General features: G+C 46.3%; 4 protein-coding genes and 1 long non-coding RNA gene across 13 annotated transcripts in view; 4 read left to right on the top strand and 1 right to left on the bottom strand.

Annotated features, from left to right (window-relative positions):
* Positions 1-34,257: 34,257 nt before the first annotated feature.
* LOC310742677 lies at positions 34,258-42,130 on the bottom strand. Its single transcript, XR_014538649.1, has 3 exons — positions 41,849-42,130; positions 40,286-40,553; positions 34,258-34,480 (listed from the first exon to the last, which is right to left on the bottom strand). It is a non-coding gene; the product is annotated as an uncharacterized lncRNA (long non-coding RNA).
* A 9,684-nt stretch (positions 42,131-51,814) lies between these two features.
* Positions 51,815-53,971, top strand: LOC310742728 (olfactory receptor class A-like protein 1). 2 transcript variants are annotated; one of them, XM_083572149.1, is made up of 3 exons: positions 51,815-52,020; positions 52,148-53,505; positions 53,829-53,971. In XM_083572149.1, exons 1-2 carry the CDS (start codon positions 51,893-51,895, stop codon positions 53,010-53,012), a joined length of 993 nt encoding a protein of 330 aa, XP_083428275.1. In that variant the 5' UTR covers positions 51,815-51,892; the 3' UTR covers positions 53,013-53,505; positions 53,829-53,971. The 2 variants fall into 2 exon arrangements, with proteins under 2 accessions (XP_083428275.1, XP_083428276.1); XM_083572150.1 differs by having other exon boundaries at positions 51,952-53,505.
* Positions 53,972-66,050: 12,079 nt separating this feature from the next.
* Positions 66,051-103,322, top strand: DDRGK1 (DDRGK domain containing 1). Its single transcript, XM_083571816.1, has 9 exons — positions 66,051-66,299; positions 71,630-71,791; positions 77,755-77,861; positions 80,243-80,344; positions 91,375-91,497; positions 96,204-96,242; positions 100,712-100,768; positions 101,847-101,895; positions 103,103-103,322. The coding sequence occupies exons 1-9, from the start codon at positions 66,212-66,214 to the stop codon at positions 103,273-103,275; spliced, it is 900 nt and encodes a 299-aa protein (XP_083427942.1). The 5' UTR covers positions 66,051-66,211; the 3' UTR covers positions 103,276-103,322.
* Positions 103,323-106,427: 3,105 nt separating this feature from the next.
* LOC310742395 (uncharacterized protein) lies at positions 106,428-114,759 on the top strand. 6 transcript variants are annotated; one of them, XM_083571861.1, is made up of 4 exons: positions 106,428-106,529; positions 108,601-108,925; positions 111,743-111,907; positions 114,109-114,759. In XM_083571861.1, the coding sequence occupies exons 1-4, from the start codon at positions 106,506-106,508 to the stop codon at positions 114,309-114,311; spliced, it is 717 nt and encodes a 238-aa protein (XP_083427987.1). In that variant the 5' UTR covers positions 106,428-106,505; the 3' UTR covers positions 114,312-114,759. The 6 variants fall into 6 exon arrangements, with proteins under 6 accessions (XP_083427987.1, XP_083427990.1, XP_083427985.1 ...); XM_083571859.1 differs by lacking the exon at positions 106,428-106,529 and adding an exon at positions 106,600-106,836; XM_083571863.1 differs by lacking the exon at positions 106,428-106,529 and adding an exon at positions 106,888-107,184.
* A 26,470-nt stretch (positions 114,760-141,229) lies between these two features.
* Positions 141,230-143,061, top strand: part of LZTS3 (leucine zipper tumor suppressor family member 3) — a 67,121-nt gene continuing 65,289 nt past the window's right edge. The window contains exon 1 of one of the 3 annotated variants that reach the window (XM_083571315.1): positions 141,230-141,629. The gene's annotated coding sequence lies outside the window, so the exon portion shown is untranslated. Of the gene's footprint in view, positions 141,657-143,061 lie in introns of all 3 variants that reach the window. The other 2 variants (XM_083571310.1, XM_083571313.1) reach the window with 2 other exon arrangements.

Raw genomic sequence — 143,061 nt, 5'->3', positions numbered from 1 at the left:
AAACAAGCCAAACAACATCTTTGTGCTATTTATAATGATTACAAATCCTCAGGGGCGACTACGCTTCCCAAGGAGTACTATCAGGCAAAATCAGCTTACAAATATGTGCAAAAAAAGGCCAAACAGGAATGGCAACTGAACCGCTGGCAAGCACTTATAGCTGCCTCAAGTACCCGTAATTCCCGAAAATTCTGGCTGTTGGTTAACAGAAAATCTAAAAGATACCCCTTAACAGTTATTCCGGCCCCAGTTTGGGAATCCTTTCTAAGGAACTATTTTGCCGTACCAGACCTTAATATTAATACAATCGATAGATTTGATGAGCAGCTCCCTCTTTGGCCACCCACTGACCCGGAAGAAATCCATGGACTCATTTCTAATCTTAAAATCGGAAAAGCCCCCGGTCCTGACCTAGTCCCGGCGGAAGCTATAAAACTTCATGCAGACTGGTGGGCGAAAATCCTGGCCGCTACGTTTGATGCCGTAAATAACAGTGGGAAGGTACCAAGAATATGGAAGGAGGCGATTATTGTTCCAATTCATAAAAAGGGCTCGACAGATGATCCGGGAAATTACAGGAATATCAGTTTATTGTCATTAATTGGGAAAATATATGCACGGTTCTTGTTAACTAAGCTTACTAAGTGGGCCGAAGAGAACAACCTGATTGGGCCAGAACAGGCTGGTTTTAGACCGAATCAGTCAGCGGTTGATCATGTCTTAGTTTTATACCACCTTGCCCGGAAATATTCCTCCCCAAATAGAGGCCAACTTTGTGCGGCCTTCATTGATTTAAAGGCCGCTTTTGACAGCATCCCCAGAGGATTACTTTGGGGAAAATTAGCCCGATGGGGAATAGACAAAAGACTTTTGTGGCTAATAACTAAATTGCACGACGGATCGGCCGCCAGGGTGAGAATCACTCCGGCCGGCGACCTCTCAAATTCAGTAACTATCAATAGAGGTGTTCGTCAAGGATGTATCCTTGCTCCGACCCTTTTTAATCTATTTATAAGTGATATGAGGGTGCCTCTGATAGATTCTCAAGAAACGATCCACGCCCCCCGTCTTGCCCAATATCGTTGCCCCCTTCTACTCTACGCAGACGACGCAGTGATCCTTTCCTTCTCAAGAGTCGGCCTTAGGTGGGCATTAAAAATTTTCGATGTTTACTGCAAATCAAATTTTCTTACAATTAACCATGCTAAGTCCAAAGTCCTAATTTTCTCCAAGAGTCGAAAAACCTATAATTGGAGAATAGACGGAAAAGCTATTGACCAAGTCTTTAAATTTCAGTACTTGGGAGTCCTTCTCCAACACAACATGGGCTGGAAGGTCCATCTTGCATATGTATTAAACAGAGCAAAAGCCCTTTCCTTTGCGCTACTGCGTTTTTTCTTTTCAGATGGGGCTTTCCATATTCCATCAATGTTAAAAGTTTTCAAGGCAAAGGTGATTGCAACAATAGCATATGCAATCCCAATATGGGGGCCCTTTGTTAATCTAACCCATTTGGAGGTAATCCAAAACCAGCTTCTAAGAAGGTTGCTAAAATTACCCAGGTGTGTAAGCAATACTGCTATACGTCTGGAACTAAATGTTACATCTCTAGAAACCACATTATGGAAATGCATCCTTTGTTACTGGTTGGCATTATGGCATAAACTTCCAAATCTCCTCTTGATACAGTGTCTCTGGAGAGATGACTTCCCTAGCCCCTGGGCAAAAATACTACATGGGAAACTTGTGTCCCTAGGACTATCTCCATCTGAACTATTAAAATTGGATTTAATTTCTGCCAAGAGAATTATAACTCACAAATTAGAGGAGATGGATTTACAATTTAATATTGCGACAGGTGGTGGCACCTGTTCGCCGATAAACCTTGGCTTAACACCACCTACGAAACTTCCATCTTATTTAACTACCTTATCTGTGGTGACGCACAGGTATGCCTTTATAAAGGCTAGATTCAATGTTTTCCCATCAAACGTGTTGGGTAACAGACTCTCCAAAGGACAGATCTCACTCCTCTGTGACTGTAAAAGTGGATCTATAGAATCGTTATACCATATAATCTTCTGTTGTCCATTACATTCGGCTTCACGGTCCAAGTTTCTGGCCCCATATTTATCGAGAATAGCTGATAGACCTCAGGAAGCCCAAATAATATACTTATTAAACGACGAAGATACAAGTAGATCCCTTGCAGTCGCTAGATACCTGATTAATGTTTTATTTCAAAAGAGGAGAAATGGATCTCTGTATGACTCTGACAGCTTAGCTAAACTTAAGTACCATCAATAAGTGCCAGAACTAAGACGCATACCCCCCAAAATCTGATGGATTTGAATTGCAGTTTACATAGAGGGAGCTTATTGTGTATAGTGTTTACTTAACTGAAGTAAAATTGGTTTTATATGGGTGTTTTAATTTTGGAACTGTTTAAATTGTATTGTTTATGGATAAATTTTGATGTATTGTTTCTGATATGGGCCAATGGCCGCAATAAATCAATCTATCTATCTATCTGTGGGATGGGAGCTCTTCAAGAAGGCAAGTTATTTTTCAGTGTCCACACAATGTTGTTGGCACTAATATGTCAGCCCATATTTCTTCCCCTTTGACTCTAGCTGACCATTTCCAGGGGAAATTGAATAAGTTAAAAACACACACATAAAGCCACCAGGCATCTGAAAGCTAGACTTTAGCAAATCTTTATTTTCTATTTGATGCCTGAAAGTGTAAGTGGGTGTTATATTTATGATGACAGAGCTATACATAGGACAATCCTTGGATTTTGTTCTTCCTTTCCTCATTATGTCATTTGGGAATTATCAAACATATATGCAGGAAAGTACATTTTGATATATATATATTTTTTTAAAGCCAACAAACACAGCAAAGAACCTGTTGCTATCTATCTGCTTGCAATCTCTAAATGACCTGTTTGCAAATTAAGCCCCCAAGTAGACTCTCAGACACCCCCTTTTATTATTTGGTCCTCCCTGTGATCTCAAATGGGACGCGGGTGGCGCTGTGGGTTAAACCACAGAGCCTAGGACTTGCCGATCAGAAGGTCGGCGGTTCAAATCCCCACGACGGGGTGAGCTCCCGTTGCTCGGTCCCAGCTCCTGCCAACCTAGCAGTTCGAAAGCACGTCAAAGTGCAAGTAGATAAATAGGTACTGCTCTGGGGGGGAAGGTAAACGGCGTTTCCATGCGCTACTCTGGTTTGCCAGAAGCGGCTTAGTCATGCTGGCCACATGACCCAGAAGCTGTACGCCGGCTCCCTCGGCCAGTAAAGCGAGATGAGCGCTGCAACCCCAGAGTCGGCCACGACTGGACCTAACGGTCGTGGGTCCCTTTATGATCTCAAATAGGGCATGGCACAAACACCCCACACTATAATTTCATGGAACCACACGATCATTTTCTAAACTGCTCAGTAATGCCGTCATATTATCTGCAGTGCCAAGAATGCCCACCATCATTCCTTGCAAGAGGCAAACCCTTTTCGGGCATCTCCTTGGCACACACATAAACACACTGTGACCTCATTTCTTAAAGGAGCCCATCCCAACATTGGCCGAAAGAAACGTCGTCTGAATAGCCGGCATAGCTCAGTCGGTAGAGCTTGAGACTCTTAATCGCAGGGTTGTGAGTTCAAGTCCCATGATGGGCAAAAGGATTCCTGCATTGTAGCGGGTTGGACTAGATGACCCTCAGAGTCCCTTCCAACTCTACGATTCTGAGATGGTCTGGGACTCGGGCTCGGACTTGGAACCAGAGGGGTCTCAGTCCGCACTGGATCCTTTGCCTCAGGCGGCAGCTGAACCTAGTCTGGGGCCTGATTCTGAAGAGCCCCAGTCTGCCCAGGTTCCCCTGCAACAAGCACCAGCTGGGCCGAGTCAGGGGCCTGAGCCTGCCCTGGCTCCAGATGCGCGGATTACCTTGTTGCCTTCAGCTGGGCCATCACTTACAGCTGCTCCACTACCGGTTGGGTCAGGGGAGGCTGAGGCGGCCTCTGGGTCTAGTAACCCACCCACGTCTCCCGAGCTGCAGAGACTGAGGTCTGAGAGAAGGAGAGACCCGAGTACTCGCAGGAGGAGTGCTTGCTTTCAGGCAAAACAGGGAGGTGAGTCGCCGGGGGATCAGGACCGGCCGTTACCCCGACAGAGATAAAAGGCTGTCAGACCCTGCCCCAGGTTGCAGGAGCAATGTTTCTGTTTGCCAGAACCTGCCTGAGATCCTGTACCTGTCCTTGCCTGGTTTCCTGCCTCGTGCCCTGCCTTGGCCCTTTGGACTGACTCCCAGCGGAACCTTCGGATTCTGGACCGGACCTGGACTGCCTTTCACAGGTTACGCCTAGGCCCAGCACAAATTCTACGATTCCAAGCTCTAAACCATTGCCATTTTCTGTTCCGCCTGCAGACTGCTCCCCGTGCTTCCTGCGTGAGCAGATTTTTTTTCTCTCAGAAGGCTTTAGCAGCTGGGAGGGAGGCCTCCCACCCCCCTTGACTCATCAGAGCATGGCCGAGCATGAAAAATGGGGCATTTTAAAAACAGCGTGCAGAAATCAGATGCACAGCACATGACAACACCTAACAAAGAGGTCCCTAGGAAGCACGATGCAGAGCAATGTGTTGTGCATACAACATGGGGTAAGCATATGTCAGCTATGCACTACCCAGTAGCTACGAAAAGTACCAGGATTAGACCGTTGTTGGCAGCAGTTGTGTGAAGCAGCGCAGGACATTGTTTTGCACAAAATTTCACTACTGGAAAAAAATACCCATGGATGCCAACGTTGGGTGAGGGGAGCCTGGACAGCAATGGGGGGCAAATGGGTACATGAGAGTCTAATCAGGCTAGGTCACGGATAGGCAAACTAAGGCCTGGGGGCCGGATCCGGCCCAATCACCTTCTCAATCCGGCCCGCCGATGGTCTGGGAATCAGCATGTTTTTACATGAGTAGAATGTGTCCTTTTATTTAAAATGCATCTCTGCGTTATTTGTGGGGCATAGGAATTCGTTCATTTATTTATTTATTTATTCAAAATATAGTCTGGCCCCCTACAAGGTCTGAGGGACAGTGGACCAGCCCCCTGCTGAAAAAGTTGGCTGGCCCCTGGGCTAGGTGATGGAAGTGTGGGGAGAAGCCTTCTGCAAGTGATTGATTTTGATCTCAGACAAGAGCATCCTGCCCAACAACTCTATGATTCTACGGTCATGTCTTACCTCTCTAGGAAGATGGGGAGCTTAGCAGCTGGCCTTACAACAGTGGAACTCACAGTTTGCATTGCAGAAGGCTCCGGGTTCAAACTCTGAGAGCATCTCCAGGCAGGTCTGGGAATGTCCCCTAACTGAAACCTTGGAGAATCTGCTGGCAGGGCGCGGTGCTGAGAGTCAACTGCTTCTTCCTCGGAGCGAAGCCGCACAGCCGTTACCGGAGAGCGCTGACTTTTTCCTGTGACAATTCGACTTCAAAAACAGCTACCCGTGAGTAGGATAAATTGAAAAAAAGGAAGAAAAAAGGTCTGATTTGGCACCGAAGCGGGGAGGTATAAACAGGAAGTCCGCCTTCCGCTTTTTGTAAACGGACTAAAGCAAAGAAGCTGTAAGTTAAAGCCGTGGAAAGTTGACCAGAAAGGACCAAAATTCCAACACCAAAATAAGTGATTCCCCCCTCGGTTGCAGGAGAGGAGGGGGAGAGGTCTGGACTTTATTTGCCTGCAAGAGAGAGGGAAGGGGAAAAAATCTACTGCTCAAAACCTGGGAACGGGCTGCCAAAGAACAATAAGACTGCCGCATTGTGAAAGGCGCTGTTTCTGAACAGAGTACTTCTTGACAGCTAGCTGCAAGGGAGATACATTGTATCTGGTTGTCCCCTCCTGATCTGAAAAGTATCTGAAAAGTAACTGAAATTGAGATTGTTTTTTTACTTTGTGAAATGGGGGTTTAAAAAGTGCTACTTTTTAATGCAACAAGTACAGACGGTTACTTTGTCCCCCTAGAGGAAGTTTCTGAATTTGTTACAACAATCGGGCCAGGGGAATTTTCCACTTCAAAACAAATTGTGGACGTGGGACTGACCTTGGGTATTCAGCTGAAGTGTTATGGCAGATGGAAAAGAAAAGTGTTATGAAGTGTTATGGCAGATGGAAAAGAAAAAGTAGACTCGCTCCAAGACGAAATAACGAGGTCTGGGAAATCCTGGCAGTGAAGACCATCAACATCTGGCCCTTCTGCCTCATCTGCGGTTGCATCTACACAATCTAAGTCAAAAGGTATGTCATCTGAAGAAGCTTTAGCACTTGCACTAGGTAAGATAAATGAATCACTGGAAAAGTTAAGTAAACAAGTGGTTGAAGCATCAACTAAAATTGACCAAAACACTATAAGCATTAATAATTTGGGACAGAAGGTGAATACTAACACAGAAACTATTGAGAAATTGCTACAGGAATCTACTCTGACTCGACAGACCGCTGAAGAAGCTAAGGAAAAAGCAGCTGCCATAGAGGAGAAGATACCAGTTATACAGAGGCAATTGGAGGATCACAGGTTGATGCTTTCTATGATTGAACTTAAGGAGAAACAAACGAACTTGAGGATTAGAGCTGTGCCTGAACTAGAGAAGGATAGTCTGGCAGACTTTCTTATGCAGGAATTTGCAGACTTTTGGGATTTGGATTTGGAGAAAGAAGAATTTAAGATTGTGAGTGCCTTTAGGCTTGGAAGAGGAGGGAAGAAGAATAGAGTAAGAGACTGTCTGATTACCCTCCGATCTAAAGAAGAGAGAGATAAAATTCTGGGTTGGCACTATCAGAAGACTTTGGTAATATTGCAGTAAAGAGTGGAAATATTCAAATATATCCCGAAACATCTTTTGGACCTTAGGTCCAGTTATGGAGATTTGGTTGTCCTGCTGAGAAGGAACAGAATCATCTTCAGGTGGGAATTTCCCCAAGGCCTATCCTTTAGTTTTAAAGGAAGGAAAATAAAAATAAGATCAGTTGAGGACAAAGAAAAATTTTTGAGTAACTACGAAGAGGATCTGCAGAAGGAACTTGGAAAAGAGCCAGGAGCATCGGACAGGAGATCACCAGATAGAGGACTAGAGCAAAAAGTATTGGACAGAAGATCACCAATAGTGGACATAGCAACGCTATCCTTTGGACTGGACTGCCCAGCGAAAGAGATACTAGCACCACCGACAGAACAAGAGCAAGCATTGGGCGCAGTTGGAGGAAAACTAGAGTAACTACATCATGGCTCTGCAATTATTAAGTTGGAACATTAATGGACTTAACTCCCCTCGAAAGAGGAAAAGGGTCTTTCATTTATTAAAAAAGGAACAATTGGACTTGATTTGCCTACAGGAAACACATGTGATAAGGCTACACAGGAAAGTATTGATTAATAAAAGATTGGGCCAAGAGTTTATCTCATCGGACAAAGTAAAAAAAAGAGGAGTAGTAATCTATGCAAAGGAGAGCCTATCAACGAAATTCATATTTAAAGATGAACAAGGAAGATTTGTGGCAATTGAAATTCAAATACAAGGAGAGAAATTCTTGATAGTAGGTGTTTATGCACCAAATGAGGGAAATTCAGACTTCTTTAAAAAGTTGCATGAGACTCTGATGGACTATTTGGATTATAATATGATCATGATGGGGGATATGAATGGAGTGGTATCTACAAATATGGACAAGGCACAGAGACAGGTAGTTACTAAGGACGGCAGACTACCAAAAACATTTTTCGAGATGACTGACAACTTGGATTTAGTTGACATCTGGAGAACAAAGAATCCCTTGGGTAGAGAGGGAACTTTCTTCTCTGAAGCCAAAATGACATGGACAAGAATTGACCAAATTTGGGCAACTAGAGGACTGACTCCAAAGACAAGAAAAGTGGAAATTTGCCCTAAAACTTGCTCTGACCATAATGCTGTGAAGATGGAGATGAAACTAACACCAACTGGCTCCTTCAGATGGAGGATGAATGACACCTTGTTTAGGGACGAAGAAGTGACCAAGAAGGCCCAAAAAACCTTGAGAGATTATTTTGAGATAAATATGAATACCACGGTTGAAAAAAGAGTAATCTGGGACGCAAGCAAAGCGGTTATGAGAGGGTTTCTGATACAACAGAATGCAATAAAGAAGAGAACTCAAAATGAGAAAAAAGATAAAATTTTGGAGAAAATAAAGGAAGGTGGGAAGAAACTGAGAGCGAAAGCAAAGTCGCAAGAGATTTTGAGAGAAATAAAGTTATATCAAGTACAGTATATGAAAATGATGAACCAGGAAATAGAATGGAAAATTAAACAGATGAGACAAAAGACATTTGAGTCGGCCAATAAATGTGGGAAATTGTTGGCCTGGCAAATGAAAAAAAGACAAAAACTTAACACTATTATAAATTTGGAAGTGGAAGGAAAGAATGTACAGAACCCAGTGGAGATTAGAAACTGTTTCCAGAGGTGTTTTAAACAACTATATACACAAGGGCCACAGAAAGAAATTGACATTGATCGATTTTTGAAAATAAATGGACTACAAAAAATCTCTCAAGAAAACAAGCTAATGTTGAATTATAAAATAACTGAACAGGAGGTAGAAGGTGCCATCCAGAATATGCAACTGGGTAAATCTCCAGGGCCGGATGGTTTAACTTAAGATACTATAGATCCTTGAAAAATTGGATAATACAACCACTAAAGGAAGTTTGTAATGAAATTTTGGAAGGGAAAAAAGCACCAGAGTCGTGGAAGGAAGCTTATATTACACTTATACCGAAAAGTGAGTCTGAGAAGACACAGCTTAAGAACTATCGCCCCATATCTCTACTTAATGTGGATTATAAAATTTTTGCAGATATTTTGGCTAAAAGACTAAAAAAAGTATTAGTGGAAGAGATATATAAAGATCAAGCAGGCTTTCTCCCGGGTAGACACTTGTCTGATAACACGAGAAATATAATTAATATCTTAGAAAAACTACAAGTGAATATCAATAATAAGGTAGTTTTGATATTTGTGGACGCGGAGAAAGCTTTTGACAATATTTCCTGGAGTTTTATGAAAAAGAATCTACAAGGGATGGGGGTTGGTCAAGGTTTTGGAAATGGTATAGGTGCAATATATTCTGAACGAGCCCTTGGTACTCGTACGTTTTGGCTCCCGAATGCCGAAAACCTGGAAGTAAATGTTCTGGTTTTCGAACACTTTTCGGAAGCCAAACATCCGACGCGGATTCTGATTGAGTACAGGAAGCTCCTGCAGCCAATCGGAAGCCGTGCCTTGGTTTTTGAACAGTTTCGGGAGTCGAATGGACTCCTGGAATGGATTAAGTGTGAGAACCAAGGTAGACGAAAGAAGAATGGCAGACGAAATTAATGGACTATGCAGAATTGGACAAAATGACAGGAAGGATTCGAAACCTGCGGGAACAGAGATTTACGGAAGATTGGAAGAAGTATATGAACTATTTGAAGAGCAATCGTAACCAACAAATTACGCTAGTAGGACTACAATAAGTTTTGTAAGGAGAAATATATGAAACGTTACAAACTAGATAAAGAATAGAGATATCGGTTGTGAGTTTTAAATGTAATAGGGAAAATAAGAAATGTATACTAAGAGATTAGATTGGAAAATTTTCAGACAGGATTGATGGAAGTCAAAAAATTGTATAAGATGTAAAAGTATGTTTAATTGCTGTTGAAAATGGTATGTTAATATATTACTTTGAGAACCAAGGTATGACTGTATTAGGCCGGTAAGATGGCGTCGGAGATAGCAGCATAGTCAGGTTCGTCTGCCTTCAATTAAGATTTTAAGTAGGTTTTTTAGCCTTCCTGGACTCTAATTTTACAGTTTTAATGATTTATTGGCTGCCTTATCACCTCACCACTGCCCCTGTTTCTCCTAGTTAACGTTTTATTGTTTTATTGGCTTGTTGCTGTGCTACTGACCAAGCTGGCCCCCTCCATCAACAAATGCCTAAAGGAGCGGCTCCTGTGATTGATTGCCTGCTTTGATTCCTGGCTAAAAACTTGGACTAACATAGGGAGCAGCAGCCCCACGCGGCTCTCTGATGTTGCTTTTTTGCCTGACTGTATTAGAAATGGTTGAAATGCTATACATTATTGTTAAGGATTTTTTGTAAGCTACACACAGAGTTGCTAAGTTTCTGATTCATCTCTTCGTATTCCTTGTCCGTTTTAAAAACTAGCAGAGGCACACAACTTTTAAAAGTAAAGACACTTGGAGAGAGAGATAGCAAACTGAGTGGACAAGTATAATAATAGTAATAATAATAATAATAATAATAATAATAATAATAATAATAATATACTATTTATATGCCGCCCATCTGACTGGGTTGCCCAAGCCACTCTGGGAAGCTTCCAACACATTAAGACATCCCAAAAGTATCATCCCAACCTTCCTCTGCCCTCTGAATGATAACACTGTGTACATCACACTCAGAACGTTACTTTTCAATCTTGCGTCTAAATCAGACTTGGAATAGAAGATGCAATTGTACCACCTCTGTTCCGCAGATTTGGGGAGATGGGTCTCCAGCCTGGGGCAAACTCATCAAATGGAATTAATGTTGTGTCTCCTAACCTGGAAAGGCAATCAGCACCGTAACGGATGGGATTCTTTTCTGAAATTGAACGGCGAGGGAGACAGTGATTGGTACAAATGCTCTTTCACAGAAAGGTCATTGAGAATTGTAAATGCCACTCCGCTCCAACTCTACAACCTTAGTGAGGCTTCCGTTTTCATCTTTCCGCTGTTTCTGCGCCTTGCCAACGCTCTTGTTGTTTGCCTAGACAAATAAAGAGCTGGCGAGGAAGGCTGGCTTGTCCTTGTCATTGCTGGCATTAGGGACTGCTAAATCCATCCATTTTTTAATGAAGGTGAAAGAGGAGAGTGCAAAATATGGTTTGAAGCTCAGCATCAAAAAAACGAAGATCATGGCCACTGGTCCCATCACCTCCTGGCAAATAGAAGGGGAAGAAATGGAGGCAGTGAGAGATTTTACTTTCTTGGGCTCCATGATCACAGCAGATGGTGACAGCAGCCACGAAATTAAAAGACGCCTGCTTCTTGGGAGAAAAGCAATAGCAAACCTAGACAGCGTCTTAAAAAGCAGAGACATCACCTTGCCAACAAAGGTTTGTATAGTTAAAGCTCTGGTTTTCCCAGTAGTGATGTATGGAAGTGAGAGCTGGACCATAAAGAAGGCTGATCGCCAAAGAATTGATGCTTTTGAATTCTGGTGCTGGAGGAGACTCTTGAGAGTCCCATGGACTGCAAGAAGATCAAACCTATCCATTCTGAAGGAAATCAGCCCTGAGTGCTCACTGGAAGGACAGATCCTGAAGCTGAGGCTCCAAGACTTTGGCTACCTCATGAGAAGAGAAGACTCCCTGGAAAAGACCCTGATGTTGGGAAAGATGGAGGGCACAAGGAGAAGGGGACGACAGAGGGCAAGATGGTTGGACAGTGTTCTCGATGCTACCAGCATGAGTCTGACCAAACTGCGGGAGACAGTGGAAGACAGAAGTGCCTGGCGTGCTCTGGTCCAGGGGGTCACGAAGAATCGGACACAACTAAACAACAACAACAACAAAATCCATCCATTTGGGTTCCCCTCAGTTACTCGTTTTTCCAGGACTAATCTATACTGGTCAATTTAAAGCATTATAAATGTGTTATAAGCATGATGTGACACCAGAGAGCGCTGTAGAGCGATGTAAAATCGTCAATGTAAAATTGCATTGAAAGCTATAGAACGCTTTTTAAAAGCGTTTTTACCATCAGTATAGATCCAGCCCCAGTCTTCGGTTCAATTCTCCACATTAGCTGGAGGGATACAGAGCTCTCTCCCCACAGCATGAAGCCAAGTGGGCTGTGGTCAGAGAAGAGAAGCTCCCTCCTCCAAGCCCAGCATAGTGAACATTTTGTAGGCTAGTGAAAAAAGGACAGCAGGGAGGGAGCCATGGCTGGATCACCAGCTCCTTGCAGGAAAGCCACTTCTGCCCTTTGAAGGAGGTCGAGTTGTGGGCTTCACAGCCCCAGCACGCACGCAGCAATTTGAGGGGATTCCCAGCCGTGTCATCCCCTGGCCAGCCAATCGGCTGGCTCTGGGGTCGTGGCCTGCCCTATTTAAGGCAGGAAGCAGCTGGGGATCTCCCTCTTTCCCCGCCCGTCAGCTGTTCCTGCTTTTCCCACCCTCTCTCCCTTTAAGGTTTTCGTTCCTTGACCTTGCTATGGACCTTGGTTGGTCGCCGTTGAGGGGCCTGGTAGGAATTTTTCCACTTGGCAAATTGTCACCAGCCACTTGGTTTTCGCCTACCTCGTAGCAAATCGTCACAACTTTCTTGGTATTGGCGGTTAGGCATTGGTATAGTTCTGTAGATGGGAGAGGGGAGGAAGCGCCATCACCTGCCCCGCATATTGAAGGGTAGTCCGGTAAAGGATTCTGGGGGGCGTGGCCCTATCCGCAGCCTGGAGAGGTGAGGGCCTAAGGCACGCCCCCTATCGGTGACCCCGGGGGAGTTCCTAGTTGATGTGCCTCAGCAGGACTCCCCCTACTGGTGGTTAACCCTTCCTGGACTTCAAGCGGACAGGCTGGAGTCGGATATAGTCGGTTAGGACCAATGCCTAAGCCAATACCGCTCATCACCTGTAACCAATAAAGTTGTGGCCTTATTTAGCCCATTAACCTTAATAATTGTGTCATGTGTCATTATTTCCATTGGGGGGGGCGGGAACTCGCCATGCAATGATGGAATAAAAATATATTAAGGACCTAAGAAGAGCCTGCTGGGTCAGGCCAATAGCCGATGCAGAATCCTGTTCTTCCAGTGGCCAGCCTGTGGGAAACCTGCAAGCAGGATTCGAACACACTCTCTGCTCCTGTGGTTTCCAGAAACTGCTGTTCCGAAGCATTGCTGCCTCCAACTATGGCGGCAGACAATAGACATCCTGGCTAGTAGCCTTCAATAGCCCTCTAATCCTCTTTTAAAGACATCTGGTGACTGGTGACTGGGGGCGGCCGCCGAGACCACATAACACTGGTCTTGAAAGACCTACATTGGCTCCCAGTATGTTTCCAAGCACAATTCAAAGTGTTAGTGTTGACCTTTAAAGCTCTATGCGGCCTCGGTCCAGTATACCTGAAGGATATACTGCACCCCCATCGTTCTGCCCGGACACTGAGGTCCAGCGCCGAGGGCCTTCTGGCGGTTCCCTCACTGTGAGAAGCCAAGTTACAGGGAACTAGGCAGAGGGCCTTCTCGGTGGTGGTGCCCGCCCTCCCATCAGATGTCAAAGAGATAAACAACTGCCTGACATTTAGAAGACATCTGAAGGCAGCACTGTTCAGGGAAGTTTTTAACGTGTGGTATTTTAATGTATTTTTGATCTTTGTTGGAAGCCGCCCAGAGTGGCTGGGGAAACCCAGTCAGCTGAGCGGGGTACAAATAATAAATTATTATTATTATCTAGGTTGGTGGTCACCACAGTCTCTTGTGAGAGCGAGTTGCATAATTTAGCTCTGTGCTGGATTTACGTAGAAGCTAAACAAGCTATAGCTTAGGACCCCACTCTCAGTGTTTTGTGTTGTGTAGACTCCTATGATGTAAGTAATGGGCCCCACCTGCCAGCCTGCTCCCTAAAATATCACTGATTTGCTCCTTTCTATATATAGGGTGCCTACATTCTGCATGGACTGGTTGCATGGCAACATGCGCAAATGGCTTTAGATACCTATTAGGTCCATAAATGACCATATAGCATATATTCAACACAAAAAACAGCGACTGTTAAGTTGTGGGCAAACATATCAGACGACACAGCAATTCTTCAAACAGCTCTTGTTTATTCCAAGGCCAGAACAGAACTGAACTGAAGAGCTCAGTCAGCCTGCTTATATAGAGCTCCAGAACAACGTAACTGTAGCAACTTTCTAAAACTATCCAATCATAGAATCATAGAATCATAGAGTTGGAAGAGACCACAAGGGCCATCGAGTCCAACCCCCTGCCAAGCAGGAAACACCATCAGAGCACTCCTGACATATGGTTGTCAAGCCTCTGCTTAAAGACCTCCAAAGAAGGAGACTCCACCACACTCCTTGGCAGCAAATTCCACTGTCGAACAGCTCTTACTGTCAGGAAGTTCTTCCTAATGTTTAGGTGGAATCTTCTTTCTTGTAGTTTGGATCCATTGCTCCGTGTCCGCTTCTCTGGAGCAGCAGAAAACAACCTTTCTCCCTCCTCTATGTGACATCCTTTTATATATTTGAACATGGCTATCATATCACCCCTTAACCTCCTCTTCTCCAGGGTAAACATGCCCAGCTCCCTTAGCCGTTCCTCATAAGGCATCGTTTCCAGACCTTTGACCATTTTGGTTGCCCTCCTCTGGACACGTTCCAGTTTGTCAGTGTCCTTCTTGAACTGTGGTGCCCAGAACTGGACACAGTACTCCAGGTGAGGTCTGACCAGAGCAGAATACAGTGGCACTATTACTTCCCTTGATCTAGATGCTATACTCCTATTGATGCAGCCCAGAATTGCATTGGCTTTTTTAGCTGCTGCGTCACACTGTTGGCTCATGTCAAGTTTGTGGTCAACCAAGACTCCTAGATCCTTTTCACATGTACTGCTCTCAAGCCAGGTGTCACCCATCTTGTATTTGTGCCTCTCATTTTTTTTGCCCAAGTGCAATACTTTACATTTCTCCCTGTTAAAATTCATCTTGTTTGTTTTGGCCCAGTTCTCTAATCTGTCAAGGTCGTTTTGAAGTGTGATCCTGTCCTCTGGGGTGTTAGCCACCCCTCCCAGTTTGGTGTCATCTGCAAATTTGATCAGGATGCCCTTGAGTCCATCATCCAAGTCGTTGATAAAGATGTTGAATAAGACCGGGCCCAAGACAGAACCCTGTGGCACCCCACTAGTCACTCTTCTCCAGGATGAAGAGGAACCGTTGATGAGCACCCTTTGGGTTTGGTCAGTCAGCCAGTTACAAATCCACTGAGTGGTAGCATAGTCAAGACCGCATTTTACCAGCTTCTTTACAAGAATATCATGGGGCACCTTGTCAAATGCCTTGCTGAGATCAAGGTAGGCTACATCCACTGTGTTCCCTTCATCTACCAGGCTTGTAATTCTGTCAAAAAACGAGATCAGGTTAGTCTGACATGACTTATTTTTCAGAAATCCATGCTGACTATTGGTGATCACAGCATTCCTTTCTAGGTGCTCACAGACTGTTTGCTTAATGATCTGCTCCAGAATCTTCCCTGGTATTGATGTCAGACTGACTGGGCGGTAATTATTTGGGTCCTCTCTTTTCCCCTTTTTGAAAATAGGGACAACATTTGCCCTCCTCCAGTCTGCCGGGGCTTCGCCTGTTCTCCAGGAATTCTCAAAGATGACTGCCAGTGGTTCTGAGATCACATCTGCCAGTTCTTTTAATACTCTTGGATGCAGTTCATCTGGCCCTGGAGACTTGAATACATCTAAACTAACCAAGTATTCTTGTACTATCTCCTTAGTATTCTTGTACTTAGTATTCTTGTACTATCTCCAATCACTGAACGTCACTTTCGATCCTTCATTTGCATACAAACTATCCAATCACTGAATGTCACTTTCGATCCTTCATTTGCATAACTATCTACAGTATCACCCTGCTGGCCCAGGGTGAGAACTTCAGTACATAACAGCGACAATTTGTTATTGACAAAGGACAGCTGGACATATAAAGAGCCCCATTACCTTCAGTAGCTTGGGGCCGCATCAAACATAAATCCAGCCCTGTCTGTGCTGTGTAGGTTTCATCTTTTTCCAAAGGAGAGCAAAGACCTGTCTTTGTAAGAAGTCCATGGTTCAAAGTGTTCTGAGGGGTCTCCTGTCAGAGTCACTCTCATCGAATGTCAGAGAGCCTCTTCGTTTGTGTCAACGAGCTGTCAGTCAGCAGACATTTTCTCAAAAGGCGCTGTGCCCTGCCTATGTGTCAGGGAACACAGGGAGGATGGAACTCGTTTGCCTTTTTCGCTTTTTCCCTCGGAGTGGGGTGACATTGGGTGGCTTCTATTTGTGCATAGAAAGAGATGGCCTGGCCAAACCTTGTGTGGCACTGATGCGCACCTTTGGCCATGAGCAAATGTTAAGAGCCTGAGAAATATACTGCAGTGGTGCACGGAAATAAATAGTCCGGCAAGACCAATGGTTGGAAGAATAAATAAATTTGTTGTTTATTGCTTCTGGCCAACAAAGCCTTTCTGAGTGCAAGCTTTGGCCAAGATGGGTCCAAGAAGTTAACACTGGACGAGATGGTGGGACAGTTTTCTCAAAGCTACCAGCATGAGTTTGACCAAACTGCGGGAGGCAGTGGAAGACAGAAGTGCCTGGCGTGTTCTGGTCCAGGGGGTCACGAAGAGTCGGACACGACTAAATGACTAAACAACAACAACAACAACAAAATCCATCCATTTGGGTTCCCCTCAGTTTCTCATTTTTCCAGGACTAATCTATACTGGTCAATTTAAACTTAAGCGTTATAAATGTGTTATAAGCCACCTCATGAGAAGAGAAGATTCCCTGGATGTTGGGAAAGATTGAGGGCACAAGGAGAAGGGGACAAGAGAGGACAAGATGGCTGGACAATGTTCTCGAAGCTACGAACATGAGTTTGACCAAACTGCAGGAGGCAGTGGAAGACAGGAGGGCCTGGCGTGCTCTGGTTCATGGGGTCACGAAGAGTTGGACATGACTAAACGACTAAGCAACAACAACAACGACCACAAAAAAGGAAATGCCCTCTGCCTGAAATACTACAGGCCCCCTGCCAGAAGACAATACTGAGCTAAATGGAACCACAAAACACCCATTTCACAGAACAAAAACTGATGATGCTCAGAAAAGGCAATTTGGACTGCAAATTGAGAGCGTTTGCAGATGATCTAGTATTAACTTTACAAGAGCCAGACACTAGTACGAAAAGAGTTTTAGAGCTAATACAAGTATTTGGTCAAGTAGCAGGTTTTAAGTTGAATAAACAGAAAACGAAAGTACTGGATAAAAATCTAACAGTTGCTGAAAGAGAGAAGTTTCATAGTGAAACTGGTTTAATGGTAGCAAAGAAAGTGAAATACCTGGGGATTAATTTGACATCTAAGAATGTGAACTTATTTAAAGACAATTATGAGAAATGTTGGACAGAAGTTAAGAAAGATTTAGAAATATGGTCAAATTTGAGACTTTCCTTGTTAGGCCGAATTGCTGTTATTAAGATGAATGTTTTGCCGAGAATGTTGTTTTTGTTTCAAACATTGCAGATTGTGGATAAAATGGATTGTTTCAAGAGGTGGCAGAAAGACATATCTAGATTTGTCTGGCAGGGCAAAAAGCCCAGAATAAAATTTAAGATATTAACTGATGCAAAAGAAAGAGGGGGGGTTGCCCTGCCGGACTTAAAATTGTATTATGAATCAGCGGCTTTTTGCTGGCTGAAAAACTGGCTGCTTCTTGAAAACGCAGACATTTTGGATCTGGAAGGGTTCAATAATAGGTTTGGCTGGCATGCATATATATGGTATGACAAGGTTAAAATTCACCAAGGTTTCAAAAACCATATTGTTAGGAAAGCACTATATAATGTTTGGATTCGGTATAAAGATTTGTTGGAAAACAAAACCCCTAGGTGGTTGTCACCAATGGAAGCTAAGGAAGTGAAAAAACTTAATATGGAATCTAAATGGCCAAAATACTGGGAAATTATAGAACAAGAGGAGGGAAAAGTGAAATTGCAGAGCTATGAGAAATTGAAGTCTAAAGTAAGAGACTGGCTTCATTATTACCAGATAAATGAAGTTTTCAAACAGGACAGGAAAATTGGCTTCCAGGTGGAGAGATCAAAATTAGAAACAGAATTGCTGGAACCCAATACTAAGAATTTGTCAAGAATGTATAACTTGCTGTTGAAATGGAATACACAGGATGAGATGGTTAAATCAGCTATGATTAAATGGGCACAAGACATTGGTCATGACATTATGTTTGCTGACTGGGAACAGTTATGGACTACCGGTATAAAGTTTACGGCATGTAATGCCTTAAGAGAGAACATTGTGAAAATGATTTATAGGTGGTACATGACCCCAGTCAAGCTTGCAAAAATCTATCATACGCCCAATAATAAATGCTGGAAATGTAATGAAACTGAAGGTACTTTCTACCACCTTTGGTGGACGTGCCCAAGGATCAAGGTCTTCTGGGAAATGATCTATAATGAAATTAAGAAGGTACTTAAGTGTACCTTTCATAAGAAACCAGAGGCCTTTCTCCTGGGCATGGTGGGCCAATTGGTGCCAAGGAAAGATAGGACGTTCTTTATGTATGCTACAACAGCAGCAAGAGTTCTTTTAGCAAAGTATTGGAAGACACAAGAACTACCCACGCTGGAAGAGTGGCAGACGAAGGTGATAGACTATATGGGACTGGCTGAGATGACTGGCAGAATCCGCGACCAAGGGAAAGAGACGGTGGAAGAAGATTGGAAGAAATTTAAAGTTTATCTTAAGAACTGTTGTAAAATTAATGAGTGCTAAAATGTCATGGGTAATGTAAAACAGAATTGCAGTGACAAATAATTGGGTAAGAGAAAAAGGATTAAAGAAAGTGAATTATAAGTAATTGAAATTAGGGGTTGCTGGAAAAGTTTAAAACAGGGATGCAGAAAAGGGAGGTATGGGGAAGTCGTTGAAATAAGGTTTAAGAAAAAGAGGTTATGAAATAATACGTGTTTATATGTTTGTTTGTTTATGTGTTGTCAGTTGTATTGTGTTTTAATATATGTTGGAAAATCAATAAAAATTTATTTTTTTAAAAAAGGCAATTTGGACTGCACCCCTATTTTATACTGAGGACAATAAAGGGGAAAAAACCGACCAAGAAATATTGATTGAACTCCCTTGCCCACCCTCACCCCCCCTACAACTCCCGCTAACTCAGGCTTGCCACTCCGAGTCTGAATATAACAATCTAATTTCACACTTCCTAAACATAACAATTATCACTGCTGGATTGCTTCCACCGTGAGAGGAAGCAGCGCCCGCAAACCTGCACTTTCATTCCTCCCAGAGTATTTATTTAATCGACATGGGCCTTGACTAAAAGGGTTTAACACTTATCATTCCCAAATATGCATGGGATTAAAAAGCACCATATTTCCAGGTCTAGATCTCTGTTACCTTTGCAGCCGGCGTTGTTCCACACCGGGGTATCTGCTGGTTTTTGCCTAACGGGTCGGGGTCCCCAGTCCTTTGGGGACTGAAGGCACCTTTGAAAATCCAATAAATTGCCACAAAATGCCCACACCTCCATTTGGAAAGGAGAGAAGGTTTTGGGAAGTGAAAGAGATATGCAAAATGAAATCGAAGCAAGGACTCGGCTGTATAATGAAGATTTATCCACAAGAAGACCCCCATGAAGCCTTTCAGAGATCAGGAAGCTCTCGCAAACACAGTCCAACCACTAGGACTCGTTTCCTTCATCCTATAAACACAATCACTCTGATTTGCAACATTGCTAGGTTTTTTGCCTGTCATGTAAACCGTCACCAGATGCTTTGAAATGTTCCTCCTGCCCTGGGTACTCATTTTTGCAGCGCCATTTTGTGCAGGCAAGCAGAATTCTCTTGTCACCTGATTCCCAAGCAGGAAACGTTAATTCCCCCCAAACTCCATCTATAGAACAAACAAACAAACTCCCCAGGAATCGGAAGCAGGCAAGTTTAATAATAATAATAATAATAATAATAATTTATTTATACCCCGCCCATCTGGCTGGACTTCCCCAGCCACTCTGGGCGGCTTCCAAAAAAATATTAAAATACTGTAATACACCAAACATTAAAAGCTTCCCTAAACAGGGCTGCCTTCAGATGTCTTCTAAATGTCAGGTAGTTGTTGTTCTCTTTGACATCTGATGGGAGGGCATTCCACAGGGTGGGCGCTACTACCAAGAAGGCCCTCTGCCTGGTTCCCTGTAACTTGGCTTCTCGCAGTGAGAGAACCGCCAGAAGGCCCTCGGTGCTGGACCTCAGTGTCCGGGTAGAACGATGGGGGTGGAGACGCTCCTTCAGGTCTACTGGACTGAGGCCACTAGATTGATGGGCTTCCAAGTTACAGGGGTACTAGCCTTGGCAGTCTGAGCTTAACCGAAAGCTTGTTGCCTGAAGAAAATGGGGTGAAAAAATGGTTTAGTTTGGACTTCTCATAACAATGCATGAGCCGAAACAAAGCTATCCCTCAACAGTTGGACTTCTCCAGAGTTTGCAGTGCAGTGCTCCTCCCAAATAATTTGCATGGTAGGGGAAAGTGGGCATAAAAATGCATGTATTTGTGAAATTAATTGGGAGTAAAGCGGTGATGAGCAAACTTGGCCCTCCAGCTGTTTTGGGACTACAACTCCCATCATCCCTAGCTAACAGGACCAGTGGTCAGGGATGGTGAGAACTGTAGTCCCAAAACAGCTGGAGGGCCAAGTTTGGCCATCGCTGGAGTAAAGCAACAACGCTTGCAATATGTTACCTGAACCAGTGGGGGGCAACAGACAGAAAGGCAACCTGTTCTTCCTCATCACGGACTCCTCCTTGATAACCCGTAGATAGTTGTTTCTCAGACTTTTCCTTCCTTCCTCCCTCCACCAGTTCAGTGAGAGTTGAGTTTTAGGCCTTCTTTGGTTGACCTCATGACTCCATTACAGCCACATAGAAACTGGTGCTCAGAATGGGCTTCTTTGCCAGGAATAATAAATCCAAGTTTTGTGTTGTTTTTTAAAAAAATCATTTTTTCAATCAGCACACTTACCAGACGATTTATTTCGGCATTCTGCTGCTATATATACCAAACTCCAACCAAAACAACAGACAAAGAATGCATTGTATTGGGGAAATTGCTTGCAAGTATGCATACATTAGCGGCACTAAAATAGTCAATGAATATTCATGAGGGCCGCTTCTTTTTTAAGCAAACTGGTGTGGAAATGTGGAGACCGAGGAGGAGGAGAAGAAGAAGAAGAGGAAGAAGAAGAGGAGGAGGTTGGATTTGATATCCTGCTTTATCACTACCCGAAGGAGTCTCAAAGTGGCTAACATTCTCCTTTCCCACAACAAACACTCTGTGAGGTGAATGGGGCTGAGAGACTTCAAAGAAGTATGACTGGCCCAAGGTCACCCAGCAGCTGCAGGTGGAGGAGCGGGGAATCGAACCTGGTTCACCAGATTATGAGTTCACCGCTGTTAACCACTACACCACACTGGAGTCAAGACGAGAAAAATGAGAAACAGAAATGGGCAGAGTGGCCCATTTCTAGTGGTGACAGCCAATGCCTTAAAACAGTGGTTTCCAACCTGTGTGCCATGGTACTCTGGGGTACCTTGAATGATGGTCAGTTGTGCCGCGGGCAACACTGGCCTCTGTCCCTCTTTCCTTCCCTCCCTCCTCTGATGCCCTCTTGAGTCTCTGCCTCCCAAAGACTTGTGGGGCTGTTTGTTGCAGCAGCCCTGGCTACGAGTTCTGCAGGCGAACGGTGCCTGGCCAGGGGGTGCTGGGTTCCAGGAGCTGAGGCGGCCTCGGAGTAAGCAAGCAAGTGGGCAAGCCAGCCAGCCAGTCCACCAGCCGTTGCTGTTGGGAATGGCCAAACAAGTGTCCAGTATACCTAAAGGAGCATCCCCACCCCCATCGTTCTGCCCAGACACTGAGGTCCAGCTCTGAGGTCCTTATGGCGGTTTCCTCACTGCGAGAAGCAAAGCTACAGGGAACCAGGCAGAGGGTCTTCTCGGTCGTGGCGCCCGCCCTGTGGAACGCCCTTCCATCAGATGTCAAAGAAATAAACAACTACCTGACATTCAGAAGACATCTGAAGGCAGCCCTGTTCAGGGAAGTTTTTAATGTGTGACATTTTAGTGTATTTTTTGTGTTTGTTGGAAGCCGCCCAAAGTGGCTGGGGAAACCCAGCCAGATGGGCGGGGTACAAATAAATTATTATTATTATTATTATTATTATTATTATTATTATTATTATTATTAATATAAGTGGGAGGCCGGGCACAGCGGCAGAGCATATGCTCACGTTGCCCAGGGCAGGCGTGCTCCCGAGGGGGGTGGAAGGTGCCCTCCCAGGCATAGGATAGTCGCTCGGGTAAATGGAGTGGCATGCGTGCCCTTGCAGCCAGGGGCAGAGCAGGCCACGCACAGGCGTGGAGTGAGCCGCCGATGGCGGACATTCGGCTAGCCGTCCACCCGCGACTCCCAACCCATCAAAATGAAGTAGGAAGGGAGGAATGCCGTCAGCAAAGTGGCACAGCTTTCCCCTTCCCCCGACAGCTCAGGGTAGGCTTGGGAGTCGCAGGCAGGCGGCCCGCCAAATGTAACTCCCTCAGAGAAGACACCCGGGGCGGCCCGCCCCCACTGCACCCCCCTTCCTCTGCCTTTCGCCAGCCAGGCAATGCATTGACTCACAGCTTTGGGTTGAGCACAGAGGAAGATGAGTCTCTGTGTCTCCAGCTTCCATCATGGATGGATGGCGGCTAATGGATTGAGGTTGAATCCTGACAAGACAGAAGTACTGTTTTTGGGAGACAGGAGGTGGGCAGGTGTGGAGGACTCCCTGGACCTGAATGGGGAAACTGTGCCCCTGAAGGACCAGGTGCGCAGCCTGGGAGTCATTTTGGACTCACAGCTGTCCATGGAGGTGCAGGTCAATTCTGCATCCAGGGCAGCTGTCTACCAGCTCCATCTGGTACGCAGGCTGAGACCCTCCCTGCCCGCGGACTGTCTTGCCAGAGTGGTGCATGCTCTGGTTGTCTCCTGCTTGGACTACTGCAATGCGCTCTATGTGGGGCTACCTTTGAAGGTGATCGGGAAACTACAACTAATCCAGAATGCGGCAGCTAGACTGGTGACTGGGAGCGGCCGCTGAGACCACATACTGGTCTTGAAAGACCTACATTGGTCCCAGTACGTTTCCGAGCACAATTCAAAGTATTGGTGCTGATCTTTAAAACCCGAAACGGCCTCGGCCCAGTATACCTGAAAGAGCATCTCCACCCCCATTGTTCTGCCCAGACGCTGAGGTCCAGTGCCGAGGGCCTTCTGGCAGTCCCCTCACTGCGAGAGGCAAAGCTACAGGGAACCAGGCAGAGGGCCTTCTCAGTAGTGGCACCCGCCCTATGAAACGCCCTCCCATCAGATGTCAAAGAGATAAACAACTACCTGACATTTAGAAGACATCTGAAGGCAGCCCTGTTCAAGGAAGTTTTTAATGTGTGACATTTTAATGTATTTTTAATCTTTGTTGGAAGCGGCCCAGAGTGGCTGGGGAAACCCAGCCAGATGGGCGGGGTACAAATAAAAAAATATTGCTATTATTATCAACCAAACCACACACACACACCTCCCTTGGCCTATTGCTCTCCATCCTAGGATAACATGGTGTCCAGACAGCGGTACACAGACACAGTTTGAGACTGCTTCAGAAACATCCGGGAGGGGAGGGGTCTTAAGATCAGTAGAAAGCAATGGTTATAGGACACAATATAGATTTTAATCTCTGGGGAAAACTTTGGAAGAGCGATCTGAAATTTACAGCATGTTATTGCTTGAAGGAGAACTACCTGAAAATGATTTACAGACTACTTTTTTGGGGGGATAATTCCGATGGAAAGGTGTAAAAAAAGACCATTTATGCATGCCACTACTGCAGCTTGTGTTTTATTAGCCCAAAAATGGAAAACAAGCGAGGTCCCAACTAAAGAAGAATGGCAACTTAAGTTGATGCGTCTTGTTGATGCGCAGCTTGCAGACTTAACACACAGAACAAGAGAACAAGAAGAAAATGTTTATTGAATATCTGGAGGAGCATGGTGTATATTTGAAAATGTGGGCAGCATTAAGATAAATTCAACAGTGTAAACAAGTTTTGGTGGGTGTACGAATGGATTACTGAGTGGTTTGGTTTATGTAAAATATGCAGGGGTTTGTGATATGCAGAATGAACCATGGAAAGAGAAGAAGGGAAGTCATTGATATTTTAAGGTTGATTAAATGAATATTTTAAAATGTAAAACTGAAAATTTAATAAAAATTAAGGGGGGGAGCAGTAAAAGGCAGAGACCTTCAGGCCTGGCAACTTCTCCATAGGGGCAAGACCTACTGGGAAGGGTTGCTGCGACCACTAGGCAGAGTTGCATTTTTGTTTCCTGGAAGAAAGAGTTAACCTCACTGGCATCTTGTGTCCTTTCTTGCTGAGCTGCACCTGACACCAACCCTGACAGTTGTTCTGGACCACAGCTCCCATCCGTCCCAGCCAGCATGGCCAATGGTCAAGGATGATGAGGTGGTAGTTCAAAACATCTGGAGGGCACCACCAGTTTGGAGAAGACTTAAAGGGCCTTAAAGCTGTGCAGCGCATCCCAACACATCCCCATGCATGCTGCAAATACAGTATTTTTTGCTCTATGAGACGCACCAGACAACAAGACGCACCTAGTTTTTGGAGGAGGAAAACAAGAAAAAATATATTCTGAATCTCAGAAGCCAGAACAGCAAGAGGGATCGCTGCGCAGTGAAAGCAACAATCCCTCTTGCTGTTCTGGCTTCTGTGATAGCTGTGCAGCCTGCATTCGCTCCATAAGACGCACACACATTTCCCCTTACTTTTTAGGAGGGAAAAGGTGAGTCTTATAGAGAAAAAATACGGTAAGTACAAGGTTCGCTAACGTACAAAATTCATCCCGCTGGGCAGTGGAAAGGTCTCTCTAAAACCTAAACCAGGGCTGGCAAAAGCCATGGGCAGGGAAAATGAGACAAGGTATTGGGGGACCTCCAGGGACCACGGCTGCATCTGAATGACGCCTCATACATTATGAAGAATGGCTGGGTTGCATAAGAAACTCTTGCCAGCATTCACCAGAGGCTAAACCCAGAAAAAAAAGCTGCTGATGCTAATTCATAGCATGCAGTACTCTGGGCAAAACAAAATGCTTTTAAAAAACATCAGCAGCAGCCATAAAAACCTAGCCATCTTCGAAAGGGGAGAGAGCAGCAATATCTAACTTGATTGCATGAAAGGATATTTTTCGTTCAGGCTTCTTACAAGTAAATCCACATTGCTTCTCATTTTAACAGCTGCACAGATGTGTGCATTCCATATCTCTAGGTATACTTTTGGGGCCACATGCAAAATTCAGCATCCCAAGAATCTCAACATTTTATTTTTTAAAAAACCACACATTTCTATATCATAAGGGTGTGGGCAATGTGAAGGGAAATCTGATTGGCTGGTAGCCATGAAGAACAGTATACAGTGGTACCTCGGGTTAAGTACTTAATTCGTTCCGGAGGTCCGTTCTTAACCTGAAACTGTTCTTAACCTGAAGCATCACTTTAGCTAATGGGGCCTCCCACTGCTGCCACACAGTGGCACAATTTCTGTTCTCGTCCTGAAGCAAAGTTCTTAACCTGAAGCACTATTTCTGGGTTCGCAGAGTCTGTAACCTGAAGCGTCTGTAACCCGAGGTACCACTGTACTCCTATATCTGACACCAGTCAGAAAGGTACAGCAAAACAGTCACCTTGGTTGTTGTTTTTAAAAAACAACACAATTGTTTTAAAGAACTACAAAAGCTTCTGCAGCTGAATGAGGTTGTCTTTATTTATAAGAAGAGATTGCTTCAAATGGAGGTTCCTTGTGACCAATACTTGTGACCACAAGTAACCAGGTGAAAGTTCACTTCCCATGAACGTTTCACCACAACAGCTGGCATTATTTTTCTGGTGCAAAACTCTGAGTTATGTTTTGTTTACGTCTGTATCCTGCCTTTTCTGCAAGAGCAAGCAAGAAAAAACAATGCAACAGTAAATCTTCATTAAAACACATTAGGAAAAAGCAAACAAACAGATAATTAGAACAAAGCACAAGCAAGGAAACAAACAATCCTGACGTTTGATACAAAATTTGTCTTTAGGGCCCATTTAAAATTGGCTGGTGGTTGGTCCAGCCACAAGGAAAGAAGGCATCCCTCTGGTGAGGCAGTTCCTTGGTCTCATCCAGCAAAGCAGTTTGCATGCATTGGTAGGCTCACTCCAGTGGGGCAAAAAATCCAAGGGGTATACCTTGGGTCTCAAACGGAATCCGTTTCAGAAGTCCGTTCAACTTCCAAAAACATTTGAAAACCAAGGCACGGCTTCCGAATCGCTGAAGGAGCTTCCTGCACTCAATCGAAAGCTGTGGAAGTCGCGTCAGATGTTCGGCTTCCAAAAAATGTTCGCAAACCGGAACACTTACTTGTGGGTTTGCGGTGTTCGGGAGCCAAAACGTTCGAGTCACAAGGCGTTCAAGAACCAAGGTACGACTGTAGTGCTGAACCAGGTTTGGTGCACTTTGGAAGAAAGTTACTCCAGAATCCTCGGCATTTTAATATATGGTTACCAGATGTCCCTGTTTCCCAGGGACAGTCCCGGGATTTACAAATCTGTCCCCGGACAAAATTTGTCCCCGGAATGTCCCCGGATTTCATTTAATGTCCCAGATTTATATTTTAATGGTTGTAGATTTCTTAGTAGGGAGTGAATGTTGCGTGATTGGTTCAATGGCACAAGACACATCATATGGGGACTTCCAGCGAGGCAAAATGGCGGGTGCCATGGCAGCGGGCAGCTCCTGAAGCCAGCCAGAGCCAACTGCTCTACCAGGCTGGCTCCAGGCTGCTGAGACTGCCGCTGCCACTGCCGAGGGGGAATTGGGGACGCCCGGTGCATCAACTGGGGGAACCACTGACACACACACCCTGCGAAACAAATCAAGCCAGGAGCGAGAGTGCCCGGCCAACTGCCCAGCGGTGCTCTGGGGCCAAGAAAAACCCGGAGCTGACGCAGGGAGAAGGAGAGTAGAAGGAGAAGGAAGAGAGAAAGAGAAAGAAGAAAAAAGAGGGGAGCCCCGACCTTGCCGCACCACCGCCACCGCCGCAGCTAGGGAGGAGAGGAAGGAGAGCACTGGGAGGGCAAGGACACGTGGCTGAGCCCAGGTCGAACCCAAGCCTACTCCATGGCGGCTAGTGATCCAAGAGAGCAGGCCGGGGCCCGAAGGAAGGCTGTGCGACAGAGGAGACCACAGAAGAGATTACTTCTTTATTTTTATTTTTTTTTAAAAAAAATAACTTTTTTAAATAACTTTTTTCTGTATTCAAAAAAACCCCAAAGTGTCCCCGGATTCTTTGAAAAAAAATCTGGTAACCTTATTTTAATATTTTGTATTCATTTACAGAAATACAGGTTGAGCCCACGTGGCAATTTCACAGCTCAGACACCCAAACAGGCAAAGACCGCTGCTCCCCCATCAAATCTGCAGGAAGGCTGCCAACATCCAATAATGTCCAAACTCAGTTCTCTTTGCTTTTCTTAGGCTGCAGTGCTAACACCACTTTACACAGGATTAAGCCCCTTTGGATGCATTAGAACTTCCTTCCGAGTAGATAATTCTCCGCGTTCTTCCTGTGCAATCCAAAGTCTTCCAACAGTATTTTAAACCCTGGGCATTATCTGGGACACTCTGCCTTTGCAAACTCTCCTTCAAGGTAACGCTGCCCTGCCTGTCAATCACAATTCCACGCTTCCCCTCCTATTCCCTCTCCTCCTTTGAATTTCGGCAGAATGCATTATATGCGCTTTGCTAAGCATAGCAGCACACTGAGCTGACATCTCCGTGGGACTGTCAATGCAAACGCCGAGATCTTCTGGGCATCGTATATATATTTATATATTCCATCTTTCTTTCCTGGAGAGAGTTGAGGAAGCGTCAGCATGTACAAATGCCCTAAATTGGCCCCTTCTGCATGCATTATGTTCGGCATAATCGACCAGCAAGTTTTGCACATCAGGTCACAAAGCTGTGTGTGCCACTCGTAGGTTTGCTGGAGTCTTTAGTGGTGCATTGTGGGAAATGTTATATTGGACTTGATGGACCTTTGAGATGATCCCGCAGGGATCTTCTTCTTTTTTCTTATTTTTCTTTTTTTTAATAATATTTGTTCTTGGTTTTACACAATTTTGTGCATTTTAACTTTAACCATTTTGTGCATTTTAACTTTAACCAACTTTAAATATTAAAATAAGAGTTTCTTTTGAACCTTCGGCCCTCTTTCCCTCCCTCCATGGGTTCCACATTTAAGATTATTATTATTATTTTGCATCTTTTACTGTTATCCGTTATATCTCCATAATTACAATAGTTAATTCCACATTACAAGTGTCATTACATCCCTGCCAATGATTTTAACTGTTTACAGAGGTCTTTTAAGTAAATTAAGAATTTACTCCAGTCCTTTGAAAATACTTGATCTTCCTGGTTTCTGATCTTCTCCGTCAGTTTCGCCATCTCTGCATACTCCATCAGTTTCTTCTGCCATTCTTCTTTAGTTGGTACTTCTCCTCCGTTCCATTTCTGGGCAAGTTGCATTCTCGCTGCCGTCGTTGCATAAATTAGAGAGAGAGAGAGAGAGAGAGAGAGAGAAGATATGGATTAACTAGAATATGCCGTAGTAATGGAAGCTTGGAGGAAACCATGGAAGGGGGGAAAGGGAAGTTTAATGGATTGCTATTTTCAATGTGGAAAAATTGTAACGATGAAAATTATATTTTTTTTAAAAAATTAAGACATTATTGTGACACCAGGTGATTGGCAGGAAAGGCCCCTCTCATGGGTCAAAGTTGGCTGCAGCAGGTAGAAGGATTAGGGAAGGATACACTGCCTGCATCCACTTACCTGGCCCAGCAATACTGCAGTCCTAAAATACCGTATTCTCTCATACGCACCTGCCTGGGCTCTGAGATCTTCAGGAAAGGCCCTTCTTCTGGTCCCCTTACAGACACGCTTGGTGGGGGCTCAAGAGATGGCCTTTTTGGTGGCAGCTCCCAGACAACTTTGGGACTCCCTTCCTAGAAAAGCCAGACTGGCTCCTTCCTTGTCCTTCCGCCAGAGGACAAGTCTTTCTTGTTCCAACAGGCTTCTGGGAACGGACTGCTTTTAATGAAAAGTCTGGTGCTTACACATGAAGCTCTGAATAAACATGTTTCATGAGGACTGGAATCTTAACTTTGGGCTTCTGCAGGTGTATTCTGCGAAATGTCATTGATGCATTAATGGTTGGTTTATACTGGATTTTCCACTCTTCATTCTGCTTTACAGTGGTAACTTGGGTTAAGAACTTAATTCGTTCTGGAGCTCCGTTCTTAACCTGAAGCACCACTTTAGCTAATGGGACCTCCTGCTGCCGCCGCGCGAATTCTGTTCTCATCCTGAAGCAAAGTTCTTAACCCGAGGTGATATTTCTGGGTTAGCAGAGTCTGTAACCTGAAGCGTCTGTAACCTGAAGAGTTTGTAACCCGAGGTACCACTGTATTAGATTCATGCAGAAAGCCCAAGTTTAAATTCCTGCCATCTCCAGGTAGAAAAGACCCCTGCCTCAAATCCTAAGGAGGTGCTCTCACTGAAGCCCACTCATGAGTGATGGTGGAAATTGTTGAGGAACATCCTTAAGAGTTTTATTCAAAGTCAAGTTTGGCCATTGGGGCTAGGCACGTAATAAGGAGATTGGGATGTTAGCATCCTTTTGGGTGTGCTGAGTTCTTTCTACCCTCGTTTTATAGTCGCGCTGCTTTTAAAGCATTATCCTGTCAGAGTGCGACGGGCGGGGTGGAAGAGAAACCGATATAATAAATATTTTAGCTGTAGGTGAAAGGCACCCTGGATCTGTCGGTTCTGATTTCCGCAATGCGCTCTGCTTCGTTGCCTTAGAAGACTCCTGCAGAGTTCAAGCTCTCTCAAAGGCAGGCCCAGGAGAGTGCGAGAGGAAGAAGGGAAGGTTATGTAGACGAGAGCATTTCTTCATTATCAGGAGTTTAAATGGGAACAGCGAATTAAAAAAAAGTAATAAAATTACTATACTGAGAGTTTGGTATTTTGTTGGGCAGAGTGAGGCACTCCAAACGCTTCCCCCTGTTTGTCAGAGGCAACATCTTCTTAGGAGAATTGAGGGGACCTTTGGATGATGCTGTGGAACACGGGTGGCACTGTGGGTTAAACCACAGAGCCGAGGGCTTGCTGATCAGAAGGTTGCAGTTCGAATCCCTGCGACAGAGTGAGCTCCCGTTGCTCGGTCCCTGTTCCTGCCAACCTAGCAGTTCGAAAGCACATCAAAGTGCAAGTAGATAAATAGGTACCGCTCCGGCGGGAAGGTAAATGACGTTTCCGTGCGCTGCTCTGGTTCGCCAGAAGTGGCTTAGTCATGCTGGCCACATGACCCAGAAGCTGTACGCCGACTCCATCGGCCAACAAAGCGAGATGAGTGCCGCAACCCCAGTTTTGCCTTTCCTCCAGTCAGGAGCTTGGGGTGCCTTAAAGACATTCTTCTTCTTTGGCGATCACGTGTAGCCAAGTAAGATTGTCTTCCATAAACACTGTTTTAACAATGAGTCCATAAGTGACTGTGGAGGCCAATTCTGGGTCTACACATCCTTCCACAGTGGGGACATTGGTTTCCAGGCGGGAGTTGATCACAGTGAGGGTTTGCCAAGCGTGTCTTCCTCGTAGCACGTTTCTCCCTTGCGTCCTGAGTTCGAGAGTCTTCAAAGCCCATGACACCTTTGGTAAAGGCTGTTCTCCAACTGGAGCGCTTGCAGGCCAGTGTTTCCCAGTAGTCAGTGTTTATACTACATTTTTTTAGATTTGCCTTGAGACAGTCTTTAAACCTCTTTTGTTGACCACCAGCATTACGCTTTCCATTTTTAAATTCGGAATAGAGTAGTTGCTTTGGAAGACGATCATCAGGCATCTGCACAACATGACCAGTCCAATGAAGTTGATGTTGAAGAATCATTGCTTCAACACTGGTGATCTTTGCTTCTTCCAGTACAGTGATATTAATTTGCCTGTCTTCCCAAGTGATGTGTAATTTTTTTCAGAGACACCGTTGATGGAATCTTTCGAGGAGTTGGAGATGGCGTTTGTAAGTGGTCCATGTTTCACAAGCATACAGTAAGGTTGGTAGTACAATAGCTTTGTAAACAAGCCTTTTGGTTTCTCTGCGAATGTCCTGGTCCTCAAACACTCTGCACTTCAATCGGGAGAAAGCCGCACTCGCAGAGCTCAGGCGATGCTGGATTTCGACATCATTGTTGACCCTTGTGGATAGATAACTGCCTAGGTAGGAGAAGTGATCAACATTTTCCAACGTTACACCATTGAGTTGGATTTGTGGCGCTGCAGATGGGTTATTTTGTACTTGTTGGTTTTTTGACAGTGACACACCTGCCCAGAAGCTGGCATAGTGGTTCCAGCCCACCTGGAAAGTCACTTCTGATTAACCCGCCTCCACTTTTAAAAACCAAGAGGGAAGTAACAAAAGGCAAGGCAGGGACAAAACATCCTAGGGACACTTTTCCTGCACAAGTCTGTTTTGAGATTGAAAAGAAAATCAAGAGGGGGGGGGAATCCCACCAGGAAAACTGAACAGTAGTTTGTTGACAGCAATCCCTAAAAGGTCTCTCCCCCTGCAGCCTTTTGCAGATGTCTTCAGCCAGAGAAGCCCATTCTGCAGCCATCGCTGCCTTCGGTAGGAGGTGCCTGCTAATAACATGTTTCTAATTCCATCCCGCAGTCCTGTCAAGAGGCAAATGTCCCCAAGGCGATCGTTTCCCCTGTCATCGCCTCCCCACCAAGCTGGCAAAGTCCTCATAAAGGGCGCCAAGCTGAGTTTATTATCCATCTCTCCGGCGCCCGTCCAGTCTTCCTTCTCTCACAGGCCTCTTGGCATCTGACAGTAACAAGGGAGAGAGCGATTGCAGCTGCTCTCACAGCAACACGTTGCAAAATGTCAGATTTAAGTGGTGTTGTTTCCAGGGCTGAAGGCGTGGGAGAACAAGCTACTTCTTCTGGGTTTGCAACTAAGGACGCTTTCAGGATAAAAGACTGGGAACCATGCTGCATTTTGCGTGTGTGTGTCAATTTTTTAAATTAAACTTTAAATATCTCTACATAAAAATTCCAGATTTCAAATTTGTTCTCTCTTCCGTGTGACAGCCTTTAATATGGCTGTCATATCTCCTCTCAGGAATTTTTGCCTGTGTCGGCAAAATTTCACCAGCAATTTCTTCGAATAGGCATGTTCCCACATGCGTTTGTGCCAAATGCACATATTTTTGCAAGGATTCTCCCCACAATGCACCCATGGTTTGGGTCAGAGAACTGCATCAGACAATTCGGCAAAGTACAAATTGCAAAGGACCGGTGTCTTCTGAAGGCAGTTGAAATCAGAATGTAAATGGCATGGATGTCTCCTTCATCCCTAGACATCCCTCCTTCAGTTGTAATCCTTTCCATTCAGATCTCAGCTGCCTTGCTTCAAATCTCATTTACGCTGGATCTTTAGGGCTGCAAAATACCCATCAATTTATTTAAACCACTCCGCTGCATGTTAGATGAGCCGTAAATGCAAGATCAGACTTGTTCAGGGTCTCTGGAGGCTGTTTTGCAGTTTTGAAAGAGTATAATTTTAATTATTATGAAAGCGGTTGCTTTCAGCTTTTTAAATCTACCTCCCTTTATCTCCTGCTGTTGTAACTGCTACCGCCTTAACATTTGCAGGATTTATTGACTTCATCGGAAGAGACATGGCAACTTGCCTGTTGAATTGTGTTTTCCTCCGTGACAGTTCAATAGAATTACTCTGTTTAATAAGCCATATAAGAGCCATTAATTATCATTTACGTGCTCTGTCCTGTCGCCAGCATCAGTAACAAACACAGAGTTCTGCTAGGCTGAACAACCATTTACTGTTTTGTTGTATCGCTCATGGGAGAAGTGAGTTCTTCTAAGGTCTTCTCTTTGGGGTATTTCCACACGTCTCTTTAAGCTGTGAACGTCCTTGTTATTGGAAAAAAATCCAAAACGCTGCCCCTCACCAGCCAAATGAAGTGACCGAGGGTGGAAATGGGGGTGTAGCACAAATTTGAGGGGTCACAAACCAGGGGCCCCCATCCTGCTCTGCCTGCCACTGGGGCTCTCTGGACCCCAGAGCCGGGCTAGGCCTTACCGTCTCGCATCCCTGGTCCCCTCACTGAATGGCCGCCTGGCCAGTGCTTGCTGACTCCTTGCTTGGACAGTGAGTGGGTGAGGACAGAAGGACGTGGCAAGGGGTGACCCCAGCGTGGCCCGGCCCAGCTTTCCTCTCTGTGGGCATCAGGGGGGCAACCATGTTGGCTGGCTGGGCTACCCCCTGTACAGGTGGACAGGTGGCCCCGCTTGGCTCTGGCAGTGAGGGCAGGGCTGGCATGGCAGGCTCCGTTCATCCTCTGTGCCCTGCTTCTGCCCAGTGCATGCAAGCACACATCCCGGGCACCAGCAAATGCCGCTACGCCACTGGATGGAAAGTTGAAAAGAGTTTATTCAAAGCTGCAGCAGTGAGTCTCGGTTTGGATATCTCCAAAAGAACCAAGCCCAGAAGAAAGGATACACAAAGCTTTTATACAACTGTAGCAAACACATGCTCTCTCGCGTCACAGCTGGCGAGGAACACACACAGAAAAAAACATGTTTAAGTCAGGTCTACTTCTACTGTTAAGGGACACGGGTGGCGCTGTGGGTTAAACCACGGAGCCTAGGGCTTGCCGATCAGAAGGTCGGTGGTTCGAATCCCCGCGACGGGGTGAGCTCCTGTTGCTCGGTCCCAGCTCCTGCCAACCTAGCAGTTCGAAAGCACGTCAAAGTGCAAGTAGATAAATAGGTACCACTCCGGCGGGAAGGTAAATGGCGTTTCCGTGCGCTGCTCTGGTTCACCAGAAGCGGCTTAGTCATGCTGGCCACATGACCCGGAAGCTGTACGCCGGCTCCCTCGGCCAGTAAAGCGAGATGAGTGCCGCAACCCCAGAGTCGGTCATGACTGGACCTAATGGTCAGGGGTCCCTTTACTTTTACCTTTACTTCTACTGTTACTTCTCCAGCTCAGGCCCAGGATAACTGGCCTTGTAGTTGCAACTGATGGAATGCCTTGAGGGTTAATCAACTGTAGATACACTTCGGTTGTGGCTGTGAGAACATGTTTATGTGGACTCAGCAGGCTGGGGTCAGTTGCGTAAGTGATGTGATGTAACACTTCAGGGTTATGGCTTTCAGGTGTCAGAAACATGTACCGTCTAGAGGAAGAGTGTGTGTGCTGTACTGACCTGAGGGTCTTGCCAGCTGCCCTAGGTCAAGGCAACATAGCTGGGTCCCAGGTCATGACACACAGGTATCATCCTCTTCACACGTGTGGTTCATAATACTCAAACGTGAATTATCAAGTGCTCAGAAGAGAAATGCGCTCCTTTATGCCAATGCAGTGATGCTGCAGGAGGGCACCTTTCTGCATGGGGGCAACCAAAAAGCAGAAATAAAATCTGTGGGACAATTACACAACAATGGTGGCAGTACAGTGGTACCTCGGGTTATAGACGCTTCAGGTTACAGATGCTTCAGGTTACAGACTCCGCTAACCCAGAAATAGTACCTCAGATTAAGAACTTTGCTTCAGGATGAGAACAGAAATTGTGCTCCAGCGGCATGGCAGCAGCAGGAGGCCCCTTTAGCTAAAGTGGTGCTTCAGGTTAAGAACAGTTTCAGGTTAAGAACGGACCTCCAGAACGAATTAAGTTCTTAACCCGAGGTACCACTGTAATGAAATGGTATTCCAACCAGCAGCTGTCCACAAAGAAGCTACTGCAGGCTTCGCCAACCTGGTTCCCTCCAGATCTTTTGGACTACAACTTCCATCAGCCCAGTACAGGAGGAAGGGGGTGCAGGGGGTGCCCTGGGTATCATCGCTGAGGGGTGTGTGTGACAAAATGACAAAAACATGAGTTTAAAATAAATGGGCTTACGAAACTTTTTAGTTCAGTCAAGAAACGTAACGAAACGTGGCTGGCACTGGGTGCCACACTGCGGGGGCCGGCACTTACCGCGGGGCCTGCAGCGTGCCAGAGCCATGCGTCTCTCCTGGGAGTGATGTTGTTATGTACTGAGCTGAATACGGTCCAAAATGCAGCAGTCTGATTGGTCCTAGAACAATAGGATGATCCAAAATGCAGCAGTCTGACTGGTCCTAGAACAATAGGATTCAGAATGCAGCAGACTGATTGGTCCGCAGGAGCCACCCAATCCAACTCCGGGTGGAAGTGAATCCGCAACCTGATTGGCCACAGGAGAATCCCAGAATTAGCCAATCATGTGGGGCCCATTGTGTAAATAATGTACAGTATATAAAGCAGACATTTCGGGGGAACTTCTATCCCTCACTACTCTGAGCTGAATAAAGAGCATGAAATCCACACTCGACTCCGAGTATATTTCAGACGTGGTGGCTTGGGAGCCTGAAACAGCAGTGTGAGGCTTGCGTCTGCACCCTGCCTCTCCCTCAGCTGCCCTACAGCTGAGGGGGAGGCGGCGGAAAGGCTCCACGCAGCACGCCCTGCCCCATGGGCGGCTCGCCCCGTCCCTGGCTGCAGGATGCGCACACCGCACCCGGCACCCGAGCAGCTAATTACACCGCTACATTAGCCCCAGGGCCCTACGGACTGGGGCTGATGGGAGTTGTGGTCCAAAATTTCTGGACAACATCAGGTTGGCAAAGGCTGCCTTAAAATAAAATACTGGAGCCTGAGGCTCACCCAAGAATAAAGAAAATAAGGAGAAATGAAATGGAACCTATTAAAATGAAATCTATCCCTAGGACAAAGCTGAGCTCGCTATGTATAACAGTTAATCAGTGCTATTAATAAGCCAAGCTGGTAAAGGTTAGCTCTGTGTAAAAATAATCAGGAACAGTTCTGATAAGGAGCGAAGCACAATCTTCCAAATGTAGTAACAAAGATTAATTAGGAGGCCACAGAAGTGTGACAAACTCAGCGCAGGGAAACCAAACCTGGTGCAAAATTATTATGAGAGGCAAGAACGGAATATAAAAGCAATTTTCTTCTTGTCTGGGTGTGTTCCAGGAAAGGGGTAAGTTACAGCCTGCAAAGTTTTAAGGGTGGGAAAGGCGAAAAGGCTGTAAAGTCAAAGAGTCAGTGAAGGAGATTCAAAGCTTTCTGTCTGATCCCCAGCACCCCACAATATCTTCCAGCTCAGGAACTGTGTCTTAAATTACCAGTTTGCTCAAAATTTGGCTCCGTGGCCCCAATTCAACTAGCCCAGCACATACCTGTCAACCGTCCCTTATTTGGCGGGAAAGTCCCTTATCCCAGCGCTGTGTCCCACTGCTGTTCCTTATTGATGATGTCCCTTAAATTTCCCCGGTTTCAAAGGAAGCAGCTCCTCTCCCTCCCTCCCTGCCGGCCAGGGAGGAGGGAGGCTCCAACTTGTGTTGCTTGATTGCGTTGCTCACCCAATAAGGAGTCTAAGAACGACTGGGGGGTGGAGCTTGCATGCCTTGTGCCGATCAAATCGGCCGCGTTGCCTGGGGACTCGCCTTTGCTCAGCGCTTCCCAGCGGAGAGGTGATGGTGGTTTTCCTTGCTGCATCCCCTTTGCCGGGTTGCTGCGCTGTGGGAACCACCGCTTGAGGCTTTGTTTGGCTGCTGGCTGGGCTTTCTGCCTTTGGCTCGGAGGGGCTCAGAAGTTGAACATACCTGTGCCCGGAAAATCCCTTATTTTGGCTGCTGGTCCCTTATTTTCAAATCTGTAAGTTGACAGCTATGACCCAGCATGGTGGTGGAAGCTAGGCCTATGGGTCCCAGTAGCACAACAAAGTTTCCCCCTTTCCCCTCCCCTCCCCAAACAGGCACACCATCCATGTGGGGCCGTAGGGGCCAAGGCTCCCCAAAAAAATTGAGTGAAGGGACTAGGCCTGCCCCCCTCAATATTCTGCAGCCGGGCAGTGCCTGGAGACAGACAGTCAAGCTGTGGATCCACAGCAGTGACCACAGAAGGAATGACTGCTGGGAGGAGCACAGAGAGAAGAAATGTCCTGATACATCTGCAGCAGCACAACCAGACGCCTTCGTCTGCCCCAGCTGCAACAAAACATGTCTCTCCCACATCGGTTTCTACAGCCACAGCAGGCGCTGTAACTCTCCAAAGGTTTGACTTCACCTCCAAAGGTACCCTCCTCTGTTGTCTTCTGAGACAGACAGATGCCAGCAGGTACTGCCTGTGATGGCTTGAGAATCGGATTCAGAGGCTGAACCTGAGGAATCCCAGCCTGCCAGGAGTCCCCGCCTCCAGGACCAGCTGAGCCGGGGCTGGGGCTTGAACCTGAAGGGCCCTCACCTGTGCCAGATCCCCAGGTGCAGGCGTCAGCTGAATCTGCTCTGGCTCCTGAGGGGATGGAGGACCCATTGCCTGCAGGTGCTCCACTCTCAGCCCCGTCAGGGGAAGCTGAGGTTGCCTCTGTTTTTTTTTATGAAATATTTATTAAGATTTTTCAAATTCAATACAAAAAAAAAAATCAAAAAGAACAAAAAATGCAAAAAAAGAAAAGATTTAAAAACACATGAAATTTACAATTCCATATTTTCATTACCATATTTCCCAGACTTCCCCACACCTCCCCTTTTTGTATTCCAATTCAAATTGTTTGTTCAACAAGTTCCTATCCCCAATTTTTAACCTTTTTATATTTAATTCATTTTTTTAAAAAAACCAATTTTAACTTATAGACATCAATATTTGTACCTCAATACACAAACCTTTTTCTAAAGTCGACCCAAATTCCATTCCACGAATTTCCCAATTTTCATATTAATAACCAAGCAAAAAAAGTAAGACAGATCATAATTATACACCCTTTGGATTCTCAAACCCCACCACCCCCTTTCCCGGTTTCGATCCCCAACAAATATCCAACAGTCTTAATCTTCTATCAGCCTGGAGATCTCACGTCCGAGGCTCTTAATTCTCTCTCAGTTCCTCTCTGCCGGTTTTTTTGATAGTCCTTAATATTAAACTCCAAATCTCGGAGGAGCTCTGTCCCAATAAAGTCCATATTTCTTCCAGCCAGACCTCCATACTTAAAAGCAAGGTCCAAAAGTCCAATTGTCACAAAAACTCCAGCTTCCACTTTAATCAGATTTGTAATCCATAGGTCTTCAGGTCTCCACACAAGAAGATCTCTCCATTCTTCAGTCGCCAATTTAAACCAGAATTTCATCATCCAATACTTATTTTCCTTTGTAGTCATCCTGTCAGGCCTTTGGTTTGATTTCTTGTTTCCCTTTGTGAGCATGATATCAGGCCTCTGGCTCTCCTTTGTCGTTTGCAAAATTACAGCTTCTCCTTCCTTCTCCTCAGAAACAACATATATCTCTTTCTCCACACTTTCAAGATTCTCAAAGTTCTCTTTTTGTCCAGCTGCATGGGCTTCCTGAGTCAAGTCCTTATCAAATTCCGTAATGTTATTTACTGTTAAGCTCAAGGTTGTTACATTTGTAGCCAAAACATCAATTTGGCCTTGTAACTTTCCCAGGAGAACAAATACTCTGTCCAGCCCAGCCTGAATTTTCCCTCTTCCAGCCATTCTTGTAGTGTCCCAAATCCCCCTCTAGAGGGATTTTGGTAACTTAGTATTCTTTCCAGTTAAAATCCAAAAGTCAGATTAATTTGTATCAGTTCTTACTTATTTTCAACAAAATATAACCAGGTTGCAGCAACTGTATCCAGCAGAGACAGCAGAAACAAAGTTCTATTTTTCCTTTTTGACAGCTAACTTTGACAGCTGTCAAACTCCTCTATATCTCCTCAGCAGGCTCTCTCGCGAATCGCTCCCGGGTCCGGGGGGGGGTGGCACTTCAACTCTCAAAATTAACTCTTATCCTCCAGCACAATTACTTATACTTGTATTGCCAAATCGTGAAATTAATATCTTTTATCGAAGAAACAATTCTCTCGACCTTAGTTAACTAGTCCTTGCTTTAGATTTTTTACAAGGCGGGGAGACGGACTTCCTGTTTGCGCCTTCCCTGATCGTGCCAAATTCCAAAGAAACTTTCCTTAAAAAGTCCAATTTCCGTACTACTCACGGGTTGTTACTTTTAGGGTCCGATTGTTCACAGGAAAAAGTCAGCGCCCTCCGACCATGGCTCGCGGCTTCACTCCCCAGGAGAAGCAGTCGACTCTCAGCACCGCGCCGCTCACCCCGTCCCCCGTTCCGAAGCCTTTAAAAAGGCTCCTTCGCAGGTCGGGGGGCGCAAATGGTGCCCGCCGAGTCACCAGGTTCACAGGCTTCCGCGCCTGTGATTTCTAAGGGTCCCCGCGTCGCTGCAGCGGCAAGACCCAACTCCTGAAAAGCCGATTCCCTCCGGAGCTCGCAGGGAATCCACCATTAGCCGTTTGCGCTAACCCGGAAGTCCCAGGGAAGCTGAGGTTGCCTCTGGGTCCAGTAACCCTCCAGCCTCTCCTGAGCTGCAGAGGCTCAGGGTAGAGAGGCGGAGGGAACTAAGTTCCCGCAGGAGGAGTGCTCGCCTCCAGGCCAGGAGAGGCGAGTCACCTGTGGACCAGGGCCGCCCTATGCCTCAGGGCCAGCCAGCCCAGTCCCAGGTTGGGAGGAGCAACATTGGTGGTAACCTATTCCTGCTGGCACCCTGTCCTGCTCTTCTGCCAGAGTTCCTGACCCCACCCGACTCCTTGCCTTGGACCCCGCTTCAGCCTTGACGGACAGCCTCCATACCACACCCTTGACCTCGGACTGGACTCGGACCACGCCACACAGTAACCCCCCAGGACCAGCACACTGCCCTTTATCCAAAGATCACAGGACAGTTCACAACATAAAAATGCAAAATGAGAACCCAAAATACATTATACAACAAGAACAACAACAAACGCAACAGCCCCCTCCCACCAGCACATTTAAAAGGACATTGAATGTTTATCAGCCCAAAGCCTGTGTTATCAGCTTATTAAAACTGTGTTTGTTAAATGATTAATTCTAAATTTAAAAGACCTATTAGATCACTTTTAGGTAGAGATGAATAGATCTGTTTTTCTCACTTTATGCGTGTGCTTGCAAGCAGTGGCGTAGCGTGGGGGGTGCAGGGGGGCCCGGCCGCACCGGGCGCAACATCTGGGGGTTAGGGTTAGGGGGCGCAAATCCATGGGTTAGGGGGCGCAAATCCACGGGTTAGGGGGTGCAAATTACTTGCCTTGCCCCGGGTGCTGACAACCCACGCTACACCACTGCTCGCAAGTCTGTTCCATTCTGTTTGTTTCTGCATTAATCTGTTTAATTCCACATGGAAACCAAATCTCTCTGGTGCAGAGAGACTTTGTGGGCGAGTGATTAGTGTGGCAGATTAAGACTTGGGAGAGCTGGGTTCAAATCAGCCTTGGGCTCACCACCTTCTTGCAGCCTAACTCACCTCACAGGGTTCTTCTGACTTGTCGCGAGGATAAAATTAGAGACGAAGCACGTCAGACAACTTGAGCTCCCTGGGGGAAAGGTCGGGGGGAAATATAAGTAATAAATAATGTGCTTTCTCTCAAAACATATGATTTAAAAGGCATTCGGATAGACTTAAGCTAACACAAAACTGCATCCCAGCATTTCAGACAGAAGTACGGAATGTGATGAGAACCTTCCAATTCTCACTTTAGTCTGTGAGGTGCAGACCAGGCCAGTACATGTGAAGATCTGCAAAGATCAAATTCCCCAAGTACCATATTTTGCACTCCATAAGACATACTTTTTTCTTCCGAAAAAGTAAAGGGAAATGTCTGTGTGTCTTATGGGGCGAATGCGTGGTCGCTGGAGCCGAATTGCCCAGGGGCAAGAAGCAGATTGTGCTTTTTTTTTTTTGAAAGAGTGAAGTGGGTGTTGAAACAAAGCCACTGATCGTTCGCCTATTGGGGAGAGAGATAAGTGACGCTAGAGATAAAGGAGACTGCCTGGGAGGGGGGAGGTAAAGACAGCAAACTTGCAAAGGGGGGGAAACAGGAAGACTAAAGCAATAAGGAGAGAAATTAGAAGAAAAGGAGGAGCAAAAAAACTCCTCCAGCTAAGGAAAAGACACTAAGGCAAACAAGAGGGAAGGGAGTGTTGAAAGGAAGCAGCTGATCAGTGGGATCGGAAGAGAGATAAGGGATGCTAGCGGAGGCTGCCTGGGAGGAGGAAGGTAAAAGCCCATGGATCCTCAGGATTTTTACACTGGGTCACCCCAAATTCACCATCAGATCACATATCATGTCCATGGCTATAGCCTGCACCCAAAAAATCACGCACCCACTGTTGTGTAGGGCTGCAATGGTGCAAAAACGGGGTTACAAAGCATGGATCCACATGGATACTCAGGATTTTTGCATTGGGTCACCCCAAATTCACCGTCAAATCACAGGTCTGTGGCCATAGCATGAACCACAAAAATCATACATCCACTGTTTCGTTCAGAATTTTTTTCCTTCTTTTTTCCCTCCTCTAAAAACTAGGTTTGTCTCATGGTCAGGTGCATCTTATGGAGCAAAAAATATATATCTGCCTACACATGGATAAAAAGAAACACCTCCAGCCCTTTCTGAATGTTCATTTTAACAACAACAACATTTTCTGGTCCATCACTCTCCCTCCTACCACAATTGCTAAAGCCTTGAACTGGCCACTAGATGGCAGCAGAAACAAAACCTGTAAAAGGAAAAACAGGTTCTCTTTTGCTCCTTTCCCCATATTTGCGCCCATTTTTATAAAAGTTAAACTGATTTGCCCAGCCCTTGACAGAATGCAGACATCTCACATATTGTCCGGTAGCCCAACAGGAAAAGCTAAGATCTAAGATGGGAGAATATCCTTCTGTGGAGCAGATATGCTGGCTGCTGAAGCTCATCTGTCTCTTCCCGGGTGGAGAGTTCTAGGAGTTGCACTGACCTTGTGGTGCATGACAAACTTGGTGGTTGGAATATTCTAAAAGAAACTTGTAAATGGCCTTGAACAAGTTGCTAGGCAACGGAAAATTTCCCCATCAACAGGTGTCCTTACCAGGGCATGCGATCAACTAAGTCTGGGTCAGTGTAAATGGGTATGTGAATGATTCAGTGTTAGGTCTCTGGCCGGATGGCTGAAAAGAGAAAAAGATTATGTTTCTTTATTTGCTTTTTTCTTTATTAATGGCCAGCGTAAAGTTTTGTAAATAATAAAGACTCCAAACAGTGGTGTAGCAAGGTGAGGTGGTGCCCGGTGCGGAAAATTTCTAGTCAGCCCTCCCCACGTTGAAATTATTAAAAGAAGGAAAAATAAGATACAATTGCAAGTGTTATTTTCTGGTTTATTTATTTAACATTGTGAGCACAAGCACTTAAAATCTTTTTTTCCTAACTTCTGTTCTCTTCAGATTTTGAAATCGCATCATCAAAATTGATTCCTTTCGCTACTTGGACAAGATGGCACAGCCAGAAAGCTGAGCTTGACTCATAATGGACATAACTCTTGATTGAGAAATTTATCCTTACAACAACAACCTTGCGAGGTAGCTTAGACTGAGAGCGAGTGGCCTGCCCAAGTCTCTAAATCTTGTTTATTCCTGTAATGGGAATTTCACTAAGACAGAGGTGGAATGCTGCTGATGCTATAAAAAAAGTAAAAGATGCAAGAAATTTTTTCTGTTAAATAACACTGCTGCAGAAAGAAATGAAAACCCAAGAGTAGATGTTCACGAACCAAGAGGGCCGCATCCTGCCCCAACACTGGCAGGGAGCACATCTCTCTCTTAGCTGCGGCCGGCAAAATTCTTGCAAGGATCTCAGCAAACCGTCTCTTAACAAAATCTGAGGTGACCCTTCCTGAATCCCAAAATGGTTTTCGGCCTTCTAGGGGGACAGTGGACATGATTTTCACCGCTCAACAGCTTCAAGAAAAATGCAGAGAGCAAAACCAACCCCTGTATCTGGCGTTTATTGGCCTGACTAAGGCTTTCTTTTCTTTTTTTTAATAAGATATTTATTAAGATTTTTTAAAGTATTACAATAAAAATGAAAAAATAACAAAAATACAAAATAAAAATAGTTAAAAACACACAGATTTTCCATTGCTTATTTTCATTTAGCTTGTTTCCCGGACCTCCTCATACCTCCCTTTTTTGTATTCCACTTCAAATTGTTGGTTCAGCAAACCCTTACCATTAGATTTTTACCTATTTATAACCCTTTTTTCATATTCTCTTAAAGCATTACAGCTGGAAACCACTTAATTTCTATCCAATATCATTCTAACATTCATTAATTTTACAATATTTCTGTAGATAGTCTTTGAATTTCTTCCAATCTTCTTCCACCGACTCTTCTCCCTGGTCTCGGATTCTGCCAGTCATTTCTGCCAATCCCATATAGTCCATCACCTTCGTCTGCCATTCTTCCAAAGTGGGTAGATCTTGTGTCTTCCAATACTTTGCAATGAGTATTCTTGCTGCTGTTGTAGCGTACATAAAAAAAGTTCTGTCCTTCTTTGGCACCAATTGGCCGACAATGCCCAGAAGGAAGGCCTCTGGTTTCTTCAGGAAGGTATATTTAAATACCTTTTTCATTTCATTATAGATCATTTCCCAGAAAGCCTTAATCCTTGGGCACGTCCACCAAAGGTGAAAGAATGTACCTTCAGTTTCTTTACATTTCCAACATTTATTATCAGGCAAATGATAGATTTTTGCAAGCTTGACTGGGGTCATGTACCACCTGTATATCATTTTCATAATATTGTCTCTTAAGGCATTGCATGCCGTAAACTTCATACCTGTGGTCCATAACTGTTCCCAGTCAGCAAACATAATCTTATGTCCAACATCTTGTGCCCATTTAATCATAGCAGATTTAACCGTTTCATCCTGAGTGTTCCATTTTAACAGCAAGTTATACATCTTTGACAAAATCTTAGTTTTGGGTTCTAACAGTTCTGTTTCTAATTTTGATTTTTCCACCTGGAAGCCAATTTTCTTGTCCAAATTATATGCCTCCATTATCTGATAATAATGAAGCCAATCTCGCACTTTGTTTTTTAGTTTCTCAAAACTCTAAGGCTTTCAACACTGTAAATCGTAATGCCCTGTGGACTCTCCTTCTGAAAATGGGCTGCCCAGATAAATTTGTAAACATCTTTCGGCTCCTCCATGATAATATGACAGCAACAATCGCAGATAACAATGGCTCTCAAAATGAACCATTTACAGTGGGATCAGGTGTTAAACACGGTTGTGTTATTGCCCCAACTCAATTCATTATTTTCATTGTTCAAACTTGTCATTGAGGTTTTCATACCTTTTTTGTAAACCTGAGGAAGCCCATTTTCAGCCCTGCTCTTGAGCTTGTTTGATACCACTTAAAATCTTATAATTTATTTATTTCCTTCTGAGGAAACTGATTAGTTCAGTGAAACGAGTTTTGTAGCCGGCATCTCGTAAAGTCTTTCTTTAATTCTAGTTTATTTTTTGATTTTTGTTATTCTATAGTCGATTACTTCTCGTTTCACGGTAATTTCTTTTGTTTTGAGTAATTTCTTGGTTCCGTGACTGTCTTTTTTTCACAGGCTTCAATCTGAGCAGGCTGAAAGCAAAGAGTAAGGTTATCGTAACTTCCGTCATAGAGCTTCAGTATGCTGATGACAACATAGTCTGCGCATGCTCAGAGGATGACCTCCAAACCATCCTGAATATCTCTGCAGAAGCTTACGAAAAGCTTGGCCTATCAGTCACCAGTGTTGAAGCGATGATTCTTCAACATCAACTTCGTTGGACTGGTCATGTTGTGCGGATGCCTGTTTATCGTCTTCCAAAGCAACTACTCTATTCTGAACTTAAGAATGGAAAGCGTAATGCTGGTGGTCAACAAAAGAGGTTTAAAGACTGTCTCAAGGCAAATCTAAACAAAATGTAGTATAAACACTGACAACTGGGAAACACTGGCCTGCGAGCGCTCCAGTTGGAGAACAGCCTTTACCAAGGTGTCATGGGCTTTGAAGACACTCGAACTCAGGACGCAAGAGAGAAATGTGCTAAGAGGTAGATGCGCTTGTCAAATCCACACCATGATCAACTCCCTCCCGGGAACCAATGTCCCCACTGTGGAAGGACGTGTGGATCCAGAATTGGCTTCCACAGTCACTAACGGACTCATTGCTAAAACCGTGTTTATGGAAGACAATCTTACTCGGCTACAGCGGCGTAGCGTGGGTTGTCAGCACCCGGGGCAAGGCAAGTAATTTGCGCCCCCTAACCCGTGGATTTGCGCCCCCTAACCCTAACCCCCAGATGTTGCGCCCGGTGCGGCCGACCCCCCCTGCAGCCCCCACGCTACGCCACTGCTCGGCTACGAGGGATCTCCAAAGAAGAAGAAGAAGAATGCCCAGGGAAAAAACCAAAAAGTACCACCACCAAGCTGCAGTTGTGATGGTTGTCCACATGGGGGCAGTCCCACTCAGAGCCTGCCCTTGTTTTAGCCTGATGGTGTAGCAGGGATACCCTCTTAGAAGAGCTATTCTCTTCCATGAGAAAGGTGGGCGAATGCATCTGTGGAAATGCAACTGGCCACCTGCACTTTTTATATGCTCTTGCATTAAAAGTGATAAATATCCATGCATTTAAAGTGCAGCATTTTATGATTTAAACACAGCGTGATTCGGTGCATCAGAGTTAATAATGCTGTCTGCTTCATCAGAGGGTGCCCTCTTAGTCAATTCAAAGGACTGGGTTTTTGACCGAAAGAATTAAGCTTACAGGAATGGCTGGGTCTATGTGCAGCTCCCTCATGTGGCTGAGCTGCTGAACTGCAGGTGGCAGCTTCTCAGCGACGTACGTTCCTTCAGGAGTCAAATTGCCTCCACTCACTGGTCATGAGATTCTTCTGGACAGAAAGCAGTATAAAAGGGCTTCTTGTTCCTTTTGAACCTTGCCTGAGCAAAAATGGTCTCCTTGAACTCCCATGTGTTCTTGTATCCTTTGGTGTTCTTCAGTCCTGGCTTGTCCTTCGGTCCTGACTTCTGGCTTGTCTGTTGGTCCTGGCTTGTGTGATAGGAATTTTATGCTCTTAAATACATGGTAATGTTCATAAGCATACCAAGCAAGCACGTACATAGATCAGCACAGGAAGACCGACCTGGAACCATTTTGATTCCTAAACTAAGCAAATGTTTTCTCTGCAGGGTCAAAGTGGGAAACCTCCCATTGTCTCTTTCCTCACAAATCCTGTCTTAAGGGCACATTTAAGATATGAATATGGTGTGAGCCTGTGACCTGGCCCAGGAACTAAGTATTTATCATTACAAAAGATTGGCCAGGCTCCCCAGGAAATCCAATCCAATCTCCTGCCAGACAGGAGATAAACAACGACAGGAGAAAAACAACATTCAAATGTTCTGTTTTAGACCGCCTTTTTTGTGATGTAGGTGTGATGTATCTGAGGGGTGGTCTTGATCTACAGGGTGGTAATTTCAAAAGTCTTTATAAAGCCTTGCGCGCCGTTTTTCAGGGTTCCTCCTCCTCCTCTTGCGTGTGAGGGGAGCACCCTGTTGCAACAGATCAATAAAGATCAAGCTTACTAGCTGCTTTGCTTCTCAATATTCTCTGGTTGGCCTCTGTTATTCTCTCCTACCAATAGGGAACCTATGTAAGGACTCTATATGGGCTCTTGGATACCCCATAAGGGAAAGGGGCAATTTATGTTTACAACACTTGTCCTTCAGTCCTGACTTCTGGCTTGTCTGTTGGTCATGGCTTGTCCTTCAGTCCTGACACCTGGCTTGTCCATTGGTCCTGGCTTGTCCTTCAGTCCTGACTTCTGGCTTGTCAGATGGTCCTGGCTTGTCCTTCAGTTCTGGCTTCTCCTTCAGTCCTGACTTCTGGCTTGTCCGTTGCTCATGGCTTCTCCTTCAGTCCTGACTTCTGGCTTGTCTGTTGGTCATGGCTTGTCCTTCAGTTCTGGCTTGTCCTTCAGTTCTGACTTCTGGCTTGTCTTTCAATTCTGACTTGTCTTTAGATCTTGGCTTCTACTTTGTCATTCAGTTCTGGCTTGTCCTTCAGTTCTGACTTGTCTTTCAGTTCTGGCTTGTCCTTAGGTCTTGGCTTCTAGTTTGTCCTTCAGTTCTGGCTTGTCCTTCAGACCTGAGTTCTGGCTTGTCCTTCAGTTCCGGCTTGCCCTTTGGTCCTGGCTTGTCCTCTTGTCCCGCAGCTTTTTTGATCCTGACTCCAGGCACGCACGAGACAGTTCATGTGGCCCAGCTCACCAATGAACCAAGACAGCTATATCCCAGATCCTTTCAAGCAAGCGATCAGAGAGACAGAGAGAGAGAGAGCATGCAACTTTCTGCAGGTTGCCAGCTCTGCTGCTCTCCTGGCAACGATACACCCCCTTTTGCTAATGTGTTAGTGTTTTTCTGGCTTCTCCCATATGTTTTCGTGACGCACACTTGCTTAATTAAAACCACATTTCCCCGATGCAGCTCAACACAAAGTAATTAACTTCACACGTTGCAAGCAGATCTTTGACACAATTGGGAGTGTTCAGAGAAGGTCTGCAAGGGCGTGGAGATTCTGGGAGCACAGCTTTTTCAGAAACCCCAATAATGTCATCAAGGTAGATCTGGTTGCTCTGAGTGGGTGGCAAGTAAATGAGCCTAGTTAGGGTGGAGCAGTAGAAACTCAGCCCTTGACATGACCACAAAATGAGCATCAGCAGTTCCCATAACAGATATCCAGTTATCAAAACCATGCTAACTTATGTATGTGAGATTCTTCTTCCGCATGGAATTAAGCATGTTTTCAAGGGACATTTAAGTGACTGCAGCAAGTCTAGCAGAGTAGCGACTTTATACCTTCTCTGGAGGGTAGGACTCGAACTCAGGGCCTCGAGTTACAAGAAAGGAGATTCTGACTGAACATCAGGAATAACTTTCTGATGGTAAAAGCAGTGGAACAGAGGACCACGAGATGCAGTGGATTCTCCTTGACTGGAGGTTTTTAAGCAGAGGTCATGAATGCTTTAGTTGAGATTCCTGCATGGCTGGGGGTGGACTAGATGACCCTGGGTGCCCCTTCCAACTCTGTTATTCTTACAGGGTCCAGTGTCATCATCCTAACATGGCAGAGTGCATTCTGACATTAACATACCACTTATGGGAGAAGCAGAATTTTGAGACAGCCACATTTAGACCAGGAATCCCCAGTGTCTGGAGGCAGTATTTGGAAAGCTAAGAAACTGCTGAGGTTGCCCACAAGAGACCGATTTCACAGAAGGAAAACTGGCGATACCCAGATTGAGGTTGAATCCTGACAAGGCAGAAGTACTGTTTTGGGGGGACGGGAGGTGTGTGTGTGTGGAGGATTCCCTGGACCTGAATGGGGAAACTGTGCCCCTGAAGGACCAGGTGCGCAGCCTGGGAGTCATTTTGGACTCGCAGCTGTCCATGGAGGTGCAGGTCAGTTCTGTGTCCAGGGCAGCTGTCTACCAGCTCCACCTGGTACGCAGGATGAGACCCTCCCTGCCCGCAGACTGTCTCGCCAGAGTGGTGCATGCTCTGGTTATCTCCCGCTTGGACTACTGCAATGCGCTCTATGTGGTGCTACCTTTGAAGATGACCCGGAAACTACAACTAATCCAGAATACGGCAGCTAGACTGGTGACTGGGAGCGGCTGCCGAGACCTTATAACACCAGTCCTGAAAGACCTACACTGGCTCCCAGTACGTTTCCGAGCACAATTCAAAGTGTTGGTGCTGGCCTTTAAAGCCCTAAACACCCTTGATCCAGTATATCTGAAGGAGCGTCTCCACCCCCAAAATTCAGCCCAGACACTGAGGTCCAGCTCCGAGGGCCTTCTGACGGTTCCCTCGCTGCCAAAAAGCCAAGTTACAGGGAACCAGTCAGAGGGTCTTCTCGGTAGTGGCACCCGCCCTGAGGAACGCCCTCCCACCAGAGGTCAAAGAGAACAACTACCAGACTTTTATAAGACATCTGAAGGCAGCCCTGTTTAGGGAAGCTTTTAATGCTTGATGCATTGCTGTATTTTAATATTTCGTTGGAAGCTGCCCAGAGTGGCTGGGGAAGCCCATCCAGATGGGCGGGGTATAAATAAACTATTATTATTATTATTATTATTATTATTATTATTATTATTAACCCACCCCGAAAAGCAGGCGAAATATTCACACACACCAAAGCCAAAGGAAACGCAGAGAAAGAAAACAGAGAGCAACCCCCACAAAAGGGTGACCCCCCCCCAGCCAACCAAACCCTTTGTTGTTGTTTAGTCATTTAGTCATGTCCGACTCTTCGTGACTCCTTGGACCAGAGCATGCCAGGCACTCCTGTCTTCAACCAAACCCTATCCCACTGATTCCCCCCCCCCCCACCCATGAAAAGATTAAAATACAAGGTTCTGGCAGCCTTGGAGATCACCGAAGGGGGTTGGCTGAAAGAAGCATGGTGCCCACAGGTGCCACGTTGGAGACACCATCATTACACAACAGCAACCTGCACTGGTTTTGTGAACAAGATCCACCTTTCTCCAGCCCAGCATGCTTCAGATGTTATCCAGCTCCCATGAACTTTGCAAGTGTATTGAGGTTTTAACCTTATAAACCACCTTTTTGGAGCCATGCAGCTAGGTGTGCTAGAGGCCTTCAACTGTATGGGAATCACATGCCTTCCAACATTTCTCCAATGAAAATAGGGACGTCCCATTCCATAATGATAATTTTACTATTTATACCCCACACATCTTACCGGGTTGCCCCAGCCACTCTGGGCAGCTTCCAACATATATAAAAACATAACAAAACATTAAACATTTTTTTAAAAAGACCTTCCCTTTACAGGATTGCCTTCAGACGGCTCAGGGGTCGGATAACTCCATACCCTCCAACATTTCTCCAATGAAAATAGGGACATCCTAAGGAAAGTGGGGACGTGGGTGGCGCTGTGGGTTAAACCACAGAGCCTTTGGCTTGCTGATCAAAAGGTCAGTGGTTTGAATCCCAGCGACGGGGTGAGCTCCTGTTGCTCAGTCACAGCTCCTGCCAACCTAGCAGTTCGAAAGCACATCAAAGTGCAAGTAGATAAATAGGTATCACTCCGGCGGGAAGGTAAACGGCGTTTCCGTGCACTGCTCTGGTTCACCAGAAGCGGCTTAGTCATGCTGGCCACATGACCCAGAAGCTGTACGCCGGCTCCCTCGGCCAGTAAAGCGAGATGAGCGCCGCAACCCCAGAGTCGGCCACAACTGGACCTAATGGTCAGGGGTCCCTTTACCCTTTACCTTTAAGGAAAAGTGGGACATTGTGGGATCCAGTCAGAAACTGGGACAGCTTCTCTAAACCAGGGACATCCCTGGAAAATAGGGACACTTGGAGGGTCTGGAATCAGATTTAGGCCACCCCTTTCTCTCTTCTCTCCCCCCAAAATCCCATCCAACATGGGTCGCGGAGAAAGTAAACTTTGGAAAGAACAAAACCGGGGCAAGAACGATGACAAATAACTGGTGGGTCCTTTCCTGGTTGCAACAATGGTTGAACGACAACCGGTTTTCAATCACTGGATAAAGATTTCTGTCCTCAGCAGATTTCCCAGCAACCAACAACAAAGGCACTTCGCTGTTTCCAAGAAATCCTCTGCATGTCTCTTTGCCGCAATTCAGTAGCCAGCTGTGTGTTCTCATAGCATCTGTGAGCAAAATCCAACCTCCCTTTTACCACCAGATCACGGCCACAGGTGCGAACTACAGATTATGCATGGAAGTGTTCTTTAAAGACCTACCCATGTCTTTTTTAAAAAGAAAGAAAAAAAGGAAAACAGCTTTGGATGGTGCCAATGAGAAGGGAGCTGTGTGCTTAACCCTCCTCCCACTGACCACTTTTTGACAATGCTTTTAAAATGTGTTTTTGCAAGGAAACGGACGGGGCAGCACCAGCCCATAGCATCTCTCCAATTGGGCAGTGTAACTAAGAAGGGAGAAACAGCAGGGTAGGTTTGTGCTTAACCCTCCCCCCACCCACCGTTTCTCCACCCCCAAATCTCTTTCCACCCGCTGTACCTTTTAAAAGGTGTGTTTATGAGAAAGCGGAGCGGACAGGATTAGACCTGGGTAGTTGCAGCCTGTGGGGCGGGGCGGAATTAGAAATCTGCCCCCTACCTAGGCAGGGCATCAGTGATGTTGAGGAGGGAGGACCAGCTCACTCAGGAAGCAGGATGAGGCAGCTGCACCGGGCAGCAGATTTGGACCCCCTTTGGCAGATCTGTCTGCTGCTACCTCTGCCATTGCCAACGCCTCCTCTTCCAATTCTACAATTCTACATTTCTGTGTATAAACAGCTCGCTAGCTAGATCTTGAATGCTGCAAATCTCCTTCTTTGCACTTGCAGAATGGAGGGTGAATTCAAAGCGGCATAAATTAGAGTGAGCGGTGCATTGAGTACATAACACAGGGCCAGTCAACATGGTGTTCTGCAGATGTGGTGGGCCACACCTCCCACCAGCCCTAACCATTGGCCACGCTGGTTGGGGCTGGTGCCAACTGAAGTCTGACATCGCCTGATGGGCATCCCTTTGGCTGCCCCCCTCCGAGCACATCTGAAAGTTGTTTTGGCCACGTATACGGCCTCGTGTTCCCTCCTGCATCCTGCTCCCTTCCCTCGGTTTCCTCCCTGCCTTGGCACATTTCTTATCAGCCCCTGGCTAATCTGCTTTACACCTGACCCTTTTCAGCAAAATAAGATAACAAGCCTTATGCAAATAGCAGAGTAATCATGTCCCCGGTGGGAGTGCGCCAGGAGAGGTTGTGCCCATATAAAAGAACACCCGGATCTCATGAGCAGGGGGGAAATCGCCTTCCGGACACCCGCCTTTGATAGGGTTGCAAAGAAGCTGGTGTCCTGTGTCAGACCGGAGAGCTACCGAAGGGAAGCCGAACAAAGAAGCGAGGCGCCTGGAACCCGGTAATGTGCGCGCGAGGCCCTGCCTCACCATGGTGCACGATCTCATGTTCGCGACATCCATCCTTATGTACCTGTCGTCCTTTGTCGGCATGGTCGGAAACCTCATTGTGCTTTTTGCCTTCATCAGCAACGCCATCCGGCACAAATCGCTGCAGCCTCTGGACCGCATCATTGTCAACATGTCCCTGGTGAACTTCCTCCTCTGCTGCTACAAGGCCATTCCGGGGCTCCTTATCTTCAGCAGCACCAAGGTGTTTGGAGAACTGGGCTGCAGGATCCTGCTCTACACGTACCACACCCTGAGGCTGATCAGCATCTGGTCGGTAGAGAACCTGAGCTTCCTGCACCTCATCAAGATCCGTCGGCCCAGCTACCGGTGGTCCAAGTTCATCTACCGGCACCAGGGCAAGTACGTCAACAGCACCCTGGTCGGGTGTTGGATAGTCAGCATCTTCTTACAGATACCTTACTTGCAGTATGAGAAGACGGTGGGCAGAAGGAACAAGACCATCGCCTACCTGGCGACCTCAACCTGCTTAAGGTCTACAGGGAGCTTTGCCATGAAGTTCACCACATACGCCTCGGTTAGTTTGGACCTTGTCTTCGTCATGCTGGTCATCGTCCTCAATGTCTTCATCATCGACCTTCTCTGCAAGCACAGCCGGAAAGTGAAAGCGGCTTCTTCGGTCACCAGCGGCAGCTGGAACAAGCACACTGCCCAGGCCACGAAGGTCTTGCTCTCCTTGCTGTCCATATACGTGGTCTGCTGGATCTCCAACGACATGGTCTGGATCGCCATCGCCTCGGGGTACATCAAGAGCAGCTTCGAAAATAGCGTCCTCAGTGCCCTCTATGGCATCCTGTCTTCCGTTTATTACTCGGCCAGCTCATATGTTGTGGTCTTTGGCTACAGGAAGGTCCGGGAGTACCTGGTGGAAGCCTGCTGGTGTTTGAGGTGCACCAGGCAAACCATGGTTGAGAACCTGTCCTAGGAGGATGTCCCCCACAGATGGTGGCCAAGTCCAGCTGCCTTGCCCGAACTCACAAAAGGCTGTTCCTCCATGGGGAAGGAAGCCGCAACCTGAGAGAAAACAGATCACAGTTTGGGAGCCAATGTTCCTTCAGAATATCAGCTATCTATCTCCTGGATCCTGACCAGTTGATGTGTTCAGTATCCTCGTTGGTGGGAAAGGATGTCAGAAGACTTCACAAGGAGGATGGCAGTCAGATGGGCATGGAGAACTCATAATTGTTGCACTGGATTCTGGCTTTTATGTCGCTGCCTCCAGTTCTTCTATGCAGGTTACAATTATGGTTATTATTCTTTTGATATCTCACCTTCCACCATGAGGTTACATTTCAGATTTCAGGAAAGCAGGGCGGCCACCACCTGACCACCTTTGATCGTTCTAGCTAGCCATGTAAATGGACATGAGAAGAGAGGAAGGGGAGGTGCAAAGCAGACAGGACCAGAATACAGTGCCCGTTCTGCCCGGACACTGAGGTCCAGCGCCGAGGACCTTCTGGCGGTTCCCTCGCTGCGAGAAGCCAAGTTACAGGGAAGCAGGCAGAGGGCCTTCTCGGTAGTGGCACCCGCCCTGTGGAATGCCCTCCCACCAGATGTCAAAGAGAAAAAGAACTACCAAACTTTTAGACGACATCTGAAGGCAGCCCTGTTTAGGGAAGCTTTTAATGTTTAATAGGTTATTGTATTTTAGTGTTCTGTTGGAAGCCGCCCAGAGTGGCTGGGGAAACACAGCCAAATGGGCGGGGTATAAATAATAAATTATTATTGTAATACTGGGGAGACAGAAGTCAAGCGGCGGCAATTAGCACAGGGAAGAGGGGAGCATGCAGAAAACATAGCCTAAACCAGGGGTGGGCTGATGTCAGGTTCCTGGGATGGAGTTTATCCTTTTACTTCATACCCGAGATCTACCAACCCGAGCCGGGTACAAAATGAAAGAGCATGGCGTCTGTGAGTTCAGGCATTTGTTTTCAACAACAGAACCAAGCACACAATCCTTTCTCACCATAGTCTGCTCTCTTCATTTCACTAGCCAAACAGGGGTGGAGTGTGGTTGTTCCATCGGTGCCACTGTTAAAACAATTGAGAGTCGGAAACTCTGGCCACACCCATTCCGAAAGGGGGAAAGGTGAGAGGCGGGGAAGGAATATTGGCAGGGAAGGAGCGTGTGGTGTGGGATGGGGACTGGAACTGGCAGTTTTGCGGCCCTGTGTGCGAGGAGGAATAGCTACAAAGGAAGGCAAGGATTGGAGAAGGGAAATGGAAAACCCAGAGCAATTGGTTGGTGTTGTTTTCCCAGTACAGAGTTCCAACTCTGTGTTGACCACCATGGACAGCATCCAAGGGTCCTTTGAAGGAGAGCAATTTTAGATTTATTCTTCCGGAGGCTCTGCTCTACCTGCTGAAATATTGGTAACCTCCCTCAAACCATTTATTGTTGTATGTTTCCAATGTCCCTGTTTATCAGGGAGGGGCTCAATTGCCTGGGCAGCAATCTCTGAAGAAACACTGTCTCCATTCAGTCTCGGTTTTGGCCTTTTGGACATACCTTGCTATTAAAAAAAAATTCCAGTGTTCGGATTCAGCTAAATCTCTGACTGCTTGGTTGGGTGTGCCTTTGGCTATTCTTAGGCATTCATTTCTTTGCAACAGGCTGGCTTGTAGCATTCCCAACAGTTTGAAATAAGCCATTGGGTATAACAGGAATACTTGTGCTCCGTTACACCTTAATGTCCTTATGCCCTCCTTCGCACGTAGGTGTGTTGGGGAAAAGATGTGTTCGTACACCCCCACACCCCCATCTCCAATCAGAGATTTAGCAAGGTATGTCCAAAACCGAGACCGAATGGAGACAGTGTTTTTTCAGAGATTGCTTCCCAGGCAATCAAGCCTCTCCCTGATAAATGTTTTGTGAGCACCTCCATCATATGCTCAGGTTGTACATAGGTGTAAATAATACGCCCCGTATACCTGAAGGAGCTTCTCCACCCCCATTGTTCAGCCCTCCAGCTCCAGGGCCTTCCGGGAGTCCCCTCACTGTGAGAAGTGAGGTTACAGGGAACCAGGCAGAGGGCCTTCTCGGTGGTGGCGCCTGCCCTGTGGAACGCCCTCCCATCAGATGCCAAGGAAATAAACAACTATCTGACTTTTAGAAGACATCAGAAGGCAACCCTGTTTAGGGAAGTTTTTAATGTTTGATTTTTGTTGTGCTTTTAATATTCTGTTGGGAGCCGGCCAGATGGGTGGGGTATAAGTAATAATTTATTATTATTATAAAACCATATATTTTAATGACACCACAGTCTCTGCTGACCTTCATTCCGAGGAAATCAAACTTGTAAAAGCACATGGAACAACCTGGAGCCCCTCTCTGCTCAGAGATTGGGGTGACGTGTAGCAGTAGAAACTTCTTGGTACCTTTAAAGGAACTCTCAGCCCTTTGGAACTGCAAAACGGGAGTCCCGGGTTGGTTCCCCTGCTTGATACGAGAACCCTACGTAAGCAGCACACCCACTCCTGATGACCGACTGAACAAGGCATTTTCTGGGGGAAAGCGAGTTCTCCTTTCCAAAGGCGAAGGGAGGCAGGTAAACATTTGCCTGCAATCAGCTGAAGGCAAATGAACAGCTCCAAGCATCACCACCCAGCCTGGAACACGGGAACAAAAGCTCACCGCGTAACTGACCCTTCAGCGTCAAAGCGCTCGTGTTTGGTTATCTTGCAAAGCGGGGGGGGGGGGGCGGCGAGGGAGAGGCACGGTTTTCAGAGGCTGCGTTGAGAATGCCCAAGAGCAGTGAAAGTGAAAAAAATTGAAGAACTAAAACGGAGTGGGGTAAATTGGCTAGAATATCACCAGCTAACAGCAATGTTCGAGAAGGGGGAAAAAATCAAAGGGTTTTGATAAAAAAAAAAAAATCAGTATGGAAAAAGGAAATATTATACAATAATCAAAAGACTATCTCAAAAATCTACAAATGGTGAAAGGTAAAGGGATCCCTGACCATTAGGTCCATTCGTGGCTGACTCTGGGGTTGCGGCGCTCATCTCGCTTTATTGGCCGAGGGAGCCGACGTACAGCTTCCGGGTCATGTGGCCAGCAGGACTAAGCCGCTTCTGGTGAAACAGAGCAGCACACGGAGACGCTGTTCACCTTCCCACCAGAGCGGTACCTATTTATCTACTTGCACTTTTGGCGTGCTTTCGAACTGCTAGTTGGGCAGGAGCAGGGACTGAGCAACAAGAGCTCACCCCATCACGGGATTTGAATCACTGACCTTCTGATCAGCAAGTCCTAGGCTCTGTGGTTTAACCCACAGCGCCACCTGCGTCAGAATGGATAATCAGAAAAAGAAGAAAAGGGAAATGCCACTAAAAAGTGGAAACAAGATCTAGGTCATACAATAGAATACAAAGAGTAGGGGAAATTATGGACAAAAACCATAAACTTCACAGCATGTTATTTAATAAGAGAGAATTATATGAAAATGTATCATAGGTGGTACTTGGCCCCGGAAAGGCTGGCTAAAATGAACAAAATGCACAATAATAAGTGCTGGAGGTGTATGAAACAAAACAGAACCTTCTACCATATGTGGACATGCCCAGAGATTGGGAAATTTGGGGGCACGATTCATGAGGAGATAAAGAAAATACTAAGAATAACTTATAGTAAAAGTCCAGAGGCATTCCTATTAGGAATATTAAATGGTGACATTCCAAAAGATAAAGTTAAAATATTCTTATATGTGACGCAAAAATCCTGGTAGCTAAGTACTGGAAAGGGAAATAAATACCTACCAGGGAAGAATGGCTATGTAAACTTCGTGAATACTTAGAGTTAGCCAAACTGGTGGACATAATAGGGCAAAAACCAAAAAGTTGTGTGAAGAAGGAATGGGACTGTTTGAATGAATGCTTCAAAAAACAAGGTTCAAGGGTAAAAATCTGGTTGAGTTTAGAATGACCTCATGAATAGAAAGGGAAAGGAATATTGACATATATATATACATAATCAAATTAGGATTGAGATAATAAGGAAATACAGAAAGATATAACGAGACTGAAACGAAGGGTTGTGAGGTCGGTGGAAGTCTTAGTTAATTTTTATAATGAAATATTTTTAGAATGTTGGATTATTTGATTGTTTGATTATTTGATTGTTGTTAGCCGCCCTGAGCCCGGCTTTGGCTGGGGAGGGCGGGATATAAATAAAAAAATTTATTATTATTATTAGTTTTATCAACTTTGGTTACATAACGATGAATACGGTGTTGGGAAAATGTCTGTCTTTCTTCTTTTTCTCTTTGTCTTTTATCTTCGTTTCTTTTCTTCTTTCTTTTTATTTCATTCTCTGTTTTGTGTTTTAATCTGTAAGATTTGGAACTGTTTCTTCTTTGTTTTGATGTACTGTTCTATTTTGTTGTTAATATTAATAAATAATTTTTTTCAGTTAAAAGAGAGAGAGAGAGAGAACTCCCAAGAGTAAAATGAATGCTGCAAACTGGTGGGGCGATCTCAAGCGACGACTGGGGGGGGGGAGTTTCCCCAGAAGCGAAACGAACCGCAGAAGTAACGTAGATGACATAACACATCCCATCCTGCCATATTGTACTCATAAAAAAGAGGCAAATGTATATTACCAATCCTGATGGTATAGAAAACCCTAGAACAGGAATGGGTGGCATATACCATAAATAAAGTAAAGGTAAAGGGACCCCTGACCATTAGGTCCAGTCGTGACCAACTCTGGGGTTGCGGCGCTCATCTTGCTTTATTGGCCGATGGAGCCGGCGTACAGCTTCCGGGTCATGTGGCCAGCATGACTAAGCCGCTTCTGGCAAACCAGAGCAGCACACGGAAATGCCGTTTACCTTCCTGCCAGAGTGGTACCAATTTATCTACTTGCACTTTGACGTGCTTTCGAACTGCTAGGTTGGCAGGAGCAGGGACTGAGCAACGGGAGCTCACCCCGTCGAGGGGATTCGAACCGCCAACCTTCTGATCGGCAAGCCCTAGACTCTGTGGTTTAACCCAAAGCGCCACCCGTGTCCCATATACCATAAATACTGACATTATTATTACTATTGAAGACTGAAGGCCACATTTCCCTTTGGGGGGGCCATATGTTGGGGGCCAGAGGCAAAAAAGAATGAAACAGCAAATGTCCATGTTACCTTTTGCTATACAGTGGTACCTCTGGTTGCAAACGGGATCCGTTCCGGAGCCCTGTTCGCAACGTGAGCAGAATGCAACCCGCGTCTGTGCATGCGCGGGTCGTGATTCGCCACTTCTGCGCATGCGCATGACTTCATTTTGAGCATCTGCGCATGCGCAAGTGGTGAAACCTGGAAGTAACCCTTTCCAGTACTTCTGGGTCGCCGCAGGACGCAATCTGAAAAGATTAACCTGAAGCAAACATAACAAGAGGTATGACTGTACTAGGCTAGTTTCCACACACACTCTAGCTCCGTATGCACCACATGTTTAAAGCGTGTGACTTTCCCAAAGGATTCTGGGAGCAGCAGCTCACGTGTCACAGAGCCGCCACAATCTCCTTGAACAAACGACAGTTCCCAGAATTCCTTGGGGGAAGCCATGGGGTGTTTGTGCAGCCGACACTGAAGCCTCTGAAGCAGGGTTGACATATTTCAAAAAGGCAAAATCCGGACACAAAAGCTGTTCTGCAAAATTAAATAATAATAATAATAATTGAGCTTATTTTCAAGGAAATTTGCGATTTCCGCCCGGACGCTGTTTATGAGGGCCGAATCCTGACTGTGTGGGGGAAATTCTGGACACATGGAAGCCATGTTCTGAAGAATTTCAGGGCCTTGGTGGACACCCCATTTGTCCCCACCATTTTACAAGCAACGCAATATTTTGCTCATTTCTCCCCTGGAGAAGATTGCTGGGGCAGGGGGTGTCATCCCCCCCCCCTTTATTCATTTCGCTTTTATAGAAAGGTGGTATACAAATTAAAAGAGAAATGAAAAAAGGGGGGAAATGTCATAGACAACATAGAGAGCAGAGACCACACACATGATAACAATATGATCCACTAAAAAAAAAATCACAATAACTTTAAAATGTACAACTTATATCAAATAAAGCAATATCCCATACAGTGGTACCTCGGGTTACATATGCTTCAGGTTACATATGCTTCAGGTTACAGACTCCGCTAACCCAGAAATAGTACCTCGGGTTAAGAACTGGCGAGAGCCAGTGTGGTGTAGTGGTTAAAAGCGGTAGTCACGTAATCTGGGGAACCGGGTTTGCGTCCCCGCTCCTCCACATGCAGCTGCTGGGTGATCTTGGGCCAGTCACACTTCTCTGAAGTCTCTCAGCCCCACTCACCTCACAGAGTGTTTGTTGTGGAGAAAGGAGAATGTTAGCCGCTTTGAGACTCCTTAAAAGGGAGTGAAAGGCAGGGTATCAATAATAATAATAATAATAATAATAATAATAATAATAATAATAATAATAATAATAATAATAATAATAATATCTTTATTGTCATTGCCCCCTCTCAGGGACAACGAAATTACTTGACTGCTCCATAAAAACACTAATTAAAACAATACAGTATAGTACAGCAAGGAAGATTAGATGACTTTCAAAGTCCAGGCTTCCCATTCAGGGCCGAGATCGCTCTGGAGAAGAAGCTGTTCTTAAGACGGCTCGTTCTTGTCTTCATCGTCCTGTATCTCCGTCCCGACGGCAGGAGCTCGAAGAGACAGTGACCAGGATGCGATGGATCTTTTACTATGTCCAGTGCCTTCCTATGGCACCTTGTGGCATAAATCTGCTCTAAGGTGGAGAGTGGGCAGCCAACAATGCTCTCTGCTGCCTTAACAACTCTGCACAACCCCATCCTGTCCTGGGTAGTACAGCTTCCGTACCACACACATAAGCCATAAGTGAGCACGCTCTCAATGGCACAGTGATAGAAGGCAAGCAGCCTCCTTGATCCTTGCCCATCCTGGCTAATAAAAGCAAGTCGGGAAGGGCTGGGCGATGGGCTCTGCGGGGTGGTGAATGCTTCCCTCTGTGAGGGAACATTCCCAGATCCGCTGAAAGAGGCGGTCATTAAACCGCTTCTTAAAAAACCATCTTTAGACCCGGCCAGTATGGCCAACTATCGCCCAGTCTCAAATCTTCCATTCTTGGGCAAGGTGATTGAGCGCGTGGTTGCTGAACAACTCCAGGCACGCCTGGAGGATGCGGACCATTTGGATCCCTTCCAGTCGGGATTCAGGCCTCATCATGGGACTGAAACTGCCTTGGTCGCGCTGGTTGATGATCTCCGGCGAGCTAGGGACAAAGGTGAGAGTTGTTTCCTAGTTCTGCTGGATCTCTCAGCGACCTTTGATACAATCGACCATAACATCCTTCTGGACCGTCTAGAGGGGCTGGGAGCTGGGGGCAGTGTTATGCAGTGGTTTCGCTCCTTCCTCCTGGGCCGTGTTCAGAAAGTGGTGGTGGGAGATGAGTGCTCAGACCCCTGGGCCCTCACTTGTGGGGTGCCTCAGGGTTCCGTCCTCTCCCCCATGCTTTTTAACATCTATACGAAGCCACTGGGAGAGATCATCAAGGGGTTTGGACTGGGTGTCCATCAATATGCAGATGATACCCAGCTCTACCTCTCTTTCAAATCAGAACCAGTGAAGGCGGTGAAGGTCCTGTGTGAGTGCCTGGAGGCAGTTGGAGGATGGATGGCGGCTAATGGATTGAGGTTGAATCCTGACAAGACAGAAGTACTGTTTTTGGGGGACAGGGGGCGGGCTGGTGTGGAGGACTCCCTGGTCCTGAATAGGGTAACTGTGCCCCTGAAGGACCAGGTGCGCAGCCTGGGAGTCATTTTGGACTCACAGCTGTCCATGGAGGCACAGGTCAATTCTGTGTCCAGGGCAGCTGTCTACCAACTCCACCTGGTACGCAGGCTGAGACCCTACCTGCCCGCGGACTGTCTCGCCAGAGTGGTGCATGCTCTGGTTATCTCCCGCTTGGACTACTGCAATGCGCTCTACGTGGGGCTACCTTTGAAGGTGACTCGGAAACTACAACTAATCCAGAATGCGGCAGCTAGACTGGTGACTGGGGGCGGCCGCCGAGACCACATAACACCGGTCTTGAAAGACCTACATTGGCTCCCAGTACGTTTCCGAGCACAATTCAAAGTGCTGGTGTTGACCTTTAAAGCCCTAAACGGCCTCGGCCCAGTATACCTGAAGGAGCGTCTCCACCCCCATCGTTCTGCCCGGATGCTGAGGTCCAGCGCCGAGGGCCTTCTGGCGGTTCCCTCATTGCGAGAAGCAAAGCTACAGGGAACCAGGCAGAGGGCCTTCTCGGTAGTGGCGCCTGCCCTGTGGAACGCCCTCCCATCGGATGTCAAAGCGATAAATAACTACCTGACATTCAGAAGACATCTTAAGGCAGCCCTGTTCAGGGAAGTTTTTAATCTGTGATATCTTAGTGTATTTTTGGTTTTCTATGGAAGCCGCCCAGAGTGGCTGGGGAAACCCAGCCAGATGGGCGGGGTACAAATAATAAATTATTATTATTATTATTATTATTATTATTATTATTATTATTTCTGCGGAAGATGGTTTCTCCTTAGAATTCTCAAAAAGTACAGTCTCTGCTGCGCCTTCTTCACAAGCCCCCTTGTGTTGACACTCCAGGACAGATCCTCTTGTAATTCAATGCCCAAAAATCTGAACGTTGTTACCCTCTCCACACAGACCCCATCAATCAAAAGTGGCTGGATATTGCTCTTCTGTCTCCTGAAGTCCACCACAAGCTCCTTTGTCTTCCTTGTATTTATGAGCAAGTTGTTAGCTCTGCACCACTCTGTCAGCCGCTCCACCTCATCTCTATAATCCGTTTCACCCTCCCTTTCAGGGATGAGCCCAATCACGGTTGTGTCATCTGCAAATTTGACAACCCTATTACTAGGGTGAGCAGCGACACAATCGTACGTGTAGAGAATATAAAGGAGCGGACTGAGTACACATCCCTGTGGTGTTCCTATGTTAGTCTTAAGCATATTAGAGGTATAAGGGCCCAACCAAACCCTCTGGGGGTTCAAATCCAAACTCTTCTTCTTCAACTTTGCTTCAGGATGAGAACAGAAATAGTGCTCCGGCCAAAGTGGTGCTTCAGGTTAAGAACGGACCGCCGGAACGAATTAAGTACTTAACCCGAAGTACCACTGTAATGCATTAGAATAAAATAGTAAACAAATTAAATACCAGCAAATAATTTTACAGTTATCAATTACAATAAAGAATTACTAAACTGTAATCAATAAAAAATAACAGGAAGTCACAAGGCATAAAATACCACAGAACACACAAAACAATGTAAAAGGGTCGTATTGGGAAACAAGGACACACAACTTATAATTTTTATTATTATTATTATTTTATATCCCTGTACTCCTCTCTTCCCAGCAGGTTCTGCTGTTCTCAAAGAGATGGTCTGGGAAACGATGCCAGGGCTGGACAGTGGAACAAGGCAGGTGGAAAAATCCATTGCCTGGTGAACCACGCAAAGTCTCTCTCCGCCCACGGCGACACGGCTCTGCAGTTCACCCAACTTCCCCCCAAAATGAGCAGAGCTGAAGAGCAAACACACCTGGGCGGACTCAAAGGCGGTTTGCTTAGCTGTTTGGCAAACCGGAGCCATCTCGGTATACAAATAGTCAAACGGGGAAAGCGCCCGGCAAAGGGACAGATTAGGACATCTTATCTTTAGATTTCCTTCCCGCTGGCTGGCCACGCTCAGATTCTCTCTTTAATCACACCATTGTAAGATCATCAGTTTTCCTGGACAACAATAACTGTCAGTTTCACATCTGGGCATGGCAAGAACAGATAGGGATACCAAACAAGAGGGGGACCCCCCCCAAGTCTTGTTACAAGGTGGCCAAGTTCCAATTTTGCAGGTGAAATTCCCATCTCGCAATATCGCTCTGCTCCTAGCAGGCTCGCCGATGGTCTTGATACTATCTTAACAGAAATGAAGGTACCAGAATCACCTGGCGGGATGAAGCCACAGTGGCCAGCCTCCCGAAACGGATGCTGCTGCATCTTACCTGGGCAGCGTTGGGTGGCACAGGCGAAGTCAATCTAGTACTCATGCCAATGTTCCCAGGAAGCCCCGACCTCACCACCCCAATTCTGCCATTGTGGGGAAATCTCCCACCAAGGGCCCCGGCTGTGTATTTTCTGAAGCACAGGAAGTAAACAGGCATCTCATCAGGAATTGCCCCTGAAATATACTCAGAGTCGCAAAGTGATTTCATGCTCTTTATTCAGCTCATAGTGGTGAGGAGGAAGAATGAATGTCCCCTCAAAGTATCTGCTTATATACATTATTTACACAATGGGCTGCACATGATTGGCTAATTCCGGAATTCTCCTGTAGGCCAATCAGGTTGTGGATTCACTTCTATCTGCAGCATGATTGGGTGGTTCCTGCCGACCAATCATACTGCTGCATTGTTCTAGGACCAATCTGACTGCTGCATTTTGGATCCTATTGTTCTAGGACCAATCAGACTGCTGCAGTTTGGATCCTATTCAACTCAGTACATAACAGCCCCTTTATTTTTTGCTCAGATACAGATATAATATTTGATACTTCCAGCTGATGAAAGTGAATACATCGAAACAGGGCCCTGTCCTGGTTTCTGATCCATAATTGACTTCTGACTTCTGCTCAAGGATTGAAACTAAGACCTTCACGTCAAATCTGACTATGGACCAACATGATCTTATCTCTACTCATAAACTCTTATTTCTAATTCTGTAACGAATTATTGTGTTATACATATTCTTATGAGTTTGAGTTTGTAATCTCTGTTAGAGTTTGTAATCCTTGTCAGAATACATACTTTTGAATGGATTAGTTTTTGTTACAACTATTGATTTGCGAGTAGGGATCACTCCCACTATTGAAACTTACACTGGCCTGAGTTCTTGGTGTGCTTTCTTCTTGGTATATTTAATAACAAGAACTCCAACTTATTTAACGATAGAACAGGGGTCAGCAAACTTTTTCAACAGGGGGCCGGTCCACTGTTCCTCAGACCTTGTGGCGGGGTGGACTATATTTTGAAAAAAATATATGAATGAATTCCTATGCCCCACAAATAACCCAGAGATGCATTTTAAATAATAGAACACATTCTACTCATGTAAAAACACACTGATTCCCGGACCATCCACGGGCCGGATTGAGAAGGCAATTGGGCCGGATTTCTTTATAACCAGGCCTTTGGCTGATTAAACCATCTATAGCCTTTTAAATGTGCTTTGGGCAGGGGGCGCTATTTGTTTTTGTTTGTTATGCATTCTGTGTTCCCATTTAGTATCTTTATGTTGTGAACTGCACTATGATCTTGGGATGACAGGTGGTATACAAATAATAATACAGTGGTATCTCGGGTTAAGAACTTAATTCATTACGGAGGTCCATTCTTAACCTGAAACTGTTCTTAACCTGAGATACCACTTTAGCTAATGGGGCCTCCCGCTGCCGCCGAAGCACAATTTCTGTTCTCATCCTGAAGCAAAGTTCTTAACCCAAGGTACTATTTCTGGGTTAGCGGAAAGTCTGTAACCTGAAGCGTCTGTAACCCGAGGTACCATTATAATAATATTAAACTACCCTGATTATTGTAGGAAAATGCATCTTAATCCAGCCTTTCCATTGAAATCTCTGTTGAAGTACAGTGGTAGTTTGGGTTGCAGACAAAGTACTCCGCTAACCCAGAAATAGTACCTTGGGTCAAGAACTTTGCTTCAGGATGAGAACAGAAATCATGCGGGGGCAGCGGGAGGCCCCATTAGCTAAAGTGGTGCTTCAGGTTAAGAACAGTTTCAGGTTAAGAACGGACCTCCGGAACGAATTAAGTTCTTAACCCGAGGTACCACTGTATGTTAGAATGCAGCCAGACCCCCAAACTGCTAAGAACCAGCTTAGGAGGAAACTAGTGATGACTGTTAAAGTAAAAACAAAAAAACCCACACAACCCCAGATAAAGCACAGTGGTACCTCGGGTTACAGACGCTTCAGGTTACAGACTCCGCTAACCCAGAAATAGTACCTCGGGTTAAGAAATTTGCTTCAGGATGAGAACAGAAGTTGTGTGGCGGCGGCGGGAGGCCCCATTAGCTAAAGTGGTACCTCAGGTTAAGAACAGTTTCAGGTTAAGAACGGACCTCCAGAACGAATTAAGTTCTTAACCCGAGGTACCACTGTATCTGCAAGAGACGTTGCAGGAGCAGATTTGCAAAGGGTCGCTGGTACCCGTGACTTCTGTAATAAAATGCATCTTAAATGAGATATTCCTTTGAAATCTTCAGTGGCTGTGCTTGTTCGTATTAAGTATCTACAGGAAACGGTGCAAGGAACAGATTTGCAAAAGACGTTGGTACCCTGAATGTTAAGAATATGCAATTCTGCCCCCACTACTTTTTCTAGCGCACTTGCAAGGGCAACCTTTGTCCCCATCAGAGGTCTATGGAGCTTCTATGGAGCATCTTTGGAACTGCAGCGACATCTAGTGGCCAGACAAGGAAATTGCAGGAACACTATTATTTGTGTGGAGGGGGAATACACGGGCATCTTAATGCCCTCCAGGTGTTTTGGACTACAACTCCCATCAGCCATAGCGTACCTGTAGAGTCAAGACCCACCGCTCCCCACACCCACTCCTCAGCAGGCAGCTACTTAGCCAGCCCCTCGGGTCCATTTTTTTAAAAAGGGTCCTATCTTTAAAAAGCTACATAAAGCGGCACCGCAACAGAAAGCGACAGCGCTGGGGTTCATTTAGGCCTTGGCCTGCTTTTCAATCGCAAAGGGAGGGGAAACTTGGCACTTTCCAAGCAGGCATCCTCACTAGCCAGCCATAACAACTGCCGGGCGGGGTCCTCTCCGGTTGCTAGGCTACGCCGCGAGAGAACGCCCCTTAGCGCTTCAGCTTCCTCACCCCGGAAAGCTTCGTCGGCGGTTGGCTCTGGAACCGCCCTTCTCTCCGAGCGGTGGGCGTGGTTTGCTTTCCCGAACACGTCGCCTCTGCCGGATTGGCCGGGCTCCTCTCGGCGTCGGAGGGAGGGGGCGTGGCCAAAAGGGGGCGGAGCTTGCGAGGCGAAGATGGACCCGGTGCTTTACGTCTTGGCGGCGGCGCTGCTGGCGGCGCTTCTCGTCTTCGTCAGCCGCGTCAGGGGACAGGCGCGCGCGGGTAGGACGGGGCGGGGGGGGGGAGTTCTCTACCTGGTCCGTAAGGGGGGCGGAATCTCCCACCTGCTTGGAAAGAGGGGAGGGGAGGTTGTGGGAAAGAGAAGTCGGGGGGGGGAGACCTAATACGTATATTATATTATATTATATTATATTATATTATATTATATTATATTATATTATATTATATTATATTATATTATATTATATTATATTATATTAATGTAGTATGTAATAATAATATAGTATAAAATAATATCTATAATATTATATTTGACATCTTTAAGAGCTTTGTCCCCTTGGGGTGGGTGTCTAAATAAAACCGCCTCTGAGCATGTGCTGAGTGCCTCTTCCTTTCCTCCCAACCTCATGACTAATACAGTGGTGTCCCGCAAGACGAATGCCTCGCTAAACGAAAAACCCGCAAGACGAAAGGGTTTTCCGATTTTTAGCGGCTTCGCAAGACGAATTTCCCTATGGGCTTGCTTCGCAAGACGAAAGCCCATAGGGAAATCTCCGGGGACAGCGGGGAAGCGCAGCGCACCTTCTCCTCTGTTCCCGGACCTGTCCTGAAGACTTGCGGTGGGAGGAAGGTTTTCCTCCCCACCGCCAACATTCAGAAGGCTGTTCTGAAGGCTGGCGGTGGGAAGAAAAGCCCTTCTCCCCCCGCCAGCCTTCAGAAGAGGTCCGGGGACAGACTGTCCCCGGACCTGGTCTGAAGGCGGTCTCCATAGGAACGCATTAATTGATTTTCAATGCATTCCTGTGGGAAACCGTGCTTCGCAAGATGAAAAACTCGCAAGAAGAAAAAACTTGCGGAACGAATTAATTTCGTCTTGCGAGGCACCGCTGTACCCATTCCCCAGCACCAGAGGCTGCTTTTCGCTTCCTGTTGAAACCCAGTCAGATGGGTGGCTGCGTATTATTATTATTATTATTGGTGCTTTTTTCTTAAATATATATATATAGAGAGAGAGTTACTTTCATTTTCCTACTCATATTGAAACACTGCCGCTCAATGAGGCCAAACTTAGATTCACAAAATGTTTGGGCAGGGGTCAGCAAACTTTTTCAGCAGGGGGCCGGTCCACTGTCCCTGAGACCTTGTGAGGGCCGGACTATACTTTTTTTGGGGGGGGGATGAACAAATTCCTATGCCCCACAAATAACCCAGAGATGCATTTTAAATAAAAGCACACATTCTACTCATGTAAAAACACGCTGATTCCTGGACCGTCCACTGGTCGGATTTAGAAGGCGATTGGGCTGGATCCGGCCCCCGGGCCTTAGTTTGCCTATCCATGGTTTAGGGGGATGTGTATCCCTGCATCACCCCAGGAAAAAAAAGCACGGATTATTATTATTCCTATTAGTGCTTCTGCTGCCGAATGATGTGTGCAGCATCAGTGAGTTTTGTCCTGCATTTCAGGTCTCCTCTCTGCCAAGTTAGGGCCACCCTGTTAGGATGCAACAGATTGTAAGGGATTGCTTTGAATTCACTTCAGCCCCAGATTTTTAAAAATATATTAAAAAATTGTGCACCACTCGCCCCACCCTGTCCTGTGTTTTGCCAGAACAAAGGTGGCAACCCTACACGCAGAGTGCCTCACACAGGATGGAGTCGGCCCATTACGTTACTATTATTATTTATTAAATTTGTATACCACCCATCATCCGAAGATCTCGGTGTGCTTCACAACGTAAAATTACAAGATAACAACAAAATCTGCCTAGTAGTCTGATACCTTATAGGGGTAAGTGCTGTGGTGTCTGCCCAGTATTCGCAGACTGCAGCTCCTGCCATCCCTAGTTGCTAGCCAGGAGCCACTGGGCTTTGGGAGTCTGGTAGCATCTGGAGAGCGCCACGTTGGCAACAGCGCCTGGATAATGAGCAGGAGTTGTTCCTGGACTTAGCTGGAGAAGCTTGGCTTCTTTGGATAAAGCATATACTCTACCACTGACTTACGATCCCATTTTTCTGGCATTGCTGACCTAGGTAGGCTGTGCCAGAATCTGTTTTTTGCATACCCTGTGTCTCTTGCCCCCTGGAAAGAGTGCCCCTAACCATGTGCAGAGTGCCTTCATTGCTACCCTGGAGGTAATTTCAGCATCACATTTTTGTGGAGGCACAAACAAATGAGATGGGGAAACTTTTCGTGGCCCCAGACTTCTGATTGTCGATATTAAGCATTTAAGGAGTGTTTCCTTGGCATGTGCAACAATTTTAATCCAGATCAGTGCAAAATGGCAGCTGCGGCTGCCACCTCGGTTTTTGCTTGTGCTTGTGTGTATTACAGTGCCCCCACCGTAGCTTATAATCATGCAGTGGATATAATCACAGCTGCACGTCTTACTGTGCTTTAGCTGTGCTGGTAGTGCTCACCAGAAATTAAAAAATAACCACCTTTATTAGATACACACATGCATGCGCTTTGGGTTCTGCTGTATTTGAGAGCACATCCATCAGGTATTTAGATCATCCGCTCCTGTTGTCCCTTGATGAGGCTTTTTAAGCAATTGCACCCTGAACCATAAAGAGGTGCACCATACCGGTGTTTGAACTCTGTGCACAGAGGCCAGAAGTGACTTCTGGTCATTTCTGCGGGGGTTACTATACGTCTGACATCACTTCTGCATGGCACTTCAAGGCAGATCATTAATGACGTCTCAGGCATCATCCGCGTCAGCAGACTTGACATTTCGCAAGCCGAGGAGGGCTGAGTTGGGTATTTCAATCTGAGGTGTTGCAGGATATGGTGCAGCGGGGCGGGGCGGGGGATAACTGCACAATTGCACAACTCTGTGTGTCTTGGACAATTCTGTGCACGCGCACAACCCTGACTCTCCATCTTTACACTCCTTACATAGTGCATGTGTCTTGGCGGTAGCATCTTCTCTCTCCCCTTTTTGATTTAGCATCAAGGCTGCAGGAGAGTTCAGTAAAACTTTGTGATTGGGGGGGGGGGAGCGGCAAGCCAACAAAGCTGCTATGTTGCTGTTCTTATTTGGATATTTCCATGAAGCACATGCAAAATAAAATTTAAAAAATCATGTGGTCCTTTATCCACATCCTGGCAGTGTGTATCTGTGAAGGATAAATAATTTGCACACAGAAGTTTCTGTAGTTTTGTGCAAGCGTTGGAAGTTCACTCTGGGGCTACCATTTTCGTTCCATTTTAATATCCGATTCTAGCAGGGGGTTTTTACCATCAGTCCATTTATAGTGTGCCCAACAGCCAACAAAGTTGAATATTAACTGAACAAATTGTAAAACATCAGAAAAAAATAGGTAATAAAATTATGTGGGGTTTTTTACAGACAAAATGAATATGCAACAACTGTACTCCTAATCCTCTTCCTATTATTATTATTATTGTTGTTGTTGTTGTTGTTATTATTATTATTATTATTATTATTATTTCAATACTGCCCTTCATCTGAAGATCACAGGGTGATTTACAATATAAAAGCACATATCCTAGCAACAAACAAACAAAATACCCCCACCCAGACATTTTAAAAGGCCATAAATTGTTTAATTCGCCAGAGGCCTGGGAGAAGAGGAATGCTTTTGCCAGGCACCTAAAGATCTGTAGTGAAGGTATATAAGGCAAGCATTCCAGAAACGGAGCCACTGCAATTAGATGAACTTTATATGTTGAATTTAAGTGTAGGCATAACAGGCGACATTTAGAATTACAGCTGAAGCCCCTAATATATGTGTATATACTGTATATTCTAAGCCCATAGCCCAGTTTGCTGTAGAAACCATTACTTTACTCAGATGAACTTTGTGTGGCTGATCATGCAGGGCACAAGGAAGAAGACATTTTCCACTTCTTCAGACCCACACAGTCATGGATGTGCTGCAACAGGGATTCCTGCCACACGTTTTGAAATAAGCAAAGTAATACATGTTGCTACCTAAAAGAGCCTCCCTCCTCTCCTCTTAAGAACCTTAATTCATGAGTCTAAAAATTACCTGATTAAAGCACTCCTTTATTTATTTATTATTTATTATTGGTACTTCTCACAAGACACGAGGCAGGCAAGACCCACCTTGTCTTCTGATGGGGCCGGTTCAAAGTGTCTTGTAAATATTACCCCAGCAAGTAGAGGCAGGATTCATCGTGCTGGTTCCATCAGTGCAAGGGTTTTTGGCTGCACGCCAGAACTGCACCCCTTTTCTCCCTGTGTGTCCCCAAAATCTGTTTTGGGGGCTTCCCCAACATATTCTGAGAAAGTGCAGAGTGCAACGGAGAAGCTTGGGGGCAGGTGGGGAGTCCCATTGCATAAATGGAAGTCCTTGTGCTCACGGAAAAAAACACACAGAATACCACTCTAGGTCTGAAAGGACTGTTGCAATTTGCTCCTTAGGATATCCCAACTTTCTCCAATAGCATAAGACCCTGAGAAACCTCAGGGCGTATTTCAAAATTTCTGGCTTAACGCAGGTGGCGCTGTGGGTTAAACCACAGAGCCTAGCACTTGCCGATCAGAAGGTTGGCGGTTCGAATCCCCGCGACGGTGTGAGCTCCCATTGCTCGATCCCTGCTCCTACCAACCTAGCAGTTCGAAAGCACCTCAAAGTGCAAGTAGATAAATAGGTACCGCTCCGGCGGGAGGGTAAACGGCATTTCTGTGTGCTGCTCTGGTTTGCCAGAAGCGGCTTAGTTATGTTGGCCACATGACCCGGAAGCTGTACGCCGGCTCCCTCGGCCAGTAAAGCGAGATGAGCGCCGCAACCCCAGAGTCGGCCACAACTGGACCTAATGGTCAGGGGTCCCTTTACCTTTACTGAATACTTAACATGTCAGCTTTGCCATTGGTTTTCCTGTTTGTAGAGTTGCAACTAGCAGGGGAAATCAGATTTTCAGATGCATCGCCGTCTCGATCTCTGCTGAGCAATGCTTTCTGGGGCATTTGGGTTGCAATCCTATACAGCAGAAGAGATGAACCTGCCTCTTGAGGTTCTTGGACTCCCAACTCCCATCAGCCCCAGCCAGCAAGGCCAATGGCCTTGATGACGTTGGATGCAGTCGTTCCACAACATCTGGCCACAGGATTCCCCACCCATGCCATTCACAGTCGCCTGAACTCAATGGGACTTTCTTCTAAGTAGACATGCATAGGATTGAGCTGTATATCCTGTGGGTGGTGCCATTGAGCCATGAGTTCAGTACGCATTTAACTCCATGCTTAGGGTGCGCCGTTACATTCTTTTCAAAAGCATTTTGCGCACAAATTCCTTAGTAATAGTACTGAAGCAAAAGACTCGGTTCTGAATAAGGTAGCTGTGGTTGAGACACAATCAAAGATGTCCCCTTTCTCTAGGTGATGAGGAGCACCAGCAGAATGTGGCGGCCGTTGTGGCAGCTGGCAGGCCTCAACCCCACACCAGCGAGCGGGGAGAGGGGATGCCCCGACGTCGGAGGAACCTGGGGAACAGGGTGCTGGTTCAGAGACGCTCACAGCAGGCAGAGGATGCGGCAGAAGGTAACCGATGCAAGCAGCTTCTCCTTGTCAGATCAGTTTTTGGTTATTCAAAGAATCTCTTAGACCCATCTCGTCCAGCATCCCATCTCCATCCAAAGTGGCCAACTAGGACCCATGTTCTCGCTTCACAGATGTCTGTTTATTTCTAGCATTTACACCCCACTTTTTGAGGATCCAAGACAGCGCACCACAGCAGTACAGTGGTACCTCGGGTTGGGTACTTAATTCATTCCGGAGGTCCGTTCTTAACCTGAAACTGTTCTTAACCTGAAGCACCACCCAGCAGCTGCATGTGGAGGAGCAGAGACGCGAACCCCGTTCACCAGATTACGAGTCCACTGCTCTTAACCACTACACCACACTGGCACATACACAAAACCTAAAAGTAGCTTTCCATGAAAGATTTTAATGACCAAGACTCCTGAAGGTCACAACACAAATTAATCCCCTCCTCCACGAATTGCTGGTATGAAAAATAGGTATGCTCAAGTTAACATGGTAGCTGTCATTCAGGGCTGAGACAGAACTATGACAAATCTAGCTGCTCCTAGAGTCTGACACCCTTGGTCTAGGACCGAAGTTAGCTGTCCAACTGCTAAGCGCCGCTGCCAATATCCATGGGTGGGTTAGGGTAGCCCTACCCGCAATTATGGAATTATGGGGGTTTCAGAACAGATCAAACTACAGTGGTACCTCTGGTTAAGAACTTAATTGGTTCCAGAGGTCCATTCTTAACGTGAAACTGTTCTTAACCTGAAGCACCACATTAGCTAATGGGGCCTCCTGCTACCGCCGCACCACCGGTTTCTGTTCTCATCCTGAAGCAAAGTTCTTAACCTGAAGCACTATTTCTGGGTTAATGGAGTCTGTAACCTGAAGCGTAAGTAACCTGAGGTACCACTGTACAGTGATCCAGATTGGACGCTAACGCCAAGTCAAATCGTGACCAAGTGCAAACAAGCAAAGGTCGGAGTACTCAGAGCAGAAATTGCAGCCTCTTTGCTCTTCCCCTTGTGTTGCCATTCTGCTGAGACTAAAGCCATGGTTTGGCTTACCATGAACATCTAAATGCAGGCTTGTGGTTTGCATGAACCCAAGTTTGGACATAACACTTAAGCCCAAACCGTGGCTCAGCTCTGGGTAGCGTGGCAGCGGCTGCGATTTCCACCGTTGCGTCTGCGCATGCTTGGTTGTTCACACTAAACCATGATTTGGTTTAACATTACGTGCTCACTGTTTTACTATGCGGCCTAGGACCCATGTACCTACAGGACCATCTCTCCTGGTATGCCCCGTGGAGGACCTTAAGGTCCACAAATGACAACATTTTGGAGGTCCCATGTCACATGGTGGTTAGATTGGTCTCAACTAGGGCCAGGGCCTTTTCAGTACTGGCCCCGACTTGGTGGAACACTCTGTCACAAGAGACTAGGTCCCTGCGGGACTTGACATCTATCCACAGGGCCTGCAAGACAGAGCTGTTCCGCCTGGCCTTTGGTTTGGACCCAGTCTGACCCTTATGTTTCCCTACAGTTATGGTTTTGGTCTATGAGCTACTTTTACAGTGAGGCTGCATTTTAAATTGCATTTTAACCTGTATTTTAAATTGGTTGGTTTTTGTGTGTGTGTGTGTTTTCCTATTACGTTTTTATTGTAATTTTACTGGTGTTAGCTGCCCTGAGCCCGGCTCTGGCCGGGGAGGGCGGGGTATAAATAAAATTTATTATTATTATTATTACTGCTACTACTACTACTATGCCAGTAAAATTGCAAACAATTATTACAAAATCTATTATTATTGTTGTTGTTGTTGTTATTATTATTATTATTATTATTACTATTATGCCAGTAAAATTGCAAACAGCACTAAATCTGGAATACAGAAGCAGCTGAGCCAGCTGACAGCTATCAGTATTCTAGGAATATCACCTCCAGATTCATGATAGATCATCTTTTTTTTTTAATAAATGTTTATTAGGATTTTACAACACATAAAAATCAAACAAAAACATATCAACACAAAAAACAAAAAATACACACTTAATAAAAAACAAGAAAAAGAAAAAGAATCCACTTTTAAATTTCAAGGTTCTATATCCCTCTTTCCTGACCTCCTCACATCTCCCTTTTTTGTGTTCCTCTTTATTCCGTCAAATTCAGCAAATTCTAACCCTCTTTCACATCTCATTTATAATTGTGTACTCCCACTTGTTATATCTCTAATTTCCCCTCTTTTTTAGACCCTTTTTTTTCATACCTCTTTTAACCATGTCCCAAATGCCGTGTTACCTTTACATCCCACATCATTCTAACATTCAAACAATTTACTATATTTCTGTAGATAATCCTTGAACTTTTTCCAGTCCTCTTCCATCAACTCTTCTCCCAGGTCTTGGATTCTGCCGGTCATTTCTGCCATCTCCATATAGTCTATCACTTGCATCTGCCATTCTTCCACGGTGGGCAAATCTTGTGTCTTCCAATATTTAGCGAGAAGTATTCTTGCTGCTGTTGTTGCGTACATAAAAAATGTTCTGTCTTTCTTTGGCACCAATTGGCCGACTATGCCCAAAAGGAAGGCCTCTGGTTTCTTAGGAAAGGTAAATTTAAATACCTTCTTCAGTTCATTATAGATCATTTCCCAGTAAGCCTTAACCTTTGGGCACGTCCACCAAACATGATAGATCATCTAAAAACAGGCAGCTTCCACATAGCACTGGGGCCATTTTCTGGTTTGGCCACAAATGTGTAGCAGGCGATAATCTATGCCGGAGTTTGAATGTGGGATAGGAAATGGATCTTGCAGTTCTCCCCAGGCCACATGCCTCAGCCACACCCTCTTCCCCAGGCCGCGCTCCCTCACCTGCTTTGCCTCGCATCCTCCTTGGGTGTTTTTGCCTGGCTGGAAAGTGCCCTTGAGCCCTGGCCATGCTTCTTGTTTCTCTGGGTGGAAGATAGAGAGGGTGCATGGGAAAGTGTGTTCAAAATAGCCTACCGTAGAAAGGTACATTTTAAATTATTATTTATTATTTATACCCCGCCCATCTGGCTGGGTTTCCCCAGCCACTCTGGGCGACTTCCAACAGAACACTAAAATAAAATAACCTATTAAACATTAAAAGCTTCCCTAAACAAGGCTGCCTTCAGATGTCTTCTAAAAGTTTGGTAATTATTTTTCTCTTTGACATCTGATGGGAGGGCGTTCCACAGGGCGGGCGCCACTACCGAGAAGGCCCTCTGCCTGGTTCCCTGTAACTTGGCTTCTCGTAGTGAGGGAACCGCCAGAAGGCCCTCGGAGCTGGACCTCAGCATCCGGGCAGAACGATGGAGGTGGAGATGCTCCTTCAGGTATACTGGACCAAGGCTGTTCAGGGCTTTAAAAGCACATATTCCTTCCTTCACCCTGCCATGTGGCCCCCGGAATGTTCCTCCAATGGAATTGCGGCCCTCGGGCTGGAAAAAAAGATTTCCCTGCTCCAGAGATGGGAGATGGTGGCTCCCAGCATATACATAGAGTCAGTAAGAGAAGTTCCTAGGGGAGGGAGTCATGGGTTAATGTAGATCAGGAGCCATTGGTTATGTTGATAACTCCACACTGAGAAGTCCTTGCCACTGCAGCCAGCTTGCCACGCAGCCTGGAACAGTTCTGTTGGTGGGAACTTGCACAACCGCTGGAACGGAAGGTGCTTTCTTTGCTGTGAAATTGGTAGCACATAAAAAGCGTGCAAGCTTGCCTTCCCTCTTTGAAAGGGGACTGTGCTTTCCCACTTTGAAAGTGGCAGAGCCTCGTCTTTGATCTGCACGATCCGTTCGCCTGCTGAATTCACGATTGCGTTTTAGCGGCGCACAGATGGCAAATTGACAGCTCTGAACTTTTCAACTTGGGGTGGAACTCTTTGAAGTGCAAAGGCATTTCAAAAAGAGTGAAATAAGAAAAAAGCGCTTTTGATGTTTTCAGGCCAGGCTGCTTATAATTTCTGTCAAATTACCAAACCCATTGAAGTAATCTCGGAGGCACGGCGCTGCTTGTGTTGAATCTTTCAGTTCAGCGAAGGAGTTCACCACTGGGGATTGAGTCGAGGCTACATTAGGCTTGAGTCACTTGCCCGCTGACCAGGCCAATGCCATACGTTGGCTCCCTGCTTTTTGACCATGGCTGCTCGATATTGTCAGACACGTCGCAAAGTGAAAAATATTTTGACCTAGTTCATAAGGAACAGTTGTTTAGGGAAGTTTTTAACGTTTGAAGTTTTAGTCTGTCTTTAGTGTTCTGTTGGGAGCCGTCCAGAGTGGCTGAGGAAACACAGCCAGATGGGCGGGGTATAAATAATAAAATAATAATTATTATTATTATTATGCACGTATGGGAAACCTGTGTCTCTCCTGATATTTTTGGAGTGCAGTTTCCATCATCCTTGGTCACTGACCATGCCTGCTGAGGCTGATGGGAGTTGAATCCACAACATCTGGAAGTTCACTTCCCCACCTGTAGCTACATAATTTAGCTTTGGGCTTGTACGCTCCTCCCTTGCGGTTGCAACAAGGAGACTGGAAGCTTCCCACCACCCCGTCCCCAGGCAGCAGCTTGTCAAACTTTGAACCTTGCATAAACCATGGTTTACAGCTGGATAAACCATGGTTAATGCTAACTTCAGATCCTGGTTCGGATGTAGCAAACGTTGGTTAGTTGAAAACGGAAGCAGGCGCTTCCATCCTCCTCCTCGCAGCTGTTCTGTGGGAGGAGAAAAGACAGAGAAGGCTTGTGGATGTTAAACCACAGTTTAGTGTTACACCAAGATCTCATCTGGGAGTAAGTGGCAGCCTAACTTTTTGATTGTGTTGTGGGGTCATCTGATGAGAGTGGCAACAGTAAGGGTGAGAGTTCCTCATACACGGACCCTGCAAGAGTCAGGATCACACTTGAATGCACCCTTCGTTCAGGAGCAAATACACACACACCCCAACACACACACACACTTAAGCCACACATCGCCTTAGGGTCTCTTTTGGCCTTGTGTTGCAAATGCCAGAATCTCTGAACAGAAACAAGAACACAGAACCAGGCTCATTGGACGCCAGTAGTCGTCGCAACAGGACAGGTTTCCTATAGTGATGCGGGCATATTTCAGAACTGGGGGTTCAGAATATGAACCCCACTAGTTTGGGAAGCTGCAACCTGTTATGAACCGGGTTCAGACTCCTCCCAATGCAGCCAGCCTTCTTTTCCAGGTCTCCCACTCTACAACCAGCTCACAACTGATAAGGAGTAAAGTGTTATTAGTTAAGCCTTGCTGCCCTCTTCCCAATTGCCAAGTATGTTCAAGAGTTATCGTTTCTTGGCGTCCTTAATCTTTGCCTCCTCATTCAGGTCATTCTCTCTGTCCATCATCTGATTAGGGTTGGGTGATACATCAATATCCAAAACCAGTTTGAAGTCCATATTGTGATAGGGGTTTCATAATTTCTGACCCTGCAATATATCGCGTATCATGATGTGCGTGTGTGCACTATGCAGAAATCATGGTGCAGGGGAAACCGTGAAGGCCTCTGCATAGCCCCATCCTTATTTCAGACATCATGCCATATTGTTATTTTTTGCAATGTTTACCTGGTGATACATCATGATGTCAAAAACCAGGTATCGCCCAGCCCTAACGCCAATATTTTTTGTGTTAAGATAGATTCCCCTCCAACCCATTCAAAGGTTCTCTAAGGAGCCGGCAATAAATATTCAGCGAAACAGATGAACAATTTATAACTACCCTATATAAATAGCCTAAAATCAGAATCTTTCGCGCATGAATAGCATCACGTCCCAGCCCCCAGGAAAGACTTAAGAAGTTTCCTGAACGACAGGTAGGAGCCAGCCAAGTTGGCCCCCTGTTGTGCGATCCCTTTGATAATGGGCTCTCTCTCGTTACTTTTTCATTTTCTCTTCTTAATCATTTAATATCCTTATGCAGAGGAGAACGATGGAGCCGAAGCGGCTGAATCTCAGTTTTCTGGGAAGGTTGGAGCAAAGAAACAGCGGAAGCTAGAGGAGAAACAAGCCAGGAAGGCTCAGCGGGAGGTGAGTATTCTCCAGAGTTTGCAAAGTAGGGATAAGGAACTTCAGGCTTGCAGGCCAATCGCAGCCCTGCAGTATTCCCCCTTCATGGACCTGGTTTGCTTGACTCCCTCCAAGGCATACACCTCACAAGCCTTTATTTGCACCCCAACTGCTTTTGCCTGGCTGGAATGTGATACTTGTCTGGATGGGGGATAGAGAGAGGTTTGTGAGTGTGTTTCGTTTCGTTTCGTTTCATTTATTATTATTATTTTGAAATAAATAAATTTTATTTGTTTTTCCAAAATATAAGCATACAACACAAAACAATACAAAATCCAAATATCAATATTGCTCTGAATCTCCTGACTTTCCCCCGAACCTTCCATGGGTCCTATTGATTCTATTTTCAACTGCATATCAGTACTTCTCCAAGTTTTCATCTTCCTAGATTATACGTTCTATTGCATTACAAGTGTATTTAAAATCCTGCTAATGTTTTGACCTGTTTACAATGATTCTGTATATACATTATAAACATTTCCCATTCTTTTTAAAATTTCTTGTCTTCTTGATCCCTGAGCTTCCCAGTTAATTTTGCCATTTCGGCATAGACCATCAACTTTATTTGCCATTCCACTCTGGTCAGGGTTGTCTCTTCCTTCCATCTCTGGGCTAGTAACTTCCTCCTCCTCTTCTTCTTCTTCTTTTAATTACCGTATTTTTCGCTCTATAAGACGCACCAGACCACAAGACGCACCTAGTTTTTGGAGGAGGAAAACAAGAAAAAAAAAATTTCTGAATCTCAGAAGCCAGAACAGCAAGAGGGATCGCTGCGCAGTGAAAGCAGTGGTCCCTCTTGCTGTTCTGGCTTCTGGGATAGCTGTGCAGCCTGCATTCGCTCCATAAGACGCACACACATTTCCCCTTATGTTTTAGGAGGGAAAAAGTGAGTCTTATAGAGCAAAAAATACGGTATATACTGCCCATCTGATTGAGTTGCCCCAGCAACTCTGGGCTGCTTCCAGCAAAATATGAAAGCACAATAAAAAATTAAACATGGAAAACTTCCCCATACAGGGCTGCCTTTAGATGCATTTATTTCTATGTCGCTTTTCACTCAACACGAGTCACAAAGTGTGTCGCAAAAGATGAATAACAATAGCCTAATAGGACACCACAGTTTCAACATGTCATCTAGAATTATTAACAAATCCTCAGTTAAACCATTACGGGACATCACTAAAACAATCACTTTATCTAAAATGCCATTAACAAGACAACTGAAAAAAAGAAGCACAACCACAGCAAAAGTCGTATTATAAGTCTTGCAAAGCATCACAGCACAAATAACCCATGAAACAATGTTTGCAGCATTAGCAAACTAGCAACCAAAAACGAACGAAGCGCTGCTGAATTCACATTCTCTCTCTCCCCACCTCCATGACTCATAGTCTTCCACTCGGTTCATAAAAGACAGACATAAGGCCCGTGGCAGCAACTCTGTTCTGAAGGCAAGGCGGGTGGGAAAAGCCCTTGTCTGACGGTCAGCACCAAGTCTCATTTCCCCTGGAAATGAAAGGAAATGAGTGTGTGCAGAACTTAGCCCATGTTACAATGGTAAAAAAACTGCCTTTGGGCCAGCGACAGTCTTGCAGCCTCACCTGCCTTGTTGTGAGGGTGAAATGGGGAGGAAGGGAACCATGTGCACCAACTTTGAGCTCCTTGGAGGAATGGTGGGATATAAATGCAAAAAATAAAATTAAATTAAGAGGGGGGCAGAGGTACTTTGGCAAGGGGATAGGGCCATGACAGAGAAGGCCCTGGGGTGGGTGAACACCTAGGCAGCACCCAGAGGTGGCTCCACTAAGAGGGCTTTCTGATTACAAGGACCAACTGAGAAGGTTGATATGGGGGGAGATGATCTTCTGGTCAAGGTTCGAGAAGCAAGGGCTGGGCGTGGACCCCCAGACCTTCTCCCCTGGCCTTCAAAGCCACAGACACACACATCATAAGCCCTGCTCGTCTCGCCAAGTGGTTTTGCCGGCCTGCAATGTGTCCTTGGACTCCGGCCATGTCTCTGGCTGGGATGGAGGCTGTTTGAGTGTGCCTACAGACCAGCCTTCTGCACAAAGGTCACATTTACGTTTGTGGCTCCGCCTCCTTTTGCCTCTGGCCCCGCCCACCGATGGAATGCGGCCCTTGGAGGTTACTCAGAAGGGAATCTGGCCCCTGGACTGAGAAAGGTTCCCTCCCCACTCCTGTCTGATGTACTTGGGTCACATGCCCTACATACATGTGTGTGTACGTGTGATAGGTGGTTAGGTATCAGGTAGGTGGATTTAGCCTGCAAACCTGCCAGAGAATAACACTCGCTTTTTCTCCCTGCTCCCCAATTTCCAAAGGCCGAAGATGCGGAACGGGAGGAACGGAAGAAGCTTGAGCAGAAGCGAGAGGAGGAGCGGCGCAAAGAGGACGAGCGGCTGCGCCTGGAGGAGGAGAAGCAGGTAGGGGCGAAAGGATTGGGATTTGAGACGGGTGTGCTCTGAATTCAGAAACGTCCCATGTGGGGACCTGGTGCAAAGACATCAGAAAATAAACCACCAGGGAGCAGGCTGCCTGGGACATGCTGGTACGCCACCAGGAGCTTCCCGGAGAAAAGGCAAAAATATAAATATACAATGCCTCTTACGCAGGGGTTAAGTTCCAAGGGTTCCATGTATCCATGGAAATTGCATAGTCCCAAACCCTTGGCTAGCAGGCGAAGGGGAGAGAGAAAGAATGCCCCGCACTGCTGGTGCAAAGCTTTTGAGGTCTCTGCCTTGCTTGTGGGGTGATCGATGGCGAGACCACTCAGCATGCCAGCTCCTGAAGGCCAGGGACGCTCACACAAGATCTCGTGAGAATTCAGATGGCCTTGCAAGAGCATCCTAGAGCCGGCGGGCTGAGCTTTTTCCCCAGTTTGGATTTAACTTGTGCACTTTCAGCTGCACATGGTTGAATTCACACACCTAAGATGTGATTTGTTATGTGCCGGCGTGGTTCCTCGAGAGCAAACAGGCAAGACTCCCACTGGTCCTTTCCAGGCTTTATTATCTGTACAAAAACATTTACAGTGCAGAGCGTCTCAAGTCCATGTCTGCTCAGTCGCAAGATCTCGTGAGATTTCAGATGGCCTCGTGAGAGCATCCTAGAGCCGGCGGGCTGAACCTTTAAGCTTTTCCCCTAGCTTGGATTTAACTTGTGCACTTTCAGCCAGCTTGTGCTGGGCCTGGGGGTTAACCCAAGCAACGCAGTCCAGGTGCGGTCCCAAATCCAAGGGTTCCGCGAGGAGTCAGTCCGGCAGGGCCAAGGCAGGACACGAGGCAGGTAACCAGGCAAGGACAAGTACAGGATCTCAGGCAGGATCTAGCATACAGGAATGTTGCTCCGGCAACCTGGGGCGGGGTCCGACAGCCTTTTATCTTTGTCGGGGTACCTGCCGGTCCTGATCCCCCGGCGACTAACCTCCCTGTTTCGCCCGAAGGCGAGCACTCCTCCTGCGAGTACTGCAAGAGTCCTGCAAGGGTCTCTCCTTCGCTCAGACCTCGGTCTCTGCAGCTCGGGAGACGTCGGTGGGTTACTAGACCCAGAGGCCGCCTCAGCCTCCCCTGACCCAACCGGTAGTGGAGCAGCTGTAAGTGATGGCCCAGCTGAAGGCAACAAGGTCATCCCCGCATCTGGAGCCAGGGCAGGCTCAGGCCCCTGACTTGGCCCAGCTGGTGCTTGTTGCAGGGGAACCTGTGCAGACTGGGGCTCTTCAGGATCAGGCCCCAGACTTGGTCCAGATGCCGCCTGAGGCAAAGGATCTGGTGCGGACTGAGCCTCCTCTGGTTCTGAGTCCAAGCCCGAGTCCCAGGCCATCACACAGCTTTCAGCTGTACATGGTTGAAATCACACACCTAAGATGTGATTGTACTGCGATATGTGTCATAATTTTAATTGGTGATTGTCCCCAACTTGGATGGCTTTGAAAGAGGATTGGACAAATGATGGTGATGATGTGCCGCCCTTCATCGTAAGATTTCAGGGCAGCTCACAAGATAAAAATACAAGGTAAAAGCACAAATAAGTAGTTAAAACAGAAACAACAAAACAATACCCCCTCCCAAAAACACATTTAAAAGGCAGTAGAATATTAATCAGCCCAAGGCCTGGTTAAAGAGGAACACTTTCGCCTGGCACCTAAATGAAGGCGCCAGGCGAGCCTCCCTGGGGAGAGCATCCCACAAACGGGGAGCCACTGCAAAAAAGGCCCCGTTCTCGTGTTGCCACCCTCCTGACCTCTCGCAGAGGAGGCACACGGAGAAGGGACTCAGAGGATGAACACAGAGTCTGGGTCGGATGCTAGCTACTAGTTCCAATGGCTGTGCTCTGCCACTTCTCTGGAGCACCTACACAAGTGGAAGACGCAGAAGCATGAGAGTTCTGTTGCACCCGGGTCCTGTTTGTGGGCCTTCCCACAGGGATCCGGCTGTTAATCGTAAGACCAAGAGGTTGGACTACATAGGCCCCCTTAGTCCTGGTCCAGGTCCCAGTCACTTCTTCAGAAATTTTGTATACTTACAGCCTGACCGGTACTTCATAAGTTGGGAGACACTAAAAAAGGGTTGCTGTTGTTGATGCTGTTGTTCTTTGTAGAACACCTTAAGGTTTTTTTAGGTGCTTGATTGAAAAGCGACACGCAGGCTCACAATCTTAATAGAAATGACGCACAAGATAAAAGGGATCAGGGGGAGAGAGAGCGCGCGCGCAGGAGCATATTCAGGCCACCGTTTCTTCATCAAGTTATATAAATGCATGCAGTTACGGAGGTTTCGTAATACCCTCAAAATGCTTCGCGCCTGCAGAAGATCCTAAGATCCTTCTTACTCTCACATTGCAAATGGGAGCGGGGGGGGGAGCTGAGAAAGAGTGGGTTGTGTGAAATTGTCTGGCGGGTTTATGAGCGAGGTGCGATTGTATTGGGCACTTCCTGCTATCAGCTCAATCTTTGCCTCTGTGCCACAAGACACCTTAAATTTCATGTGTGGGTGTCTGTACACCCACCCACATATATATTATACAGTCGTACCTTGGATCCCAAATGCCCTGGAACGTTTTGGCTCCTAAATGCTGCAAACCCGGAAGTGATTGTTCTGGTTAGAGAACGTTCTTTTGGAACCCGAACGTCCGATGGGGCTTCTGCGGCTTCTGATTGGCTGCAGGAGCTTCCTGCAGCCAATCAGAAGCCGCAATTTGGTTTTCAAACGTTTTGGAAGTCGAATGGACTTCCGGAATGGATTCCGTTCAGTTTCCAAGGTACGACTGTATGTGTTTATACGTACAGTGGTACCTCAGGTTACATACGCTTCAGGTTACAGACTCCGCTAACCCAGAAATAGTGCTTCAGGTTAAGAACTTTGCTTCAGGATGAGAACAGAAATTGTGCTCCGGCGGTGTGGCAGCAGCAGGCGGCCCCATTAGCTAAAGTGGTGCTTCAGGTTAAGAACAGTTTCAGGTTAAGTACGGACCTCCAGAACGAATTAAGTACTTAACCTGAGGTACCACTGTACATACACACATATAGAGAGAGAGAGAAAAAACAAGAATTGCATAGACGTTGAGTAATGCCAAGCAGTATTGGCACAGGAAATTTGGGCGCTTAAGGCTTGCACAGAGCTGAGATACACACACACAGGAGTAAGGCCTTTGGTCTAGTTAGTATTGTCTGCACGGACTGGCAGCAGCTCTCCAGGGTTTCAGGTAAGGGTCTTCCAGCCCCATCTTCAGACGCTGGGGGTTGAACTCAGGACCTTCTGCATGCCTATGGATTCTTTGCCACTGAGCTACAGACCTCCCCCCACACCCCTTGTTCTTCATGTCCTGCACGGGCAGGCAGCCTTCCCCTTAGTCTCTCAACCTCCACCCCTGGCGAGACAACAGCTGCAGCACCAGCCATATTTCATGGATTCAGTATATTTGTTGTTGTTGTTGTTGTTGTTGTTTAGTCGTTTAGTCGTGTTCGACTCTTTGTGACCCCCTGGACCAGAGCACGCCAGGCACTCCTGTCTTCCACTGCCTCCCGCAGTTTGGTCAAACTCATGTTGGTAGCTTCGAGAACACTGTCCCACCATCTCGTCCTCTGTCGTCCCCTTCTCCTTGTGCCTTCCATCTTTCCCAGCATCAGGGTCTTTTCCAGGGAGTCTTCTCTTCTCATGAGGTGGCCAAAGTCTTGGAGCCTCAGCTTCAGGATCTGTCCTTCCAGTGAGCACTCAGGGCTGATTTCCTTCAGAATGGATCGGTTTGATCTTCTTGCAGTCCATGGGACTCTCAAGAGTCTCTTCCAGCACCATCATTCAAAAAAATCAATTCTTTGGCGATCAGCCTTCTTTATGGTCCAGCTCTCACTTCCATACATCACTACTGGGAAAACCATAGCTTTAACTATACGAACCTTTGTTGGCAAGGTGATGTCTCTGCTTTTTAAGATGCTGTCTAGGTTTGTCATCGCTTTTCACCCAAGAAGCAGGCGTCTTTTAATTTTGTGGCTGCTGTCACCATCTGCAGTGATTATGGAGCCCAAGAAAGTAAAATCTCTCACTGCCTCCATTTCTTCCCCTTATATTTGCCAGGAGGTGATGGGCCCAGTGGCCATGATCTTCGTTTTTTGGATGTTGCACTTCAGACCATAGCTTGCGCTCTCCTCTTTCACCCTCATTAAAAGGTTCTTGAATTCCTCCTCACTTTCTGCCATCAATGTTGTGTCATCATTATATCTTACAGGACAGCATAGTGTGTGCAAGAGGGTGCCCTCGGTGCAAGTGTACACGAACACATGGGATCGGGCAGGCGGCTCTTCAAAGCCAGTGGTGGCCAAGCTGACACTTGCCCGATGTTGTTAGACTATAACTCCCATCATCCCTGACCTCTGCCCAATCTGGGTGGGACTGGTGGTCATTCCTGCTGACTTCTTGTGCTCTCTAAGCCCAGTGCTGTCTGTTGGTGAAGCAGTATAGAAATGATCCAAATAAATAAAGATTGCGTCAACCTGGGACATTCTGCGAGCAAAACCCGCTATTTACTGCTAAGCTGGCGACTTAACGGATAAGTCAGCAGGGTGCAAATCGCATAAGGAATGGAGAGATAACTCGATCTGTTTGCAACTGGTAATAAGGTGCAGAAAACTTCCATGCGGAAAACCGGTTTGCTTTGCCTGAGTTTCCACGGGAGATCTCAGGAATCTCTTGCTTCAAGCTGAGCTTTGCATTGCTTATTCTCAGACTATTTTCTTAACTTCCTCAAAGCATGGAGGAAATACCCTGTTACCAAGCAAAACTAAAGCATTTCCAGGTTCTTCTTTCTTTGTTCACGTTTGCAAAAGCCTTTAACGAACAGTTGTCTGTTTGCAATGCAAAAATTAGATTCCTTGCTGATTCCAAAATAGAGAAGGGAGAGGCTGGCCAATAGAAGTGTCAAAGAGAAGTTTTGGTTTTCATACGTTGGTTGAGTTTGCTTAACCATTCGAAACTTGTTTCTTGCTTTAAAAATAAATAAATCAGGCCAGTGGTTCCCAAACTTCACTCTCCTCTTCCCACCACAAACCACCTGAAAAGAGTCGAAGGCCTTGGCCGACTACTTAATGATTTTCCTGCCTGTTGTAGCAATTTTAATGCCCTGTTTTTAACTGCAAATGTATGGCTGCTTCTTTTATTCCTCTATATTGTGTTTTATCGTATGGCAATTTGAATTGCATTGAAACATAGTGGTTCTGGGTAAAGGAAAGTATGGTGTGGGAGGTGAGGGTCTCCATTGGGGAGAGGAATTGGGGTCGTCCCATCTGCCTGTCCTCCAGTCTACGACTGCCTCTTATGAACACCAGGTCGGTCTTGAATAAGACCTCCCTTATCCATAATTTGATTGTGGATGAGGAGGCTGCCCTGGTCTGTATTAACAAGACCTGGGTGGATGAGCAGGGAATAATTGGTCTTGCCTAGCTATGCCCAACTGGGTGCTCTGTCCAGCATCAGAACAGACTTGAGGGTGGCGAACAGGGAGTTTTTATGACCATTGAAATCCTCTCTCTCTCTCTCCAGGATTCCTGTCCACTTCCTGTTGCATTTGGCGTAGGGTAATTGGGACAGATTAGGGATTCTGCTGGTTTGCCTCCTGCCCCTCTGCCCAGCAGTATCGCTTCCTGAGCTGACAGAGATGGTGTTGAGGACTCCCAGTGTTGGTTCTTAGGGGCTTCAGTGTCCGTCCCAAGGTGGTGGTCCCAACATGTCACTGGCCTGACTCATGTGGCAGGCCACACTCTGGATCTCGAGATTATTCAGAAGATAATCTGAAAGTGGGGGGTGGGGTGGGGGTTGCATCAGTCACTTGTCATGGCTGGATCATTTCCTGGTGAGATTTAGGTGTTCAGCACCTTTCCCTCCATTGCAAAAGGGGGCCGACACACATATCGGCCTAGGACCCTCGTACCTGCGGGACCGCCTCTCCTGGTATGCCTCGCGGAGGACCTTAAGGTCCACAAATGACAACATTTTGGAGGTCCCAATTTGCAAGGTGGTTAGATTGGTCTCCAGTAGGGCCAGGGCCTTTTCAGTACTGGCCCCGACTTGGTGGAACGCTCTGTCACAAGAGACTAGGGCCCTGTGGGATTTGATATCTTTCTGCAGGGCCTGCAAGACAGAGCTGTTCCGCCGGGCCTTTGGTTTGGACTCAGTCTGACCCTTACGTTTCCCTCCCCTTATGGTTTTGATCTATGGGCTACTTTTAAAATGAGGCTGCATTTTAACCTGTATTTTAAATTGGGGTTTTTTTCCCTATTATGTTTTTACTGTAATTTTACTGGTGTTAGCTGCTCTGAGCCTGGCTCTGGCCAGGGAGAGCAGGGTATAAATAAAATTTATTATTATATATTATTATATGGCCCACCCTCAGAGGTTGATGGATCCAGCTGACTTACAGGCAGCTTGGGCTATTGATACGATCACTGCAAGTGTCCTCTCTTGTGTCCTAGGGCCCACATGCGTAAAGGTAAAGGACCCCTGGACGTTTAAGTCCAGTCAAAGGCGACTCTGGGGTTGCGGCGCTCATCTCGCTTTCAGGCCAAGAGAGCCATCGTTTGTCCACAAACAGCTTTCCGGGTCATGTGGCCAGCATGACTAAACCGCTTCTGGTGCAAAGGAACACCATGACAGAAACCAGAGCACACAGAAATGTTGTTTACCTTCCCACCCCAGCAGTACCTATTTATCTACTTGCACTGGTGTGCTTTGGAAATGCTAGGTTGGTAGGAGCTGGGACAGAGCAATGGGAGCTCACTCCATTGCGGGGATTTGAACCGCTGACCTTCTGATCGGCAAGCCCAAGAAGCTAAGTGGTTTAGACCACAGCGCCACCCGCGTCCCATATGTCTTAGCATATACCGGAGCTCAGGGCAATGAAACAAGCCGGGGGACAGCTTAGACACAATTGCAGAAAAACTAGACGAATGCAGTCAAACAATGGGGAGTGCTCAATATCGCGCCTGCTCCATGGCAGGGAAGGCAATGCAACAAAGAAATGCCACTTAGCAGAATTTTTCTGGGTGGCGTGGGCCCTTTTGCCCACAGTTACCAACGGTGGCTCGCTGTGACTTCTTTGCAAAGCATTTTGGAGATAAAATCACTTGGCTCCACCAAGACCTTGAGTCTCCTGTTGCGGTCGATGAATCTCAAGAGGCGTCCAGAGCTCTGCCTAGTTCTGTTGTGTCGATTAAGTTTCAATTAGCATGGCTCAAGGGCATGAACAGGAGGGCATGGTTCAGACTGGGCAGCAATCTGTGCCCTCTGCCCTCGTGGCTGATAAAAACTAGCCGGGAGTAATTATTTTGCATTCATTTTCTAGCCTGGGCTTCCATTATTCTTGCATTTTCTTGTTCAGACTATTAGAGGGGAAGGGGAGCGCTGATTTTGAGCATTCATGCACACTCTCACGCACTCTTTTCCACAAGTCTTTTCTGGCATTTGAAAAAACCAAAATGTATATTTTTAAATTGCTTTGTTTCCTCTCAAAATCCCCAGCGGCCCCGATAGATGCTTCCACCCCACAACCGCCCGTTGCTTCAGCATGCAGCAGCCCTGGGAATTTCCCTTTCGCCCGTGGAGTTTTTTTGTTGGAGGAAATGGTTTACCACGGACACCTGATCAGCGAGAGCAAATATCTCACGTTGCAGAGCTTCAGCTCCTTGCGATGTGCTGCCGCCGAAAAGCCTCCCTTGTGTTATACACACTCCCCGGGTTTTGTTTTTTTACATGCAAACCCAATTTTATATCAATAACATTTGAGTGCAGCTTATTGGTTTGAAAGGAGAATAAAGGCTCTTAACGAATTATGCCGGCATCCCCTCGATTTACTGACCTGGCTCTCCTGTTTTAATTGCCACCTAAATTTAAACCACAGAGCCTAGGGCTTGCTGATCAGAAGGTTGGCAGTTCGAATCCCCGTGAAGGGGTGAGCTCCTGTTGCTCGGTCCCTGCTCCTGCCAACCTAGGAGTTCAAAAGAACGTCAAAGTGCAAATAGATAAATAGGTACTGCTCCAGCGGGAAGGTGAATGGCGTTTCTGTGCACTGCTCTAGTTCACCAGAAGCACCTTAGTCATGCTGGCCACATGACCCGGAAGCTGTACGCCGGCTCCCTCGGCCAATAAGGTGAGATGAGCGTCACAACCCCAGAGTTGTCCGCGACTGAACCTAACGGTCAGGGATCCCTTTACCTTTACATTTAATTGCAGGGATGGGAAACTTGCTGTGGCCCTAAGGTAGTGTTAAACTTCCATCAGTGCCAGCCAGCATGGCCAATGGATCTCGTCAGGGATGGTGGGTGCCAGAGTATGGAAGCAACTGCAGGGCTGCAAGATCTCCATCTTTTGTCTGTTGCAGTGGGATTCACTGCATGTTATAATTGCGGGTGCTTAAATGTTTGTGTAACTGGTTTTTACAGCTTGCAATCTTTTTTAGAAACCTGTTTTGGCATTAAGCAGTATGCTGTCCACAAATGACAACATTTTGGAGGTCCCAGGTCGCAAGGTGGTTAGATGGGTCTCCACTAGGGCCAGGGCCTTTTCAGTACTGGCCCCAACTTGGTGGAACGCTCTGTCACAAGAGACCAGGGCCCTGCGGGACTTGACATCTTTCCGCAGGGCCTGCAAGACAGAGCTGTTCCGCCGGGCCTTTGGTTTGGACTCAGTCTGACCCTTATGTTTCCCTCCCCTTATGGTTTTGATCTATGGGCTACTTTTAAAATGAGGCTGCATTTTAAATTGCATTTTAACCTGTATTTTAAATTGGTGGTTTTTTCCCTATTATGTTTTTACTGTAATTTTACTGGTGTTAGCCGCCCTGAGCCTGGCTCTGGCCGGGGAGGGCGGGGTATAAATAAAATTTATTATTATTATTATTATTATTATTATTATTATTATTATTATTAAATAATTTTCTCATGTTCCCCCACAAAAAGGGAAACCAAGATGATCCAGGGTCTGGAAACCAAGCCTTATGAGGAACAGTTGAGGGAGTTGGGTCTGTTTAGCCTGGAAAAGAGGAGACTGAGAGGAGATATGATAGCCATCTTCAAATATCTCAGGGGCTGTCAAATGGAAGAGGGAACAAGCTTGTTTTCTGCTGCTCTGGAGGAGTAGGGCTTGAACCAATGGCTGAAATTACAAGAAAGGAGATTCCAACTAAATATCAGATAGAACTTTCTGATGGTAAGAGCTGTTTGACAGTGGAAGGGATGTGGTAGACTCGCCTTCATGGGGGGCTTCTAAGATGAGGTTGGATGGCCATCTGTCATGGATGTTTTAGCTGAGATTCCTGCATTGTAGGGGGCTGTAATATTTGATCCTTGGGATCCCTTCCAACTCTACAATTCTATGATTTTAGAGCTTGGTTGTGCTATTGGAACAGAGGTTGCATCTTTGTGGATTTCAGAAATTAACTTGCACTGTTGCACCAAATCGTGGTCAAATCTGATAACTGGGGGGTGGAAAGTGACACCTTGGCTTGAGGGGTGGGGACTTCCTCTTCTCTGCGAATGATTAGAGACGGCCTCATGCAAATTGGCAGTGCTGTTTTGTCTATAAGACCGTTGGTTTCCCTTTTGGTCTAAGCCAGCGCATGGAGGTGAGCAGTTCTAGAAACAGAACTTCTCAAGAGGCAGCTTGCTAAAATGAAGAGTTCGAAACAGAGGAGGGTTCTCTGGAACTGTCTCCACCACCTGCCTCTCCTCCTGGGGAACTGGAACGCTATCCCCTTAGCAAGGTAAGCAGGAGTCGTGTCGACGAGAAATCCCAGGGAGCTGCCTTAAATCAAGTCAGATCCTTGGTCCATCTAGTTTGGTCCTGCTCACGCTGACCAGTCATGGCTCTCCAAGGTTTCAGGCAGAAAGTCTTTCCTAGCACCACCCGCAGATGTTGAAAATTGAACCCAAGACCGTCTGCCACGGCCCTTTCGACTGCATTGCTTTCCTTTTTTGAGCCCTTTCCCTTACTGACCCATTACTGGAAATCGAAAACAGGTTTCCTCCAAGTTCTTTTAAAAATATATATATAATTTTTATTGAATTTCCATTTTTTTACAAACTGACTTCAAATTAAACAGCTTCATATATTGACTTCCCACCCATACCTCCACAGTGTTTTCGTTCACAACCTTTTCTCCTGTATTATATATCAGGCGATCTTCTCTATTACAGAAATCCCTCGAATACAGTTAAAGCGAGTTTTGATCTAACACTGGCATTGGCAGTTGGTTGATTTCCTGTTGTTTTACAGCATGGGTAGGCAAACTAAGGCCCGGGGGCCAGATCCGGCCCAATCACCTTCTCAATCCGGCCCACGGACGGTCCGGGAATCAGCGTGTTTTTACATGAGTAGAATGTGTCCTTTTATTAAAAATGCATCTCTGGGTTATTTGTGGGGCCTGCCTGGTGTTTTTACATGAGTAGAATGTGTGCTTTTATTTAAAATGCATCTCTGGGTTATTTGTGGGGCATAGGAATTTGTTCATATATTTGTTTTTCAAAATATATTCCGGACCCCCACAAGGTCTGAGGGACAGTGGACTGGCCCCCTGCTGAAAAGGTTTGCTGACCCCTGTTTTACAGCAATCCGTTTGATTCATTATGACTACTGCTGTTAGTTAGATTAGTCACTTGTTACCACCAAGGTTTTATAATCTGCATTGTTTTAAATTCTGCTTAATTGGTTTCCGACTGTTACCTTTTACAAGTTTGGGGCTTTTTAAAATTTGGATCTGCGGCGTTTGAATTTGTGTGAGCCGCCTCGAGTCCCAGGGTCTGGGGGAAAGGCAGGATATAAAGAAGTATAACACTACTAATATAAAGGATGTCTCGCAAGTGACTGGCTGCCCGTAAGCCGTCCTGAGGTGGGTCCAGGCGGCAGGAAGCACTTTGCAAAAATATAACAATGCGCCATTAAATAATGCAGTTCTGTCTTCCCTCACTTTCCAGGAAGAAGAAAAGAAGAAGGCGAAAGAGGAAGAGGAGAAGCGGGAATATGAGGAATACCTGAAGCTGAAGGAGAGTTTTGTGGTGGAAGAAGAGGGAGAGGATGAAGGCATGACCGAAGAAGAGGTAAGTTTGGCCAGGCTGGAGTGCAATGACCGGCTTGAGGGATAGTTGCAGGTGCTTCTCTTGAATAGATACAAAAGGTTGGATCCAGCTATGGCAGACACCTGATTAGACCGAGTTGCAATTTCCATAGGTCTGCCTTGCGTCTTAAAGGGACGCGGGTAGCGCTGTGGGTTAAACCACAGAGCCTAGGACTTGGCGATCAGAAGGTTGGCGGTTCAAATCCCTGCCACGGGGTGAGCTCCCGTTGCTCGGTCCTTGCTCCTGCCAACCTAGCAGTTCAAAAACATGTCAAAAGTGCAAGTAGATAAATAGGTACCGCTCCGGCGGGAAAGTAAACGGCGTTTCCGTGCGCTGCTCTGGTTTGCCAGAAGCAGCTTAGTCACGCTGGCCACATGACTTGGAAGCTGTACGCCGGCTCCCTCGGCCACTAAAGCAAGATGAGCGCCACAACCTCAGAGTCGGCCACGACTGGATCTAATTGTCAGGGGTCCCTTTACCTTTACCTTGCATCTTGACTTGGCTGACTTTGCCCCAAAGAGTTCAGGGCTCAGAAAGCTGCTTTTTCCAGGTGAAATGTGTGTGCATACAAAAGGTTGGATCCAGCTATGGCAGACACCTGATTAGACTAAGTTGCAATTTCCATGGGTCTACCTTGAGTCTTGACTTTGCTGACTTCACCCCAAAGAGTTCAGGGCTCAGAAGGCTTCTTTTTCCAGGTGAAATTCATATGCGTCAGAGAAAGGGTCACGGCACGTCAGCTGAGGGAGGTGGAATTATTAGATAGGCACAGGACATGAGGCCAAAGACCCCCATTTAGATGAAGGACTATGGCTCGTTAGGAAGAAGCCAAGTTCCTAAAAGCAAAGATACTTAAGAATCTGATCAAAGTGACTCCCAGTTAGTAATGGCATTTCAGCCAATGTGTCAGCTGGATAGTGTTAATTGGATGGTCAGCCAACCCACTTGTTATTTGACTGCGGTCCAATATTATCAGGTATCCCCCAAAACATGGGTAGGCAAACTAAGGCCCAGGGGCCAAATCTGGCCCAATCACCTTCTAAATCCGGACCGCGGACGGTCCAGGAATCAGCATGTTTTTGCATGAGTAGAATGTGTCCTTTTATTTAAAGTGCATCTCTGGGTTATTTGTGGGGCATAGGAATTCGTTCATTTTTTCTTCAAAATATAGTCCGGCCCCCCACAAGATCTGAGGGACAGTGGACTGGCCCTCTGCTGAAAAATTCTGCTGCCTCAAAACGTCACTGTCTCAGTTGCGACAATCATTCTCGGTTTAGTAAACCAGAATTTATGAAGCTGGGAATAATTGCCTTCCCGCTGCAGGCAGGCTTCTTCATGAATATCCTCGTTTGAGTGAAGCCCGGTTTCGTCCAAAGCAGAGAACTTTCCCCTAATGTCAATTAACAAATAGGATAGTGAGCTAGGATAAGATGCTCCTTGGGTGATGCTTGGGCTGCCTTAGCCTATATTATTTTTCAGGGCTGTTGCGAGTTTAAAATGGGGACTCTGTAAGGAGCTAATAAAATAAATGGTTACGTGTCTTTCAACAAAAAACCACAACTATTAATCTGTAATAAAATAATTGCTTTTTTTAAAAAAAGGAAATAGCAGTATCGCTGCACAATAACTGCTATCTGCCTTTTGGTTTGTAACTGACACTCAAACCTCTTGATAATTTTATTTTTGGTTGATGTCATAATGCTAATTTTTTGTGGTTTTTTTAAAAAAAGAAAACATATGATTTGATAAAATACTATGATTCTTTTTGAGATTCCTGCGTTGTAGGGGGTTGGGGTAGATGACCTTCGGGGCCCTTCCGACTCTACAGTTATATGATTTGGCTGGCTGAATGGACAGAAAAAAAATCTTTTATTTTTTGGACTGGTCAGATGCCCAGCCCTTCTCTCACCGGCTTCTGCTTAGGCCGTATGTCAGGCTAAAAAAAATAAGCACCAGGGGCACAGAAGGTTCAGGATTCAACACCGTAGAGTCTTAGTAATTCAGCGTCTGCTGCCGTTGAATCGTTAAACAAAAGGCACAGTGTCAGCCCAAGTCTCTTTCATGTCGATTGTTGCAGCCCATCAATGCCGCCAGCTAAATTCTGCTCTCAGGTGGAACATGAACAGACTGTGCTGGAAGGGAGGGTGTGAAACAATTTCCTCTATTAAGAGCAAAAACGATCTTGAGTAGATGGCAACCTTCTAAGGCAGGCATAGGCAAACCCGGCCCTCCAGATGTTTTGGGACTACAACTCCCATCATCCCTGACCACTGGTCCTCTTAGCTAGGGATGATGGGAGTTGTAGTCCCAAAACATCTGGAGGGCCGAGTTTGCCTATGCCTGTTCTAAGGTCACGTCGCATGAATCTTCATTTTCTCTTGTGCCAAAGTTTTTTTTTATTGCAAGCTTATGGGTCAAGTGATAGTCCTTTCCCCATAGTTTTATTTACAAAGGGCGATGGTCAACATAGTCTTACTCAGAGTAGACCCACTGAAATCAGTGGGCGTAAGTATGACTGCATTGGATTTCACCCAAAGGTACTCAGTGCTGTTACAATATTTCTGATACCAAAAGCCCAGACAACTTAATACCTCTTGCATTTACTAAGTTCCCTGCACCAAATTAGAAAAAGTGATTCGACCCCACCCCAAGGTGATGATACTCTACGGTCTTTTGGTAGCTTGTGAAATAGACTTGACATCTTTGATGAATTATTTTATTTCGCAAACAGTGTTTTGGGGCAGGGATGAGCCAGTCTGGTACAGAAACAATCTATCATAAATATCTATCATGTTAGATTCCGGAGTAGCTTTATTTCTCCTCATTTTGTTGTTGACCCATAACATTTTGGCCAGTATTTCTAAACATATACATCAGGCATATTTAAAAAATAAAATAAAATAAAATAAAATAAATGTGAGTGTTACAATTGTTGCATTTTTAGCACTTAGGCTGCAATTCTCTGCCCAGTTACGTGGGAATAAGTCCCATTGAACTCACAGAGAGTTACTTCTGAATAGACACCTTTGCCCTATAGATTCTGATCCAAATTAACGGCTACCAATATGGAACCCAGGATGATATCCTCTTTTTAAAAAAATACATATTTAATGCAGATTTTTTTAAATATAAAAAGCATGTTCATACAGTAGTTACAAGGGGCTGTCCTTAAAAAATGCCATATAGGATTCTGGTGCTCTCTTGTGTGTCTGTCTAATTTCGTTTTTTAAAAAGGAAGAAGTCAGTTGAGTACATAAACATACACACAAAAACCTTGAGACTGCTCCAAAATAGTGGCTTGATTTGGTGGCCGTACAATAAAGAGTTGAAACATTATGCCTCTGAGCACATGCTCAGTCCAGGAATTTACCGGTATGGTCGGTGCCAGAACCAAGCTCACAAGGCCTTTCATATGAAAATCCATTCCTGGTCCTCTGTGTCTCTCCCTGCTCCCAGCATTCTTTACCATCAACTGGTTTTAAGCCATTGCTCTTGTTAAACGATGGGGAATCGGAAATCCAGAGCAACATACTGCAAATCGTTGGAGAGATATGCCAAGTGGTCTGCCCACTCCTGCGATTGTGTACACGGTGCTTTAAAAATAAATATATGCAAAGAGAAAGGGGGAAATTCCTTCCCCAATGAGCCTACAGACTCACCAGTTGAGGTGATTGCAGAGGGTAGACCAGGCATAGGCAAACTCGGCCCCCCAGATGTCTTGGGACTACAGTTCCCATCATCCCTGACCACTGGTCCTGTTAGCTAGGGATGATGGGAATTGTAGTCCCAAAACATCTGGAGGGCTGAGTTTGCCTATGCCTGGGGTAGACCAAGGCAAGGGGACAGCAATAAAGCAACAAGCATGCAAAGGTGCAGTCACACAAAACTGCTTCAGTTGCGGGTTTTCAGGAAGGATTTGAAGAAGAAGGAGGAGGTGAGACATTTTTGCGTGGTGCCATCTACGAAAGTCAAATAAGTTGGAGTTCTTGTTATTAAATATACCAAGAAAAAAACCACACCAAGAACTCAGGCCAATGTAAGTTTCAATAGCAGAGATTACAGACTCAAACTCATAAAGATATGTATAACACAATAATTTGTTACAGAATTAGAAATAAGAATTTATGAATAGAGACAAGTTCATGTTAGTCCATAGTCAGATTCGACGTGGAGGTCTTAGTTTCAATCACTGAGCAGAAGTCAGAAGTCAATTATGGATCAGAAACCAGGACAGGGCCCTGTTTCGATGTATTCACCTTCATCAGCTAATTTTTAAAGGGTCGTGTAAGTTTGAAGACTTTCGGATAAATATATCCTGTTATCTTCTACGTTTCTCAGAGATAGCAACTACGTGTGGGTAGATCAACGTGTTTCTTGAGCTTTTATGTGCGAAAGTTATGCACAAGCCGATTTCATGACACCTGGAAGCAAGACTTCGGCTCTCGGTGGTGAAGCCACTTCAGACAAAATCCACAATAAACCGGGTGGTCAGTTGCAGGGCAGAATTTTTTCCGAAAGCCGAATTACCCACCCGGAAATTCCTAACTCCAAGGGGGCTATGCATACTTAAGCAATGAAGGCCGTCTGTCCCTGACACGGTTGGCCCTTTGCGTAGAAATCCAGGCAGAGATTGGTTTTATAATCTATAGCAGCATCAGATTAATAATAGTTTCTTTTGCTGTACCTAGTCCCGCAGCTTTGTATCAGAACTTCTCGACTACATCAAGGTAGGTTACACTCCTTTTGCTCTTTCCCTTTAACAATGAATATCATCCCTTTGCACTGCACATCTGTTGTTCAGCAATCAGAGTGCCTTGTTCTCTCGCATAAAGAGTTGTGTCTCTTGTAAGCTACTTGTCTGCACTGCATCTGTAAAATGGGTTCACTACTCAGCTTGGTCTGTGGCAGAGAGTGCTGCAGTGAGTTCTTTCAATACTCTGCCCCTTTGGTCACTCGGGTTCGTCAGCAGAACTGGGATCTGTATCTGCCGTTTGCAAGCCCAAACCGCAGCCACAGAACACGCTCCTGGTACTCTCCTTCAATGGAGGTTTTCTAAACGGAGGTTGGACGGCCACCTGCTGGGGTTTCTACAACTCTTGATTCCTGCATTTTGTGGGGTTGGGCTAGATGACCCTTTGATTCCCTTCCAAGTGTACAGTTCTGTGATTCTATGAGCTTTCCAGCCGGTGCTGGGGGAATAAAAGAAAAAGAGGTGGCAGGAATCTGAGAATACAAGCAAGGAAGGGCTAATGGCTTTCAGGGCAGGAGGTTTCAATGACTTGCCCCATTTTGGTCAGACTGTACAGCGGACGCTCAGGTTGCGAACGTGATCCATGCATGATGCACATTTGCAACCCGCAGCATGCGCAACCCGCATCTGCGCATGCGCAGGTTGCAATTCGGCGCTTCTGTGCATGCGCGGCCGCCGAAACCCGGAAGTTACCCATTCCGGTACTTCCGGGTTTCGGCGGTCTGTAACCCGAAAAAATGCAACCTGAAGCAGCTGTAACGCGAGGTATGACTGTATAACCTTCTCTTAATCATTGAGCTCAGGGGAAGCCATTTGTAGCAGAGGGGCAATGCACAGCACTGATTGGTCAGCATTCGGGAAAATAAGCCTCCTACTTGGCAGTGATTTTTTAAAAAAAAAAGTTTTAAGAAAACTGATTAGGGTATTTGAGGGGAACACCCAACTCACCCACACAATACAGTGGTACCTTGGTTCTCAGACTTAATCGGTTCCGGAAGTCCGTTCCAAAACCAAAGCATTCCAAAACGAAGGCACACTTTCCCATAGAAAGTAATGCCTTAAACCAGCAATTTAACATGAATTTTACTATCTAACAAGACCATTGAGCCATAAAACAAAAGCAATAATCAATGTTCTGTACTATAAAATAAATAAGACAGTTTTGTAGATTATAAAAATAAAAATTAAATTTTTTTCTTACCTGCACTGATGATAGTCATATATTTTATATATATATATATATATATATATATATATATATATATATATATACACACACACACACACACACACACACACACACACACACAGCTTAACATTAGGCCAGGATTCTCATCTCTGCCTTGTATTGTCAAGTTCCTTCCTTTATGATTCTCCTGTTTCTGTGGTGAATGAATCCGAACACCCCACCCTCTGCCCGCTCAAAGCACATTTTTCACAATTAAGGTCGCATAAAACCTTTAACGCTGCTTCCCCTCCCTGTTCAAACCTGAAAGCCTTAAACCACCAAGTTTAGTACTTGAAGCAATCCCTCCCACGCAGCCCAAATGAAAGCAGAAGATCTTAGCTTTTGTCAGATCTCTGCTAACTGAAAGCTTTTCTGAAGAGGAGAAGAAGCAGAGCACAAAACACCGATTCTGGCTTTGGCATTAGCTAGTTGGCAGGACAGCGGCTGTCTGTAAGTAGAGCTCTCTTGGATCAGGCCATTTACCCACCTGGTCCGGCCTCCTGCTCTCACAGTAGCCAGCCAGATGTGTGCGAAAAGCCCATTCAGCGGGACCTGAGTGCTTGTTCCTCTGAGGCATGAACAAGGCAGAGGAGAGATTGTCTGCACACATACGCAGTCTATGATTGCTTGGGAAAAACCCTGGAGAGGAAGGGGACTTAGATGGATGTGGGAAGGCAGGGACCTTCAGTCTCAGCACCTGCTTCATGGGAGCAAGACCTGCTGGAGATGAGTCGCTGCGCTCATTAGGGCTATAGTAGTAGTAGTTGTAGTCATTTAGTCGTGTCCGACTCTTCATGACCCCCTGGACCAGAGCACGCCAGGCACTCCTGTCTTCCACTGCCTCCCGCAGTTTGGTCAAACTCATGCTGGTACCTTCGAGAACACTGTCCAACCATCTCGTCCTGTGTCGTCCCCTTCTCCTTGTGCCCTCCATCTTTCCCAACATCAGGGTCTTCTCTTCTCATGAGGTAGCCAAAGCCTTGGAGCCTCAGCTTCAGGATCTGTCCTTCCAGTGAGCACTCGGGGCTGATTTCCTTCAGAATGGGTCGGTTTGATCCTCTTGCAGTCCGTGGGACTCTCAAGAGTCTCCTCCAGCACCAGAATTCAAAAGCATCCATTCTTCGGCGATCAGCCTTCTTTATGGCCCAGCTCTCACTTCCATACATCACTACTGGGAAAGCCATAGCTTTAACTATACGGGCTTTTGTTGGCAAGGTGATGTCACCCAGTTGTAATAATAATAGTAATATTTTTTATTATTTATACCCCCGTCCATCTGGATGGGTTTTCCCAGCCACTCTGGTGGCTCCCAACAGAATATTAAAAACAAATAAAACATCAAACATTAAAAACTTCCCTAAACAGGGTTGCCTTCAGACGTCTTCTAAAAGTCATATAGCTATTTATTTCTTTGACATCTGATGGGAGGGTGTTCTACAGGGCGGGTGCCACTACTGAGAAGGCCCTCTGCCTGGTTCCCTGCAACCTCACCCAGTGAGGGAACCGCCAGAAGGCCCTTGGTGCTGGACCTCAGTGTCCGGGCTGAACGATGGGGGTGGAAACGTTCCTTCAGGTATACTGGGCTGAGGCCGTTTAGGGCTTTAAAGGTCAGCACCAACACTTTGTCACTCCTGTGCAGATCACGGTTGTTTTGCTAATAAAGAGTTAACTCCAACACAGTGTGATTTACTGCCGGCTAGCTCCTCACATGCCAGCTCCTTATTATCACCAACCCGGTCAGCAATTTGGCTGCAGCTTTATGAGCCAGTTGAAGTTTCTGATCCCTTTTTAAATTAAGGCAGCCCCATGTAGAGCGGGTTGCAGTAATCCAAGCGGGATGGAACTAAGGCATGTGCTGGCACATCAGACATCTCAAGGAACGGGCTCAGCCGGCACACTAGTTTTAACTCTGCCAATTCACTCCTGGCTACCGCAGAGACTTGAGTATCCAAGCTCAGGGCTGAGTCCAGGAGCATGTTCTAACTGTGAGCCTCTGGAGGAGTGTAACCACACGCAACACGGGTTGAATCCCTATTCCCTGTCCTGCCTTACACGACTGACCAAGAGTTTTGATTTCCTTCGCCCTCATCCAGTCCACCACGGCTGTTGTTGTGCGGGTGACTATGGGCTGTCGGGAGCAGGCAGGCAGGATCCTGGCTGCGTCATCCTGGCAAAGCTAGTGCCCAGCTGAGCAGGACCGCAGCTGGCATTCTTCCCCCTTAATCCCTTTAGAAGAAGATGTGCAGAACCCTGGCAGTTCCAAGCTCTGAGAACTGGTTTTCATGGACTGGTTCCAGTTCAGTATGTTCAGTCCATAATGCTCAGTTCTCTAGCTCGGCTGCATCTGACTTCATAACTTGGGGACTTGGAAATGCTGGGCTTTATCCGATGAAATGGGTTTATTTGTTTACACACTGTACATTTCCCTTTCCTTTTTTAAGGACTGCTATTCACATTGGTTGGGATGCGGGTGGCACTGTGGGTAAAACCTCAGTGCCTAGGACTTGCCAATTGTATGGTCGGCGGTTCGAATCCCCCCGGCGGGGTGAGCTCCCGTCGTTCAGTCCCAGCTCCTGCCCACCTAGCAGTTCGAAAGCACCCTTAAGTGCAAGTAGATAAATAGGGACCGCTTTATAGCGGGAAGGTAATGGCGTTTCTGTGTGCTGCGCTGGTGCTGGCTCGCCAAGCTGCAGCTTCGTCACGCTGGCCACGTGATCCGGAAGTGTCTTTGGATGGTGCCGGCTCCCGGCCTCTAGAGCGAGATGAGCACGCAACCCTAGAGTCGGACACGACTGGCCCGTACGGGCAGGGGTACCTTTACCTTTACCTATTCACATTGGTTATTATTTTTTAGCCAACTTTGCGTTTGGAAAAGTGTCTGTAGGGATAATAATTACCAAGCGCCCAGTGTAAGATTTTGGGCTGTTTTCCATTGAGTTGCAATTACGGCTCACGTTGCCGAGTTCAAGCAGAAGAGCAATTATTTTGACAAATGTATTTTACATTGGTATCATCAAAAAATATTCAGCGACATTCATCTTGGATAGCAAACAACAGTTTCTTTAGCAATATTTATCATTTCTGTCAAAACTAAGTTCCCAAAATCTTTCACCAACTGATAATATAGTACATACCAAAGTCCAGTTTGTGTTAAAATAAAGCTGCAAAATGTGTACTGTTTGTCTCGCTAATTTCAGTTTTTTGCCTCTTCCTCATAGAGTGCCAAAGTGGTTCTTTTGGAGGACCTGGCCTCTCACCTGGGCATAAGGACACAGGTACGTGTTTGCAGGCCAGGCCACAGGTGCATCAGCGACAGAGACACCGCCAATCCAATCCATATGTTTTGACACCGACCTTATGGGATGGTGTCCTATCAGGACTGCATATCCTCTCTGTTGGCATCCAGCGACGTTCGCTGGGGAAATGCGCTACCCTGTGTTATCATAGCACAGGGGAAGGGCTCCTGGACATAATGAGAAAATTTGGCACAGTAAATGAGAAAGCCCTAAAACTAGGATTCTCGCCAAATGCCACTCTTGCTGTGGATTCTGCAAAAGCCAACAAAAACATGCGCCAATGCATCTGGGATGCCAAGTTGCAAAATTATATAAACACAGTTTCTATTTTTCCAGCTTTTAGAATCAGAGCGGGCGTTTCTTCGTGGAGATCATCTGATCCATCTGACTATTCCAAAATTTAAGAAACCATTTACCCAGGCTAAATTTAATGTGCTTCCATCTGCAGTACGGGAGGGTAGTTACAGCAGTGCCATACAATGGGTGCTTATGCCCCTGTCAAAGAGAGAAAATAGAAAATGTGGAACATGTTTTATTGCATGTCCTGTTCTTCCTATTGTGATATCCGCCACCATTTCACGAATCAAATTTTACAAAGTATACTAGGCAGATTTGAAGTGTTTTATATTGATTATCTTTTGGTTGACCAGTCTCCCGAGATTATCGCCAAGGTAGCTAGTTTTTGTGCGGCAGCGATAGCTTGTCAGCACAGGATCTTGCCCTAACTTTAAAATTGCTAACACCTTAAGTTGCTCCTCATCATTAAATTATCATTGTTTTATAGTTCTCCCATCTGTTTTTATATTCTGCATTGTTTTTAAATTCTGTTTTCCTTTCTTCCTACCTTCTCAACTTGTTATTGATCGAAATAAATAAATATATAGGCATTCCCTCTTCGCCTTTAATGTATGCTGATGTGTAAGAGAAATGTCCCCTGAAGCAGACACTTGCCAGGCCTTTGTGGAAAGGCTGGTGTGTCATGGTGTTGTCTGAAAACATGCCTCTGCACCTGGAAATGTGATATTTGCTGCTTACAGGGTTTGTTTTTCCTCAACAGGATGCAATTAACAGAGTGCAAGACCTGATGGCTGATGGAACGCTCACAGGTAACAGTGAAAACATTATGGGGCCGATCGCCTTGTTTAGACTGAAGCAGCAATATAGCAGCAGCAGTACCTGAACATCTCTGGTTGATTATTTTTGATATTCAGCTGCTGTTTCAGCTTGGTAACATCCCAGTGCTGAAAATGTCAGCCGTCGGAGTAAAAATAGTTGCAGATGGGTCCAAATTGTTGTTGTTGTTTAGTCGTTTAGTCATGTCCTACTCTTCGTGACCCCCTGGACCAGAGCACGCCAGGCACTCCTGTCTTCCACTGCCTCCCGCAGTTTGGTCAGACTCATGTTGGTAGCTTTCAGAACACTGTCCAACCATCTCGTCCTCTGTCGTCCCCTTCTCCTTGTGCCCTCCATCTTTCCCAACATCAGGGTCTTTTCCAGGGAGTCTTCTCTTCTCCTGAGGTGGCCCAAGTATTGGAGCCTCAGCTTCAGGATCTGTCCTTCCAGTGAGCACTCCAGGCTGATTTCCTCAAGAATGGAGAGGTTTGATCTTCTTGCAGTCTATGGGACTCTCAAGAGTCTCCTCCAACACCATCCATTCTTCGGCGATCAGCCTTCTTTCTGGTCCAGCTCTCAATTCCATACATCCAAATTAGCACAACTTAAACGTCAAGGATTACTTCTGAGAAGACTCGCGTCTGGCCGTTGCTGGCTGACCAAAAACTGAGATAGTAGAAAACATCAAACGTTAAAAACTTGCCTGAACAGGGCTGCCTTCAGATGTCTTCTAAAAGTCAAGTAGTTGTTTGACATCTGATGGGAGGGCAGTCCACAGGGAGGGAGCCAAGAAGCCTGCTGCATTCCTATACTGGGGTGGAGGAGATGCTTAAAAAGAAGGCTGATTGAATTTTTGTGGCGGGGACCATCAACTCTTTCCTCCTCCATCAAGCGACATGCTCCAGGCAACACATCCTGCCTTGCCCTTGGCTGGTGATGATAGAGCGATGTAGGCAAACCTGCCAAGAAGAGTAAAAGCAAACCCACCCACCCCCATTAATTACTAGGACACTTAAAATCACATTTAGGGCCCTAATGGAACCAATTCGTCAATTAGAGGTTACAGGCCTAAGTATTTATATCGTGCAGCCGAACCCAAACCTTTGGAGATGGGCTGATTAAGAAATCCTAGCTAGGCAATAAAATGAATGTAGAAAGAGCAGCTTGCGGAGCTTAATTCCGGTTTGGCCTTGCCTCTAGGCGTAATCGATGACAGAGGAAAGTTCATCTACATCACGACGGAGGAAATGACGGCCGTGGCCGACTTCATTCGGCGGAGGGGACGTGTCTCCATTACAGAACTGGCTCAGCAGAGCAATTCTCTCATCAACCTGGAACCCGAGGCCAGAGCAATCGCTAAGGGGGTGGCATAAAAAGGCAATTTTTACACGCTCAGAGGAAATAAAGTGTGGTTATAAAACGGGTGTCTCCATCAAATTTTTGTTTTCCTTGTCATTTCATTTATATGCCACTTAATATATTTTAATATATTATATAAAGTAATATATAAAATATAATTTATATGCCACGATGGCTTCTAAGCAATTTACAAAACCCAAATGCCAACCGTATAACATTATTAAAATGTGGTGTCGTTTTATGTACTTTCTTATGCTTGTTCAGTATCATACAGAATCAGAAGATGGGTGTCGTCGCCGTTTTTTTAAAAAAAATCAGACCAATTAAAATACATAATGAAGTGGTCTCTTTATAAACTATGCAATAAAATAATCAAATTAAAACAGGAGACTCAGGTGAAGAAATCACCTGATTTCTTGGCGGAAGGCCAAAATTGTGTGTAAAAAAAAAAGTAAACATATATATATATATATGACAAATAATTTTTTTGTTTGTTAAGTGGTGTCATCATTTCTTTTGCTCCTTTTCATACTGTGAGTGCCATTGTTTCTATAGTCAAACCAGTGTCACCGTCCACAAGAGAGAGGTATTGGTAGGATTGAACAAACCTGCAGGTTTGCAGAAGTCCAAAAAATAAAATAAAAAAATGTTTCAGGAGGAGAGAGAAGTGCCAGAAAAGCAGAGGAAACCTCCAGACAGCATGATGAGGGCTGGTGTAATATTTGGAATTAGGGGACATTCAATAAAGTTGAGTAAACACTTGCAACTGATGTAAAAAGGATAAGAGAATACTATTGGATATAAAGAATTTTTTTAAAAAAAACATTTTTATAGATTTTCCAATAAAAACAGCCAATCAACATATCCACATCATAATCGAATTAAAAACAAGAAACGAAAACAAGACCAAATTGTAGTCCAAATTGTAATTATTAATTTTTCCGGGCTCCCCATAGTCTGGACTTCTGAAGCATATCTCCAAATCTTCAGTCCTGTCTCTTCTCGTTGTTTTCATATTTTCCGCCTTCTGGTCTTAACGCTTTAAAGTTCTCCGTCCCTGGCTATGCGATTCTCAATCATGTTAAAAATCATATGTCCTTTCGTCCACTGAATACAGCTTTATTTGTAAATATATATATTTTCAACTGTCTATTTACCAGAGCAGCTTTTCCTGACTTCATTCCCATCCAGGTTTATCATTTGAAGTTAAATGACGCAGCAACTCCCAAGTTGTTAAATCACTCCAATCTGGGCTGTTGCCCAAACCTTTCTTTTGAGATTTAGTGACGCAGTGTCTTCCACGTTGTTAAGTTGTTACTATAGATTGTTGGGCAGACTGTTTGCAATATTGCAATGTAAATGAACTGTATTCCACAGATATAAATCATTTGGCGATCGATCAGCCTTCTCGGAGACCACACATTCCCCCCCTTCGTGGATATAAAGAATTTGATATAAAGGGTAATATAGCAAGCAGGGGAAGGAAATGTATTAAAAACCAGAATAAGAAGTTGAGAGAAGTTGGGGGGGGGGAATCTGGGGACTCTTCAGTATGTGATTTGATATGTTGTTATAATGATGGAATTGTAAAACCTAATAAAAAATTATTTAAAAACAAGCAAACAATAAAGTTGAACGGAAGGCTCCAGAGAAACAAAAGGAGGTCCTTTTTTACACAGCTGGCAGAGGATTTTGTGACAGCACCACACTGTCAACTCCTCAAACAGGCTCACGATTTTAGGGCAGAAAAACTACCCAGATAGCGCATCTTCCCAGATTATTAGAAATAGCAGTGTTGCACACAAAATTCAACGAAGGTGTCTAACATTATAGATGCAGTGCCACTGGCTATTTAATACACAGCACATTTTCTCACCGGGTCTGGTTTCTGGGGCTCACTGAATGTATATACTTAATAATAGCTGTCTACCAGCTCCACCTGGTACGCAGGATGAGACCCTCCCTGCCTGCAGACTGTCTCGCCAGAGTGGTGCATGCTCTGGTTATCTCCTGCTTGGACTACTGCAATGCGCTCTATGTGGGGCTACCTTTGAAGGTGACCCGGAAACTACAACTAATCCAGAATGTGGCAGCTAGACTGGTGACTGGGAGCGGCCACCAAGACCACATAACACCGGTCTTGAAAGACCTAAATTGGCTCCCAGTATGTTTCCAAGCAAAATTCAAGGTGTTGGTGCTGACCTTTAAAGCCCTAAACGGCCTTGGCCCAGTATACCTGAAGGAACGCCGACTTGGAACACTTCAGTTCAACTTCTGAGCAGGACGGCACTGAGATTCAAGTACTCCCAACAGGTATTTTTTGACAGAAGTGCATAATAATGATGATGATGATGATGATGATGATGATATATTTATACCCCGCCCATCTGGCTGGGTTTCTCCAGCCACTCTGGGCGGCTTCCAACAAAATATTAAAATACAATAGTCTATTAAACATTAAAAGCTTCCCTAAACAGGGATGCCTTCAGATGTCGTCTAAAAGTCTGGTAGTTGTTCTCTTTGACATCTGATGGGAGGGCGTTCCACAGAGCGGGCGCCACTACCGAGAAGGCCCTCTGCCTGGTTCCCTGTAACTTGGCTTCTCACAGTGAGGGAACTGCCAGAAGGTCCTCAGTGCTGGACCTCAGCGTCCAGGCAGAATGATGGAGGTGGAGACGCTCCTTCAGTTATACTGGGCTGAGGCCCAGTATAAGTTTAGGGCTTTAAAGGTCAGCACCAACACTTTGAATTGTGCTCAGAAACATACTGGGAGCCAGTGTAGGTCTTTCAAGACCGGTGTTATATGGTCTCGGCGACCACTCCCAGTCACCAGTCTAGCTGCCACATTCTGGATTAGTTGTAGTTTCCGGGTCACCTTCAAAGGTAGCCCCACATAGAGCGCATTGCAGTAATCCAAGCGGGAGATAACCAGAGCATGCACCACTCTGGCGAGACAGTTGGCGGGCAGGGAGGGTCTCATCCTGCGTACCAGATGGAGCTGGTAAACAGCTGCCCTGGACACAGAATTGACCTGTGCCTCCATGGACAGCTGTGAGTCCAGAATGACTCCCAGACTGCGCACCTGGTCCTTCAGGGGCACAGTAACCCCATTCAGGACCAGGGAGTCCCCCATACCCACCCGCCCCCTGTCCCCCAAAAACAGTACTTCTGTCTTGTCAGGATTCAACCTCAGGATATACCCACTGTTTCGTGGAATTCTTCAGCACAGCAGAAGGATGCAGAAATGCTTCATAAACCCATCTATATGGTGAATGGAATTGTATAACAACAATTGCTATAGAGTAGTGATCATAAAGTTATCCAAGCTGGCGGCCATCTCTGCCTCTTGAGGGAGCAAGTTCCACAGTTCGGCCATGTGGCGGGCCTACGGTTCCCCATCCCTGGCGCTGATGTGATCGATGCGCCGGCAGTTGTGGCAACAGAACAGTTGCCCTTCCATTGTTTTGCCGCAGAGGTTCTCTGGCCTGCTGTCGCTTCCATGCGCGCTGGTCTGCGCACAGCCACATGGGACTGGAGGGAAACACGCAGCCATGTCGCAACAGAACGAAGTCCCGGTGAGCCGCCATGCGCAGGGCGCAAGGCGACTGTGGGGAGGTTGCGGTTGGGGCTGGAGAGTGCAACCTCCCTTGGGCGCATAACAGTTGCGGAGCAACAGTTGAGGCTGGGCCTGAGGAGCCGGCGTAGTTTGTGCGCAGGCAAAGGACTTGCGCCTTGGGCGTCCGTGTATGTGGCAAAGCGAAGGCCTTTCCGAAGGCTGGAGCAAGCCATGAGGCCATAATCCAGAATCCATGCCATAAATGAGAGGTTGGGCCTTGGATTGAGGCCCTAGGAAGCATGGGCTTCTCACAGGGCCTTCCCAAGACATTTCGCGGCCTGAGGACAAGATGGCGCCCTTCCCCAAGGTTCGCAGACACAGGAGCCACAACCTATATGGCGGCCGTTCTCTTGTGATTAAAAAATGGGATATCCCTCCCAAGTATCCCTATTTTCCAGAGACAATCCCAGATTTACAGAAGCCGTAAATTTTTTGAGCCTGTGATGTCCCACCTTCCCTTAGGATGTCCCTATTTTTAATCTCTGTTGGAAGCCACAGGGTACAAATAATTTATTATTAATATTATTATGTTGGAGGGTCTAGATCAGTGGTTCCCAACCTTTTTTTTTTTTTTGCCATGCCCCACCTAAGCATCTCTCAAATCCTGGTTCCACCCACCACCCCCTGTGACATATAATTCTTATTATTCAAATAGTGAACTCCTATTCACGTGGAGGAAGCCTAAAAGGCCATTAACTGTTAATAACTCGTTCTCGAATTGCCCCCCCTTAATATGGCCCACGTTGGGAACCAGGGGTCTAGAGTTATCCGACCCCCTGAGCCAAGGAGATCAGTAACTAGGCAACCTTCAGAAAACATCTGAAGGCAGTCGTGTATAGGGAAGTTTTAAAAAAACGTTTAATTATGTTTTATGTATGTCGGAGGCCATCCAGAGTGGCTGGGGAATCCAGTCAGATGGGCGGGATCTAAATAATGATGATGATGATGATGATGATGATGATGATGATGATGGAGGAATAGGACATCCCCATTTGCGTCGGAGAAATGTTTTTCTGGGATACTTTCGAGGTATGAATGAATGAATTTATTAATACGGTCACAGACCAGCGTCAACACACACAATATCACAGATCATAAAAAATATATATCAGAAATACAAAAGACAATATGAATATAACAAGGATTTAAATATAAAAATTAAAATTAATTATTAGCGTGCCCCCTGTAATTAACATTTAGGGGTTTAGTCACTATGGAATACCATTTGCTTCCTGCAATTGATTGCAGACGCACAAAATTTAGCTACATTTAATATAGTCTTGGGATTCTTGTCCTCTAGCAGTAGTTTTAAACTATGGTGTTCCGATTCTTTCCTGGACTTTTGCAAAACAGGTGTAATAAAAGTCAAACGTATATCCTCATAAAAACGACAACGTAATAGTACATGTGAAGCAGTTTCAACTTCCAACGAGCCACAAGGGCAGACCCGTGCTGTGTATGGTTTACCCTCAAATCTGCCCTACTTTCGAGGTGTGTACATGGGGCCAACAACAGCTTCAGATTTTCCACAGGAAGGAGGCCTGCAGCAATGGTGAAAAATAGCTTCCTGGGTGCATTGAGAGCCACAGTGGGCAGGACACAGAGAACCACAAAGTTGGAAGGGACCCCTGGAGGTCCTCTAGTCCAACCCCCTGCAATGCAGAAACCTCAACCCGAGCGTCTGTGGCATGTATGGAACTGGCCCCACCCTTTGTCTTTGCAGGAGGCCCACGTGTGCCAGTCGCAGCAAGAATCGATCCAGTCTGAAGAGGTGCTGAGCGTCCTGCTGGCGTCGAGAGGCGTGCGGGCCCGCTCCATCCACGAACAGCTTGACGGCTTGTCTCTGTCCACCATCTACTGCCTGCTGGCCGCTCTGATGCAGTGCCTGAGCCTGGCCAGCCTCTGTGTGGCTGTTTCCCTGCTCAAGTGGGTGGCCGTGGTTCAATATCCGTACACCAGGCAGCCGAAGCGGTGGGTGACGTACAATTTCGGGGTGCCCGACGTGATGGAAGTGTACGAGACACAGCAACCCAACGGCACAGACATTCGTAAGAGGGCCTTCTTCCCCAAACAGCCCCTGCTCCTGCGCCGTTTCAGGGTGGGTGGGGATTCTGCACCAAGGGGGCCCAAATCTAGTCCAACCCCCTCTATCCCATATAGAGATCAAACCTGAAACCTTGGTGTTATCAGCTAGGCGTAGGTGGGTATGTTTACGTTGCTTTCATTTGCTCTTGTGGTTCACTGTTCAAACTATTTTAAAATTGGGAGTTCAACCCCACACCCCACCCCTCTAAAAGTATATTTAAATCACTTGCTTTTGCAAAAGCTTGGTTTGTTTTGCTGAAGCCTTTTATTTTTGTCCATGGGTGTCGTAAATTATCGTTACGGCGCTGAGTGAATAGTGAATACAAAGTTCTACTCCCTGAAGACCCTGGACTTGCTACTTTCACAAAACAGGCTGAGCCGTTTGCTGAGCAGACGCCAAGGCACAGTCTCTCTCTGAGTCATTTCCAGAAAATTATTATTATTATTATTATTATTATTATTATTATTATTATTCCCCCGTCTTTTCCACTGACAGTGAAGGCCATTTACAGATAAAAATACAGTGCTACCTCGGGTTACAGATGCTTCAGGTTATGGGTTTTCAGGTTGCGAGCCGCAGGAAACCCGAAAGTACCGGAAAGGGTTACTTCCGGGTTTTGCCACTTGCGCAGAAGCCCTAAATCACGTCACGCCCGTTACGAACACTGCAGGTTGCGGACGTGCCTCCGTCACAGATTACGTCCGCAACCCGAGGTTCCACTGTAAGAGCAGCTAAAAACACAGAGGGAAAACAACTGAAAATCAATTAAACATTGGTATAATTAAAACAGCACAGCACCACCCTTTTCATTAAAAGCAACCCGTTCCCAAAAGCCTGTTGAACCAAGAAATCTTCACCTGCTAGCAAATGAACAACAAGGAGGGGGCCAGTTTGACTTCTTTAGGGAGGGAGTTCCAAAGTCTTGCTTCAGGACTTGGTAGGCAGACTGGCAAGGTTTAATAATTATTAATCAAGATCCTTTATTAGGCATATCAAACCACACATTATCAAACAGACACCGTATAAAAAATTGTGCAAAATACGAACTCAACATAACAAGGTGTGTCCCAGTCATATCTTTGACTCCAGAGAAGATCAATTTGCATAAATAATACAATACAGCACTACCAAATCCCCGATCAATTAAGAACCACTAATTTTCTTTATAATGGCTCAGTCTTTCTACATGGACAGCACTCAAAAATTCAGCCACTATTAAAGTAATTTGATCATTCCTGTCCGAAAGCAGGTCCTGAACCGTTGGTAGCATAGAAATCTGCCTATTGAGTTGTAAGGCCTCTAATCATTTTCTTCTGGCATAAATGCCAAAATCACAAGAAAAGAAAATATGCTCCAAAGTATCAGGTTCCTGTTTAACAAGCCAGAGCATCTCTAGATAAAAGCGCCATGGGTACCACAAGCTGGGTTAGCAGCTCTGCTGCCAGTCAGAACAGACAGCCTTGGGGTTAGGTGGATCCAGCATCCTGTTCTCACAAGATGTAGCCAACCAGATGCCTGTGTCAAACTGGTAAGCAGGACCTAAGTACAAGAACACTTTCCCTTCCTGTAGTTTCCAGCAACCGGTAGTATTCAAAAGCATCGCTGTCTTGACCATGGAGGCAGAGAAGAGCCATCCTGGCTAGGAGCCATCGACAGCCCTCTTGTCCGTGAATTTGTCACAGTCCTCTTTTAAAGAATTCTAGGTTGGTGTTCGGGACGCGGGTGGCGCTGTGGGTTAAACCACAGAGCCTAGGACTTCCTGATCAGAAGCTCAGCGGTTCGAATCCCCGCAACAGGGTGAGCTTCCGTTGCTCGGTCCCTGCTCCTGCCAACCTAGCAGTTCAAAAGCACGTCAAAGTGCAAGTAGATAAATAGGTAAACGGCGTTTCCGTGCGCTGCTCTGGTTCGCCAGAAGCGGCTTAGTCATGCTGGCCACATGACCCGGAAGCTGTACACCGGCTCCCTCGGCCAGTAAAGCGAGATGAGCGCCGCAACCCCAGAGTCGGCCACGATTGGACCTAATGGTCAGGGGTCCCTTTACCTTTACCTTGGTGTTCATCACTGCCTCCTGTAGCAGTGAGTTCCATAGTTTAACAGAGAGATGGCCATAGCATGTAGCAGAGCATCTGATTTGCATGCAGAAGGGTGTGGGTTCAGCCCCCAGCATCTCCAGTTAAAGTTAGGAAAGGCTTTTGTCGGGCCTGAATGAAACCTTGGAAAGCTACTGCCTCTCAGCATGGACAGTTTGGTAGTCAAATGATCTGACTCTGTATCAGGCAATGTCCTGTGTTCCTCAATAAGCTCGCCAAACTACACTTCCCAGGATTCTTTGGGGGAAGCCTTGGCAGTTGGGGTGAAAAAATGGGTACAAATTGATTCCATTTTTTGAGCAGATGCGTTGTGCTTTACAGAGCCTAGGGCTTGCCGATCAGAAGGTTGGCGGTTCGAATCCCCACGACGGGGTGAGCTCCTGTTGTTCAGTCCCTACTCTCGCCAACCTAGCAGTTCGAAAGCACGTCAAAGTGCAAGTAGATTAATAGGTACCACTCTGGCGGGAAGGTAAACGGCGTTTCCGTGCGCTGCTCTGGTTCGCCAGAAGCGGCTTAATCATGCTGGCCACATGACCCGGAAAAACTGTCTGCGGACAAACGCCGGCTCCCTCGGCCTATAGAGCGAGGTGAGCGTGCAACCCCAGAGTCGGCCACGACTGGACCTGTCAGGGGTACCTTTACCTTTACAGTTTGCCATATGAATTTCCCTCTCCTTTCTATTCCGACAGCGGATGTTCATTTCTTTCCCAACACTGCTTTCGTGCCGTGGTTTATCTTCATTTGTTTCGTGGGCATGTTCTTGGGCTTTGCAGCTTTTCTCCTGGATTTCATGGAAATTGAGATCCTAGGCAAGCATAAAACAGCCGTTGCTACTTCCCTGCACGTTTTGTCAGGTAATTTGCCAGTTTCTACGTAGACTTGCCGGTTCTTTTGCATCTAACACTGATAAGGGACAGTTTCAACTCAACCCATAATTGCATTGGTATTAAAAAAACTGAGCAAGGGAAATCTTCAGTTTGCATGCATAGCTGGCTCACAGAAGAGTGTGTGCTTTGTCCCGACTCGATGTGTTCTGTGGCTCACAGAACAATAAGTGACTGTTGTGGGGAATGGAAAACCGAGGTGGAGGAATGCAATGGGGAAATCTGGGAGAGGGCATGGCTGGCTTGAACCCTGGACAGGAACACCCCACACAGCAATGTGTTGTTGCAGGTCTTGATAGTTTTCATGGTTGTTGTGGAAGATGCACCAGTGAATAAGGCACAAGACACAGAGCCCACAGTCAAAATCTAGGTGTCAGTGAGAGAACAAAAGTAATGGGTATAAATTTTCTGGGTGTGCCTTGCACATTTATCCACAAAGAGAAGGCAGAGTAGATTTTAAATTTAATTTATACCTGACCCACCCATATCTCTCCAATTGGGCACTGTGAGGTTACAATGTGACTGAGAGTAGTTTAATAAAACTTTGCATGCCATGCTGGTGGAATCTACACACATATAAAAATCATTCTGAAAATGCTTTTTTTAAAAAAGAGTTTTTAAAAATACAGTGAGTTTTCCATAAGTTTTGCCATCGCCGTCTAGTGTCACATTGTATATTGTACTTAGAACACACTTAAAATGTTTTATTTCCCGCTGTATAGCTGAGTCCATGGTGAGAAGGGGATTGTGGGGGATTTAATGCAGACAAATTCAACTAAGCATAGATTGCCAATAGGCAATGGGGATAAGAATGCTGTTGTATTTGTCTGCATTAATTTTCTCACACCCTAAATGCCATGGAGCGGGTCTGCCTCACATTTATGTCAATAACTCTGCTGGCTCAGGGTATCAATAATCTCAAGCTGGGCTGAACATTTGGGGAAAGGCTGTAGCTCCGCTGTAAAGGGTCTGTCTTCCACACGGTGGCTCCCAGCTTCCTTCCCTGGCATCTCTATAGGACTGGGAACAACCCTTACCTGAAATGCTGCAGAGCTGCTGCCAGTCAGTGTTGACAACACTGTGTCAAATGGACCAATGGTGAGAGCCAGTGTGGTGCAGTGGTTAAGAGCGGCAGACTCGTAATCTGGTGAACCGGGTTCGCATCTCCGCTCCTCCACATGCAGCTGCTGGGTGACCTTGGGCCAGTCACACTTCTCTGAAGTCTCTCAGCCCCACTCACCTCATAGAGTGTTTGTTGTGGGGGAGGAAGGGAAAGGAGAATGTTAGCTGCTTTGAGACTCCTTTGGGTAGTGATAAAGTGGGATATCAAATCCAAACTCTTCTTAAAAATTTTTTTTTAAAAATGGACCAATGGTCTGACTCTGTATAAGGCAGCTTTTTGCAGTGATGGGGGCTAGAGCCTTCTCCATGGCGGTTCCCTGGTTGTGGAACTCACACCTCTGGAGATAAGGCAATCCCCCTCCATAACAGAAGGCAATAATATACCTTTTTTCATGCAGGCATTTGGGTGCAACACTCTAGGTGGAATCTGTTTTCTTTATATTGCTGCTGAACTGTTTTATTGGTTGAATGGCTTTTAACTGACATTTAGATTTTACGTGTTGTTTTAAATAGTCTTGTGCATCACCCAGGATGGGCCACTGGCTTGTTCCTGCAGGGCTCAGGATAGATAGTGAAATGGAGTCGAGAGTGGATTTCATGCTCTTTATTCAGCTCATAGTGGTGAGGAGGAATAGGAGTTCCCCCAGAATGTCTGCTTTATAGACATTATTTACACAATGGGCCCCATGTGATTGGCTAATTCCGGGATTCTCCTGTAGGCCAATCAGGTTGCGGATTCACTTCCACCTGGAGCTGGATTGGGTGGCTCCTGTGGACCAATCAGACTGCTGCAATCTGGGTCCTATTGTTCTAGGACCAATCAGACTGCTGCATTTTGGATCCTATTCAACTCAGTACATAACAGACAGACAGAAAGACAGACAGACAGATGAAATTTAAGCACTGTGCATGGCTTCCCAAAACCAACAGCTGTCAACAGATAAGCTCATAGTTGCTCTGCCTGCCTGTTCCATCTCTATGACACAAACAGGAAGAATTGCACTCTAAGGAGACCTTTCTAATGGACTTTCTTTCCCCTCCCCCTGCAGGCATCTTCCTTGTAATCCTCATTGGAATCTGTTGCTGGTGTTTTGTGACGGTTAACGAACGGATCTACATGGATGATCTGATGAACGCCGAGTTGCTCAGTTTCCTAGGAGAGAGTTTTTATATCGCCCTGCTGTCCCTTGCTTTCGCGAGCTTAGCTAGCACGCTAAGCTTTCTGGCGATGAAGCTCAGCAGACAAGAATAGCGTTAGCGCAGCCGAAAACGGCGGAGAGAAGCCCACAACCTGCTGCACAATCTAAACACCCTGCCAATGGTCTGGTTTGGATGCAGCACTCCCTGGTTCAGGAACCATGGTTTGTGAAGCCTGAAACAAAGGTGAAAACTATGAATTCACCCCTACCCTCATGTGGAAAATCCTGGTTTGTTTAAGTTCCAAAAGGGGAACTCTGTGTACTAGCTAGTGTACTAGCTAGGATGTTAAGCGATGATTGTCAACCAGAGTTGTGTGTAGTGGGGAATTCTGGTTTAAAGAAAACCTGCCAGAGCAGGAGCAAGAGATGCCCAGCTCTTGTTCCTAGCTGTTGTTTATGAAGGTGAGAAGATTGCATCCAAATCGGCCCATCGTTGTGACCACCAACCAAATCACACTGCTTTTCAATAAAGGTTGGCAAATAAACCTAGGCAAGAAACAACGTCTTGTTGGGTGTTCTGTTCCAAAACCACCAGTTCCAGGTTTATGTGTCCTGCCTCCAGGAACCAGCAAAGTTTGGGTGTTAAGTTGTGGGTGAACATATCAGACGACACAGCGATTCTTCAAACAGCTCTTATTTATTCGCAGGCCAGAACAGAACTGAGCTGAAGGGTTCAGCCAACCTGCTTATATAGAGCTCCGCTACAAAGCAACAGTAACAACTTTCTGTAACTATCCAATCACTGAACATCACTTTCAATTCCTTATTTGCATATGTGGACCTGAGTGAAAACTATCTACAGTATCCCCCTGCTGGCATGGGGTGAGAACTTCAGTACATAACATTGGGTACCACTTCTTATGCAGCGATGAGAAGGATCCAAAGGAGGATAGGCAACAACAGGGGAGGAATTGTTTGCTAAAGAGCTAGTGGCCCTGAAAATACATTTGCACGGCTTAGGACTGTAGAGTCATCTCTTTTTTTCCAAGATGATGTCAGCGTCATCTCCTAAGATTTCAGAAGTGGGCAGGAGCCAAACCTTCCTTTCTCCCCGTGTTGCAAAGTCACCTTGTTTCATGGTCCACATCAGGTTAGCATGATGTTTGCAACATCGGGTGGGGAGGAGGGAACAGAGGCACCCCAAGGCAGCCTTAGAGCAAGGAAAATCTGCTGGAAGTGAAAGCGGCTAGCTATTCGTCTCATCAGCATACATCAGGCATACAGCCCTGATGCCATTAAAAAGGCAGTTTCGGGAGGTGAGAAGGAATTTGGAGCGAAGAAGCAGGGGGAGTGACTTAACTCATTCTATGTCTACAGATTCTCTGGTTTGCCTCCCCCACTCCCACCCCAGCACCACCATGGTCCAAAAATCTGCGTTTAGCTTTCATTTGAACTGCATTGGGAGACACCCATTTGGGCAGAGAAGCTGCAGACGGGAAATTTATTTCTGATTCTCTGCCCCTCTCCCGAATCTGCCTTTCCTTCATTAAGAAACAGCGCCGGGCAATGCTTATATACATCTCATGTTATTCAGCCCTCAATTCCCAGCTCTTTATAAAACTACTGAAAACTGCAGCTGGAGAATGCGCCATAATATTTGGTGGGATGGGGTATGCGCCGACTCCTTGTACCATAGACAAATTTGAGTCTTTTTGGTGCAAGTCAGCAAGTCGAGAGTCGTGTTTTCTCAGCCTAACCTACCTCGCAGGCTTGTCGTGAGGATAAAATGGGGAAGGGGGAGAACGGCGGCACCTTGAGTTCCTGGGAGGAAAAGGCGGAGTAAAAATATAATACTGTAATATTTTTGTAGAAAAAATATATCAGGAGCGGCCTGCAGTCTAACCACCGAAATAAAAGGGTAAAGGTAAAGGGACCCCTGACTATTAGGTCCAGCCGTGACCAACTCTGGGGTTGCGGTGCTCATCTCGCTTTATTGACCGAGGAAGCCGGCGTACAGCTTCCGGGTCATGTGGCCAGCATGACTAAGCCACTTCTGGCGAAACCAGAGCAGCGCACGGAAACGCCGTTTACTTTCCCGCCGGAGCTGTACCTATTTATCTACTTGCATTTTGACATGCTTTCGAACTGCTAGGTTGGCAGGAGCAGGGACCGAGCAACGGGAGCTCACCCCGTCGCAGGGATTCGAACCGCCGACCTTCTGATCGGCAAGTCCTAGGCTCTGTGGTTTAACCCACAGCGCCACCCACGTCCCTTAACCACCGAAATAGCTTTGTGCAAATAAATCAGGACGGGTGCTCATTGCTGTATGACTGCCCCGTAAACAAAGCAGAACAAATGCTCTGTAAAGGCTGTCTAGCCCCATCATAAGCCTTGTGCAATCAACACGGGAGGAACCCTGAATATACAGCTTGTCTGGAGGGGGTCTGTACTGTCGTGGTCCAAAAATGGGACAATCTGTGCCTTGCCCAGGGGATGGCAGCAGTGTCTCTCGGATTTCTGCGTGACACGTCTCTATAGCAACCGTAACCGTAACAGCAAGGTTACTCGAAACTCCGCTGCTGCAATTCAAAGAGCAGGTTGGCTTGCCCAGAGTCATGCCGCTTAGTGAAAGTTTCATTACCTATTCTTCCTTTAATTTCCCCACCACCAAAGTCATGCGCTGGACGCCTCAGGCTCTGGATCCCATTTCTGCCCGCAGGTTCCCAGGGCTCTTTGCCTCCATTCGAGGTTAATCATTCACTTTTTAATTTCGTTTATTTATTTATTTCACCGAGCCAACGGTTTGTATGAATAGAGTCATTGTGCGCAGCCCCCAGACAATGGAGCAATGAAAAGAAGAGAGAGGAAAGTGGAAAGAGGAGATGCCCAAGAAGTGCTCCAGCCGACAATAACAGGAGCTAAGCAGAGCGGCTGCGGGTGCAGACTCCATAAACTGGGTGCCAGGATTATACGTAACTCACTCCCCAACTTTTATTTCAACCCACCCCATTCGTTCCACTGTGCATCCGCGCTAATCAAGCAAACTCCTCTGCAGATGATTATTACTGCATGCAGGATAATCTCAGTCTTCACAAATCAACTGTATGAATGCCATTAGCAAAAAAAATAAATAAGAAGAAGAACAACAAAAGCAGATTTAGACATGCCTTTGGGGCAGTTGCAATATGGTGAGATTTCTTGGGGAGTGGGGAAGGACGCTGTATATGTCTCTACTGGAGCTCAGCAGCATAGCATGGGTTGCTGGTGCCCAGGGCACATGCTAGGCAAGCACAGGGCACAGAGCCCGCCATTCCAGCCCAGCCCTTGCCCCTGGAGCCAAGCGGGGCCATGCTATGCTGCCTGCCCACCCACCAGCGCAGGAGGAAGCCTAGCTGGCCAACACAGCCCTTGGTGGGCGAACCCCACGCCCCCGATGCCCATGGAGAGGGGTTGGGCCACGCTGGGGTCGCCCCTTCGAGAGGAGCAAGCAAGTGCTGGCCAGGTGACCATTCAGGATTGCCTTTCTGGAGCCACAGCCTCACTGTCCCAGGTAGGACTGGGACAGAGGTCTGTCTAAAATCCACTCAGTGTGACCAATACTAAGCTAGATGGACCATTACGTTTAGTGTAATATTCAGAGGTATACTTCCCGTTAATGTGGAGGTTCCACTGAGATTTAAAAGCAAACAGCCATTAATAGTTGCATCTTCCAAGGACATAATACTTTGATAATTGGATTTCCTTCCTTCCTCTCTGTCATCTTTCTCATTGCCACCATTTAGACTGGATGCTCTTAGGGGCAGAGACCTGTATTCTTATTTTGTAATGTTACACTGTTAAGTGATATGCTAGGATTCCTGCCTGTCAGTTTAGACTGCGCTGAACTAGAGGAGCGGATGGTTCAATTCGGTATATTAATAATAATAAATTTTATTTATATCCCGCCCTCCCCAGCCGAAGCCAGGCTCAGAGCGGCTAACAAAAGTAAAATAATGAAACATTCTAAAATCATTTCATTATAAAATTATTATTATATTAGGCAGCTTTTGATCTGTTTTCATTCTTTGAAGATTTAACCCATTGGTCTGCATATGATTAGCTGAGTTTAAATTACCATATTTTTTGCTCTATAAGACTCACTTTTTCCCTCCTAAAAAGTAAGGGGAAATGTGTGTGCGTCTTATGGAGCAAATGCAGGCTGCGCAGCTATCCCAGAAGCCAGAACAGCAAGAGGGATTGCTGCTTTCACTGTACAGCGATCCCTCTTGCTGTTCTATCTTCTGAGATTCAGAATATTTTTTTTCTTGTTTTCCTCCTCCAAAAACTAGGTGCGTCTTGTGGTCTGGTGTGTCTTATAGAGCGAAAAATACGGTAGTAGTTTGACATGTACTAACCCATTGTCTGCAAAGAGGAACGGCACCCCTTGAATTTCTGCCCGCAAAAGGGCAATCAAAGACACAGAGAATAGGTGGCAATTCTCCTTTCACAACTTTAATGCTGTAGATGAAAAGCATTGCAGGGAAATTAAAACGGTGACCAGTAGCCAACTCCTAACTGCCACAGTTTTAGCCAATGTTTGGGCTGGGGAGGGGGGCAGACACCATCTTAAGAGGGGACCCACCGCAAGGCATTTGGCTAAAGACCCTCTTAAACCTTTTCCTCTTTGAACACAGAATCTGAGCTTTCCTCATTTGCAAACTGGCAGTGATTGCGAGGTTGGTATACAAGCTGATCATCTCTAAAGCAGCACCGGATGAAAAATTAATATGCAATTGCAACAATCCTGTACAAATTCTCTGTGTGTGTTCCTCTCTCTCTCTCTCTCTCTCTCTCTCTCTCTCTCTCTCTCTCTCTCTCTCTCCTGAATCTCCTTTTTTAAAAAGCATTTGCAAAACTTGTGATTTGATGTTGGCAAGCGGCGAAGGCGGGAGGAATATCATGGAACGGAGCATCTTATTATTTATATCGGGGTTTTATTGTGCAGCTTGATGCTGCCGGGCAAGGGTGGGCGGTCGCCTCTAAAAAATATAGGCCCGCTGGCAAAATAAGGTGGCACCTTTGCTTGACCTGCCTCAGCCAAGCCGGTGATGTAAGGCAATCCCATCATCAAGTCACTGAAGGAGAGGGTTGCTATGGCAATCTGTCTTCCCTCTCTCATCTTTGATGTTCGGCAGCTCGTTCGCCTGAATGGGAATGCGGAGCAGCAAAGTCACAACTCGGTGCTACAGAATCACAGAGGTGGAAGTGGCTTTGCTGGGCGTTCCCGCGTCTAAGGCAGGGAGGAAGGCCGCTGGCACCTTGGACAGCTGGGGAGCGCAGGAATGGGAGCAGGATCAGACCCACCTCTCTGGGAAAGCAGGGTGGCAGGGTGTCCTAATTTGCAGAGGATGTTCCTCTCTCTGAAGGTTAGCATCCTCAGCCAAGCCGGCACTCTTCGTTCGCTGCATTGAATGGCATGGTCTGGCCGGGGGTGTGGCCTGAGAAGAGGGGGGTGGCTTGGGTATACCTGAAGGAGCGTCTCCACCCCCATCGTTCAGCCCAGACACTGAGGTCCAGCGCCGAGGGCCTTCTGGCGGTTCCCTCACTGCGAGAAGCAAAGCTACAAGGAACCTGGCACAGGGCCTTCTCGGTGGTGGCACCCGCCCTGTGTAACACCCTCCCATCAGATGTCAAAGAGAAAAACAACTACCTGACATTTAGAAGACATCTGAAGGCAGCCCTGTTCAGGGAAGTTTTTAACATGTGACATTTTAATGTATTTTTAATCTTTGGTGGAAGCCGCCCAGAGTGGCTGGGGAGACCTAGCCAGATGGGCGGGGTACAAATAATAAATTATTATTATTATTATTATTATTATCATCATCATCATCATTATTGGGGGCCCCGTATTTGGCCCACTGGCCCAAGGTTACCCACCCTGCTTGGGTATGCGCACATTTCAAACCCTGCGGCTTAAAGTTCTCTCCGTGTCATTTTCTCCGCATGCCACAGATGTGCCGAGGCGCATAACGGAGATGACCGTAGCAGCCGCCGACAAGGACCCTTTCGTCGCTTATTGGCACCCCCGGCCCTGACCCACACGTAAAGAGACCTGCGGCTCAGAGGCTTGATTATACAGATTTCAGGGACCCCAGAGTCGGAGCAACCCTGTCATTTGGCGCAGCGACGGCAACCTGAGAGGGTAAACAAGGCACAAAAGCGCCGTGAGGCAGTTGCAGAGTGTTGAATTGCCGGCCTGCCGCAGGAAGCCGTGGCGGAATAAAGCACACCGAGGTTGTCGGCATAATTTAATTAGCTTTTTCTAGGCATTTGGCTCAGAATGCCAAAGACCCCCCGCCTAAGCCATTGTAGCCGTCTGCGTAGGTGGCTTCATGGTGGCTAATGAAATGAATTCATTGTTTTATTATTATTATTATTATTATTATTATTATTATTATTTATTGAATTTATTTACCGCCCTATACCCAGAGGTCTCAGTGGTTCACAGAATAAAATCAAAAGATAAAACTACAAAATACATCATCAAAATCAGTGCTCTTTTTCCCCCTAAAAATGTTTAGGGGTACTCTCATTTTGACTCAAGAAAATCACCATTTTGTAGTTCAAATCGGGGGAAATAAGTAAATAAAAATAAATACAGTAAATGGACAAAAGTACAAAGATTCACAAGATGTTTAGGAGTATGCGTACCCCTGCGCCCCCCCCGAAAAGCTCTGATCAAAATTAAAATGATAACCCAATAACACCCCCTCCAGAACAAAACCCCACATTTTAAAAGGGCATAGGAAGTCAATCACATCATCCAAAGGTCTGGTTAAAAAGGAAGGTTTTCCCCTGGTGCCTAAAGGTGTATAATGAAGGCACCAGGCGAACTTCTCTGAGGAGAGCATTCCATCGACAGGGAGCCACTGCAGAGAAGGCCCTGTTCTCGTGTTGCCACCCTCCGGACCTCTCAAGGAAGAGGCACATGAAGAAGGGCCTTGGAAGATGATCTCAGGGTTCGGGTAGGTTCATATGGAAAGAGATGGTCCATGAGGAATTGTGGTCCTGAGCTGTTTAAGGCTTTATAGGTCAAAATTTGACCGGGGAGTCAAATATAAGCCAGGTGAACTCTGGGATCAAGCTGATGCCTGTCTTCCTGCCAGCCAGAGTCCTTCTTTCATTCACAGCATGCAGACACAGTGGATTCCCACATTGGTTGGCTTTTGAGAGGCAGCGTGGTGTAGTGGTTAGAGTATCGGACTAGGAGCTGGGAGACCAGGGTTCGAATCATCACCCGGCACTGGAAGTTGTGGATTCACAACAGAGATGCATTACCCTCTTATCTCCTTTGGGTTCAAACTTCGATTGCCCCCTCGCCCCCAGCTTCTCACACTTGGCAAAGACAGCTTTGGAGTTCCCTGGTATCGCCAAGGGCTGTTTTCTAAGGAAAGAAACCACATGTTTTCCGTTTTCACTCACCAGATAAGAGAGCTAACAAGACCAGCAGCGTGCGTTAGAGTGCTTTCTCTTTTGAAAAAAGTGGTTATGCAACCCAATTTAGCAGATGCATCTGTGACACATCTGGAACTGCTGGGGAAATCAGAATAACGTTTCTCTGTGTATGCGCGCACCAAAAGTACCCCATGTGTCAATAAATGCTATTATTTAGGTACAGTGGTACCTCGGGTTACATACGCTTCAGGTTACTTACGCTTCAGATTACAGACTCTGCTAACCCAGAAATATTACCTCGGGATAAGAACTTTGCTTCAGGATGAGAACGGAAATTGTGCTCCGGCGACACGGCAGCAATGGAAGGCCCCATTAGCTAAAGTGGTGCTTCAGGTTAAGAACAGTTTCAGGTTAAGAATGGACCTCCGGAATAAATTAAGTACTTAACCCAAGGTACCACTGTGGCACTGTGGGTTAAACCACAGAGCCTAGGACTTGCCAATCAGAAGGTTGGCGGTTCGAATCCCCATGATGGGGTGAGCTCCCGTTGCTCGGTCCCTGCTCCTGCCAACCTAGCAGTTTGAAAGCACATCAAAGTGCAAGTAGATAAATAGGTACCGCTCCAGCGGGAAGGTAAACGGCATTTCTGTGCGCTGCTCTGGTTCGCCAGATGTGGCTTAGTCATGCTGGCCATATGACTCGGAAGATGTACGCCGGCTCCCTCGGCCAATAAAGCGAGATGAGCACCGCAACCCCAGAGTCAGCCATGACTGGACCTAATGGTCAGGGGTCCCTTTACCTAGACTTGCTAAGATGGGATGTGGGTGGCGCTGTGGTCTAAACCACTGAGCCTAGGGCAGGGGTAGGCAACCTAAGGCACAAGGCTCCCCGGATCTGGCCCAATCGCCTTCTCAATCCGGCCCGCGGATGGTCCGGGAATCAGCGTGTTTTTACATGAGTAGAATGTGTCCTTTTATTTAAAATGCATCTCTGGGCTATTTGTGGGGCATGGGAATTCGTTCACATTTTTTCCCCAAAATATAGTCCGGCCCACCACATGGTCTGAGGGACGGTGGACCGGCCCACGACTGGAAAAGGTTGCTGACCCCTGGCCTAGGGCTTGCTGATCAGAAGGTCGGCGGTTCGAATCCCCACGACGGGGTGAGCTCCTGTTGCTCGGTCCCAGCTCCTGCCCACCTAGCAGTTCGAAAGCACGCTGGCTTCAGGAGCTGCTCGCTGCCGTGGCGCCCGCCATTTTTCCTCGCCAGAAGTCCCCATATGATGTGTTGCGCACAAGACACATCATATGGGGACTTCCGGCAAAGAAAAATGGCGGGCGCCACGGCAGCAAGCAGCGAGCAGCTACTGAAGCCAGCCAAACCCAACTGCGCTACCAGGCTGCTGGGGATGCCGCTGCCATGTTTCCTGGGGACAGATTTGCAAATCTGGGGATTGTCCCCGGGAACCAGGGGTGTCTGGTAACCCTAGACTAAGGATCATCCCTACTCGACAACCCCCTCCACAAAAAAGCTCAACAACTACTTTGTGTCCAGATTTCCACTTTTGGACCAGACACCAATGGACATGGGACTTCTGGTCTGTCCTTAACTCTCATGGGAAGTGTTAGAGTCACAGGGTGGAAAATTCCTCTGGTGAAAGTGGCAGAAACACTCCTTTGGTTCATTGGCTCTTTAATACAGCAACGTAGAGAGTGAAGGGGCCTGTTTGTCCACTATCTCAGCAACTATCTGCCCCTCTGTTTTCCTAGCTCTGGCCCTGGGACCAGCCAGAGAGTCGAGAAGATTAGAGCCAGTGTTCTTTGCAACAGGAACATTGTCGCCTCAAATCACCATCAAGCCTAGCTTTGAATGGGTCAACAACACTGGGATCATATCAACATTGGATGCCTCATTAACGTCAGCTGATTAAATTACCATTTTTGAAGGATGCCCTGTAATTGCTGGTGTCCCCTTATTTATCGCTCGAGCTGCAGTGAATTTGCTCCCCAGAAATTCCCCTCTGTGAGTTTCAATCAGTATTCTCCAAATCTTCAGATACTTCTTGAATATTCACTGAGCATCTGACAGATGCGGCTGAAATCTTAGGGTATTTGATTTCAGCAATTTGATCTCTGACACTGTTTGAGACATGTGAAACCAGGACACCATGGTTTGTGCTGCTAAGCTGTTGGTTAGCATAATATGAGAATTCAGCCCAAAACTATCAGGTAAGCAGTCTAGTATTGTCTTCCATGATTGGTTCATAGCAGCAACTCTCAGGAAAGACTCTTTGCTACAGAAGAGATAATTTCACTGCAGGAACTAAGGATGCAGCTGAGATCTTTCTATTAGATTTTGTTTGTATTTTAATCAGAAACTATCTAATTCACACTTCTCAAGTTAATATGCAAACACAGCTATCAAAAACTGTACTTTTCTCAAGTTAAAACAACCATCCCCAAATTAATAATAACAGCCCTTTCACATTTAACAGGCCACAGATTATTTAATAGTCAAAGGACTGGGTAAAGAGGAATAATAATAATAATAATAATAATAATAATAATAATAATAATAATGTATATGCCACCCATTTGACTGGGTTCCCCCAGCTACCCTGGGCGGCTTTCAACAAATTAAAACACAATACAACATCCCTTCTACAACTGGATTGAAGACTTCTACAAATTCGCAACATATGAGCAACTTGCATATCAACGCAGACTTGCCATGGACAAATTCAATTATATTTGGAATCCATTCTTACAAATACTGCAATATGTTAAGATCTGGTGAAGTAAAATAACAACCTTGTAAAATATACAGTTTTGGGTTCCCGCTCCCTACTTTGTTTTCCCTTCTGCACAGTTCTGTTTCTGTTTCTCTTTTTTTTTTGTATCTCACCATTTTTGGTGCACATATAATTATGCACTTTTTGAACTTTCAATAAAGATGTTTTAAAAATAAACAAAAACAAAAAACCCAATACGATACCAAACATTTAAAACTTCCCTCCTTCAGATGTCTTCTAAAAGTCAAATGGTTGTGTATTTCCTTGAAATCTGATGGGAGGGCAGCCGCGACCAGTACCTAAAGACACGTAAGGGTGGTGTCAGGCAAGCCTCTCTGCAGAGAGCATTCCGCAATCGGGGAGCCACCACCGAAAAGGCCCGTCCTCATGCTGCCACCCTCAAATCACTCTGTGATGGGGGACATGGAGAAAGTCCTCAGGTGACGAGTGCAATGCCAAGGTCAGTTTGTATGGGGAGAGGAGGTCCTTAAGATATGGAGGTCCAGAGCAATGTAAGTGTGGTGGCCTGGGACTTGGGCTCGGACTCGGAACCAGAGGAAACGCAGTCTGCCCTGAATCCTTGGCCTCAGGCATCATCTGAACCAAGTCTGGGGCCTGATCCTGAAGAGTCCCAGTCTGCACAGGTGTCCCTGCAACAAACACCAGCTGGGCCAGGTCAGGGGCCTGAGCCTGCCCTGGCTCCAGATGCGGGGATGACCTCGTTGCCTTCAGCTGGGCCATCACTTACAGCTGCTCCACTACCGGTTGGGTCAGGGGAGGCTGAGGCGGCCTCTGGGTCTAGTAACCCACCGACATCTCCCAAGCTGAAGACTAAGGTCTGAGAGAAGGAGAGACCTGAGTACTCGCAGGAGGAGTGCTCGCCTTTGGGCGAAACAGGGAGGTGAGTCGCCGGGGGCTCAGGACCGGCTGTTACCCCAACAAAGATAAAAGGCTGTCGGACCCCACCCCAGGTTGCGTGAGCAACGTTGCCGTATGCTAGATGCTGCCTGAGATCCTGTACCTGTCCTTGCCTGGTTTCCTGCCTCGTGTCCTGCCTTGGCTCTGTCGGACTGACTCCCAGCAGAACCTTCGGATTCTGGACCAGTCCTGGACTGCGTTTCAAGCATTACCCCAGGGCCCAGCAGTAGGACTTTATGGGTCAAACACCAGCACTTTGAAAAGTAATTTTATGCTCACACCAACCCTGTGAGGTAGCTTTGGGGGAGAAAGAGTGAGTTGTCGAAGGTCATCCAAAGAGCTTCATGCCGGGGCCACTAGGTGGCGCATCGGAAGATGGCTGACAATAACATCTCTCCGACCCACACGAGGTAATTTGGAGGCTATGATGGGGGTAATTAGCCTCCTTAACCCCCCCCCAGGATTGTGGGGGGGACGGCCCTTGCCTGCTGTGCCCTATACCACCCCCGAATTTGTGGGGGTGGGGGCACTAGGCACAAAGCCCTCCTGTGGGATTTCGGCACTCCTCGACGCCGTCCCTGATTCGCGCTGCTAGTTGCAAGCATCTTCAAAAGAAACAATTTGGACGAGATAAATTGCACATGCTTCAAGGAAAAAGGGGAGTAAAGACTGCTGACAGAAGAGATCTCTGATAACAAGACAAGAATAAAATATGAGAAGATACGTCAAGATACGGTATGACTTGAGGGGGGAGGGGGGAAAAAAAAACCTGCCCTTCATTATGTGATTTAACAAGAATCCCCTCCCCAAATGAGTCAGGAACTAAGGACTTAAGCTGTGGATTTAAGGCTGTGTGGAGATAAACTTTCGAACCAAAGCAATGTTTCAAGACGAAGCTGGAAAGCTAAGAGTTTTGGAATGACGCAGTTAAAAATGCCGTCGCCATTTTGGGAGGCATTGTTGGAGCTCTTGGGTCTGGGAGGAGAAAGAGAGAAATAGAGTTGTTTACATACGTCTCGGTGGGACTCAAGAGCGAAAAATGCCAAATTTATGATGGAAAGAGTGATGTTATCTACGAAGGAGATATATGGAAACCATCTGGACTTAGTGGAGGAACGGGAAATCCACACAGGATTATTATTTTGCTTATCAGCTTAAGGAGACTAACAGAAGAGATCGTAAAGGAAAAATAGAAATTATATGAACAAGATATGATGTGGAAACACCAAGATAAGACTGAATAGAATTATGAATTTTGTTTGGACTGATTGGGACTGATTTGGACATTAACGCAGTAATAAGAAGATGATCTGAATCCCCCTTTGGATCTTGAAGTATGGGTTCCCCCAACAAAATTTAAAAATTTGGCTTTGTAATTTGGAATCTATGTGATGTGATTTAATTTGATGTGATTGGCCAGTTAATAAAAATTATTAAAAAACAACAAAAAACAACAACAAAGAGCTTCATGCCAAGTGGAGATTTGAGCCTGCCAGGCCTAGAGTTAGTGCCTCTCTCATTTGAGCACATTTTCTCCCCGCCCCTGCCCCCCGTAAGCACAGAAGAGGCAACGTGAGGCCGCAAACACTGCAAACAGCCTGCTTCCAATCTACCACGATCTTTGGTCTCCATCGGATGCATATTAGTCCCGGGACGTGTCATCATGTGATTTCTCCTGGGGCCAAGAATCTCCTTATATGATGAAATGAACATCTGGCGAGCGTCAGATCCAATGGACACTAAGCTCTAAATAAGCTAGGAGCTGAAATAGCAGCCAGATGCTAAGATGCAGGAGGCTCAAACTTGTAACTCCCCGTGGCCCAAGAAACGGAAGGGGGCTCGGGGCATCATCCCGACTGACCCCTCCGCTAAGCCCACGATGATATCACCTTGATATAGCACCATCTATATCAGCTGTCAATTAAATGGGCCTCACTTTCAAAGATGGCCGGGTCAGACGAGGAACCGTAAACGCTTCCATTAAATAGAACGAACGCTCAGGTGCAAGGCTCCTCATCCGCCGACGACTATTCCAGCCAGTTCATAGCAAATTTTGTTATTTGCTGATAAGGAACCGGGATCCCGCCGCGATAATGGAACGGAATTGTTTCTCCTTCTCTTTCAAGTTAAGGAAATCAGAGATGAAGCTATGGGGACTGAGTAATAAAAGATTATTCTCATAATAACAACGCAGAGATTTGCAGGGAGTTGAAACAGCTTCCCAGAATTAGAAGCTGTCAGTAATTATAACCTAGTTCAGTGTGGGTGCTATTTAAAGATAATATGTTAAAGGCGCCTTTGATAGAAATTATTTGATTGTGCCATTGGGGTGGGGGTGCCGGGGGCTCATTCAGACTAGCAGCCGCAAGCCGCACTTGGGTGTCAGCGTGGCCTTTTCTAACGGGAACGTTTGGTATGATTACCCACAGATTTTGGATTTCTGTTTTCGTTCGTTCTCTGCATCAGTGTGCCCCAACTGTTTGATAGCTGAGGTGCGCACAGTTCTGAGTCAAAACTGGGCAAAACACTTTTTGCAGGGGAAAAGGATGGCGCCTTTGAGAGTAAAAGCAGGAATTACTCAGAAGCCGAGACAGACAACTCGGTCCATTTCTGTTTCTATTTTCCAGTCTTCAGTTCTGTTCTTTATTGCTACAATCACAGATCAATCTCCGTATTTTTTCCAACCTAAATTCGGTTATTGAATCACTTTGTTTGTTTGTTTGTTTGTTTGTTTGTTTGTTTGTTTTCAGGGTAAATGTTTTGAGGAAGTATTGACATATCCTTGGTAAAATAGTCAAACAAGCCAATAATTATATAATCATTTACCTTTTCTGGAGTCTTTGCCTTCCTTTGCACAATCCCATTAAGGAAAATATTTCCAGTAAGAGTCGGCTCTGCATCACTTTGCACATTTTTTTATTTTTTAAAAAAAGGTTTCAGCAAAACTCACCAGCATTTTAGGGCCCATTTCTCCTTCAACACATATTTTCTATGCAATTTTGCCGGAACACACACATTTTTGCAAATGGTTTCCTGTATTACAATGCCTTTTTAATAACATATACAACTTGATGCACACATTCCTGAAAGATGTGCATTTTTTGCACACCTTCACGTGGCATTTCGTAATCTGGAAAAGTGTGGATTTGGAAAGAGAGCTGTGTTTTTTGTTCATCCATTGTTTCAGGAAATGCAAATCAGGAAGGTTCGTATTCAAATCCATCTCTCACACTGACAATCTCTCACACACTCACATTTCTCTCTCTCTCTCTCTCTCTCTCTCTCTCTCTCTCTCTCCCTCCCTCCCTCCCTCCCATCCACACACCGAGGACCCTACTTTTCCCATCTCCCTCCAACAAGATGCCCCTCCCCACCAAGAAGAAGAAGAAGAAGAAGAATCTTAAAAGCTGCTGGAACTGAGATGTGACTCCAAGCAGTGATGGATAGTGGAGGAGGCAGAAAGTATAATTTCGGCAGAAGAAGCTGCGTAGGAAACGTGTTTGCTTCAGAGGCTAGGTGTGTAGGAGATGGGTGAAGTTTCATGCCAAGCTGCTGGTGGATTTGCTCAGGAGCTGCACACAAGGTGGGAGGAGCAGGCACGTGCGCAGAGGGGGCATTGCCAACCCCACAGCAAAGCAAGCAGCAAGAGCCGTCGGAGAGCCAGACCTGCGTGTGGCTCCCAGTACGTTTCCGAGCACAATTCAAAGTGGTGGTGCTGACCTTTAAAGCATAGCTGTCAACTTTCAGATTTGAAAATAAGGGATCAGCAGCCTCACCCGTCCCAGGAACAGTCTACTGGATATCTAACAATCCGGGATAGCAGCGGGAAGCAGCTGGAATAAGGGAATTTCCCGCAAAAAAAGGGAAGGTTGACAGCTATGCTTTAAAGCCCTATATGGCCTCGGTCCAGTATATCTGAAGGAGCATCTCCACACCCATTGTTCTACCTGGACACCGAGGTCCAGCGCTGAGGGCCTTCTGGCGGTTCCCTCACTGTGAGAAGCCAAGTTACAGGGAACCAGACAGAGGGCCTTCTCGGTAGTGGCGCCCGCTCTGTGGAACGCCCTCCCACCAGATGTCAAAGAGAACAACTACTACCAGACTTTTAGAAGACATCTGAAGGCAGCCCTCTTTAGGGAAGCTTTTAATGTTTGATGCATTGCTGTATTTTAATATTTTTTTGGAAGCCGCCCAGAGTGGCTAGGGAAGCCAGCCAGATGGGCAGGGTATAAATAATATATTATTATTATTATTATTATTATTATTATTATTATTATTATTATTTTCTTGAGATGAGTCAGTGGCATGACGTATGCCTCGCACGCAGAAGGGCCCGGGCTCAATCCTTTGCAGCCCCAGGGTCACAGAGGATATCATACTGTGGGAGTTAACATGAGTACTTTTTACCATATGTGGTGGACATGTAAAGAGGTAAAAGCTTTCTGGGAGATGATATATAATGAGTTAAAGAAAATGTTTAAAAACACTTCTGTTTTAAAAACAAACAAACCAGAAGCTTTCTTACTGGGTATAGTGGGTAAAGAGATACCGAGACAAGATTTTTAAAAATTGTTATTATATGCAACAACTGCAGCAAGAATTTTATTAGCCCAGAAATGGAAATGGCATGAAGTACCAACAAAAGAAGAGTGGCAGATGAAAATGATGGGCTTTGCAGAGCTGGAGAAACTGACTGGAAGAATCCGGAACCAGTAAGATCAAGTATTCCAAAAAGACTGGAACAAATTTATATTATATTTGAGAGACAACTGTAAGCAATTAACACCATTAGCAGGGTTATCTGAAGATTTGTAAGATGAATTAGTTACCTATTCATGTCGAGTAATTTAATATTTTAAGTAAAGATATAACAAGGAAAGGAAGTGAAGTGCAAAAGTGTAAAATTTAATTTTGTAAGCTATTAGGGAGGGAGGGAAGCCATTTAGGCTCAATTGAGCCAAGAGACTTAGTAAGAGGATACGATGTTACGTATTGGATTATATGTAAAATTAATAAAAATTATTTTTTAAAACAAAAATGAAGTGGGAGTTAACGCTTTACCAACAAAACACGCCCCTCACAGATTAGTGAAGTGGCAGGCCTAGTGAGCGGAGCAGCTCTTTCCCTGTGGGCCTTACTCTTGTTTATTTTCACTTATTTTCATTCTCCTTTAGCAGCTGGCTTTCCCTAGTGGTTGGCCCAGGAAGATAGGAAGACAGTGTTACCAAGTCAGACCACTGGTCCGTGTAGATCAGTATTGTCCACATAGATCGGCAGCTGCTCTACAATGTTTCAGACGATGGTGTACGCCCCACCGGGAGCCGATGCTGCAGAAGGCAGGATTGGGATTCAACATATGACCTCAACAGAAAGGAGAACTGGGCCCAAACTAACAAAATGACTCTCAATTGGGACAATTGCAAAGTTCAAATGTTCATTGAATATTCAAGAAGTATCTGGAGATTTGGAGAAAACACGGATAATGAAGTGAGATCAAAACTCAAAATGGGGAGTTTATTGGGAACGAATTTGCTGGCGCTCGAACTACACCCAAAATACGATACCATAATCTTTATTGTCATTGTCCCATACAGAACAACGAAATTGAAAAAAATCTACTTCAGACATTCAAAAACCAACAAACCTGATATCCCAGCCTGGTTAGCCCCCTAAAAACTCTGATACCCCATTTTTAAATACAATATACTCCCGTAGAGACTACCTTACACTGCGTTTAAAACCAAAATCGCATTTGGATAGAAACTGTTTCTCAGGCGGCTAGTCCCAGTCTTTAATAACCCTTTATAACCAAATGAATTTCAATAGAAGTAAATGTCAGGTTCTGCCCTTAGTCAGGAAGAACCAGCTGCACAAATATGAGATTAGGGAGACCTGGCTTGACAGCAGTACATGTGAAAAGGATCTAGGCTGGGGGTCTTAGTGGACCACAAGCTGAACATGAGTCAGCAGGGTGATGCAGCAGCAAAAGAAAGCTAATGCTATTCTAGTCTGCATCCACAGAAGTCTAGCGTCCAGGAAATAAGAGTACCACTCTATTCTGCCTTGGTCAAACCACACCTGGAATACGGTATCCAGTTCTGGGCACCACAATTTATGAAGGATGTTAACAAGCTGGAAGGTGTGCAGAGGAGGACAACCAAGATGATCAAGGTTCTGGAGAGCAAGCTGTGATGGCCTGGGACTCAGGCTTGGACTCGGAACCAAAGGAGTCTCAGTCCGCACCGGATCCTTCGCCTCAGGCGGCATCTCAACCAAGTCTGGGGCCTGATTCTGAAGAGCCCCAATCTGCAGAGGTTCCCCTGCAACAAGCACCAGCTGGGCCGAGTCAGGGGCCTGAGCCTGCCCTGGCTCCAGATGCGGGGATGATCTCGTTGCCTCCAGCTGGGCCATCGCTTACAGCTGCTCCACTACCAGTTGGGTCAGGAGAGGCTGAGGTGGTCTCTGGGTCTAGTAACCCACCGACGTCTCCCGAGCTGCAGAGACTGAGGTCTGAGAGAAGGAGAGACCTGAGTACTCTCAGAAGGAGTTCTCGCCTTTGGGCGAGACAGGGAGGTGAGTTGCCGGAGGATCAGGACCGGCCGTTACCCCAACAAAGATAAAAGGCTGCCGGACCCCGCCCCAGGTTGTGGGAGCAACATTGCTGTTTGCTAGAACCTGCTTGAGACCCTGTACCTGTCCTTGCCTGGTTTCCTGCCTCATGTCCTTCCTTGGCCCTGTTGGATTGACTCCTCGCAGAACCCTTGGATTCGGGACTGGACCTGGACCGTGTTTCTCGGGTTACCCCAGGGCCCAGCACGCCTTATGAGGAGCAATTGAAGGAGCTGGGTATGTTTGGCTGGAAAAGAGGAGACTGAGAGGAGATATGATCTCTTAAGGGCTGTCACATGGAAGAAGGAGCAAGCTTGTTTTCTCCTGCTCTGAAGGGTAGGACCAGAACCAATTCAAGTTACAAGAAAGGAGATTCTAACTAAATTTCAGGGTTAACTTTCTGACAGAAAGAGCTGTTCGACAGTAGAAAAGACTCATTCAGAAGGTGGTGGACTGTCCTTCACTGGGGTTTTTTTGAAACAGAGGTTGGATGGCCATCTGTCCTGGATGCTTTAGCATTGCAGGGGGTTGGACTAGATGACCCTTGGGGTACCAATTGTACAATTCTATGATTCTAAGGGCTTCTTGATCAGGGCAATCATCTTTTCAGATTCAGCTAAACTCTGACATGTCTTAGTTACAGGTAGGTAGCCGTGTTGGTGCCATAGTCAAAACAAAATGAAAAAATTCCTTCCAGTAGCACCTTAGAGACCAACTAAGTTTGTTACTGGTATGAGCTTTTGTGTGCATGTATCTGAAGAAGTGTGCATGCACACGAAAGCTCATACCAATAACAAACTTAGTTGGTCTCTAAGGTGATACCGGAAGGAATTTTTTTATTTTGACATGTCAGTTTGAGTTGTAAAAATTGGCTTCTTATGGGGCTATTCTTTACAGTCAGACGATCAAGGGTCAGGATACCAAGCCTGATGAGGAACAGTTGAAGGAGAAGAAGAAGAAGAAGAAGAGTTTGGATTTGACATCCCGCTTTATCACTACCCTAAGGAGTCTCAAAGCGGCTAACATTCTCCTTTCCCTTCCTCCCCCACAACAAACACTTTGTGAGGTGAGTGAGGCTGAGAGACTTCAGAGAAGTGTGACTGGCCCAAGGTCACCCAGCAGCTGCATGTGGAGGAGCAGGGAATTGAACCCGGTTTACCAGATTACAAGTCTATTGTTCTTAACCACTACACCACAAGGAGCTGGGTGTGTTTAGCCTGTAAAAGAGGAGACTGAGAGGAGAGAAGAAAGCCCTCTTCAGCATCTCAAGGGCTGTCACATCCCGTCTTGCCAACAGCCTTGGCCAAAGTGGCAGCCATCGTTTGTGCTTTTTATTTTGGGTTGGCAACCTCTGATGGAAACTGCCACCAGCCTCCTCCAGCCATCTGCTTTTAGTTTCTTCCTTTCTCCACGGGTCTCTGAAAGGAGAAGGGGACTCTTATGCTGTGAACGAGAGAGATGCGCCCACTCTCTGTGAGTAACCACTGTCAAATTGGATCCTGCCGCAGCAAGACAATAAATAGCGTTTCTCTTCCCATTTAAGTTGCTATGGACATGGGGACACCGGGAAGCTGCATGGTGCTGAGTCAAATTGCTGGCCTGCATCACTCAGAGGTGAGGAGAATTTGGCCCTCCAGGGGCTGCTGAACCACAACTCCCATCTGCGCCCAGCATGCAAGGCCAAGGAGGATGGGAGTTGTAGTTCAGCAATGTGCGGAAATTAAAAGACACCTGCTTCATGGGAGAAAAGCAATGACAAACCTAGACAGCATCTTAAAAAGCAGAGACATCACCTTGTCAACAAAAGTCCGTATAGTTAAAGCTATGGTTTTCCCAGTAGTGATGGATGGAAGTGAGAGCTGGAGGATAAAGAAGGCTGATGGCCAAAGAATTGATGCTTTTGAATTCTGGTGCTGGAGGAGACTCTTGAGAGTCCCATGGACTGCAAGAAGATCAAACCTATCCATTCTGAAGGAAATCAGCCCTGAGTGCTCACTGGAAGGACAGATCCTGAAGCTGAGGCTCCAAGACTTTGGCCACCTCATGAGAAGACTCCCTGGAAAAGACCCTGATGCTGGGGAAGATGGAGGGCACAAGGAGAAGGGGACGACGGAGTACGAGATGGTGGGACAGTGTTCTCGAAGCTACCAGCATGAGTTTGACCAAACTGCGGGAGGCAGTGGAAGACAGGAGTGCCTGGCGTGCTCTGATCCAGGGGGTCACAAAGAGTCGTACACGACTAAACGACTAAACAACAACAACAACAACAACAATGTGCGGAGAGCTGAAGATTCTCTGCTTTAGCTCAGTGTTGTCTACAGTGGCTCTCCTGCTGGATCAGGCCAATGGCCAGACACTGCCCAGACACTGAGGCCCGTCTAGTCCAGCATCCTGTGCTCACAGCGAGATGCCTGTGGGATCTCGAGCACAAGAACACTCTCCCCTCACTATTCAGAAGCATCACTGCCTCCTACTGTCGAGGCAGAGCAGATAGTAGCCATTGACAGCTCCCTCCTCCATTAATTGGTCTGATCCTCTGTTAAAGCCATCTGGGTTGGTGGCCCCCACCGCCTCCTGTGGCAATGAGTTCCAAAGTTTAACTATGCACGGCATGAATAAATACTCTTTTAAAATCTGCCCTGAATTCCCCAACCCTCAGCTTCATTGGCAGAGGCACCAGCTTTCCTAGGGGGGGCTGACATGACACCATGCAATGTCTTCTCAATATTGATCGGGGCAGCCCCCTCAAAAGAAATATTTGAGGGGCCGAAACTGCCTTGGTCCCTAGGATGTCCCTGCCTCAAGTACTAGTGTTATGAGAGAGGGAGAGAAACTTTTCTATGTTGACTCTCCCTGTGACATGCATGATTTTACTAATTTCTATCCTGTCTTCTCCTTCTGATATTTCATGCATGCTCTCCCATAATATGTGCATTTCAGAGGCACCTTTTCTTGGGCTGCCGAATTGCATCGCAAAATTCAGAGGCGTGTGGCTTTCATAGAATCAGAGAATCGTAGTTATTCTTTACTTCACAGGTGGCTTCAGCGAGCATGAATTAGGTAGATTTGCATTAGAAAGCAAATCAAACCGCCCTTACTCACTTTTTTCACCTGTTTTTGCAACCCTGCCTTTCTGGCTCGCCTTGTGCTTTTGACTGTCACATGCAGCTTCTGACTCACCTCAGACTGCTTCTCATCACCTGCCTGACATGTACTGCAGATGCGCAAAGGGGGCATGCATCCTGAATTCTGCCCCACACTTCTGAGTTTGCTACCTCCTCTTGTGCAATGTGTGGGGACCTGAGATGGGTGCAGAAACCAGTGCAAACACCTCTCCCTCCCTCTCTCCCTCTCTCCCTCTCTCTCCCTCTCTCCTTGCTTTGGCTACCTCCATCTGGTTGCAAAAAGGGAGAGAAACCTTCCAGCGATCCATCCCATCATATTCCGGGCCTCTAAAGACTCCGCAACGCCCACAAATATCCTCGTGCTTGATGAAAACAGAGCAAATTCAAAAGCCACATTTGGCAAAATTGCATCAACAAGCAGATTCCCAGCCAGAGCGCCGTTCCGACGGGGGTAGATATTTGCAAAGAACCGCCGGGCCATGTGTTTGATTTGGCGCCTTTCTCTTGCCGGGGCCTGCTCCGATCGGATGGCTCGGGCAGGTTGCACTCCCTTGGTGGCACAAATCTCAGCTCCTCCTGCTTCCCTTGTCTCATCATGCTTTGGCCTGCGCAGAATGGATGCTCAGATCTATTGCAGGGAGGAACAGATCTGTATAAGGAGAAACAGCCTTGGCTAAGTACAGAAGGTCTGGTGTGTGTGTCCACTAGGCCATAAGGCAGCAGAGCATAGGGAAGGGGGCTGAGCTGGTGGGAAACTCTGTTGGCATCTCCACCCCCATCGCTCAGCCTGGATATTGACACCCAGCACCATTGCTCAGCCCCCATTGACTTTGAGCACTGAGGGCCTTCTGGCGGTTCCCTCACTGCAAGAAGCGAGGTTGCAGGGAACCAGCCAGAGGGCCTTCTCGGTGGTGGCACCCTCCCTGTGGAACGCTTTCCCGTCAGATGCCAAGAAGATTAAGAACTACACGTTTCCAAGCACAATTCAAAGTGTTGGTGCTGACCTTTAAAGCCCGAAATGGCTTCAGTCCAGTATACCTGAAGGAGCATCTCCACCCCCATTGTTCTTTCCAGACACTGAGGTCCAGCGCCGAGGGCCTTCTGGTGGTTCCCTCGCTGCGAGAAGCCAAGTTACAGGGAACCAGGCAGAGGGCCTTCTCGGTGGTGGCACCCGCCCTGTGGAACGCTCTCCCACCAGATGTCAAAGAGGAAAACAACTATCAGACTTTTAGAAGACATCTGAAGGCAGCCCTGTTTAGGGAAGCTTTTAACGTTTAATAGACTATTGTATGTTAATATTCTGTTGAAAGCCATCCAGAGTGGCTGGGGAAACCCAGCCAGATGGGCGGGGTATAAATAATAAATTATTATTATTATTATTACAACTTTTATAAGACACCTGAAGGCAGCCCTGTTTAGGGAAGCTTTTTAATGTTTGGTGTTTTATCGTGTTTTTAATATACGTGTTGGGATAGGGTTGCCATACGTCTGGATTTCCCCAGGTTTTCTAATGACAGAATTAGTGTCCAGGGGGAATTTGGGGAAATTGGGAAAATGTCCGGGGTTTTTTGAAACTTTCCCAAGAAATGCTCAACAACTTTTGGAAAAGAAAGCTCGATAAGTTTTTACTTCTATAAATATGGCTACCCTATGTTGGGAGCCAGCCAGAGCGGCTGGGGCAACCCAGGCAGATGGGTGACATACAAATAATGTTGTTGTTGTTGTTGCAGCACTGAAGCAGTTGTCCTGGGTCTGATTTCATGGGTCAGGGAAATCCTGGATGAAAACCTACCTCTTTCCAAGGCATCTGAAGCAACAGGTGGCTGCTGCTTTGCATACGGCAGAGGGAAGGGCATTGCACAGCACAGCTCACGGGCAATGGAAGAGTGGAATCATAAATTTATTTTTATTTTATTTTTTAAAAAAATCTGTATAATTGGCTAAAGTGTGGAAATATTGGGTAAATATAGGAAGACTAATAATTTGTTTATTTTTTTTTTAAAAAAAGGAAGAATGGAATAAATAAATAAATTGTAGAGTTGGAAGGGACCTCAAGGGTCATGTAGTCCAGCCCCCTGCAATGCAGGAATCTCAGCTAAAGTATCCATGCAGGGCCTGCAAGATGGAGCTGTTCCACCAGGCCTTTGGTTGGGGTTCAGTCTGATTCTTTTCTTTCTGTATAAGAGCAAGCATTAAAGAGGCCTCCTAGCCTGCTCACAGGTCCTTTTTAAGACCCGTGGTAACAGTTGGCCCTGGAGAATATGAACCACTCTCCGTTTTACCCGTGGACTGCCATCTGTCCAGATTTTCATTTGTTCTGAGCTAATTTTAAGATGCATTTTAATTAATTGATCGCCTGTTTTTATGTTCTTTGTATACTGTGTTAGTTTTATGATGTTAGCCGCCCTGAGCCCGGCTCCGGCCAGGGTACAAATAAAAATTTATTATTATGACAGATGGCCACCTAACCTCTGCTTAAAAACCATCTTTCTCCATCTTAGATATTTGAAGATGGCTGTCATCTCTCCTCTCAGTGTCCTTGGTCTGATCAAGGCACAATGTTGTCGTTTAGTCGTTCAGTCGTGTCCGACTCTTCGTGACCCCCTGGACCAGAGCACGCCAGGCACTCCTGTCTTCCACTGCCTCCCGCAGTTTGGTCAAACTCATGTTTGTAACTTCGAGAACACTATCCAACCACCTCATCCTCTGTCGTCCCCTTCACCTTGTGTCCTCCATCTTTCCCAACATCAGGGTCTTTTCCAGGGAGTCTTCTCTTCTCATGAGGTGGCCAAAGTATTGGAGCCTCAGCTTCAGGACCTGTCCTTCCAGTGAGCACTCAGGGCTGATTTCCTTCAAAATGGATAGGTTTGATCTTCTTGCAGTCCATGGGACTCTCAAGAGTCTCCTCCAGCACCAGAATTCAAAAGCATCCATTCTTCGACGATCAGCCTTCTTTATGGTCCAGCTCTCACTTCCATACATCACTACTGGGAAAACCATAGCTTTAACTACACAAACCTTTGTCAGCAAGGTGATGTCTCTGCTTTTTAAGATGCTGTCTAGGTTTGTCATTGCTTTTCTCCCATGAAGCAGGCGTCTTTAGAGTGGTACAATTACTTCCCTTGATCTGGACACTACACTTCTGTTCATGCAGCCTAGAACAGCATTCGCTCTGTTAACAGGCAGGGGTACCTCTGAGCATATGCAGAGTGCATACCCCCGCCCCACAAGCAACCACAGTTTGGACTTCCCCCGCTCTGACATACCTGGGCTTAAGGGGGGTTAAAGTTTCCATAGCAAAGGGCTTTCAAGTACCTTTGAGCTCCGGCACCTCTTATCTCCGAAAAATGAAAACAACATGTAATTGTATAATTATTCCCGATCTCCCTCGGCACACACTTAGTGGGCTGTGTGCATTTCTTATTTAAACCCAGTCTCTATAGCAGCGGCGGAACCGCATTAGTCGTGGGAGATGAGAAGAGCTGTCGAAGGAAGTTGAGAGCGACTGAATCACATCGCAGGTCGAAATGGCTTAGAACCAGCGTGGCAAACACAGGGGCCTGGATCCGGCGGCCTGCCAGCCCCCCGTCTTTCTCCCCATCAGGTGAATGCAACAGAACAACCACCCCATTGCCTCACTGGGAAGGTTTAAACCCTTTCTGAATTCATTGAATCCTTGGAAGTTGCCATTGACCCCACCCAGATTTGTAGGAATGTAAATTAAATAAAGCCAAGGAACAATCGTCATTGATTTATTATTAACCACTGTGATTAGGTATCTTAAAGTGTAAAAAATAAGGAATAACTATGGAATTATGGAGTCGTCTCATTAAATACAGAGTTTCCTCATTGGCCAAGGAAGTGCCTTCTGTACAGGGCCATATTCTTTAGTGCCGAAGCTCAGACTTCCCAGTTATTATTTTTTGACACTGTACCTTGCAAACTTCTTTTTCGATCTCTAGGGCTTTAGTCATCCCCTGCACAGTCCTGCTGACCCCAAGAGGATCGATATTGACCCCTTTGGGAAACCCTGCACGGCAACAGGGGAATCAGGACAAAGCAATTTCCATGAGGCAGAATTCGAACACATCGCACCCCCCAAATGTGCATTCACCTTCAATAGACTGGGTCCACCATGTCTAACCGCCAATTACATATGCTCTTCGCCTCTACCACAAATTCGTTTCATCTCTTTTAATAGCCACCTTTTAAAGCTTCGCTTTGTTTTTAATATTTGACGTTTCCTTGTGTTTTTCTATTTTGCTGGAAGCGGCCCGAGTGGCTGGGAATCCCAGCCAGACTGGTGGGGTAGAAATAATAAAATTATTACTATCATTATTATTACTTGTGGCAGGGAGTTCCATACACTAAGGAAATACTGAAATGCTTGAGCTTCTGCTACTTAATATTATTGGGCCACCCCCAAAGTTCTACTATTATGAGAGAAGGGCGAAAAGCTGTTTATAATCATAGACACATGGAGTTGTAGAGCTGGAAGGGACCCCGAGGGTCATCTAGTCCAACCCCCTGAAGTGCAGGAATCTCATCTAAAGCACCCATGACAGATGCCAATCCAACCTGCTTAAGGCAACATTTTTCCACCTTCGCCGCATCAAGCAGTTGGTCCCTTACCTTTCCTGCCCTGACCTGGCCACAGTGATCCATGCAACGGTCACCTCCAGGCTTGACTACTGTAATTTGCTCTACGCGGGGCTGCCATTGAAGCTGTCCCAGAAACTCCAGCGGGTGCAGAATGCTGCAGCGAGGCTCCTCACGGGGTCCCTGCCACGGGAGCATATTCACCCAGTGCTTTTCCAGCTGCACTGGCTCCCGGTGGAGTACAGGGTCAGATTTAAGGTGCTGGTTTTGACCTTTAAAGCCCTTCACAGCCTAGGACCCTCATACCTATGGGACCGCCTCTCCCAGTATGCCCCACAGAGAGCCTCAAGGTCCATAAATAGCAACACCTTAGAGGTCCCGGGCCCTAAGGAAGTTAGAATAGCCTCAACCAGAGCCAGGGCCTTTTCAACATTGGCCCCGGCTTGGTGGAACGCTCTGTCTCATGAGACCAGGGCCCTGCAGGATCTGATTTCTTTCCGCAGGGCCTGTAAGACAGAGTTGTTCCTCCCGGCGTTTGGCTTAGAATCAATTTGATTCCCTCCCCCTCTTTCTTTTTTCCTTTCTTCTCCCGTGAAGAGGCTGCATTTTAATGTTTTAATGTTGTATTTTAATCTTGTTTTTTAAGTTGTATTTTAATCAACTTGTTATTGATTGTTAGCCGCCTCGAGCTCGGTCTTGGCTGGGGAGGGCGGGGTATAAATAAAATTTATTATTATTATTATTATTATTATTATTATTATTATTAACCTCCAGGGAAGGAGAGTCCACAATTTCCTGAGTTATCATATCTACTCTCTGTCTCCTCTTTTCCAGGCTAAACATACCCAGCTCCTTCAACCATTCCTCATAAGGCTTAGTTTCCAGACCCTTGATCATCTTGGTCACCCTCCTGTGTACACCTTCCAGCTTCTCAACATCCTTCTTAAATTGTGGTACCCAGAACAGGACACAGTATTCCAGGTGTGCTCTGACCAAGGCAGAATAGAGTGGTATTATTACTTCCCTTGATCTGGACACTATACTTCTGTTGATGCAGCCTGGAATAGAATTAGCTTTTTTTGCTGCTGCATCACCCTGTTGACTCATGTTCAGCTTGTGGTCCACCAAGACCCCTAGATCCTTTTCACATGCACTGCTGGTCTCCCCAATCTCATATTTGGGCAGCTGGTTCTTCCTGCCTAAGCGCAGAACCTGACATTTGCCTCTACTGTACTGAAATTCATTTTGTTAGCTTGTGCCCAGTTCTCCAATCTGTTAAGGTCAATTGATGAATGTGGGTTCAGTTTCCCAATTGGAGGAAACGCTTCATTACTTGCAACTTCTAACCGGCGCACAGAAAAAAAGCAAAATGGGACAATAAAACGTGTCAAAAAATAAAAATGCCATCAAACCCAAACATCTCCCATCACGTGTAGACCAGCCCCGACCCTTCCTCCAAGCCTTAGAGCGCTGCAGTGCGGGAAGAGTTAAAAAGGGCAGGCGATTCACCCTCCTCCCGGATCCTGCTCTCCGATAGGCTGAGGCTGTGACAAGGGGGCGTGGCCAGGGGGGTTGGCTGCCGTTTGCCGCAAGAAAAGGGGCAAGATGCGTGTCTGCGAGTGCGCGCGTGTGTATCGGTGACGCTGGCAGGGATGCGAGCCGCCAGCCCGCTCGCCTGCAGCGCCGCTCGCCTCCTTCCTTGCAAAGGCTCCGCGAAGCGCCGGATGGCCGCCTGAGCGCACGCTTTGAATTCGCCCCCCGTGCAATTGGTCGGAGGTCGTCGTTTTCGGTTGCATTTCATTTTTGAACTCCAAGCACCTTCCCCGTCGCGGTGCATGCTTCTCTCCTGCATCTCGAGCCGCCGCCGCCAAAAAAAGAGAGGATTAAAAACCGGACGCCTCCCGGCTGAAGGAGCTGCTACGCGCCCAGGGCGCACCGCCTGCCTTCCTGCAAAGAGTAAGGGCACGGCGGGGAGGAGGAGAGGTAGCTCTTGCCTACACGCCCGGGAGGGATTTGGGGAGGGGGCGCAGGAGGAGGGAGAGAGGGAGGCGTCGCCACACACTTGGACCCCGGGGGGGGGGTTGCTTGCATGGTGGTGGAAGACTGGTTACGTTTGCACGCGCTACCTTTTTTTTTCTTTCCCTTTTGCAAAATCGCTCAGGGTTGAGGAAATCGGTGCGCGAAGAGGATTCTGTGGGGGGACGGGAGCGTGTGCAGATATGGTTGCAATTAAAATGTGGTGCACGGCGGAGATGCGGGGGTCCTCCGAAATAAGCCCCGCCACCTCTTCCGATTTATTTTCTGCTTAGTTTAGTTTGCCTTCCCCCACCTAACCATGAGCTTGGAGACCTCTGCTTCTTGCAATATAATCTGACGCGCCGCGGGAAAATGCAAGGGGATGCATCTCCGTTGCAAACGTGTGCATTGCTCCAGAATAAAATATTTCCACCAGTTTTTTCTTTTTGGTCATCTGGGGCGGGGGTATAGCCTCTTCGCTTGCTTTTCTCCACCCCCCGCCTTGCAATGTTGAAGAAGCAGCCACCCATTGATAAAGGATGTGCGTGCGTTTGTGTAAGTAAAACCCCTTGCAGGTATGATCAGGGATGGTTGGTGTTAGGGTTGGGTTGTGTGTGTGTGTGTGTGTGTGGTTTTTTTTTTTTAAGATGATGTCATAAATGGGGTGTCATCCAGAGCGCGAGGTGAGGTGCTGGCGTTTGGGTGATGAACAGGGGATGGCTGCAAATTATGTCATCTGCTTTTCTGGATGCTACTGCTGCGTGCCATTTCGCTGGCAAACTAGACGCGGGGGGGGGGGGGGAACCAGCTCCCCCCCTTTTTTTAGGCTAAGCCAAGGTGTAGAAACTGAGAGAGAGGGGTTCGAAATGGCTAAAGAATGCCCCTTGGTTTGTTTGCTTTTTAATGTCGGTAGCATTATAGCTGCAAAGCAAGGGTGGCCATAAACTCCCGGTAAACGTGACATGTTGTCCAGCTGAGCAGAGGGATTAAATGTCCTCTTCCACTGTGTGTGTGTGTGTGTGTTTCAAAGACCGAAGCATTTTTTGCTTGCTATAACCCTCCGTCACATCATTTTTTGGCTCCCTATACGCATGGATATATTATTCTGTGATGATCAGGTCTCTTTGGTTTTGCATGGATCACCGAACTCGCCAGAGACCTCTCTCGTTTCTTGAAGATGGAGCCTTCGTTTTGTGGCTGTTGTGGGCTTTTTTTAAAGCGGATTTCATTTCAGTCCTGTTGTGGACGGATCCTTTAAAAATGATGATAATCCAGATCCTGCGAATTTGGCATATCCTTTATTTGGGGCATCTGAAATCCACCCAGTCCATAACCTTCCATCTCCCATCTCCGCAAAGGTTTCCTAAAATAG

Source organism: Podarcis filfolensis (genome assembly GCF_964270895.1).
Source record: "Podarcis filfolensis genome assembly, chromosome: 9".
Taxonomy (NCBI): Eukaryota; Metazoa; Chordata; class Lepidosauria; order Squamata; family Lacertidae; genus Podarcis; species Podarcis filfolensis.
The sequence above is the reverse complement of the archived record's forward strand: the minus strand, read 5'-3'. Positions and strand labels throughout refer to the sequence as shown.

What these genes read in the sequence shown, in the direction of transcription:
- LOC310742395 (XM_083571859.1), top strand. Translation starts at nt 106,681, where the DNA reads ATGCGCCGGCAGTTGTGGCAACAGAACAGTTGCCCTTCCATTGTTTTG. An exon ending in CGCAACAGAACGAAGTCCCG is followed by an intron (nt 106,837 to 108,600) that starts GTGAGCCGCCAT and finishes TTGTCTTTGCAG; the next exon opens with GAGGCCCACGTGTGCCAGTC. An exon ending in ACCCAACGGCACAGACATTC is followed by an intron (nt 108,926 to 111,742) that starts GTAAGAGGGCCT and finishes CTATTCCGACAG; the next exon opens with CGGATGTTCATTTCTTTCCC.
- DDRGK1 (XM_083571816.1), top strand. Translation starts at nt 66,212, where the DNA reads ATGGACCCGGTGCTTTACGTCTTGGCGGCGGCGCTGCTGGCGGCGCTT. An exon ending in GGCAGAGGATGCGGCAGAAG is followed by an intron (nt 71,792 to 77,754) that starts GTAACCGATGCA and finishes ATCCTTATGCAG; the next exon opens with AGGAGAACGATGGAGCCGAA. An exon ending in AACTTCTCGACTACATCAAG is followed by an intron (nt 96,243 to 100,711) that starts GTAGGTTACACT and finishes TCTTCCTCATAG; the next exon opens with AGTGCCAAAGTGGTTCTTTT.
- LOC310742728 (XM_083572149.1), top strand. Translation starts at nt 51,893, where the DNA reads ATGAGCAGGGGGGAAATCGCCTTCCGGACACCCGCCTTTGATAGGGTT. An exon ending in AGCGAGGCGCCTGGAACCCG is followed by an intron (nt 52,021 to 52,147) that starts GTAATGTGCGCG and finishes TGCCTTCATCAG; the next exon opens with CAACGCCATCCGGCACAAAT.